Source organism: Poecile atricapillus, chromosome Z (genome assembly GCF_030490865.1).
Source record: "Poecile atricapillus isolate bPoeAtr1 chromosome Z, bPoeAtr1.hap1, whole genome shotgun sequence".
Classification (NCBI taxonomy): domain Eukaryota; kingdom Metazoa; phylum Chordata; class Aves; order Passeriformes; family Paridae; genus Poecile; species Poecile atricapillus.
This window is the reverse complement of record NC_081289.1, coordinates 144,409,474-144,531,369: the sequence shown is the minus strand read 5'-3', so window position 1 is coordinate 144,531,369 and position 121,896 is coordinate 144,409,474. Positions and strand designations below refer to the sequence as shown.

The 121,896-nt window shown below is 52.1% G+C and overlaps 4 protein-coding genes across 56 annotated transcripts; 3 read left to right on the top strand and 1 right to left on the bottom strand.

Annotated features, from left to right (window-relative positions):
- The first annotated feature begins 6,225 nt into the window (after window positions 1–6,225).
- Window positions 6,226–22,297, top strand: LOC131573474 (tetraspanin-36-like). Its single transcript, XM_058827465.1, has 7 exons — window positions 6,226–6,357; window positions 17,712–17,903; window positions 18,760–18,834; window positions 19,284–19,379; window positions 19,985–20,137; window positions 21,087–21,170; window positions 21,991–22,297. Exons 1-7 carry the CDS (start codon window positions 6,298–6,300, stop codon window positions 22,075–22,077), a joined length of 747 nt encoding a protein of 248 aa, XP_058683448.1. The 5' UTR covers window positions 6,226–6,297; the 3' UTR covers window positions 22,078–22,297.
- A 1,352-nt stretch (window positions 22,298–23,649) lies between these two features.
- On the top strand, window positions 23,650–39,977 carry SKA1 (spindle and kinetochore associated complex subunit 1). Its single transcript, XM_058827464.1, has 8 exons — window positions 23,650–24,301; window positions 24,467–25,252; window positions 26,117–26,231; window positions 26,905–27,029; window positions 27,987–28,078; window positions 31,728–31,856; window positions 36,467–36,636; window positions 39,466–39,977. Exons 3-8 carry the CDS (start codon window positions 26,132–26,134, stop codon window positions 39,612–39,614), a joined length of 765 nt encoding a protein of 254 aa, XP_058683447.1. The 5' UTR covers window positions 23,650–24,301; window positions 24,467–25,252; window positions 26,117–26,131; the 3' UTR covers window positions 39,615–39,977.
- A 20,932-nt stretch (window positions 39,978–60,909) lies between these two features.
- On the top strand, window positions 60,910–114,098 carry MAPK4 (mitogen-activated protein kinase 4). Of its 4 annotated transcripts, none has more exons than XM_058826553.1 (7): window positions 60,910–60,967; window positions 86,460–86,653; window positions 87,126–87,850; window positions 104,404–104,548; window positions 108,962–109,123; window positions 110,888–111,089; window positions 112,772–114,098. In XM_058826553.1, exons 3-7 carry the CDS (start codon window positions 87,305–87,307, stop codon window positions 113,457–113,459), a joined length of 1,743 nt encoding a protein of 580 aa, XP_058682536.1. In that variant the 5' UTR covers window positions 60,910–60,967; window positions 86,460–86,653; window positions 87,126–87,304; the 3' UTR covers window positions 113,460–114,098. The 4 variants fall into 4 exon arrangements, with proteins under 4 accessions (XP_058682536.1, XP_058682535.1, XP_058682537.1 ...); XM_058826552.1 differs by lacking the exon at window positions 60,910–60,967 and adding an exon at window positions 61,058–61,239; XM_058826554.1 differs by lacking the exon at window positions 60,910–60,967 and adding an exon at window positions 78,435–78,529.
- A 139-nt stretch (window positions 114,099–114,237) lies between these two features.
- LOC131573002 (uncharacterized) lies at window positions 114,238–118,044 on the bottom strand. 50 transcript variants are annotated; one of them, XM_058826548.1, is made up of 8 exons: window positions 117,337–118,044; window positions 116,959–117,271; window positions 116,852–116,888; window positions 116,613–116,645; window positions 115,988–116,579; window positions 115,904–115,955; window positions 115,788–115,872; window positions 114,238–115,753 (listed from the first exon to the last, which is right to left on the bottom strand). In XM_058826548.1, exons 1-8 carry the CDS (start codon window positions 117,709–117,711, stop codon window positions 115,261–115,263), a joined length of 1,980 nt encoding a protein of 659 aa, XP_058682531.1. In that variant the 5' UTR covers window positions 117,712–118,044; the 3' UTR covers window positions 114,238–115,260. The 50 variants fall into 50 exon arrangements, with proteins under 50 accessions (XP_058682531.1, XP_058682522.1, XP_058682489.1 ...); XM_058826539.1 differs by lacking the exon at window positions 115,904–115,955 and having other exon boundaries at window positions 114,238–115,620; window positions 115,688–115,753; window positions 115,973–116,053; window positions 116,153–116,254; window positions 116,292–117,271; XM_058826506.1 differs by having other exon boundaries at window positions 116,679–117,271.
- Window positions 118,045–121,896: the final 3,852 nt, after the last annotated feature.

Sequence of the window (121,896 nt, the reverse complement as noted above, 5' to 3'; positions counted from 1 at the left end):
CCCTTACATCACTGTTTCACAGGCAGTACCTGCCAGCTGGCACCACATATCATGGTGCAGAGCCACACAGGCCCAATGTGGCAGGAATCACAGAACCCTGGAATGGCTCTGGTTGGAAGGGACCTTAAAGCCCACCCAGTTCCACCCCTGCCGTGACAGGGACACCTTCCAGTGTCCCAGGCTGCTCCAAGCCCTGTCCAGCCTGGCCTTGGACACTGCAGGGATCCAGGGCCAGCCCCAGCTGCTCTGGGCACCCTGTGCCAGGGCCTGCCCACCCTCCCAGCCAGCAATTCCTTCCCAATATCCCAGCTGGGCCTGCCCTCTGGCACTGGGAAGCCATTGCCTGGCTGCTGTCCCTGCAGGCCTTGTCCCCAGTCCCTGGGCAGCTCTCCTGGAGCCCCTTTAGGCCCTGCCAGGGGCTCTCAGCTCTCACTGGAGCCTTCTCTTGTGCAGGGGAGCAGCCCCAGCTCTCCCAGGCTGGCTCCAGAGCAGAGGGGCTCCAGCCCTGGCAGCAGCTGCGTGGCCTCCTCTGGGCTGGCTCCAGCAGCTCCACAGCCTTCTCATGGCTGGAGCCCCCAACATACACACATATTTTTCATGTACCTTGTGCAGTTTCCCTGAGACAGCAGCCTCATGTCTTGGCTCTCATCTCTCACCACTGTGATTAATTTAAATTCATGCTGGCACTAAATTCTGCAGCCCAAGAGTGCCACAGATGTTTCATGGTGGAGCTTTAAGCACCATTGACTCATCATTCACATAGCTGTGACTCAACATGTGTTCCTGTTGGGTCCATGTGTCTCCCTGTGGAACTTAATGGCAGCAAGATGCAAGTTTCTAGCACTGGCACATAAAATTCAGATAGTCCTTACTATTTATTTGACTGAGCTTCACGGGAGGACGGAGAGTTTTGAGTTGGAGGCCGAAAAGAGCTCAGTGAACTTTTTCAGTGCATGAAGGAGGCAGCTGATGGGATGGGTCTGTGTTTGGCCATGGCTGGCGGTGTCAGCTGTGTGCATGAGTCCTGCTTGGTCACTGTGGTCCAGATGTGGAAGTGCAAAGATCAGAGCCCTTCCCCAACCACATCTGAGCCAGGCGCCGTCTGACAAACGCTCCTTTTTACCCCAAATCCACATGGTGGAAGGGGCTGGGAGGATCAGCTGCTTTCCTCTCTCCACACCAAGGGGCGAGCAGAAAAGATATTTTTCTCCTTCCTTTCTCTCAGCCTTGAAAGAGCAAAAGGTAACCACAAAAATGGAACATGGTGTGAGGGCAGGGTGAATAATTCCAGCATGATTAGGACAGAGAAAAGCCCACTAGTGGATTTACAGTATTATTTCTATAAAGCTGCCTGTGGTCCTTCACTACTTCCCTGCCCCAAGAGCTGATCCATCTAAAGAAACATCTCCTTAATCTCTCTGTGAGCTCCAGGTTTCACCAGGAAGACTGTACATCTCCAGGATGCTTTATCCGTGTTTTGTAATTAGAAGAGAATATCACAGAGAATCTCATCAGGCATCATTTGGGGTTTCACCACCCACATCCTGCCTTGGTTGCTCTCAGTCACCAGTTCAGCAAGTGGGTGAGATCAGCAGCGAGGTCAAAATTCCCCTCCCAGCAAATCAGAGTTCCTGAAGCAGAGCAGAGCATCAGGCTCCAGCTCCCTGCAGGCAGAGCTTCGGGGTTGGGGCAGAGTTACCTGTGTTGGAGTGCTGAGGCGTGGCAGAAATCAGAATTCCAAGCTAGTGACATGGATCCTTGCACAGGAACACTCCAGGGAAATGCTGCCCTGCTGAGTTCTCTGCCAGCACGGGATGAAGAGCCATGCACAGTCCTTCCCTTCCTAATCCAATTCCAGGCAGCAACAATTTCCCTACTGAAAAAATATGCGTATTTGTGGTGGGAAACACACTGTTTTTCATGCCTGAGACAAGAACTGAGTGTGTAGCCCAGCTGGGTTAAAGAGGAACTGAAAGTATTTGAATTTTTCAAACTTGGCTACCTGCTTATTTTATGACATCAATAATTTTTTTTTTTTTTTTTTTTTTTTTTTAGCTAGAAAGCAGTCTCTGCTGACTATAAATTTTCCTTCCTGTTATTTTTATATGAGTCTTTTCAACAGACCCAAATGATTCCAAGAAATAAGGTCATGTACTACAAAGATGTTTCTCTGTCATCCTCACATGCCAGTCATGGGAGACTGATTTTCTGTCCCCACTGCAGTGGGGACACCAAAATGTCCAGCACGATCAGCAGCTGGCACAGCAAAATGTATGATGAACAGGATGAAGGGCAAAATTCAGTAGGAGAATGAGGAAAGGACAGGTTACACAGAGGATTTATCAACTGATGTCTCTCAGATGAACTTGGTGGTGTGGGTTTTTTTTCCCAGAAGGCTTAGAAAGTGAGTCCAGCCATCTAAGAGCTGTTTGCTGTGGGGCTTTTGGAAGGGAGTCGAGGTGCTGGCAGACTGATAAAAAAACACCCCAAAAAACTTGGAAATTACATGCCAGTTAACTTCAGTTCCTGATTAACAACATCAAAGAGACCATGGAATAAGTATTTGGGAAATAATTTGCAGGCAAGAAGAAAATACAGACAAATAACAGCCAACATAGATACTGTATAATATAATTGCACTTCCTTCTGTGATGGGTAACAGGCCTTGTGGGGAAAGAAGCAGTACATTTAATACCATAAGGCTTCTAACATCTCCCTGTGCCCCACAGCACCTTATCCCCATGGTCTGTCAGGAATGACCTCTAGATCCCCCACCCATGGCTTGGTGTCACCTGGGTCACTGTCCCATTTCTTGTTTAAATTTCAGAAATAACCTGGAGAAGGGAACAGAGAGATTTTTATGTGCAGAGCACATGGAGGTGTTAAGGACAAGGACTGCAATAGATACAGAGTTTCCAAGAGACTTTGAGGATTTGGAGGAAAGGGCTGAAAAGTCAGATACGGTGCAGGAAGGACAAGGCAAGGAATGGCTTCCCAGTGCCAGAGGGCAGGCCCAGCTGGGATATTGGGAAGGAATTGCTGGCTGGGAGGGTGGGCAGGCCCTGGCACAGGGTGCCCAGAGCAGCTGGGGCTGGCCCTGGATCCCTGCAGTGTCCAAGGCCAGGCTGGACAGGGCTTGGAGCAGCCTGGGACACTGGAAGGTGTCCCTGCCCATGGCAGGAGGTGGCACTGGATGAGCTTTAAAATCCTTCCCAGCCAAACCATCTTGGGATTCTTGGATTCCATGACACTGGCAGGGATGCCCACCTGGACAGGAGTAATCAGGAGAAGTGGATGGGGAGCAGCTGACTTGGAAGCAGTTCCTTTGGCAGAAATAGATGGTCACGAGCTGGGAGTGAGTCAGCAAGGCCACGGCGCTGCAGGAAAAGGCAGAGAGCCGTGGTGACCTCTTCATTACAACCCTTGGGGAATTCACTGCGTTTCCGGGCATTTCAAGAAAAATGAAGCTTAGTGGGAGAGCATGAGTTCTGTAAAGAATCCGAGCTGACAAGTTATTTAGTCTAGCAGGAGGAAAACAAAATAGAGATATTTTCAGATACGTGTTCTCAAGTGCAGAAGGGGATTTTATCTCTACATTGTGGTTGTCTGGTGGATAAGGAGAAATGTAAAGATCCTTTTCCTATCACATGTTACAGCTTCCAGTACAAACCATTCAGCCATGCTGCTGAACATGCAAGGAATAAATCAGTGGGAAACCTGTTGTTTTTCCACCATGTTTCCTAAACCGATCTCAGACAAGTTCACCAAGTCCATCCAATTTACCCGGGGCAAGAGATCTATGACAGGCAGAAGCTCTGGAAATACAGCCTCCTTTCAGGCTTTATCAGGTTAGGTAGTTATAATTTCCTTTTTTTCCCCCAACTCTCCTCCAAAGCTGACTTTGAAAATTCCAGCTTACTGCTGTTTGAAAATCTCACGTTCAACAGGAACCTCTTGATTTTAATATTAATTTGGTAGGAAATGGTGCAGAATATCATAACCAGGGCTGCTTGTGATGTTTGGGATACTTCTCTATGGGCACATTTTGTTCTCGCAAGTTACTTTCTAGATCACCTTTAACAAAAAAGCACCCACTGTTGATTTTGTTTTGTTTTGAAACAAACAGCATTCAGGAGGTGACATTTTTCTTAAGGATCCTATTTTATTCTCACTGTGAAATTACCTTTCTTTTATTTCTAATTAAGAAGTTCTAGTGAACTAACAAGTGACAAAATTGGAAACAATATTTGGATATTAAAGATAGGGCTTGGTTGGTGTTTTGGTTGTTGTTTCATATTTTATGTTTTATATTTTATGTTTTATATTTAATTTTAAATCAAACATCAAACTTTTCGCTTTCATTTTCCTTCAAACTATTTCCCCCAGATTACCAATCATTCCTGCAAAACTAGGATAAATGGTTTCCAGGTGATTTTGCTTTTTGGTTTTTTTTTTTGCTTTGTCTGCCTGCCACAGTGCCAGGGAAAATGAAAATGCTGATTTTTTTTTTTTTTCCCAATTAAAAAAATACTCCACAATTACACACTATGTTAATATTTTGTGCTGTAATAGAAATTATGATGGCAAAGAGAGGCTTGCTGGTCAGAGAAACTCTATGAGCAGTTCCCAAGTTTTGACTTTGTGCTGATCTTTGCTCTCCAAGGAATTTAATTTTGGATATCAGCTTCACCCCACTTTCTGCATGGGGATTTCTCTTTTCAGCACCTGGCACAGACAGTCTACTGCCTGTCAGAGCAGCTGCAGCTTAAATTCATGGGCTGTGGGCACAGGCTGTCCATAATCTCCCTTTCCTGATTTCCTGCTGGGGAGCTGGTTCAGCACATCCCCTCCAAAATCCATCTCCCCCAGAAGATGCTGCATCACAGCAATTTTTGCCAGGAAAGGGCAGTGGCAGGAAACTCATTATTGCTGCATCCTGCAGCCCTGCCAAGGAGTGGGTTCAGCTCAGTTCAGGCTGCCAAAGGTCTTCTCTGCCCCTGGCTGCCAATCCTGCACTTCCAGCTCGTTTGAAAGAGCACAAGGCTTGGCTGATGGAAGTAAAGCAACACTGGCAGCCCCTGAATTACAATACCTCTCCCTACAACTGTTCAGCCTCACATTCCAGCAGTTGGGATGTACTGCTGTCTGTCCAAACTTGTGTTGTGGAGTCACAGAATCACAAAATGGTTTAAGTTGAAAGGAACCTTAAACACCATCTGGTTCTATCTCTGCCACGGCAGGGACACCTTCCAGTGTCCCAGGCTGCTCCAAGCCCTGTCCAGCCTGGCCTTGGACACTGCAGGGATCCAGGGCCAGCCCCAGCTGCTCTGGGCACCCTGTGCCAGGGCCTGCCCACCCTCCCAGCCAGCAATTCCTTCCCAATATCCCAGCTGGGCCTGCCCTCTGGCACTGGGAAGCCATTGCCTGGCTGCTGTCCCTGCAGGCCTTGTCCCCAGTCCCTGGGCAGCTCTCCTGGAGCCCCTTTAGGCCCTGCCAGGGGCTCTCAGCTCTCCCTGGAGCCTTCTCTTGTGCAGGGGAGCAGCCCCAGCTCTCCCAGGCTGGCTCCAGAGCAGAGGGGCTCCAGCCCTGGCAGCAGCTGCGTGGCCTCCTCTGGGCTGGCTCCAGCAGCTCCACGTCCTTGTGCTGTTGTTGCCCAGGGCTGGGGCAGCTCTGCAGGTGGGGTCTCACCTGAGCACAGGGGCACAGGGGCAGAATCCCCCCTCCCCTGCTGCCCACGCTGGGGGATCAGCCCAAGGCATAGAGCCCAGTTGTTAAGCCAGCACGGATCCATGAATCCGTGTATTCCCACCACTGACCCACATATTCCTGCTGTTCGTGGAGCATGTGACTGAGGAGATTGGCTTCAGACAGACCAAAACAGACAGGCTGGACGGAGGTGAGAAAGCTGTGGGTTAGCAAAGCTGGAAGGCAAATCTGATGTGAATCTCTGTGCTGCAGCGAAAGCTTTTCACAGGTCTTAGTGTAACTTCGCTGGAAAGTTGCAACAGTTTAGGAAAAAAAAAAAAAAAAAAAAAAAAAAGAAGAAAAGGGAAAAAAAAACACCAAAAAAACCCCAAACCGCGCCGAAGTCAACAGTGATTTGCTTTGACATTTGTTCCCGGCACTCCCCACCCCCTGGTTGTAAATCTGCCTGTTTGGCCACGGGGAAACGCGTCCCGTGGGTGGGCAGGGCAGGGCAGGGCAGGGCAGGGCAGGGCAGGGCAGGGGCGGGCCGGGGGCGGCCCCGCGGGGAGCCCAGGAGCGCTGCGGCCGCACAGCCCCAGAGCTGCGCCCGACATGGACTGCGGAGTCATCACCTCCAAGACCGTGCTGCTGCTGCTGAGCCTCGCCTTCTGGGTACCGCGGGGCTGTCCCGGGTGGTGGGCAACGGGGGCTGTGGCAGGGGGACATGCTCGCCATCCCGGGTTTCCCGGGCTCCGGGCTTAGCTGTGCGCAGGTAGCGCGTATATTTCTGTAGCAACCCCCCTATTTTTAAAGGACAAGGAGATTTAGGGGTTTTAAGTTTCTAAGAAAAAAAAAAAACGAGGTTGGAGCTTGTTATTTTTTTGTTGTTGTTTTTTCTTCGAGGCATGTTTTTAATGTACCCGGCTTTTTAGTAGTGTTTTTAATTAAAACAGTTTGCAACCACGTTTTGTGATCAGAAGCAATTGGAGCCGCTTGGTGAGGACATTTTATAAGGGCTTTCCTCCATATTTGGGGTGAGGAGATTTTTTGGAGGAAATCTACTGAGAACTTTGTTCCAGCTATGTCCTTGGCACAGTTACGGCTTTCCAAACCACTTCCACGATAATTATTTACAAGCAAGTGAAAAGATGAGGGTGTTTTTTATGCTTTTCAGCCTAACCCTCGCTGGTTTGGGGGTGTTGGCATGGGAGGCTGAGGGCACGGCTGCCTTGTGACAGTGACAGCAGGGCCTGGGGCTGTTCAGAAGAGCTGGGGATTATTCTGGTGAGCAGGCTCGGGCATTCCCCCTGCCTGGGGAAGTTTGGAAAATCCCCAGCAGCACCATCAGCCACCCTGGGACTTGTGTGCTGCTGTCAAGGAAGGGCCCCTGTCGAACCTCACGTCTGTCGGTGCCATGGGCTGGGGGCTCACGGCTGCCTTGTAGCACCTGGGTGTTTTCCAGACGGGGTTTTGCCAGGGATGCCTCCAACCTGCCAGCAACAGCGAGGGCCTGGAGCTGCTCGGCCCGGGCTGGGGCTCAGCTTGGCAGCGCCCCTTCCTCTGGGTGTAATGGGGGCCCTTCCTGAGGAGGAGAACCAGAGCTCTCCAAAGAGAGATGCTACAAGAGGAGAGGAAAAATAAAGTGAAAGAAGGAATACTCGAATTAATCCCTGGGGCCTCGTGGGGTGTGGTGCCGTTTTATAAAACATGACTCGCTGCTGGCTGTGGTGAGGAGCTCGTCCCCTCCGTCCTGTGCCTCGTTTTTGGAGGCCTGGCACAATTTATTGCTAAATGTGCTCCATGTGACTCCTGAGCCACTGGCACAGATGGAGCTGCAGGCCGAGTCACTGCTGCACACCAGGTAACATGATCTCAACGTGTCTGCTTGGTTTCTGGTGATTGTTTTGTTGTTTGTTGTTTTTTAAGTAGCCACAGAGAAACATTGCAGCATCCCACTGTTTGTATGTGGAAAGGCCCTGAGCCTCAGATCAGGCGTACCTCAGGTTAGCATCATTGCTTGGCTTTTTAAAAATGAAACAACAGCCTTATATCCTCATAGAAATGTCTCTGGTACTTTTTCTTCTGCTGTAGGAGAGCTTGCTAATCGTGATTAGGTCATCTGCATCCATGGACTGTCAGTAAAGATCCTCCTTCATGTCTGTGGCCTCTGAATTTGGGGTGACCCAGACCAGCCCTTTGGGTTGTTTTTTATTCCAGTAGGAGCAGTGCAGCCCAGTACCTGTGGCATCTAGATGCTGCTGCCACCATTATGTGTGGTAATCACATTCCAGCAGCAGAACTGCAGAACCTGGAATTCTGGTTTTGGGAGGGTGGAGATGGAGGGACTGATTCTTTTATGTTCCTTCAGAACATTTCTAACAATCAGGGCTCTGTAAGTACAAGGCTCCAGATGATTGTGAAAACACAGGATTTGCAAAGAACGTTAGAGTCCTTCCCCAAGGAGTAATTCATGTCCAGACATTGCATGCTGCAGATCTTTCCCAGCTCAGAAGTGATTATGGAAAATAATTCACCACCTGCGTAGTCAGCAGATGGTGCAGATGTGGTTGTTTGACAGAAGTTATTACTTAAGAATATCCTAAAAAGGCAAAAATCCTCTCTTGGATTTCTGATCGTTATCGTGCGGAGTGGAGGAAGTCAGATCTTCCACAATGACAAATCGGGGCTTCCTAAACGAGGTGAAAAAACAGCTTTTCTCCTGAGCACCAGGCTCAGCATCGTATGTGCAGATCATTCTGTGGGTGAGGGATTTATGCATAATTCCCCCCAAAAAACTCAGTGATTAAAGATTATTTAATTAAAAGGCTACCACGGGTGGTGCTTCAGGCTGTGGGAGTTCTTCCCACCTCCTGTTCTACTCTTCAGCACCTTCTAATTAGCTGCAAGTGTGTGGTTGTTTTGGTAAGTGGGTGTTGGCCTGCTCTAGGTGAAGACTGCGATGCAGGTTTATCTCATGGGACCTAAAAGAGGGAGAGGAAGGGTTAGAGCAGACCATGACTGTTCTTGGCAATGTGTTTTGAGAGGACTGGGCTGGGTGGGATGTAATGATGCTCTTTTTGAAGGAGAGAGCTGAAATGCTGGGATTCACTTCCTGTGCCAAGGGAAGAAACTGAGAGTCTTAAAACTAGATGGAAGCACTGTGCTCCAATATTTCTGTCCAATGTGCAGTAAACACCTTCCCAGGCTGCTTTTAACCTCAAAGCATCCAGCACCATGTCCTTGCTTGCCTTCAGCTTCGTTGTCACTAAACAGGTCTCCACCTTCAGAGGGTGTTTGGCATCCACTGGTGGTCCTGGGGACTGGGAGATGGACTTCCATCATCCTTGTGGGTCCCCTCCAACTCAAGGTACTCTGATTCACCACCAATGGGCTACTTAGATGTTCCTGCAGTGAAAATCCTGCTTGCCCAGATTTCCCATTCACTTTTAGGCAGAAGTGGGCACATCCCCAGCTTCCTTGCTTTACTTGCCCAACAGAAGGGAGAAGCATAAGGACAAGTTACTGCCCGGGGGCTTTAGCAGGACCAGGGGATTTGAGACAGAAGCATTTGATCTGCTGACAAGAAGTGCAGTCCCCTGCCATGGACAGGAACACCTTCCACTAGGCCAGGTTGCTCAAGGAATCACAATATTGCTGTGGTTCACTTTATGTAGTTTTTAGTAATTTTAAGGTGTAAACTTACCCAGAAGAAAAATTCCTACATGTGTGAATGGTTTAAATTGCTCATGCCAGTAATGAGTACTTGGGGAATGTCTAACTGAAGCCTCAAGTCAGAGAGAAATCTGGATACTTTTAGTGAACAATGTATTGAATAGCAAAGATTGCATTGAAGAAGGGAAGGCAAAGGGGGGGGGCTCCTTGGGAGCTGGAACAAGGGTGATTTTTAAGGTCCCTTCCAACCCCAGCCATTCTATGATTCTGTGGTTTCTAGCTCGTTTCTGAATGGTGAGGGAAGAGCAGCCACATGATGCAGAGTGGTCACAGGATGGGGCTGATGCTGGGGCTGGGCACTTTGGTGTGATCCTGTTGAGCATGCCTTGAAAGGGTAAAGTTTCTCCGTGTTTTTAATTTCTCTGCCCAAAATCAGGAAGCAGAACTGAACTGACTTTCAGGAAGATGGGCTCTGCTGTTTTGCATAGGGGCCTCAGGGACTAAATTAAAATGAAGATGCTGGCGCTGTGTGTTCAGCACAGGGGAAGTGTTGGGACAGTGATGCAGATTTGGAGAAACAACCTCAGCCAGACTGTCCCCAGAAGTCCCTGTGGCTGTGAAAGGATCCACTGGATGGCTGGGCTGCGTATCCATCCCTAAAGACACTTTGATCTCTTTAAAGGTGTCACCAAAACCAGAGGTCTGATGTTGACAGGCTGAGAAGGCCGGGGTGATCAGCCTGGAAATGAGGAAGTTGTGTGGAGACCATGTAACAGCCTTCCAGAGTCTGACATAGGGCTACAAGGAAAGCAAAGAGGGATTCTTCATCAGGAGCTGTAGTGGTGGCAGAACGGCTTCACACTGAAAAGGGGAGAAATTTAGGGCAGATATTGGGAAGGAATTGCTCCTGTGAGGGTGCTCAGGCACTGGCATAGGTTGCCCAGAGAGGTGGAAATGTTTCAGACCAGGCTGGACAAGGCTTGGAGCAACCTGGGATAGTGAAAGGTGTCCTTGCCCATGGCAGGGGGTGGAGCTGGATGAGCTTTACGGGTCCTTCCAACACAAACCATTCTGGATTTCTGTGATTCCATGTTGTGGAAGTGTGTGTGGCAATTACAACGGTTCAAGAGGTCCCATTTTGGTACCTCTTTAGCAAGATTTAGGATTAGCTCTGCTGTGATTTGGGAGCACCTTGGTTCAGTTGCAGGGTCTGATGTCTGAGCCTGGAACAGCTGATCGAGAAACTGGGGTGGTTCTGAAGGCAAATATTGAACTACAGGGTGTTTTGTGTCCAAACAGGCTGCTCAGATCCAAAACTGCCTGGCAAAGGCTGAAAAATCAATCCATGCTCAGCTGAAGTCAGACTCCCTGCAAGCTCATGCCCTGCAGTCTGTGTATTTGGGGAGAATACAAGTGAAAATGAGGGTTCTGACAAGTGAAAATGGGAGTTCTTCTCTCTCTCCTCCTCCTGCTGCCTCTGTGATTGTGATTAACAGCAGCACCCTAGCTGCAATGCAGGGGTTTAAGCATTAGAAGTTGCAGAGATTGGGGCAGGATTCCTTGTTTGGCACTGCTGTACAGTGTCTCTGTGAGGACATCCCACCATTTGTTGGCTTTTAGGGATGGGAAAATAACCTTGGAATTAGGTTTTTGGAACAGAAGAAGACGTGCTAAAACAACTCTTAAAGTGGACATTTACTTAAAACAGCTTGAAAACAAGCCCACTACACCCAGAAACCCCTCTGACTGTGTGGTTTTGCGGCATGTAAAAACTGCAGGAAAATGTTAGTCTGGGTTGGGGATTTTTTCTCCTCAAAGAGAGACATAGGTTTTCAGAGCCTTTTGGCAGCTGCTCATTGTTTTCATTTGAGAAAGAAAAGGAAAAAGCAAGTGCTTCCCACCGTACCCAGCACACAGCCTGAGGTGTGTTTTGAAGGCAGGCTGAAACATGCCCCGCAGTTGTACATCCCAGCTGAATATTTTGGTGTAACAGACTTTGATGTGTCTGCTGTGGCTTGGTGTTAAGTTGGCTCAGAACAGTTGTCTGGGCTCTGTCCCACCTCTGTAGCTCACGTGAGGAAACTGATTTGAAGGTTTTAGTTTGAGGGTAATGACTAGCATGAGATTAACAGGAATTTTCTCCTGGGGCTGTTGGTGCTGCTGGAATCAAGGGCAGCCTGGTGGGAGCACACGGCTTTGGTGCTTTTTGCTCCAATCCAGAACCAACTTGCTGAGTTCAGTATTTTTTATTATTTTGTAAACCAGTATTTTCACGATGTGAGGATCTGAGGGAACACAGCAAGTTTGCATACTAACAGGAGACCCCATCCTGCCTCCAGCCCTGGGCAACAACAGCACAAGGACGTGGAGCTGCTGGAGCCAGCCCAGAGGAGGCCACGCAGCTGCTGCCAGGGCTGGAGCCCCTCTGCTCTGGAGCCAGCCTGGGAGAGCTGGGGCTGCTCCCCTGCACAAGAGAAGGCTCCAGGGAGAGCTGAGAGCCCCTGGCAGGGCCTAAAGGGGCTCCAGGAGAGCTGCCCAGGGACTGGGGACAAGGCCTGCAGGGACAGCAGCCAGGCAATGGCTTCCCAGTGCCAGAGGGCAGGCCCAGCTGGGATATTGGGAAGGAATTGCTGGCTGGGAGGGTGGGCAGGCCCTGGCACAGGGTGCCCAGAGCAGCTGGGGCTTTGGTTGCTCTTCTGTGACTGTCCTTGCCCAGATGATGCTGTCAGTGTGCCCAGTGACAGGACCAGTGAGCACAATCTGGAGCACAGGATGGTCCCTCTGAACATCAGAAACCTTTGTCACTGTGAGAGTGACCAAGCAGCATCACACTCTGTGAAACCAGAGAACACCAATGTGGCAATACCTGATTTATCATTTAGAGAAATGAATACTATAAGCAGGGTAGGAAAAGGTAACTGAAGCCAGAAAGTCCCTTTCAGCTGGCAGAGTTTTAAATCCAGGATGGGAGAAGGGACAGAAAATTGTGCATGTGGGATGGGAGGTGCTGAGATGGGATCACTCATTGCTGGGAGACACCAGCTTTGCCTCGGGCCAAGGGAGAGCCTCAGGTCTGGGAAGTGCCTGGTCCATGTCAGCCAAGGGGAGTTTTAAAATGGTTAAAATGAGGATAAAATGAGGAAGGCTTTCTCAAAGGTGCTCAGTGCCTTTCTTTTCCTCTAAAGTCACTAGAAAACCTGTTCCCTCCCTGAAAAGAGAGTAGTGCAGCAGCCAGGGAGGACTTGAAACTCTGGTAGTGAATGGGAAGAATAAATCTTGTAGTACAATAAATCAGCAAGGGAGCCAGATACTGATTCCCTTTGCCATGCAAGCTGACTGTTGGGTAATAAAATACCTTATTTATGGAGGAAATGTGCAAAACCTTTCAAGCAGAAGATTTACCTGTCAAGGTAAATCAAAAACACTTCTTGTACACAGAAAAAAAAGCCAAAAAACAAAGACATGGAGTATCTTCTGTATTAAGGAGAGAATGGGCAGCTGTAACTGAGACCAGTGTTTCTGGGGGGTGATTCTAGATATGAGAGGCATGGGGGCACCTCAGTAGTAATAATTGTAATTGCCAGTGTAATAATTGAAGATGACATATCCCACTCTGAAAATCCCACTGAAACTGCTGAAAAGGTGACAGCATCCCAGTGAACATAGGTGCTGGATGGAAAGGCAAAACAGCAGCATCAGGTGTTGCTCTGGGTGAGGAGCCCTGACTATGCAAAGATACTGGTGAAAAAGTGGGATTTGAGCCTTAAAATTAACTCAGGCAGCTCTGTGAGCAGACTGTCTAATGATGAATTAGTTAGCAGTGGCTCAGAAAGGGTTCGTGTGGACATTCATAGTTCTTCCAATTTGTCTTTGCAGTAATTTGCTGTAGAAGACAACTTCTCTTACTGTGTCATGAAAAATGGTATTATTTATCTTACCTGTCTTTGCCCATAAAAAGTTAATTATACAGGACAAAGTCCAGCCAGTCTGAGTTTTGTGCTCTGGTGGATATTAGTGCTGGCCCAGGGAAAGCCCCATTGCACAAAGGAGAAATGTCTTTAAGTCTCATAGCCTCAATTTTTACTGTAAAGAGGCTGCATCTTGCTGGACACATAGGGTGAATTCACCCTGTTCTTAAGCTTCTCCTTTTAATACTACAGTTTTGTTACTCTGCATTTTTAATTTTCCAGCCTTTTAAAAAGCAAGTATTATACAAGCTTATGTCAGTTTACAGAAACAGACCGAGTCATAGAATCAACACTCTGAAGTGGGAGGATGCTGGGAGAAACCTTTTAAAAAGTACCTCAAATCCTCCAAGCAGCAGACACTGCCTTTTAACATCACGGTCGGTAGTTTGTCTCCTTTGCTGTACCTTATCTGGGTTTGGCAGGGGACAAGGAAGGCTGTGCTAATAACTGTGAATGAACACTAACCTCTGTTCTCAGCCATCACATAAGGCAGGCTTGTGAAAACAGAGAAGTAAAGGTGGAAAAGCACCGGTTCTGCCCTCCTGATAGCAAAAGAAAGGTAGATGTGTATAGATACATATATATACATAAATATATATATATAAAGTGCATGTATTTCAGAGCAGTGGTATAGAGGAAGCTTTAAGCAGCTCCTGCTGTGTCTGTGATCAGGTGGCATGAAGTATTTGCATGGCTATGAGCCTCCTGAAAAGGGTAGGTGCTTATGGTCATCAGCATATAGAAACAGTGGAACGCAAAGAAGCTTGTTGTATTTTTAAAAATACATAAAACTGGTGTTTCCCAGCAGCTGTCCTGTTCTGCTATGTGATACAGCCCAGGCTTCTGTTTCATGGGCAGGATTCACAGAATATTCACAGTGTGTGTGTGTTATGTGACTGGGAGCCCCCCTTGTTGTTTTGTGCACTCTGTGCACCTGCTTCCCTGGCTCAGCTAAGCATGGAAGAGCTTGGAGCCCAGGCCCTGCCCAAACCTCAGCCTGGGAAAATCTGGTGACTGTCACAGCTTGGCTTTCTTCTCACTCAGCCTCAAGAAGTTCACTTTTTCACGCTCAAATAGTTTTTCTGCTTTCTGGCCAGGGTGAAAGCTTGAGTGGTTCTGGCCTTAGGTCCTTGAAGGGTGCGAGGCATGGTGGGTGAGGCAGCAGAGGCGGCTGCAGCTCTGTTGCCCAGCTGTGAAAAAGGGTTTTCTTGCAAATTTTCCTTTCACCTCATCTCGTCACCTTGTCTTAAGGAAGTCGTGAGCATTGTAAAGAAACTGGAGTTTCCTGCCGGCCTGGTGAGTCAGCTGGGGCTGCATGGGAAGGACAGGGTCAGGTGTGGGTGTTGTGCTGGCTGTTGGTGGCCCAGGGGAGGTGTTTCTCCTGTATCTGCCTTGAGTCACTGTCTGTGCCCTGCTGGGCACTGGACCTGCCTGCAAGTAAGCTGCCAAACAGGAGACTGACCAGAAATGTGAAGAACAATAACCATTTTTGTAGTGTGAATTTCTTGGCATAATCCTAGCACCCTTGTGTATAATTTTAGATGGGTTTGAGGAGGTGGTTGTCTAATCGTGAAAAAGGAGGTATTTGATCTATTTCTCCTCAAAAGTAATGACTCAAACTGGCCTTTGTGTTTGTGGGATTGTTTTTATCCTTGAGATCCAACAGAAATCTAATCAGACATACTTTGAGATCCATCTTTTTCAATGCAAAGGACTTGTACTTCTAGAGAAGTACATCGTAGTACATCATCATCATCATCTTAGGTCTAAGAATAGGCTGTAGGTTTTGTGATGTCGGGGTGAAAAAATCTCTCCAGTGGATTTTGAATTTTCCCTCAGTTCTGGAAAGGCTTAAGGGAAGAGCTCTGATTTAAGTTCTAAAATATTGTTCATCTTTGCTTTCAAAACTTGTCTCTGGGACTCACCTGCAAAAATCATAGAAGAGATCATTTGCTGTGATGCCTTCTATTCCTGAGCAGCCCTGCTCTTCAGGCTTCAGGATTCTTCCCACTGAACTAAAAATCATGTGTGAAGTTGTGCCATTATCTGTGGGGTAAAACATCATCTTCCTTTAAGTCTTTTCCCAAAGACTTCTGGGTTTGCCTCATTACACTTCCTTTTTCTGCTTGGAAGCAGAAGCTTGGAAATTTTAGTAGACTTCTTGCAGGCTGTGTTTTGTCTCTGACCAGAAACAAGGCAATCCTGAGTATTGCAATGAAACCCACTGTGAAACTGTTTTGTATTTGAGGTCTTTGAACTTAACACTAGACCTTCTGGTTTTGTCTTGCAGTCATGGAGCTTTGCTGGTCCTGGCTTTAGGGGCCTTCTGTGAATTGGCTTAATAATTTTTTTTTTTTCTTAATTCATGGCAGCCTTTTACTCCCAGCAAGGCTTTTTTAGCTCCCCACAGCTGGTTGGTCTTTAGCAAGTCCTGTGCTGCTTCCTTTGTATTGTGTGTTGAGCACACTGGAGATGGATGGAAAATGAAGTACGCATGAAAAATTAAGAATGTTTCTCCACCGTGGTGGAGAGGGACTTTGGACAAGACACTAGAGTGACAGGGGGAATGGTGTCCCACTGCCAGAGGGTGGGGTGAGATGGGATATTGGGAAGGAATTGTTCCCTGTGATAGTGGTGAGGCCCTGGCACAACTTTGCTTGCCTCTCCATGGCTGTCCTTGCCCAGATGATGCTGTTTCAGAACAGAGAATAGGTGCAAAGACACGTGCATCCAGCCTTCCAGGCCAGAAATACAGGATACACTTTCTGAGTCATGCACCTTCATTCTTTTTGTGCCACTGAAGGCAAAGGAGGATGAAGGTGAGGTGTCCTCACCTCCACCTTCACTGCTGCTGCCATTCCAAGAACTTCTTCTGTCCTACTTTCAGTTTGGGAACAGAGTGTTGGAGGAGAAGGTGAGGTTCCTCCTCCTCAAAACCTCACTCGTGTGGTGAACTGAGAAGGCAGTGGTGCCCTTTGAGATAAAGTGGTCTCATCCTTTCCCTGCATCCCTAAAAAGGGGTGGCAGGAAAAAGCCACAGCCACCTGCAGACATATAGGAAATAGGAAATAGGAAAGATATTTTCCTCAGTGGAAGGAAAAATGAAAGGAAGGTTGAGGAACCGCTTTAATCATTAGCATATCTGAAAACCCGGTGCATGTGGAGAAGAAAAATAACTTGTTAAGAATTGGTGGTCCTGTTCCTTTTCCTGATGTAATACAGATGTAATCCTGATGTAATACAGATCCCACCTGCTGTATCTGAGCCCCAGGGCAGCAGGATCTTGCAGGTCATGTGCTAAATGTCTGGCTTCATCACTTAATTCTGGGGTACAGACAGCATCCAGGAATGTGAGATTATGGGATGGGAGCTGTCTAAAACAAAGGATGTTCCTGCACTTGGAAGTAATTGAAGGGCAGGCAGCAGACCTGGCTGGAGGGTAAAGAGCCAAACAAGGTAAAGGAATTAGCAAGTCCTAGCTCCAGCACAAGGAGTGTTTCATTTAATTAAAACACACAGTGCTGGGGAAGCAACAAGCTGCTCCAAGGCTACCTGATGAAATCCTGCTGTGACCTGTTGAAAACAAACCAGCTTCCCTTAAGTTTCCAGAATGTCAGTACAGAGGGTGCTTAATTTTCCTTGTGCTGCAGGATTACAGAGGGTGGATGAGCCATCCTGACTCCCGAGAGAATTTTTTTGTGGCATCAGTGAGGTTTGGCAGGGCATGGCTGAGTCTTTTGGTGGTGTTTCCAGGGCTGTACCCAGTCCAATGGGTAAAAGTATTTGGTTTCCAGGGCAGCTGCCACTGGTGCACTCTACTTTGGCTTCAATCAGCAAAACATCCCTCTGGGAGAGAGACTGTTTTAGAGGTTGCAGAAATCTGTTTCCTTTTCTTTCCCTGAAAAGGAGGGATTCTGTTTTGCTGAGACTAGGTACGTTTGTGCCTGCCTTAGTGGTTAATGCTGTCATCAGAGTGCAGAGGATGAGTCCCCCTCCCCCCCCCCCCCCCCCCCCAAAAAAGAAAATAAAAAAGCCCCAAACCAGCAACTCACTGTGGTGATCTGATTCCTGCAAGTGCAGCCTTGGGTGGGATGTACTCGACCCTGGGTAGGCAGTGTGAGTATTCTACAAACTCCAGCCTTTTGGCTCAGCTCCAGTGGTGCCTTATTAGCAGGGGAGTGATATAGTGAATTTCCTCTTCTCTGTATTCAAGTTTGAATGCATGGCTAGATTAGGTAATAGTTTCAGTTGCAGCGTTTTTTCATCTAGTTCTTTGCACACTGTAGCCATTACTATTACTGTTAATTACTATTAGAAAACAATCCATGATCAGTTTCCAGGTCAGAGGCTTAATAAATAACTGCTAATAACTTTATTGCATTTCAGGCGGCAGCTGCAGGCCTCAGCTATGTTGGGGCGTACGTCATCAACACCTACAAGAACTACGACAACTTTCTGCAGGACAAGTACGCGCTGCTGCCAGCCGTGATCATTATTTGCGTGGCCGTGGTGATGTTCATCATCGGGCTGCTCGGCTGCTGCGCCACCTTCCGCGAGTCTCGGGTCGGCCTGGGGCTGGTGAGTGGCACGTCCGTGTGTGTCGTCTGCCTCCCGCTGGCAGGGGAGGTGCTAGGCTGCACCTGGGGAGGTGAGACAGAGTGAAAGGTTGTTGTGCTGCACGCTGCTGAAGCGCTGCTTGTTTGTGCTGGTCACCTGCAGCTGAGCTGCTCGGATTTGCCCCAGCTCACTCAATGAAGATGAGTGCGGGAAGCAGCAAGTCTTGAGGAGCGAGGTGGTGAAGAACAGGAGGAAATACAAGTCAGATGTATATCAGTTTTTCTGCTGACTTTAGTCCTCTGAGTGCTGAAAGTATGCCTTGACTGCTCATAGAATTACTTTTAAAAATCCAGAAAGTTTCACTTAGAGTAAGTTCATGCCCCAAGTCATGCCCTGAGGGCAATGTGAGCCCACAAGCAGTGCACAATGTACCTAACTCAGCTGCTGGTTTATCCGTGTGCTCTCCCCTTTGACATCCATCCTGTGAAGTGCTCCATGGGCTCTTCACACAGGTCATGTCATAGTTCAGGATCAGCCACAGTCACCCCAGCCACACGCAGGAATTCCCGAAAGGTTTGGGTTGGAAAGGACCTTAAAGCTCATCCATTTCCAACCCCTCTTCCATGGGCAGGGACAGCTTCCACTAGACCAACCAATACAATCAGGTTGCTCCAAACCCTGCCCAACTGGCCTTGAACAATTCCAGGAGTGAGGCATCCACAGCTTCTTCTATTCTAAATTATTTTCTGGGAACTACTTCGATTGGAGAGGCAATAAGAGATAGTGATTGCTGCTGTAAATTAATGTGAAGTGTATTGTGCAGTTGAATTCAAGTGCTGTGGGATTCTTTCTTACTGTCTCTCTTCTTTATTTTCAGTTCTTGGCCATTATCCTGATTATCTTCATTGCAGAAGTGTCCGCTTTTGTCCTGGGATTCGTGTACAGGGAAAAGGTAAACAAAGAATTAGCATCTCTGTCCCAATATAAAAGTAAAAAATAGATCTCACATTGTTTTATCATTCCAATTTATCTGTGTTTTTTTACTTCATCCCTGTCTTGCAACCTGCAGAGCAAATGGGAATGGGGCTGTCTTTGTTGGGAACACGGTGAATATATAAAATACGTGGCAGATATCACAGCAGTCTCTGAGTAGGATTAAACAGTTGCTGATGCTCCCAGACGGCTTTTCCATCAAGGGTGGCAAGCTTCTACCCAGGAACATGATTCTGGCTAAGTGACACCTGAATTTTGTCTAAAACATTGCCTGATTTTTCGTATTGCTAATTTTCCCCCCTCAGTTTTTTGGGATACTTTCATGATGCATCTTTTGCAATTTCCACCTGATAAAATTTTCAACTCTCACATTAAAATTGTCTGCATTGTTTTTATCTCTCTAAACAGGTAAAAACTGATGTGCAAGGTACAATGAGCTCAGTCTTTGAGAAGTATGATGGCAAAAACCCAGAGTCTACAGTTGTGGATTACTTGCAAGAACACGTAAGAAAACATTTAAGCATTGTTTGGAAAAGAACAGTTGGGTCCTAAACAAGGAATTTAGGCTGGGAAAGGAGGGGAGAGGATGAGTATCCTGGAACCTGGCTCTGTGTTTAGCATCCAATTCTCCAAGGCAGCTGAGGGTGCTCCTCACTTTGCAGAGCTGGTGTGTTCAGGCTCCAGGTGTGAAGTTCGTATAGTAAGGGACGGGGTTGATAGGAGTGACATTTGCATCAGAGCAAATAAGTACATACGAATAACTGCTGCTAAGAACACTGCTCCATAAAATAGCGAGATGATGGAAGACTCTACCCTGACACTTGTCACCTTCCTTTTGGAGCTTTCACAAAGAATAAACTAAGAAGGATGCAATAAAGTGTGAGGGAGACTGATTTATTATGTCTATGATTTTTTTCCTGAAGCACCACTGCTTGTAAATCTGCTGCAAACTAGTGGCAGCTCTGGCTCACTATGCCTAAGAGAGGTTTAACTCAACATGGGAATTCAGATAGGAACATATCTACTTATATGTATATAATGTAACTAGTAATAAATACGTATAATCTTACGTAATAGTAACTGCTGTGTAACTGTCCTGTGTTGGGTAGCTTCACTGCTGCGGGGTTAAGAACTACAGTGACTGGACGACCACGCAGTGGTTTAATTCCACTGGGAACAACAGTGTTCCCCAGAGCTGCTGCCAGCAAGAGGCTAAGAACTGCACAGGGCATCTGGATCAGCCGCAGGAGCTCAACACACGGGTGAGCATGAGGGGCTCGGTTTCACAGCTGGGCCATGTTCATTTTCAGCCAGGTGGAACTGTGAAGGGAAGCACGCCAGGCAGAGTTTAGGGATATGCCCATAGCTGTAGTTGATTAAACAGATCCGGGGCGGGGGAACACTCATCTGGGATTGATCATGCTGAATGTGGAGGATCATGATGCTCTGAGGGCTGGAGCCCCTCTGCTCTGGAGCCAGCCTGGGAGAGCTGGGGCTGCTCCCCTGCACAAGAGAAGGCTCCAGGGAGAGCTGAGAGCCCCTGGCAGGGCCTAAAGGGGCTCCAGGAGAGCTGCCCAGGGACTGGGGACAAGGCCTGCAGGGACAGCAGCCAGGCAATGGCTTCCCAGTGCCAGAGGGCAGGCCCAGCTGGGATATTGGGAAGGAATTGCTGGCTGGGAGGGTGGGCAGGCCCTGGCACAGGGTGCCCAGAGCAGCTGGGGCTGGCCCTGGATCCCTGCAGTGTCCAAGGCCAGGCTGGACAGGGCTTGGAGCAGCCTGGGATACTGGAAGGTGTCCCTGCTATGGCAGGGGTTGAACTGGATGATCTTTGAAGTCCCTTCCAATCCAAACATTCTGTGATTCTGTTAACCCAGGCTCTCCTGTCTGGGGCATAAGCCCCTAAATTGACTTTTATAGATACCATTGATGGCCTTCTGGCTCTGAGTTTTGGGCACTTGTTTAAGTGACCTGAGCTAGAGGAAACTGAGATGCAGCAAATGTCAGTAAATTGCAGTTTGTCAGTGCCTCTCCTTGTGCAGAAGGAATTAAGCCGTCAGGTCTGGAAGACAAGAATGGAGTTCCTCAGATCTGCAGCACTGGTTAAACAGGACTTACCAGGCCCTGATTCCCTGGCAGAGTTGGGAAAATAATAAAAACCTCCAGCTGGATGAACACCTTTTAATGTGTTTTTACCTCTGTCTTTCATGGCAGGGCTGTACACAGGAGCTGGAGTCTGTCCTGCAGAGCGTTATCAGCTATGCCATGCTTGTAATCCTGGGGTTTGCCATTGTAAAGGTAAATATTCCTGTCTCTTCCCCCACGGAAAATAGTAGTCTGCCCTTGGATCTTGGGTCTTTCTCATCTTCAGTGTCCTAATAGCCTCAGCTTTCTTCTGCCTCTGAAATAGACTCAGTCATACGTTCTTCACTTGTGTTTTTCCAGCTGTCTCTGTTTCATCTGCCTAACAATGATGGGAGGGATTCAAAAGATAGTAGGGGATTTGGGATGGAAATTCAGAGTGGAATCCATTTATCATTGAGTCAGAGAATCCCAGGATGGTCTGGATGGGAAGAGACCTTAAAGCTCAGCCAGTCCCAACCCCCTGCCATGACAGGGACACCTTCCAGTGTCCCAGGCTGCTCCAAGCCCTGTCCAGCCTGGCCTTGGACACTGCAGGGATCCAGGGCCAGCCCCAGCTGCTCTGGGCACCCTGTGCCAGGGCCTGCCCACCCTCCCAGCCAGCAATTCCTTCCCAATATCCCAGCTGGGCCTGCCCTCTGGCACTGGGAAGTCATTCCTATCACTTCTTGTCCAAAGGCATACTTAAATATTTTGGAGAACTCATTTTATCCCAGAATAATCCTAGCCTTTCACTGAAATTTTCCCCGTGGCAAGATAACTAATATGAATGTGTTAATGGGACAAACCGAAGAAGAAACACTCAAGCTGGAACTATTACTGGGAATTGGTATGCAAAAATAACACTTTCTGTAGATGTATTTTTAAATCAAGTTTTTTTTATATGATGAAATCATCTGCTGTGTAGGTGTTTAGTCTGACTACTGAAACAGAAATACAGCAGGACTAAGTCTCTTGTGCACTCCCTCTTTTCCAGTTCTTCGGCATGCTGAGTGTCTGTGTGCTTACTTGCAAGAAAGAAGAAAGCGGATATCAGCCTCTTTACTCAGGGGTGTTTGCTTAATAAACTGAAAAGAACAAAGTTGATTCCAGATGATGAAACTGACTTGTGATCACACCACAGTTTTCTGAAATGTTATGCTAAGTTCGGACCTGTGACTGCAGGTAGCACCAGGTGGTGTAGTAGGCTCCAGAAAGAAACTTTCTTCTGACCTTCTTTCTTCTGCCCCAAAAACATGCAGCAGAAACTTTGTACTTTAATCAATAAACTGGTGGAGACCACAGGAGGGGTTTCAGTTGTCTGCACAAACCCCAGGTTATTTTCATGATGTTGTTTAAACAACAAAACAAACTTCTGAATGCCAGGTTTATATACTCTTCATAGGCACGGGGATCTGTAATGTTTTTTCTGGATCTAATTGTGCAGCTTTGGGTTTTTTTCCCCCTTTCTTGTGTCATGTTGTAATTCTGTTTACTGCAGAGGTTGTTAGTGCAAGACACAAGCAAGCAAGCAAGTTTAAAGTCTAGAACGAGCATTTGTGTGGTTGGTTGGAGCAGCCAGCAAACAATAAAAGCCCCAGGTTTTGAGCTTTGGGGCTCAGAACTCTCTCTCCCTCTTTGGTTTGTTTTTAATCTTTTAATTACTGGCATTAAAAAATCCTTATGAAGCAGGGCTTTTGAACATTTTCTTCCTCCTTTTTCTGTGGTTTGCTTGGGGGAATTAGTGCTGCATTTCTGCCCTGACCACACTTCTCTACTAAAATGTTAAAAAGATGCATTCATGTACAAAGCAATTTCAATAACCTGCTGTAGCGCTGCTTTTGCACATTTTCAGTTCTCCTTAATTCTGCTGGACACAGCCACTTACTTCTTGGATTGCATCCCTGCTTTAATACAGTCTTTCTTTATCTCGTTTATATGTTAATCTGTTTATAAGCTCTTCAGGATTTTGGGGATAGAGAATGGAGGAAACTGTGAGCTTTTATGTATCAGGGAATTGTGGAAAAGCAGCAGAGACTCTGCTGATTCCTTCCTTGGAGACACAAGCAGCCTATCCTTAACAAAATAAATCTTTATATTTGTAGCTAATTAGAAAAAAATTAGCTTGGGATCAGTGTAAACTGTTTAATTATCTCCATCCCTACCCCAAGAGAAAAAAGAAAGTGATGGGTAACGATGGAGACACACCAGCATGAGCACGTGTGTGTTGGAAACGGCATTTTTACTATGGGCTTTGTCTTCTGTTAAAAGCTGAAATAAACTGAATTTATACAATCAAGTAAAAAATGGTGTGGCGATGCTATCACAACTCCCTGGAAGGAGTAAAGCCCTCAGGGGCCGAACCGGAGCGGGCGCCTATCGGCGCTGCCTCAGAGAGATCCCGCCCGTCTTCCCTCAGCCATCCTGCGTTCCCTTCCTGCTGCGTTCAGCGATCCCGGCTCCCTTCTCACTCGGCTTCCCTCAGCAATTCCGCCTCCCGCCCTTCCTTCTCGTTCCCCACAGCGATCCCGCCTCCCTTCAGCGACCCGGCCTCCCTTACCGCCTCCCTCCGGGATCCTGCTTTCCCTTCCCGCCCGCTTCCCTCAGCGATCCCGCCTTCCGCCCTTCCTTCCCGTTCCCCTCAGCCGTCCCGCCTTCGTACCCCTTCCCCTCAGCAATCCCTCCTTCCTTCCCGTTCCCCTCAGCAATCCTTCCTTCCTACCCCTTCCCCTCAGCAATCCCTCCTTCCTTCCCGTTCCCCTCAGCCGTCCCGCCTTCGTACCCCTTCCCCTCAGCAATCCTTCCTTCCTTCCCGTTCCCCTCAACAATCCCTCCTTCCTTCCCGTTCCCCTCAGCAATCCCGCCTTCCTTCCCGTTCCCCTCAGCCGTCCCGCCTCCCGTCTCGCCTGGCTCCACAACCGATTCCGCCCCTCCTTCCCGCCCTCCTCAGTGATCCCGGCTCCCTTCCCTGCTCCTGCCCTTTCTGCCCCCTTTCCCTCAGCAGTCCCGCACCTTCCGCCCTTCCCTTCCCTTCCCGTTGTGGCCAGCGTCCCCGTCTTGCCTCTCGTCCCACTCCCACTGTCTTTTGTGTCTTTTAATTTTTATCTCGCCTTTCGTAAACTTAACTTAGGTGACATTACTTGTATAAGAGGAGTTTGCCTAGTGAAGGAAAGAATCTGCTTCAAGTCGTGCGTTAAGATTACATCACTAAATAAATATGCATTAGGTGGGCGGCGAATATGCAGTAAGTGAAGAACCTGTTTCGAGTCGTGCGTTAAGATTACCTCACCTAAATAAATATGCATTAGGTGGGTGGAGATATGCAGTAAGCAGGCGTGTTCATATGAACTTTACTGTAACAGATTTAACTTTTTACCCTTTGGGAAGTTGATTAGTGGGAACGTCTTCCTTGCACGCTGCGCTGAATAAACCACGTCTCCTTTCTAAGGTGAACTCTGTGTTTGTGTTCCCAGAGCTGCTAAAATCGACAACGCCTTCCGCACTCCCGCTGCCCTCAGACCTCCCGCCTTACGCCCTTCCTCCTAGTCCCTCCAGACTCACAGAATTACAAAGGTTGGAAAATACCTCCGAGATCGTGCCCAACCTATCACTGATCGCCTTTTGTCACCCAGACCACAGCACTGAATGCTATATCCAGGCGTTCCTCGGACACGTCCAGGAGTGAGGACTCGAACCCTCCATGGGCAGCCACAACGCCGTTTCTTTCCACGGGGAAATTCCTCCTGAAGCCCAACCTGAGCCTCCCCTGGCGCAGCTTGAGACCATATCCCCTTATCCTATCACTGGCTACCTGGGAGAAAAGACCGACCCTCACCAGGCCTACAGGCTCCTTTAGGACCGCGCATTCCGCCCCTCTCTCCCCTCAGCGCCGCTCCCGCCCTTCCCGGCCCGCTTTCCCCCAGCGCTGCCCCCGCTCCGCCCTTTCCGCCCGTCCCTCGCGCTCCCCTCAGCGCGCACGCGCCCTGCCCGCCCTCCCCAACGCCCGCCCGAGCGCGGCGGATTCAAACCGGGGCTGGAACAGCGGCCGGAACCGCGTCCGGAACCGCGTCCTCTCTCCTCCTCCGGCTGAGGTTCCTCCTCCTCCCCGCGGCTGGGAGAGTGGGACGGGGACGAAGCCCGGGAAGCGCTGCGCCAGGTAAAACCTGAGGAGAAACGGGCGCTCGGCGCCGGCCGCAGCCGGGAACCTCCGTCCCCTCAGGGTATCCCGATCCGCCTCGGAGTGTCCTGGTTCCGCGCAGGTATGGAGGCTGGGAAGGCGGCAGGCATCTAAAAACGGATTTCACAAGCGCGGCAGCTGATAGTATTTTTAAGCCAAAAGTGGAATAAAGGCTTTTTGAAAATTTTCAGGTGTGAGCCGCCGGAGGGAGCTGTGTGAGCGCTCAGTGCCGGGCCCCAGTGTTAAATGCGGGCGTTTGTCACCTTGTATAACTTTTTCTTTGAACCAATTCCTGTCTATAATAGGGTCAATAACTCTATTATTATAGTAAATAGTATATAGTATAATATAGTATAATAATATATAATATTATATAATTATGTATAGTATAATATATATTATATATATATAATAATATATAATATAATGCTCTTTTTAATGCTTCCAGACTTCACTAATAATTCTGCTAACAGTTTGGTTTTTTTTGCATAATTATGTTTTTAAAAAAGCACACCTCTTTAAACATTAATCATCTGATCTCTTCCTGAGACAGCCTTCTAAAGCTGCCTTATATAAGCCAGGTATTTCTTGGCTTAATTCCAACTCCTTTTTATCCTTTATATATTTTTATATTTTATCCTTGATATATTTATATCATATATTATAAGGATGCTCCCAGTCTCATGAGGAATTGCTGCACTGATATCACACTGGATTCTCTGCATACCTCCAGAATTCTGGGAAACTTAGTGGCTTGTCTAGTGCCAGTCACTTTATGCTTCCTTTCCTGTCTTCAATTTAGTAAGATAAAAGATAATTAACTCCATTTATTGTTTCATTTATGTTCCCTTCGCTTCTTCAACAGATCAGAGTCCTTCTAAAAATTCTGCTTTTGTAGGCAATGTTTGCAACTTGGGTCCTTTTCAATTTCCTGCCCTCACTTTAGCTCCCCCTCAGTGTGATGATGAAGGATATGGGATCCTCAGGCCTGGAAGACTTATGCTCCCACATCAATGAGAAGATTTCAACTATTAAGAAGTGCATCCTATTGAGAGACACAGGTAAAAAAGAGCAACAGTGGGGTTTGGTTTGCACTCCAATCCAAGAAAGACACCAAGGGGCTGGAGCGTGTCCAGGGCAGGGAACGGAGCTGGGGAAGGGGCTGGAGCCCCAGGAACGGCTGAGGGAGCTGGGAAAGGGGCTCAGCCTGGAGAAAAGGAGGCTCAGGGGGCCCTTGTGGCTCTGCACAAGTCCCTGGCAGGAGGGGACAGCCGGGGGGGTCGGGCTGTGCTGCCAGGGAACAGGGACAGGAGGAGAGGGAACGACCTCAGGCTGGGCCAGGGCAGGGACAGGGGGGACAGCAGCAGGAATTTCTCCATGGAAAGGGGGGTCAGGCCTTGGAACTGCCCAGGGCAGTGGAGGAATCCCAATCTCTGGAAGGATTTAAAAGCCGTGTGGTTTTTTGACGCTTGGGACACAGGCTTGTGGTGGCCTTGGCAGTGCTCTGAGGAAATAGTTGGACCTGGTCTTAGAGGGCTTTTCCAAACTAAATGATTCCATGAACTCTGTTGGCTCTGCAGAGTACAAGGCTGACAGTTTGGCTTGCTGCTTCTCCTGCATGGATGTGGTGACTGGGGAGCAGGGAGTTAGATAACTACTGCTTGTGAAAGGGAGGAATATCTGATTTTGCTTTTTTCTTGGAGACTTTGTAGCTCAATGTTCTCTCCTTTACAGGCCAGCATGAATCCTGCAAGTCTGTGCTCTGTAAAATACAGCATGAGGTGGTCCTTGTACATGATCTCCTGAATACAATGGAGGCTGAAGTTAAACAGCAAGAAAAACTGAAAGATTTGCTAAAAGTAATCTTTTTTCTTTTCCTGGTTATAAAACACTGAAAGCTTCAAAGGAATTTTTGATACGTGTGTTACGTTTTTTTTCCTAGATCCTTAGCGATGTTTGGATGCATGTGCTGCATCTCCAAGAGAGACTGGGGCTTGGAACAGGCTTGCTGATGGTTTTTTAAGCAGTCCTCCAGAACAATGAACATTAGAAATTGTATTTTTAGAGGCTTATACAAAGAATCATAGAGTTGTAGAATGGTTTGAGTTGGAAGGGATTTTAAAGCTCATCCAGTTCCACCCCTGCCATGGGCAGGGACACCTTCCACTGTCCCAGGTTGCTCCAAGCCCCTGTCCAATCTGGTCTTGGACACTTCTCTAGGCAATCTGTGCCAGGGCCTCCCCACCCTTGCAGGGAAGAATTTGTTCTTAATATCTAATCTAAGTCTACCTTCCTTCATCTTAAGGCCGTTAAAAGCATGTCTTTGTCACTGGCCTTGAAAACATGTCTTTATCATAATGAATATGGTGATCTAAAGAGCAATTCTGCTTACACGTCTTTGCAATAGCTGCACAAAGTGCTCATTTAGAATATTTGTCTGTTATTCTACTGTGTGTTTGCACTGCCTTTGTTAAGTCTTTTGTGGAAATGTTGTTTGGGGAATGGAGGTGAGTTCACCTTAGTATCTCACCTGCACTACCACTGTTCCCCTGGCCAGACCTTGCTGAGGGTGTATTGCTGAAGTTCCTTTTGCCTGCTCAAATTTCTCTGCCATTCTGAGGGCAAGGACAGGGAAGGATGCTCCTTCCTTTCTTCACCAGTTTCCCTGGGGAAATTATGGATGAGGAGGTACGACAATGGGATGAGAATAAAGGACACCTCTTAATAAAGCTGAAAATTAATTTAGTATTGCCCTAATTTTACTTGCTTGATGTTAGTAGGATCAGATTTCTGATGTAGTCTCATATTAATTTCAGGAGATCCAGAAGGCTGCCGAGAAAGATCAAAAGGAAGCACAGCACCTCCTTGAACACATTCCACCCTATCTGCCTAAACCAACCCAGAACTGGTATGTGGTACATGAGCCTGGAGGATTTGGGCTGCTCCTGGCAGTGTTCAGTTGCAGAATAATGATAATAATAACAATAACTATATGCATCTTAATATATTGGTTTAATATAACATAATTTTATTATATGTTATATATTAAATTATACTAATATGTTGTTATATTAGTATTAATATATAAAATATAATATATAATTATAATAATATATTCAGTTGCTCTGCTCCTTTCACTCCACATTGACTGGGAAATTTTGGGAGCCAAAGTTGTTGAGTGTATTGATTCTGGAGTTGGGTCTTGTCCAGGCTTGTGCTAGCACCCCAACAAATCTGTCAGGTCAAGTCTTTGAAATACCAAGTTGGTCCAATTGCAGCTTCCATGGGGTAGGTGTGATGTAGTAGAAAGCAAGTGCTCCTCTGAATCTGAGCATCCCTTGCTTTAGAATCACAAACACACTGATTTTATAACTGCAGTGCCTATGGATTAAAGGGTTACTGACGCAAACTAGAGCTGAAGTTCACCACTGCCCTTCCAAATACAATTAAAAAACAAAAAACCTCTAACTCAGTCATCTTTCTGTGGGACTTTGAATTGTGTTTGTGGTAGTTTTGTTCTCTTTTTCCTACAGCAATCTTGCATTTATTTCAGCTAGCTTTGACAGCCCCTTGCCTTGGAGAGGGCTGTGGTAAGAAGCTTTTCAGAGTCGAGTAGCTCAAGTATGTGAAAATGACAAGTATGTGAAATACCAGCTGTTACTCCGAAGGCTTTTAAGTCATTTCAACTCTGACTGAGTTTCTCATCTCTTTCTCTGGAGCTGGTTTTTTTTCTGGAGTGATGTTAGTGTTTGTCAGGTAGGATCACTTGCAGATATCTGGGGATCCCAGAACTTCTTTCGTACCTCGCAGCTTGTCAGAAGTCAATGCATTAATTTGAATTCAGTTCATCCAATATGTGCTCTGAATCTACCAGCTCTGCTTGGTCTGGTTCCTCATGCCAGAGAAGCATCAGTCTCAAAACACGACAGACGTACTCCAACAAAATGAAAGGTTAAACGTGTGGAAAGAGTGTTTTAGAAGAGAAAAATCAACTGTAATTTTTGTTGGTGTGTAGCAGTATTGTCGTTGGTGTAGGTATTGAAACTGTTCCTAGCTGGTGAAAGGATGATTTCTGCAGAAGCTTTTTCCTTATTCCCACCCTTTAGACATTAACCCCTCAGCTTAGGAAACAGCCTCTCAAAATGTCTCTAGGGGTGTCTTGTTCCTTTTCAATTTAGATGTTGCTTTTTGTGTGTGTGGAAGAATTGAAGTTTTTCAGAAATTACCACTTAGGTTCTGCCTTCCTGTCAAAACTTACTTTCTTATTGTAGGAGATCCTTTGTCTCAACTTTGTGTCAGCTCCTGGAAATTGTTTAGATGTAAATGACGCTTGTTTGGTGATTGTGCCAGCTCTGACACCAAAAGATTCTTTGGGATGTTGGTTTCCCTTACAATCTTGCCCTATTTGTGATCAGGAAGTTAATTGTGATATGACTTTAGCCGGTTCTTCCCTTTCTAGAGAGAGCCATGATGTGTAAAACCAGCCAAGCTTTTCTGATAATTTTCTACAGACTGTGCTCAGCCAGCTCACAGCCGCTGCTCTGTCATTGTTAGTTTGGTGTCAGTTTTTCTTCAGTAATAATACATTGTAAGGTGATGCCATTTGTCAAAACACACTTTCTCCTTTTGTCCCCATTTTGTCACTTCTTGGTGTTGTGCAGTGGAGGGTCAAGGTAGTGTCAGAAGGGACATAATTGTTCAAAACCCACTATAACAGTGTAAAGATGTTTTCAGGTCTCTTCCCCAGACCTTCCTCTCCTGGCCTTTCTGTTGCCCTATGCCCCCAGATGTGTGGGGCTGTGAATACTAATGGGCTGTTTACTGATTTTTGTGAGATAATGCAGGAAGCAGAGGAGCATTTAAAGGCTGGTGAGACAGGCCCTGAAGTCCCTGGGAAAATGAGAACACCCACACAGAGAAGCTGAACGATTCATGGCTTTAGCTATTGTTTCTCTACTGTTGTATTCTTGGGTTTTCTGTTCTTGTTTACCAGAGGAATGCCACTGAAATAAAAAGCGAGTTCAGTATCTCTCAAGGTCTTTGTATCCCACGTGTTTGTTGAGAGCAGTTTCTCATTCTACCAGAGCCAGATTTTGTAAACAAGCATCAGTTCTTCCTTTTCATGGTTCAGGTCAGCGGTGAACTGTGTCTGTACCACCTCACTGCAGCAGGGCAGGGGCCAGGGAGTGGGCGGGAACACAAAGGAGGGGTGCCTGGGGCTAGGGAATCATCTAGAAAAGGTTTTTTGCAGTGTGATAGACAGCAGGAGACTGGAGCGTGGGAGGAATGAAGTTTCAAGACATGAACTTGCTTCCTTTGGTTGTTGTGTTTATCCTTTCATTCCAAACCCACCTCCACCACCACCCAAAATCCACCTCCCTTCCCTTTCCCTCCTGTTTGCTGACATTCCCTGCTAGCTGCAGCGTGCCAGGATTCCTGTTGTTGTTGTTGTTGCTCAGATGCAAACAGATGTTCTTCAGATGATGACATCTGAGTAAGTTTGGCTGCAGATGTCCCGTGTTTCGGAAGGGCTCTGTGTTGTGTCACCGCGCAGAGCTGCTCCGCTCCCTCTGTCACCTGTGTCACCCAGCAGGTGGCACTCGCTGTCCTCTCCACGGCACTTGTGCTCCTCGGGAATGGGACACTGGGCTTGGCGGTGTCGCATCAAGTGACACCTCAAATCCTGGCCCTGCGGTCGACAGATGGGGCACTGCTGTGCCGTTCACTGCTGCGGGACCCCACGTCCGACAAGGATCTCTTGTGGGACAGTCGGATCCACGCAGAGGATCATTTCTGTGTCCAGCTCAGCTCTGTACTGCTAGTTAATTCTGCTGCACATCCCCGTAATGTCCACGTGTTCTGATGACAGTGGATTTGGCCATATGCATCGCCTCTGCTGTCCTGCTGAGGAGCAGCTGGGTGGGTGGCTGTCAGATCCCTTGGGGCTTGAGGCTCTAAGCTGAGGGTTTAGAGGAAGGATGAATTCATAAAAATAATCTAATGATCAGGAATAAATCAGGAAATTCTTTGACCTTTTGGATCTTGCCTTAAAGAAAAATTTAAAAGTATTTTTGAAACCCAGTCTGTTAGGTGGTGTTGAATTTCTTTGCTTCAAAAGTTTAATGGATGAGTCAGGCTTCTCAAGATTTGAACCTGTTAAAAAAGAGCTATGAAGTATTAAAATCTGCCCGTTACAGCTGCAGCTCTGTGCTGTGTTTCATCTGACAAAAAGCCAGGCCTTGTGTTGTGTGAAATGTAATGGTACATTGAATTCTGAGCTGTGCCATGCTGCACTTGGACTGCTTCCAACTCACCTGCTAGCCGCCTCTGTAGCAGAGAAACCAAGAGCTGTGCTGAAGTCAGCTGAAGGATACCATTTGGAACACAGTAGGCTTGTTTTAGTGAGGTTTCTTTTGTGAAATATCATTAATTGTGTTCATCCAGCCTAACAGGCTGAGACTTAGGTCTGTGACTAAGCAGACTTGCTAGTGTTGTGGAATTCTCCTTCCTACTTACCTGCTGTTTATACATTGAATGAATATTCCTTCATTTTACAGCATCACTGTGAAACATGAAGGACAGCCAAAGGCTGTTGAACCCAAACCTGCACAGAAACACTCGAAAGAGACAAAAGTCATTAAAGAAGCAGCATTAATAACCGCAGAGGAGTTTGAAAGTGTTCCTGCGTAAGTAAGCGTGGCTTCCCTTGCACCCTGGCATACCAATTTGGGGGGCACACGTAGGTTTGGAAGAGTGACCTCTTGCAGAACTGGAACTGACAGAGATTAAATATTTCATGGGGTGAAACATAATAGTAGCTCCAAACAGTTTAAATGCTATGCTAGCAAACCTGAAAATTGAATGACTGGAGTTAATTGGGCTCTTTTTTATGCTGGTATTGGGAATGAAAACTGATCAGTTAAAACCCAAACCTCTTGCCTCAAAAGTGACTGTAATTATATGAACAGAGATTTATTAGCTAACAGGTGAATCCTGATCTTGTTTTGAGAACTGACATTAAAAAACAAAGAGCCATCATCTCATAAGATGAAGGGTTTGTTTACATGTAGAAGGAAAAATAATGATAAATGCTGTTTTTATTTGACCCAACTATTGGTTTCTGGAAACTTCAAGTCTTGGCTTACCAGTCTGTTTTCAGGCAGGAAGAGCAGACTTGTTAAAAGCAAAAAACCACTTTGCACAGAAATTCTCAAATTTCTGGATAGAAAGCTGTGGGTGTTTTCCCCTAACATCAGGACCTGATTAGTGGATATCCTTCTCTGAAGTCTGACATATAGGAATAACTCCCTAAATGGCATTTGGGTGGCGTGGGTAAATATTTCTGCAAAAAGACATTCCTTTTGATGCCTAAGGCTAAATTTTTATTGGGATTCTAGATTCACTATGTTCCCTGACAATACCTGTCTCAATAAGAAATATCTTTTTGAGTCTGTACTTTACTTGAGGCTTTCCAATAATTTTTTATATAGCCTTCAAAATTTTCAGGTGAGTAATACCCATTTTCTTCCTTATCCTGAATGTTGAGCTAATGATAAAGGACTTCTGGTTACTTCTCAGAAGAGCATGCACCTGGTAGTTTTATTCTGCAGAACATCTCAGGTATTTTGTGGATTTACTCCCTTAGGTAGTTCTCTCCTGATAAAATAATGGAGGATAAAGCTGGAGGATGGGAATTTTTGGTCTTTATCTCTGCTGTGGCAAGAGAAATAGACAGACCATTCCAGCTGAATACTGTTTTAACTTCCATTTAAGGCTATGATCTTCCACATAACGAGCCAGGTGGAAGGACACTTGGGGGTCATGGTTTAGTGGTGGCCTTGGCTTTACTGAGGGAAAGGTTGGACTTGATCATCTCAGACAGCTTTTCCAACCTAAAGGAGTTTATGATAATCCTTGAAAGTGGAAATGGGGACAGAGAGCAGCACATCCTCTTCTATTCATTACAGATTCACAAAACCCTAGAATAAGCTGAGTTGGAAGGCACCCTTGTGGAATTGTTGCAGCTGTGTTGGAAGGCACCCATTACGGAAAGGTTGTGGCTTAGACTGTGCTGGTACAGCTCTAGAAATAATTTAGTTTTATTCAGATGGGAGAAGCATGTTTGTTCTGTGGAGGAAAATTTACATGAATTTACATAGGTCTATTAATCTACCAGTATTTCTGTTGCCTGGCAATGTTGTAGTACAAGATTGAGGGAGTACTTGCAATTTCACATACTGATTGACCAAATCTAAGCAGCAAACACTTGTCATACAAATTCCATACAAATTCTCTTACACTGAACGTATTCTCTCGGAAGAATGAGAATTTGGTTCAGGGCCCAGTTCTTCAAGTGAGCACTGGGGTTGGGAGGTGGTCACTGAAAAATTGAGGCTGTTTTCACTCGCTTTGTGCTGAACATGAAGGAAAATTATTCCAAACACCATCAGGCTTCAGTGGCTTCATAGTCCTAGAACTGGGCAGCTGGTATTTAGCAAAAGTACACGCTGTGTTAAGGGGCAGACGTGGAGCACCCTGATCAAACAGAACACTTTGCACAATAAAAAACTTGCAAATTATCTTACCTTTCAAATCTGTTGCAGGAAGGTGCTCTTTGGAGGAAGATAAAGGACATTTCACAGTACCTGTCTTTGTTAACTTTTGACTTTGAGGCAAAGGAAAATGCTTGTTTTATTCCGCGTCTAGAATTCTTATTGCTTTCTAAAAATCTTACTGCTGAAAGTATTTTAGATTCTGTGCATTTATAGCTCTCAACTCTCAGAAGATGGTGGCTTGGGAGAATACATGGCTATTTTAGCCTAACCATTTTTGAGAGAGCAGGGGGTATATCTCTTTTAGAGTGGTATATATGTGATATATTGATGTTATTCTTTTCTCTGAGGAGCAGCACTATGCTCTGGTGGAGCAAAAATGGAAAAAATGCTTTGAAAAAGGGCTTCTGTGGATTAAAGAAAAAAACTGACTGAATTTTTTTTTTGTTTTTAATTTTAATGCATTTGGAATAGTGAAGCGGATTTTAAAGTTATTTTAAATCTAAATTAAATGCCTGCATTTGGAACTTCTCAACTTTGTATTTTTATATGATTGTACGTATGGACAGAAATAAATGTCAGCATTAACAGGTTTGCCAGCCATGGTTGGGTAGAAACATGAGAGGGCTGTGGGACAGCTGGAGTTTTTATGATCCTTACTTATGCACAGAATAAAAAATTCCCTTCGGTTTTGACAGAGTTTAATTTCAGATTAAAGCATCTAGGATGCCTGAGGGCCTCTCAAAGAGCATTCGGTTTTTGGGTTTAGGCAGCCCAGCCCTGCCTCTCTGCTTCAGCCTCAGGATGAGCTGAGGTGCTTCCTTGGCTTTATTAAGTGTATTCACTGTCTGTGTGTTGACAGTGGGAGCACAGGAACTTAAATAAAGGTATTTTATACCTCTGGGCTCAGCCATCCTTGCTCTGCACGCTCCCCTGTGGCGTAGGGAGGCAGAGAGAGCAATAAACAGCAGTTAATGCACAAGGCAAAGCCTTGCTGTGCTCACAGGCTGTGTTTGTGCTGTGGCTGCATCCTCAGGGGTGGTAGTGCTGCTTCTATTACTGTGAAAAGTACTGCATTTTCATAACTGCGACATGGTTGCACCTACAACCCTGAATTAGTCAAATTATCAATCAAGTCCAAAGCTGGTTGCAAGCAACTTTGTGGCTACTAAGTTTCAAACTCAGTTTGGAGGGAGAGCAATTGCTTTGAATTCAGTTTTTAAACGCCTCCTTGCCGGCCTGTCTCCCTGGCAGGGGACTGGCTGCTGTTGAAATTTACAGCACTTATCTTGGCAATTTCAGAATGCCTGCCCGAATTCTGGTTTGGAATACTGAACTTGTAATTGATTATCTACTTCTGCTTTTAATTCTTTGTATGTTCTCTAAAGATTGAGCCTGTCTGTTCTGATTAAAACAAGGGAGGAACTTGCTGTTCATTGATCTTTTCAGTCTTGCTGTCCCACAGCTTTTAGCCACCTGCTCTACTGACCTAAAGCATTCGTTCTTAAAATGAATTGTAACACCTGTGTAATCCCTCATGTCTGCAAACCGATACTGAGTGGAACACAAGCAGCCAGGTTTGGCTTGTGACAACTGAATGAAGGCCACAGGACAATGCAGGTTGCCAGGCTGGCCTGGCTCTTTCTGCCATTCTAGGGGGGAAGGGGTTGTGTTGTATTCAGCTTACTGCTTGTCATTTGAGTTTCAGATTTCATTTTTATATAATGGCTTCTCAGTGTGCAGCACAGTTCCTTTTCCTTGAAGGCATGGCTTTACATCTATAAATACTGAATAGCCTTACTTGCAAATATTCCAGTGTTCTAGTATTTCCACATCACTTTGTTCCTTATCTTCCGTGCTTCCTGTACCTCTAGGCTGTTATCAACAGACCTTATTCTTCCAGTACCAGTGTTATGAAATGCTCTGAGGGTTCAGAAATGGGTGCTGGTGGTGCAGAACCATATCTGCACGGCTCAGTAGGCTGCACATACAGAAGGCAACACAAAACTGATAGTTCTTCAAAAAACCCCAAATAATCACAGAATCACTAGGCTGGAAGAGATCTTCAAGATCACTGAGTGTCCAACCCATGCCCTAACACCTCAACTAAAGCATGGCACTGAGTGCCACATCCAAAACAAAACCAGAAATAAATAAATTTATTTATAATATATAATATATAAAATATTATTTATAACATTATAATATTATTTATATATTATTATAACAGATGAGGCCACTGTGCTCAGGCTCTGCTCCACACCCACCACCAGACTTTGGGCAGCCCTGCTGAAATACAAATAGCTGTAACACCAAACACAGGTTGTTTATGGTGATAATATGAACCAAATTATGCTCCTAGGCAAACATTTGATTTCATGCTGTTTTCTGTGAAGTTGCTTTATTTTTCTGTGTTTGTAGTTTTAAGTGGTACGCTGTAAAAGCAAACTTTATTCCATTTTGAAAAGTTTTTTTACAGTTTAAGCACTGAACACATTCTGCTTCTTAAATTTAGCTCTCTAATATTTTATCTTTCTGGTTTAGGTTCTGTCATGGCCTTTTAACCTTTAAGGTTGTTAAACAACCATGGAAATGAACAGAATTAAGTGCTACGTGTATTCATTAACACAAAGCAGGAGAAACTGCCTCTAACTAGGAATGGCTTGTTCAGTTAAGGCTGATGAAAGAGAATAAACACAGAACTTTGTGACTTTCTGGTTACTGATTCTTATTTTTCTTTTTAGGTATATGAAAGGCCGTATAACATATGATCAGGTTAATGCAGTTGTTCAACAGATGAACAAGGCCGTGGTGGAAAAGTACAAGATCTTTTATCAGCCTCTGAAGTCTATGAGTGCACCAGCCAGAAACCTCTACCACAGGTTTATAGAAGAAGAAACTAATGATACAAAAGGTATTTTTTTTTCCTTTTTGCCTTCAAGATGAGCCACTTCCATCTCCTGCCATGGCAGGGACACCTTCCCCTGTCCCAGGCTGCTCCAAGCCCTGTCCAGCCTGGCCTTGGACACTGCAGGGATCCAGGGCCAGCCCCAGCTGCTCTGGGCACCCTGTGCCAGGGCCTGCCCACCCTCCCAGCCAGCAATTCCTTCCCAATATCCCAGCTGGGCCTGCCCTCTGGCACTGGGAAGCCATTGCCTGGCTGCTGTCCCTGCAGGCCTTGTCCCCAGTCCCTGGGCAGCTCTCCTGGAGCCCCTTTAGGCCCTGCCAGGGGCTCTCAGCTCTCCCTGGAGCCTTCTCTTGTGCAGGGGAGCAGCCCCAGCTCTCCCAGGCTGGGGCTCCTCTGGGCCAGCTGGCTCCAGCAGCTCCTTGTCTTTCTCATGCTGGGTCACAGGGCTGGACGCAGGACTCCAGATGAAGTCTCAGTTGTCATATAAAGGTTATTGTTGCAAAGGGGTTTATTAAAAGCATTCTAAGCACATGCAGCTGGATAAATTTGTGTGTCTGACTGCTGGTTTGGGCTGTGATGGTTTGGTTTCTCTCTAAGCATGTTTTGCTTCAGTTGAACAGCAGTTTTCATCCATCTGGATTTCTTAAAGTACTGGCATCACCAATTTAATTTACGACATATTTTTGGTAGCACTGTTGCTATCCTTGGGACAGTAGTAAGGAGCTTGAGCCCACAGTTGTAGAAAAGAGTCTGAACACAACACTAAAAGTTCCCTCCTGGGCCTGGAGTGCTGCTCAGTCCGAACTGTGATCCACAGTAGTCTTGGCTGCTGTGAAGAAGCCATTCTAGCAGCTTGAGAAAGCTCCAGGTGGTCAGACAGTTTTCTGGCAGAAAGCTGGGGAGCTAAAGTCCGAAAAACTGAGGTGCTGAACTTCTTTAAGTACCTGAGAGATGATCTTTATTTCTTGTTTATCTTGGGAAGTTCAGTTAGGAAACTAGGACATTCAGCATCTGATAAAGCACGTGTATTTGTGAGGTAAATAGTTTTGTTTAGGTTTTTTTGTGACTAATCCTTTAGAAAGTCTAGAGAAAGGGCCTGGCAGGCTGTCAGATGGTTCTTATCTGGCCAGCACAGAATGATTAAATGTCTTTATCCATTGCATTTTTCACGATGACGTTCCACATTCATTGATTTGTTTGCTTAAATCTCTCCTGTGAGTGTCTGTGCTTAGGATTCCCACTGGTTCTCAACCTGGGCTGATTGCCAGTGACCTCTTCTCTGATTTCAAGATGAGAGAAGATGCTGCCTGGTTTATCAGGGTGAATTCCAGCCACTCAGGTGATTCAGTGAGCTTAGCTGGTTGTTTAGCACGTGGACCAAAACACCACCCTTCACCAGCTCTGATTTCTTCACAATAAAGAACCTGCTATGCTGAGAGTTGCCACTCTGAATTGTGAGCAAATATAAGAAGGAATCTTGTTTTATCAAAATTCAGGACGTTCTGATGCTCCCTCAGATGTAACAGACTGTGAAGGCAGCAGGCAGGTTGTGCCTGGATTCCCAGCACTGTTTGGGTGTATTGGCGTTCCTGGAAGTTGTAAATGGTCTCTATCCTACAGTAGTTCTATTTTGAGCAGTAATGCAGTTCTTCCTTCTTTTCCTAGTAAACAGACTTCCTACTTCTCATCTGTATGTGGATTTGGTGGCATTACAAGCTCTGAGATCCCAGCAGAGTTCCTCTCTGGGGAAATATCTCTAGATTCTGCCAGTTATTGCCTCTGGAAGATTCTACTCCCTGTGAGACCCGTGTGTCGCCAACTCTCATGAGAGGCACAGGCTGTGAGAAAATGTGATCTATTATTTCTCGGCTCTGTCTAAGCAAGATTTTGGGGGACATTACACTTAAAAAGATAATTCTTGGACCTTAGTTCTTTACCAGCAGCTTCAGCCTTCCAGCTTGGATCAGCTATTTCCCAGTGAAACTGGAAGGACTTAATAGGAGGAAGAGATGCTCCATCTTTTCTAAGATGTCACTGTGTTAAGGATGAAACAAGGAGGGAGAATGCTATCTTTTTTCAAGATGGAACACCCCCACCCTTGTGTCCTCCTTCTCATTAGACTTGGAAGTGTGCTGCTACACATAATCCAGGAACCATTTAGGTTGGAAAAGGCCTCTAAGATCACAAATTCCAGCTGTCAGCTGAGAACCATATTCGCCACTAAACCATTCATCGAGGGTTTTTGAACACTTCCAGGGATGGTGACTCCACCACTGCCCTGGGCAGCCTGAATTTTAATGACAATTTGCTTATGGAAGTAATTAATCAACTACAAGCAGGGGTAGGCTTTCAGCTCTGACACAGGACCTCCCTGTGCCATTTTCTTGGAGACACAGGGACGATGCTGTTGCAAGTGGTTAGCCTTTTCCTGTAATTTTCTTAAGTAATGATGAATTATTCTTTTCCAAATCTGATATAAGTCAAGGGAATGGTGGGCTGCAGAGCTCTGATGCAATCAGGGCTCTGTACTTATGGCAAAGATCTAATTCCAGAATCTGAGTGCCTGCTGGGAGACAGAGCTCATGGAGCACGGCCTGTGGATGGTGCTTCATTCACTGGACTTCATTGTAAGGCTGGCAATTCTCTTTCTGATGGCAAATTTTAAAAGTAGAACAAAGCTCCCAATATAATGTGAAGCCATCCTACTGCTGACTGTAGAACTATGAATTGTAGATTGTGGAATTGTGAAGAAGAGGCTGTGCTGTCACTTGTGAAATGCTGAGCGTATCCTACAACAGAATCGTTTCTGTAACAAAATCGTTGTTTGTTTTCCAGGAGCATTTTTTATTGTGGAGGCTGATATCAAGGAGTTCACTCAGCTAAAATTGGATAAGCGCTTCCACAGCATCCTCAACATCCTGAGGCACTGCCAGAGAGTGAGAGAGCTGCGCAGCTCGAAGCTCATCCGCTACATCATCTGCTAAGGAGCTCCCCATGTCTGCCTGCCCAGGAGAGAGACCTGTGCTCCTGTCCCCAGACAGCAGCCCTGAGGGACAGGGAGTGGTTTCGGGCACCTACCCTAAATTAGGAGAGGCATTTGAGTTTTGTTTGGCGAAGTGTGGAGGGGAACTACCAACCCGAACCAGAAAGGCAACTGGGCACAGGCGGTTAATCACATTTTCTCATCAGCTCATGAAAGTTCTCTGCACGTTAACACTGCTCCTTTGGTTCTTTTGTGGTTTTGAGTATTGTAGGTTAGGATTTTTCCTTTTTTTTCTCCTTTCTCTCAGAGAATTTTTGTCCCCATTTGTTGCCTAAGAGATGGGAACGATGGATACTTAAGAGAGACAAAAGATGTGGCAGGGGAAGGGGGGATTGTGGGGTGGGAAGGAAAACGGGTGGAGTTTCCTAGTTAGCCCCTTAGCTGGGGGGATTTCCCTCGGGAAATGCAGATACCAGAGGCTGGGCTGGAGGTCAGTGGCCAGGCTTGGCCCTGGCATGCTCTTGGGATGGGAGGGGGAGGCAGGTGGGGGTTTGTGGCCAGACTGCTGCTGCTGCAGAGAGAATTCACTGCACTGTGGAGTTCTGTCCTGGCTGCTTCTCCTCACCGTGAGTGAGCCTCTGCTTGTAAGAGCAGCCATTGAACTGGGCCCTTTCCAACACCCAGCCTCACTGGGATGGACCCTCTCCATCTGCTCGGGGAAACCCAGGAGCCTGACCCCGCTCCAGGGGGAGAGGGAGCGTTTCCTGGCTGCTTGCAGGAGCCCGGCTGCTGCTGCCCAGCCCTGCTGTTCTCCACAGCACTTCGGGCTTTTAGCTACCCTGATAGGCAGTGACTGCCCGCAGCCCTGTGGCTGCTGGCAGGCTCCTGGCACAGCTCCAGAGGCTTTTCCACCCTTGGCTGTCCACCCTGGGTGTGCTGTGTCTCTGCTGTGTCTCTGCTGTGTCTCTGCTGTGTCTCTGCTGCCATGGCTGTGCTCCCAGGCTCCTGCTGCAGCCCATCCACCACCTGAGGCTGGGACTGGGCTCCTGGCTCTGTTCGGTGTCACTGCTGCTTGTTTGCCTTCTTTTACGTGTTCTGATAAAGAACTGTTCTTCTTTCGCCCCTCTCTCAAAGCCCTGTAACTTCAAAGTTATAATAATTCAGTAGGAAGGGTGTTATAGATACATTTTATATTGTTGGCTTTTTGCAAATATTAAAATGAATGTTAAAAGAATGAGAAATTTTGTTTCTGTTATTGATGAAATTTAGAAATAGTAGTATAATACATATATGTTAGGCTATGGCATATTATTAAAATAAAAACTGCTTTTCTTTGTATAACCCAAAGACTGAGAAGAAAAAAAAAAAAAATAGCTAGAGAACTCCTGCATTTGTAAACTATCTTATCCAGATGAAGACAGCAGTGACCAGAACTCGGGGGGGAGGAATTTATTGCATTTCTGGTATCAGAGAATGTAAATCTCAATGGCACCAAGAAGATTGATCTATTGGGAAGGGGGCAAGAGAAAACTAAACAGAAGAACACCAAAGATCCTCAGAAGAATGTCTGAATATGAATGAGAATTTATGGATATGTAGTAGGGTTCTGTTTTTAAGGGACAATACTTTTTCACTAAGGTCTGCTCTCTTGGCTGAATGCAGAGACACCCGGCCGTATCTGTATACTTTATTTTTTTCTCCTAGTTGTTTTTTAATTAAACTTTTAAATTCTATAAAAATTATCTGAACCTCATTTTTCACAAAGGGGGTCATTTTTCCCGACTTCCTTGGCAGACACCTGTCTTGTTGGAGGCTGTGTTTAAGATTCTGTAGCTACTCAAAGGAAGCATCTAATTTTTCTTTTTTTCAATGCCTCAAACCAATTTCCAGGCTTCCTTTTCTTAATCTTTCTTTTTATACTAATTGTCTGTTTTGGAGTTATCTACGTCACTTGAACAGGAAGAGCTGAGGTGATCCAAAGTCTTCTAGACTGATCGGTAATTGTGTTAGTCCTGACCTTTTCCAACTTCATCATGCAGACAGGTTTTTCTCTCAGATACACAGACCAGCCTGAAACAGTAGGGATTTGAAGTGAAAATATTCACATTCAATGTGAAAATTCAGGTCAAACTTGTCCTGGTTTTATTATTAAAGTCTTCATTACAGCTTTTGTTATAGAAGGTTGCCTTCAAATGATTTATTAGTGTTCAGAGTAGATCTATTGTGATAAATATAAACTCTGCAAGTAATGAAAACCTTTGTGATAAGAAAAGCTGTGTTCTTTTTCTTCCATGAGCCTATATGTGCTGTTATCCTAATATCTCATCTCAAATGCCTCTTCTTGTCTCCTGTCAGCATTAACATGAAATTTAATGTGCAAAATACCCCAAATGATCTTTGAACTTTGTCACTAAAGCAATTCTGCCGAGTTTCTAGATTCACTTTTCATGTGTGTGTGCGTGGTGGTTGAATTTTGGGGTTTTGTTTTTTGGTCTTTTGCTCCAGAATGTTGGGATCCAAGCTGCGGTCTCTACTCTGCATTGTACTGGAATATATTTGAGGACCCTGGAGATTGTCCTTTGCTTCTGATGAGTATTAAAAAGCAAGACCTGATAGTATACAGCATAACCCTGGTTTTGCCTACTCACTGTAAGATCCTCTCAGGATTTTTTTCTTCAGATGTCACTGAACAGGTTTATTTTTGATTTTTATTTCCTTAGTACTTGTTTTGGTGTGGGTAAGCTTGGTTGCTGCATGGATTTATATTTTTTTTTCCCTCCTTTTTTGTGTTTTGTTGTAGGGCTTGCAGTTTTTGTTTAATTAGATGTTGGTTAACAGCTTTCAGTCTGTTACTATGGAGTTTTTAATTTTCTAAACTATTTTCCCTCGGGCAGATTCTCACAAATGTGCTCATTATTTTAATTCCCTCTCCTAACATTGTGTTTTCCTTCTCCCAAGGAACTCTGCCCATGGACTGTGGTCACCTATTGTGCCCTTCCACTTCTTCCAAAGGCTCATGCCAGCCTGGGAGCTGGAAAAGAGCAATTCCCTGCTGTCCTAGAGGTTCAGTGAGCACCTGTCTCCTGTCTTGGACAAACTTTTTGGTGTGTCCAAGGCGTTTTGGGGAGAAAACCTTCACCTCCAGGAGCTGCCTGGGAAAATGGCTATTTTCTGCAGGGTGTGCACGGGCTGCTTTCTGCTCCCTGAATCACTCACCAGCAGACAGAGGCCACAGCCCTGGGTACCAGCCCTGCCAGATGGTTTAATTTAAACCAAAAGCACAGCCCATGTGCAGCCTCCCAGCGCTCCCTCGCACCCTGCCAGCCGCCGGAGTCGCTGGTAGCAGCTTCTGAAAACAACGGAGCAGAGCCGAGGCGATTTAATTGCCTGATATACGAGGAGGGAGCTATAATCATCCCCCAGCCCTAATCTCCTCTCCTCAGTTGGTGATTTCACCCCCGTGGCTCTCTGCGAGGAGCAGGAGGGATGCTGGATGAATTATGTATTCGGTGAGCAAAGTTGCCTCCTGGGCCGGTCTAGATAAACAGGGAGCCCGCGATGCTGGTGACGATCTGATGCGGCAAAGGTCTCGGGCAGAGATGAAAGCAGAGTCTGTTGAGCTCTGCCTTGATGGTCAGAAACCAAGCCGAGTGTGGAGCGAGGGTGTGGGGGCTGGAGGAAGGGAGAGATGCTGTGTGGCACTCAAAGCAGCACTGCCCGGCAGGAGCAGGGCTGGCGAGCTGCCCAACTGCGCTGCTGGCCACAAGAAAGGCACCACGCATCCCAGGGGAGATGTCTCCCTGTCACAGACCTGCCTCCAAAGAGCTGAGACAAAACCAAGTTGGTTTTCAAAATGTTCTTTGTTCCTGCTGCTTTGCTGTTTTGCCAGTTAAAAAAAAAAAAAAAATTAAAAAAAATCTTTTTTCTCCTTAACTCCTCTTTGGAGAGGCACTAATGGAAATAATTATCTGTAGAAATCAATGCTCGGAGCAGCTCCTACCCCTGAGTATTTAGTGCTGCCTGTTGTTTCAGGAGGCAGTGATTTCCATCTGTGAGAGCACATGTTCCCTTTCACTGCACCTATGAGGAGGAAGAGAAAAGGAGCATTTCATGTCATTCATGGATCTTTGCTTGTAGGGAGCTGATACTGAACAGAGCTGGCAAGAACTGCATGAGGGAACTGGGTAAAGAAGCTAATTGATACTGAGGAATATCTGAGCTGGAAACCTACACAAGGTTTTATCAAATTTTTATCTTAATAAAAAGATAATAAATTAAGAAGTGTAAAACCTTTTATCCAGGATGGTGTGCACTGTGCCTCATGGGACTGAATAATCCAAACAAATCACAGTGATTGTTGTCAAAGGTCTGCTTGCCTTCCTCTGCATGTGAAATTTGGGATCTATGTGTGTCACAACCAGGATAATATACAGTTAAGCAGTTGCAAAGTTTAATATCTCATAACTAGGCTAATCGTTTTCCACAGTAAGGTACAGAAACAGTAGTGCTTCCTTATTAAGTGGCTGCTTTTTCTTTTCTTTTTAACCTAACTTTTGTGTCACACAGAATTTCCTGGGAATTGGGATGCAATTAAAATGCGGGAAAACTTGTTTAAAGAAAACAGCTTTAAACACATGGGGGTTTATGTGCAGGCAGAGGTACTTTAGCGTTTTATGTACAGACAGAAACATGGAACAAGTTTATTTCTGCACGTGTTGCTTTCAAAGCTGAATAAAACTCAGTATTTTGGAAAGCTGGGATGGAAATCAGTTAAGTGTATTTGAATTTCCATATATCAGGTTGTAGTCTCAGCTTCCATGGATGGAGAATTGCACTAGGAAAATTTTTTTTCCCACTTCCTCAGTTCTTGAATTTACTGAATGCAGACAAATCAGTGGAATATCATAGTACTGAATAGCAGCACAATTTTTTGTCTACTTCAGTTGAGCAGCATGTCATGTTTAATTGAAGTGAGACTGGGAAGTTGTGATGAGCCCAGGCCTTTCATAACTTCCTGAACTGAAGCTGCTTGGACTCTCTTGGCATTGTTTTACGGCTGTTTCATGCTTAGTAGAAGTTTTGTGGATTGATCCAGTTCCGAGTTTTGCCCCTTTTTTCCCTTTTTATTTTCCTTTTCCCCAAATTTCAGGGGAAATTCATTCTCAAGAGAAGCTCAGCTCCAGTTCCCACCTCCTCTTCTGTGCTGGCCAGCCTCAACTCGCTCATCCCTGCTGATCTCCTCTTGCCCTGTGCCGAGCAGCAGCATTTCAGCTATGAGCCAATGCCTTATGTTTGATATTTATGCAGCAGCTGAGAAACCTAAATAATTAAATTTCCCTGTGGCCCGAGCAGGAGCTGGATGAGCTGCCTTGTAGATGTGAGCTGTGCTGCCTTGTGGGATTTGCTGGCCTAGTGGTCGCTACCTGTGTGCTCATTCCTTAATAGAAACTGCCCCACTAATCATAAATAATTCAGCTGTGGCTCAGCACGTCAGGTTAACCTTTGGGAACACGCCGAGGCTGCTGCTACGTGCAGCCTTTGTTCTTAAAGCAGCAAAATGTTTTTTTCTGAGCGGGGAGAGAGCTGCACCATCCGTCCGGAGGGTTCGTTTCGCGGCAACAGCCACGACTAGGCGTGACTTCGTTGTTGTGTAAGTGTGAGGTTTATTCAAACCAGTCAGATGTTTGATTCAATAATCCATACTATCCCAGTTTCTGTGATGCTGTGTCCCATTCAAGGATGTCAGGAAGGCTGAGAGTTGCTGCAGGATCCGCTATGGGAGTGTAAGAGTGCTGAATCCCTGTCTAGTTTCTCATGGATTTTATCTGGGCATCCTTTTTTCCTCAAGCAAGTTACAAGTAGATGGGATGACTTATCCAGATGTTCAAGGTGCCCTGTTGGTGAAATTTGTGAAAATCCTGACATCCCTGCTTCCCTGCCTCATGCACCTGATGCTGCCTCCCCTTCTCCTTGTGCCACATTCTGGGATGACGGCAGGCAGAGATACCCGTGGGAAAGAGAAATTTGCAGGCTGGGAATGAGCTGGCCAGCAGTGGTGGGTCAGAGGAGACCTGATGGTCACAGCAGACCACAGATTAAAGCATCAATCCATTCCTGTGGCTGTTGCAAAGTCAGCCAATAAATGCAGATGGGATCTGGGTCTACCAAACTGTCAGAAATGGAAAGCAGTCAGTCAGCCTCCTAATTACAGGTGAGCACTAGGCTTGGACTCTCTCTGTGAGGTCCTGGCTGCCTGCTAGGAGAAATCAAAGATGGAATTGAGGACGGCTAGAAAAGTAAGGAACTGGGCTTACTTAGAGTAGAGAGAGATGCAGAACCCTCAATGGTGGGTTTGGGTTTTCCCTCACGGGCCCTGAGGGTAATAAAACACGGGAAGGTGTGAGTGCAGAGGAATGATGCAGGGGCACTGGAGTTGGCCATGCTCTAGGTTGCACCAAGCCTCCAGCAAGACCTCAAAGAATTCATCATCCATCCTCTCAGACATGTAATTTCAGCGTCTGCTAGTTCAGGCTAATTGTTCCTGGAATGGGCTTGTTCCTCCCTTGCAGTGGCAGCGGCATTCCGGACGTCCTGCCCTTCCCTCTGCGAGATCTGAGGAATAATTGCAAAGGGAGAAAAAGGCCCATTAACCTTTACTGTCTGTCTTTTCTTGCTGTAATCCAGTTGGTGTTTGTCTTGATGGCGATAATTACACAGAAGTATGTAATTGCAAGACAAATGTTTAATTAAGAGCAGGTTTGTTGCTAGTCTCTTGTCTGCTTCCATCTGGGAAGAGCGTGCTTGTGCCGGTTGTCTTGGCAGCCTGGATCGAAGGTCTGACGAGCCCGTTCTGCACCCTTGCTAAAGAGGAAGGAAATAAATGAAATTAAAGGATTAATGGGACCCTTCAGTTCCCTCCTGCTGCCATAAGGGTTTCTAATTTCTGTATCATACTTTGCTCAAGACCCACATCTTTAGATGACGCCCATGGTGGATAAACCAGGTTTATTTTGTTAAAGTAATTTGGGATGGTGTGTCCTGCCCGGTCAGAGCTTCAGGAAAGCTTGTAAGGAAAACTGCTTTTCTAGCTGCTGCAGTTACCTGCCTTCGGATGAGCTTAAATCAAAATTACATTTTCTAGCTCTTTAGCAATGCCCAGTAATGTATTCCTGCAATATCCTAGTAGTCAGAATGCTTTTAAACCAAAAAATTCCCACTTGGGTTGAGAAGGTTACTTGTTTAAGCATGTCTGAATAAATGGGTTATAAATTCTCAGCCTGCGCTGCCTCTTGGGAAGACACACGAATGTGAAGGTGGCCCTGTAACCTGACTGCACAAAGAAATGGCATTAAAAATATTCCTCCTCTCCTCACTCCTTGATGCAGAGGATGTCTGGGGCAGAGCTGCCTCCTTGCCTTACAGTAACAGCAGCGAGCATCAGCTACTGAAACAATTTAAATACGTTTTCCCTCTGGGAAATCACACTGATCTTACTAGAGCTTTTTAATTAAATAATATGCTGACTGTTACAAGCTGGAAATACTTCGGGGTTTTGTGTTTATTCTTTTCAGCAGCGTTTCCTTCTTGTTGTCGCTGGGTTGCTCGAGGAGAGAAGGGCTCGGGAATTGCTTCCCGCTGGGAAGCAGCCCCGGGAGCTGCCCAGGGGCTGCAGCAGAGCATGGGAGATGGGAATACACAGATGAGCAGCTGGGCAAGGGTGAATTCCTGAAGGGTCTTGTCACAGGGTACCTGTGGTTCTCCTGCCGAGCCAGCCCCACCGAGCCCCTCACTTCTCCCCTCCGGCCAGCCGGGAGATTCGGGAGCGGCTGGGGTTCCAGCGCGATTTCCTGCCGCTGGTGAGGAAGCGGGTAATGAGGCAGGACGGTTTCACAGGTTGTTTCAAACCCGGCGAGCACCATCGCAGCCCGTTTTTCCCCGCGCTGGCGCATCCCGGCTGCGGATGGATAACCCTGGAGCCCGGGCGGTGCCATGGCAACATCGCAGGCAGGAGCCGGTTGGGTACGGATGCAGACGCGCACGCCAATTAAAATTTTAACAGCCTGTGATGCGAGGAGCGAGCCCGAGGGGCGGGACCCCTGCTCATGAATAAAATACGGGAGTGTTGAAGGGGTGTCTGTGTCCGCTCCCCCGGCCCTGCTTGCGCTGCCCTCCCGGAGGTTTGAGGCGTCTCGGCAGCTCCATCCCCTGCCGTGATGGGCTCGTGGGGTTCTGCCCGTGCGGGCATCAGCTGAGCTCGCTGTCCAGCTCCTGTGCCGGACAGACAGCGGGTCCCACCCCCAAACCGACACAAATTATTTGAAGATGCTGGTATTTGGTGCTGCAGAGGGAACCAGGAGGGGCTCTCTTGTGATCATGCCTTAATGTCCCGCGTGGTTCCTAAGCATGGCTGAGAAGTATTATCCCTGTTGGACAAAAGGGAGTTGTTGAGGCATTTAAGCACTTCCCAAGGCCACGCCACGAGCTGGTGGTTCAGGCTGCGCACAAAGTGTTTTGTCCCCGGCTGCCACCTCCCTGAGCCTGGCAAATCCCTGCCTGAGGAGTGATGCTTTTTGCTCATGAACAAGCGATTCAAACAAGCTCCACGTTAAAACCACTTGGCTGCACCTTTGCCCCTTCAGGAAGCCCTGATGTTTGTGCCTTAACAGGAAAAAAAACTCCCCCAGTATCCGGCTTAAATCCAGCCATGGCTGAGGAAAACCTCTTGTCCTTGTGCCTGGCTTTGGAGGCTGCTTAATGCAAGCTCTGGCCCTGTGCTTCTCCCTCTTCTCTAAGCCAGACCTGCTCTCCTTCTTCCTGCTGTCTTCCTCTTCCTCCCGGTGTCTCCTCAGCAGGGATGCTGCTGCCAGGAATTGGCAGGAGTCTGTCTTCCCGCCTTGCTCGGTGGAATTTGGTGCCACCATCTGTAGGGATTGCAAGCCCCACCCGTGGCCACGGACACCAGGCTGAAAGGGGTGAACTTTCCACCAGCATCATTCCATCGCCTGTGGTTTGCAACCTTTAATTTGGGTCCTTATCTGAGCACCTGGGACGTGCATCTTCTGTGGTCTGGCGGCTTTCTCCTCATTTGTACAGCTCCTCAGGCTTTTTTTGATTGTGGCTTTGAGGTGTCTGTGCCCAGAAGTGGGGAAGAAACAGGAAGCAGGTGAAAAATGGGAAATCTCACCACCTCTGGGGCTCCTTGCCTCCAAATCCCATGCAGATGCTGCTGCAGGAGCTCTTCCCCGTGTGTCTCTCTCCTTCTCCCACCTGAGCTTCAGATTTGTTCCCTTGGATGTTGTTTTTCAGGCCCATAATCAGATTTTTTACAAGCCTTGGGAAGATCGCCTGGAAACAGAGCACGGGAGAGACGCTCTGCAAAATATTATCAGAAGCATCAGAAAACAGCAAAACAGCTTTTCTTTTAAGAGCTGGAAGCACGCAGTGCGGAGGTGGGGGTGGGACGCAAACCTGCAGAGCTTTGTAGAGCCAACTTTTGGAGCAGATCAAGTTTAAAGCACTGGTTTTGGAAGGCTTTGCTCAGCTCAGAGCCGCCACGAGCTGTTTTGATGCTGGTTTTGGTATTTCCATTCATCTGCCTTCAGCAGGGATGTTTTCACCCAGTCAAAGCTGAGGTCCCAGCTTTTTTGCAGTGTGGGAAGAAGCCAGGCTACCTTGCATGAAGGATGGGGAGCCCATGCAAGGAATTCTTGCCCTGGTGGCTGGGGAAGACAATTCCTATTTTTTCCACCTCTATGAAGTGCCACTGCAAGGCACAAAGAGCACAGAGGGAGGTGACAAAGGAATGATGAGACGGCTTGAGCAGCACTTCTTACCCTGGTTTGATTCCCTATCCCCTAACCCTGATGTGGGGTGATACAAAAGCTCTACCAAATGTTTCCTCACCCCAAAAGGTGAAGAAAGGAGCTGAAGCTCTGGCTCCTCTCTGTGCTCACATCTGGGGGATGATGCCTGGGAGGAGACCTGGGCAGTGCTGGCTGCAGGGAGGGTTCTTGTGAAGATGGTGAATTCTGATTTATTCCCATCTCTGACCTCAGAGGCAGGCAGGTGAACCCCCAGCAACCACGAAAGGGTGCTAGGAAATATCCAGTTGAACCACTTCTCTTTAAAAAAATGCATCAAACTGCACCTGGATCCAGCCACAAAGGGTCCTTCCTGCTTGGTGTGGCCACCAAATCCTCTGTGCCCTGGCCCCTCAGGTGTGTCCTGGGCCTCCAGGCCCTCGGTCCCTCTGGTTTTCTGGCTTCCTACATGTGCCCACACAAACCATCAGAAACCTGATCTGTGTTTTCAGGAGTCTTCTTTCTTCTCCTAAAGCCTTAATTAATTTTCTCTGTCTGCTCTTGCTGGGTCTAATATCACTTGAACGGCTCACTCATGTGAATTAGCTTGATTAATGGCAGCACCCAAAGCTCCTCAGCCTGCTTTCCGTGGGAGCATTTCCAATCTCTAATTCTCCTTTTCTGAGGCCAAGCTTTAGTCTCAGCTGGTGGGAGCAGCAACCCACAAACACACAGAGAATATACAAATAGAGCTCCTCAGATGAGATAGAGTTTCCCTGGCTGAAAACATCAAGCTGCGGATTAATCTGTTGCACATAAAAAAAAACCCCTGCAGTGCCTTCCTGCTCTCCAGGCCTTGTCATTGGCACTGTGGCCTTCAGTGACAGCCAGGCTGAGGTTCTGGGGGTCTTCTGCAGGCTGTGCTGCCCCTTCCAGCAGCAGCCTGCCCAGGCTGCCCTTGCTGTTGGACTGGCTCTGGCAGCTGGAATCTCCTCCAGACCAAAGGCTCCGGCTGGCACCAGTGGCCCAGCTGGTAATTCTGGTTTATTCTTCAGCTGGAAATGCCTTGAAAGCTTGGGAGGACCAGGGAGGTGGAACCAGCCCTGGAAAAGCGGACAGGGCTCTGAGTCACTGTGAGCCGGGACTGATGCTTCCCTCAGCGACCATAAAGGCAGTCCTGGCTGATCCAGGTGCTTTCCCAGGGATGAACTGCATCCTGGTGAAACTGGACACTCCTTGCCTGCTCCTGGGGGGCACTGAGGGGAAAAGCACAGCCATGGGAGCCACAGCACGAGGGGACAGCCCCACATCGCTGTCCCCCAGGACATGGGAGCCACAGCCCCACGTCACTGTCCCCCAGGACATGGGAGCCACAGCCCCACGTCACTGTCCCCCAGGACATGGGAGCCACAGCCCCACGTCACTGTCCCCCAGGACAGTGACACTTTGCCTGCAGACACCCGGGAAAGGAGAGGCTGGGAGGAGCTGTGTGCATGTCCCACAGAGCAGGAACAATCCTGCAAGGACCAGTGGGGACACACAAGGCCTGCTGGCTTGTTCCAGGCACAAAAGTGGTGGCTGGAGCCACCAGGAGAAGACAGCAGGGAGGTGTGTGCAGGGGAGTGAGCCTCCATGTGCCTTTTGGACAACTCCTCCAGCAAGATCCAGCTTCAGGGGCCTGTGAGGAGGAGGTGACTGGGACAGCTGGGGACCCTCAGCCCAGCCCTGCCTTGTGTACCACGCCTGGTTTTGGGGCTCAAGCCCCCCAGTGATGACCAGGACTTGCCCAGGCCCACATGGCTGGTGAGGAAGGGCAGGCTCTCAGCTCTGCCATCATTGGCATCTCATCAGCAGCCAAATTTTCCTGCGCTGCCAGGGGTGCTGCTGGCTGCCACGTGCCAGCAATCCACAGCATCACTGCCTACATCCCATCCTCGGGCTGCTGGACCTCCTGGAAGGGCAAGCTGCTGGAAAGGAGCACCTAAGGTTCACAAATGCTCGTGCTTGAAGGGAATTACAAAATCAGAAAGTCCACAAGAGCTCCTGGGGTTTTATTAGTAAATTACAGGAGGGAATCGTTGTGCTGGTCCCTGATCTCCCAGGGGTGAGCACACAGCAGTGTGGTTTGGATAAAGGAATGGGGTTGGATGTAGGGTATTGCCATGTCCTCAGCTTGGGGTGGAAGAGAGCAGCTCTGCCTCACTGCCTGCCTTGTCCTTGTGAACTCTCAGCTGAGAACCTGTGGAAGAGGCACAGCAGTATTAATTGAGAGCTCATTTCCCAAGACATCCTGGGCATTATCTGAAACGTCCTCCCCATGAGACGCTCAGATGCTGCTTGCAGTGTTAGGCTGGGAAGCCTCTCTGCAGGGAGGTGGCTGTCGGTGCCTCCCCCAACCCCTTGGCAGTCAGTCTGTCCCCCCTGACCCCTTGGCAGTCAGTCTGTCCCCGCTGACCCCTTGGCAGTCAGTCCATCCCCCCTGACCCCTCTGCAGTCAGTCTGTCCCCTCTGACCCCTTGACAGTCAGTCTGTCCCCCCTGACCCCTTGGCAGTCAGTCTGTCCCCCCTGACCCCTTGGCAGTCAGTCTGTCCCCGCTGACCCCTTGGCAGTCAGTCCATCCCCCCTGACCCCTCTGCAGTCAGTCTGTCCCCGCTGACCCCTTGGCAGTCAGTCTGTCCCCGCTGACCCCTTGGCAGTCAGTCTGTCCCCGCTGACCCCTTGGCAGTCAGTCTGTCCCCGCTGACCCCTTGGCAGTCAGTCTGTCCCCCCTGACCCCTCTGCAGTCAGTCTGTCCCCCCTGACCCCTTGGCAGTCAGTCTGTCCCCTCTGACCCCTCTGCAGTCAGTCTGTCCCCTCTGACCCCTTGGCAGTCAGTCTGTCCCCCTGACCCCTTGGCAGTCAGTCTGTCCCCTCTGACCCCTTGGCAGTCAGTCTGTCCCCTCTGACCCCTTGGCAGTCAGTCTGTCCCCCCTGACCCCTTGGCAGTCAGTCTGTCCCCTCTGACCCCTTGGCAGTCAGTCTGTCCCCTCTGACCCCTTTGTGTCCCCATCTTTGGAGCGTTTGGGGCTGAGCTGTGAATTCCCCCCTCCCAAAAGGCTAATGCAGATGGACACTGCTCAGCCTCAGCTTCCTGGGACCAGGGAGGTTGGACATCTCCCATCACCTCCAAAACAGGTTCTTAAGCTTCAAACCACTGTTTGCAATTAGAGCAGCAATGCGGGGAAATGGCCAGTCTTGGGGGAGTTAAAAAAAAAATATTATCTTGCTGCACATTTGGCGTTTGTAGTTTCTGAGGCTGGAATACTCCCAAGGCGTTGGATCTGGAGCACAGAGGGCCAGAGGATGCCTCATCTGGGCTGTTCTTGGAGGAGATAGCATCTCCTGGCACATGCAGCACAGCCTGCCCAGAGCAGGCTGCTGAAGGTCACCGGAGAGCTCCGCTCACACGTGTTCAGACAGCTCCTTCATCGCTGCCATCCATCAATCCCCGTGCCCCAGCCCAGCCCCTCGGATACCCACTGAGGCTGTGCAAAGCCATCCTGCTTAATTGGGACCTCAGGGAGGCAGTTCCCATTCTGAAGCATGCTCTGTTTTAATTAACGGGTAAAATAATCTATGAATAAATAGGAAGACCGTGACTAACTCCCATTTTTATTTCTCTTCTGCTTCCCATGCTTCTCCCAGATAATTTGGCTCATGAAAGTCCACGCAATGGATTACCTGGCTGCTTGTTTTCTGCAGGCTCAGTCCTGCAAACAATCAGGAATGCAAATGCTGGGAACTGGCAAAGCAGGTGAATACCCAGGTGAGCAGGTGAGCTGTTCCTGGGATAGCTCCCTTGCTAAAGCTCAGCTGGGATCCAGGCATTGCAAGGGATTTATTCCCAGGGGTGGGGAGCAGCAGTTTTGAGGCTGTTTGACCTGGACATCACCTGCACCTGGTGCTCTGTGGACAGCCGTGGCAAAAGAAAAGCCTGTGCTTCCAGAAAGAAAAACACCTCTTTTGAAACAAGGCCATCCATGCTCTTTCCTGTGGCTGGGTTTCTGTCGTGGGTACGGTCGGGAACGCAGCGGATCCGGGCACCTGTGCCCAGAACCTGCCCCCTGTGCGGTGCCTTCCTGCTGCACCTGGGCTCTCCTCGTCCATCACAGCTTCATGTCCAGGGCTAAACCAGGAGCTGACCCCTTGGCAGTCAGTCCATCCCCTGAGTCAGTCCATCAGGCAGAGACGGCGCTTCCAATTAGAACCTTTATTAATGAGAAAGTGCCAGGATGAACGGCTTGTGTGGCAAGCGGGGAAGGAAGCTGGGCGAGGGAGGGGATGCTGCGGTGTGAGGGAGCTCCTCCTGCTCAGCAGGAAACGTCCCTGGCACTGTCTCCAGGCTGGGACAGTGGATGTGACAAATTCTGGGCTCTCCGAGCCTGTCCCTGGATCCCCCAGCGCGTGGAGCTGGGAATTGTCAGCTCAGAGGTGCCTGCCCCCGCTCCCGCCTGCTCTGAGTGCTCAAAGGTGGGCACGGTGCACGGAGGAAAGAGCAACAGGAGGTGAAAAGTGATGGGGAGTGTGGGTGGGCAGAGAAGAGCTGCTCTGGCTCTAGTCCCCCGGTGCCAGGGAGTTGTGACAAGCTCGTTCCCGAGGATTTTTCAAAGGTGGCTGCCTACGACGTGAGAGAGACCTCATCTTCTTTCTTCGCCTTGGCAGTTTTAGGTCAGTTTAATAGAACAGGAGGAAAAGGAAACCTTCAAGGAAGTTGATGCTAAATTGATGACAGTTTGGGGAATCAAAAGCTTCGCTCTTGACTAGTTTTGCTGCCGGTGAGGTGGAAGGAGCGGGCTGGGATCCCTCGCAGCTGCTGAGTGGCAATGCTCGCCACTCCTGCCCTGGCTGGGTGGTAGGTGGGTGCTCTCATACAGCATTAATTCGAATGTGACGTGAGAAAACGGAGGGAGAAGTGAATAAACTGTCATTTGAGGCTGCCAGGGGGCCTGGGTGCAGCTGTGGGACAGGAAGGAGGGCAGCAGGGACACACTGTGCGTGAAGGAGGATTTGCAGTAAATAAGAAGTAGGTGGGTTGTGCTGCGATACCGCTTTCTCCACACAGACCCAGACCCAGGAGCTCCGTGTCTGGACATCACATCTGCTCACCACTCCATCATTCTTCACAGCAGCTGCTCCATGCTGTCCTCTGCCAGGCCATCCAGCCTGGATCCAGAGCTGCTCCCAAGTGTCTGCCACCCCTCCTCCTCCTCCTCCATGCGGATCTCCATCCCTCGCAGAGCGCTGGAGGAGCTGGCAGGGCTGAGGGCAATTCTTCACTTGTGCCTGGCAGATTTTGTGCTCTGACACTTCCTCCTTCAAAGCATTCCTGTTTCCAAGAGGCAGAATTTGTTAGGAGCCGTTTCCCTAGAGGACAGCCCATGGGAGCGCCTTGGCTCGTGTCCTGGTGTCCAGCAGTGGCCTGAGCCCCGAGCCAGGGTGTCCCCACTGCTGTGGGACCCTGCCAGCTATGCTCCAGCAGCACCAAGTGAGCCAGGCCTGCAGCAGCAGCTCATCCCTTCTGAGAGGTGCAAGCTCACCCCTGGCCTGTCCTAAAGGTAAGGAACCAGAGGAAGGTGATGCCTGCCCAAGGGCTGGGGCTCGGTGCTGCACAGCAGGACAGGGCAGGGCACTGCACCTGGACCTGATGGGTGCAGGGAGAGGCTGCTTCACTCCATGCACAGCTCCCCACCTGCGCAGCTGCTTTGTAGACACCCATATTTAAGTACCAATGTGATTTATGGCACTTAGGGGAGAAATCAGAATGTGCGTGAAGGATTGAACAGAGCACATGGCGAGTCGGAGCGGTTTTATTTCCCCAGATTGACACTCACAGCATTTTTCTGTCCTGCTGTTTTTAATTTCCACTTTATTCTTGTACATTAATACTGCTCTGGGGCAGGTGATCACACATTGCTGTCACAGCTTCCCCTGGAGAATTCATCTTTTCCTGGTGGCAGCAGGGCAAAGGCAGAGTCGCTTCAGAGGTGTGACTAAGCCAGGGCTAATGCAGCTGGACCACTCGAGTGGAGCTTTACACCGATGTGCAAACCGCCACCAAGGCCATGCCAGAGCTCTGCTAAGCCTTGCCCCCCTTAGTAACAGGTAGGGCAAAAAAGGTATATGTATTATTAAATGGCATTTTTGTTCTGCCTGCTGGAAATATAAACTGACCTTTATGAGGGCTTAAATATGAAACATGGGCATGGGAGGCTCACTCAGGTCCAGCCATCAATCAGCCTCTCCTTTGGTATTCTTGTATGTCCTTTTTCTGCATGAAAGGTTAGGAAGTCAAAAGAGCTTTCTTAAATGTTTAATATTGTCCTTTTTTCCCAGCTTCTGGTTAGAGAGCTGCTCGCTCAGGGCAGTCTGGGGCTGAGGCAATGGCTAAGGCAAGCGCTGCACCCAGCTCTCTGTGTAGATCTGTGTGGCAGCTGGGCTGAAATCCAAGGATCACAAAACCCTTTGGGCTGGAAAAGCCCTCCAAAGCCATCGAGTCCAACCATTCCCCAGCTCTGCCCAGGCCACCCTACCCCGTGTCCCCAAGTGCCACATCCACATGGCTTTCAAATCCCTCCAGGGATGGGGACTCCAGCACTGCCCTGGGCAGCTGTGACAGGGATTGACAGAGCTTTATGTAAAGAAATTCCTGCTGCTGTCCCCCCTGTCCCTGCCCTGGCCCAGCCTGAGGCCGTTCCCTCTCCTCCTGTCCCTGTTCCCTGGCAGCACAGCCCGACCCCCCCGGCTGTCCCCTCCTGCCAGGGACTTGTGCAGAGCCACAAGGGCCCCCTGAGCCTCCTTTTCTCCAGGCTGAGCCCCTTTCCCAGCTCCCTCAGCCGCTCCTGGGGCTCCAGCCCCTTCCCAGCTCCGTTCCCTGCCCTGGACACGCTCCAGCCCCTCGGTGTCCATCCAGCCTGGATGGGGTGGTTCTCCACGGGCTCCCATCTGTCCTGTCCCCAGATTCCCCACAGCTCCCCGTGCTCAGCCACGTGCTGCTCCCAGAAAGCTGGGATTTGTTTACTATGCACCAATTTATTTCATTTTCCATTTAAAATACAAGAAGTACGTGGGTTATAGCAACATAATTTACAGCCTGCTGATTAATAATACAGCTGACAGAACAAAATTGGGCTGTGAGCTCGAAGTGCTGAGGAAAGCTAAAATTTAGTGAGCAGTGTGTGGATGTGGGGTAGGCAGCCTGCAGCTGGGAGAGGAGGCTGCCGAGGCCAGAAACACTGTTTGCTTTTTTAGCTGCCTCGCACACAAATCCCAGCCCATACATCCCCTCCACCCTACCCCACCATACGATATTCCGGTCTTGGAGATGGGCAGCACTCTGCTGGAAAACCCTGTGAGGAAAGGGATATGAGGAGAGCAATTCCTAAGGGTTCCCCCATCTATGCAGAGAGAAGGCAACCCACACAGAGCTGATTTATAATGTGGTTTTTTTCCCCCAAGGGTACTGAGATGCTGCCCAGCAGACAGGCTGTAGCAACTCTGCTAACTGTGGCTGGTATTGCAGCCGTTCTTCATTTTATAAAGTTTGCTACCAAAAAAAGAGTCTTTATTCCCTGCCTGTTGTGTCTGGGCCTGTGAAAGTGTTAAAGATTCATCCCAGGGTGTGCTGCTGCAGGTGGGACCAGCTCTGCAGGGCGTTCCAAGGGCTGATGAGGTACCAGGGATGTGTCACGGGTGTCGAGGAGGATGTGCTGAGCGTGCTGTGCCCGGTGGGAAGCGACAGTGCCAGCCTGACTGGTGTCACTTCACTGGTGTCAGCACGCCCAGATCTGGCAGGGGATGTCTGAAACTTGCTCCTGATGAGACACCCGAGTCCCTTTTATTTTAGCAGCCAACGATTGAACCCCTGAAAGAGGCTGAGTGCATCCTGTAACAGGAGACAGAGATACTGTGCAAGACAAACGCTTTGCAGTGAGCACGACGGCCTTTTCATAGGAGCACAGTGCTCGTGTGCAGCCCTGGACAGCCCCACAGAACAGTCTGAGCGTCACCCCAGCACGCTGTGGCTCCTCTGCCTGTGAAAGGGGCGAGCCCCAGGCTGCACATGCTGTCACTAGGTGACAAAAATGAGTCCAGTAAGTGCCAGAAATGGAGGTAGCTGAGAGAAGCACCCTCTCCCTGAAGGCACCAGACAGCCCGTGCCTGGCAAGGCAGGACTAAAGCCTTCCTGCATTTGCCTTGCCTGTGCTTGTGGCTGTCTCACAGAGCGCGGGGAGAGAGCCTGGGTTAAACCCACACCGTGCTGGGGTGAGAAAAAGAGATGGTCACAGCTCCTGTTCCTGACACACACTGCTGGCTTTGATGGAGCGTGCCAGGTCCCTCCTCACCAATCACCAGCAAATTGATGTAAACACTCTGTCGGCTTTTGGAGAGCTTTGCATCCCCTTGCTTGGAAAGAGACACAATCCCTCGTGCTTGAGGATGCAGCACAGATTATCTAGCCAGCCCCCAGGGTGTTTAATTAAGCTGTTCATCGTGCTGTCTGTCTCCATCCTGCCTGGGAATGCACCCTGGCAGCACCTGAGGCTGGGGAGCAGGCTCCTGCATCCCTGGCAGAGCATCCCGGGGCTGCGGACGCGGGGTGCGGATGCTCGGCGGTGAGCAGGGGTTAACAGCCCGCTCGGCACAGAGCGCCTTTGTGCCGGGCACTCGTCCTGCCAAGCCGTCTGGCTGTTGCCAGGGCGGTGTGAGAGCCCGGGGCACTGCCAGGGTTTGTTGTTTGGGGACGGCTGCCAAGGTCCTGCGAGGTGCTGCCCTGGTTTCCTGCAGCGCTGGGGACAAACTCCCGAATACCCCATCTCTTCACCCAAACCGAGCTCAACCAACCAAACCAGTGCCCATCCCTGAGCAGAAAATACAAATGTGTTTCTGTGCTATCACTGCCAATTGCAAGAGGGAATCACAAAGTCACAGAAGGCACCTTGAAGATCATCTCATTCCACCCCCTGCCATTGACCACCATCCCAGGCTGCTCCACGCCCTGTCCAGCCTGGCCTTGGACACTGCAGGGATCCAGGGCCAGCCCCAGCTGCTCTGGGCACCCTGTGCCAGGGCCTGCCCACCCTCCCAGCCAGCAATTCCTTCCCAATATCCCAGCTGGGCCTGCCCTCTTGAAATTTGAACCCATTGCCCATGTCCTGTCACTCCATCTCTTGTAAATGGTCTCTCTCCATCTTGTCAGCCCCTTCAGGTCCTGGAAGACCACAATTAGGCGACCCCAAATCTTCTCTCCTCCAGGCTGAGCAACCCCAATTGTCTCAGCCTTTCCTCACGGGAGAAGCGCTCCAGCCCTCTGACCATCTTGGTGGTCTCCTCTGGCCTCACTCCAGAACTCACTGGCCCAGGTGTTCAAAGAGAGCAGCCCCTGGCCGTGCCACAAGCCAAAGGGCTCAAGCCGTGGAAGGAGAGCCCTCAAATCCCTGCCTCGCTCCCAGCCAGGGCAGGTGCAGGGAGCGCTCCCACAGCTCGGGGTTTGTGCGCTTCAGCCTCGCCCTGGGGCTGGGTGGGCGGGTTATTTTCTATTTCCACTTTTCCCTCTGTTGGGCCACTCCAGTGGTGGACAGCCCTGTGCTGAGGAGCAGACCAGGATCACGGCGCCAGAGCCGGGCATGTCACCGTGTGCTCTGCTGCAGTGACATCTGGGAGCTCAGTGACAGACAACAGCCCTGTTTGGGAACACCTCTGCCCAAACAGCCCCGTGTTCTGGCACTGGGCTTTGCCCCAGGATGCCCTTAGGTTTCCCTGGCTGTGTGTTTGTCACCTGGGGACAAACAGCCATGGGAATAACCTCCACGCTTTGCACAGAGAGCACACCGGGTCACTTTCCCTGGGAGGTTTTAACAATAACTGCTAATGCTCCAATTCCTCTTTCTGCTCTCTGTTTCCACCCTTCCATCCACGGGCACAAGCTTCTATTAAATACCTTCCTGCTCACGGGGTAACCAGATGGGAACATTCATTTTAATCCTAGACAGCAAAACAGTAGAGTTACAGATTACTGTGCCACCAAAAATCGCTTACACACCTTCGTTTCCTCCCATGCAATTCCCTGGGAGTTTTAATTTACGGGACCATTTTTTATTTTTTTCTCACCACTTCCCTTGCATCAGGCAGGGCTCCTTCAGCTCCAACAAAGCAGCATGCCTGTCTGGAGGGGATCAATAACTATTGAGCTATCGCGCTTCCTCCACTTAGACTGTTGAAGCAGCTTCCTTTAATTGCTCTTTCACACTGTAAATACAGCGTACGGTGATTTTTTTTTCCTTTGAGGCTGCTCAGTGGGTGAAGGCACCCGCGGGTAGGAAGAGCTCGGCTGCCTCACCTGTGATCCATCACACCTCCTCCTCCTCCTCCTCCTCCACTGGGAGCAGCTCGGGAGCGCAGGGACACGAGGATGCTGCCAAGCTCCAGGGTCCAAAGCGGGCGGCAGAACGGTCCCACAGGGACGATGGCTTGGTGCGGAGCCGGAAACCCACAGGTTAAAACTGATAAGCGAATGCACCTTGGGTACGGGCATGGGAAAGGGCTGAGAGCCGGCCAGGAGGGTCTGGGTGCTCAGCACCCTGCGCTGCCAGGGATGCCCCGAGGTGGGGGCCAGGCGGGCTCCCCCTCCCTGGGCTCCTCTCAGAGGGGTGAGGGAAGCGGGGAACCGGGTCCCGGCCGGCGGCACCTCCGGGGAACGGGGAGCGGCTTCCCCGGGGATGGCCAGGGATGGCCGGGCTCCTGGGCTTCTCCCGGGGATGGCCAGGGATGGCCGGGCTCATGGGCTCCTCCGGGGATGGCCAGGGATGGCCGGGCTCATGGGCTCCTCCTGGGGATGGCCAGGGATGAGCGGAGGAACTGGATCGCCTCCGGCGGGTCCCCGCGGCGATGGCGAGGGGGACCGGAGCTCTCCGTGCCGCTCCCCCCGAGGATGGGGACGGTCCTTTTCTGGGGGACGGCGATGGGGGGACGGGCCGGACCCCTGGGGCAGCTTTCCCCGGGGATAGCGAGGGGACGACTGGACGGACCCCTGGGTGGTTCCTCCCGGGGATGGCGAGAGGGGTTCGCACCCCTCCGGCGGCTTTTCCCGCGATCGCCCAGGGATGCCCGGACCCCCGGGCGGTTCCTCCCCGGAATGGGTGGGGGGACGCGATGCCGGGGGCGGCTTTTCCCAGGGATGGCGAGGGAGGAGGGGACCCCCGGGCGGCTCCTCCCGCGGATGGCGGGGGCGGGGGAGCCGACCTGTCGGGCGTCCTTTGCCGGGGATGGCGAGGATGGGGGGCCCCGCGGCGGTCCGTGCCGGGGATGGGGGGGCTGTGGGGCCCCGCGGCGGTCCGTGCCGGGGATGGGGGGGCTGTGGGGCCCCGCGGCGGTCCGTGCCGGGGATGGGGGGGTTGGCGGCTGCCGGCCCCGCCTCCCGCAGGTGCCGGCGCGGCGGGGGCCGGGGGTGACGTCAGGCGGGGCGGGCGCGGTGCCGGTGCCGGTCGGGCCATGGCGGAGCCGAGCGCGGCGGCCCCGGTGAGTGCGGCGGCCCCGGCGCTGCCCCCGAGCCCCGCCGGGCGCTGCCGCTGAGCGGGGCCGGGCGGGGGGCGCCGGGCGGGGGCGGGGGCGGGTCCGTGCCCCGTGCGGGAGCGTCCCTGCGAGCCCCGCCGGTGTCGCCTCGTCCTTCCCGTGCCCCGGACCCCCTTCCCCGGAACCGAGCCATCCGAACCCGTGGGAGCGCCGGCTCGCTGCCGGCGAGGGCGAGCGGAGACACCGGCGTTGCTTCTCCGCGCTTGTACACGGGCTCGGTGCGTCTTTGTGTGCCCTGCGGGCTTGTTCGGGGGCTGTGCGCCCGTGTGTGCCCTGTCTGTGTGTCCGTCTGCCCTGTCTGTGTACCCTGTCTGTGTGTCCGTCTGCCCTGTCTGTCCGTCCGTGTGCCCTGCCTGTGTGTCCGTGCCCCGCAGGTCTGTCCGTGCCCTGTCTGTGTGTCCGTCTGCCCTGTCTGTCCGTCCGTGTGCCCTGCCTGTGTGTCCGTGCCCCGCAGGTCTCTCCGTGCCCTGTCTGTGTGTCCGTGTGCCCTGTCTGTGTGCCCTGTCCGTCCGTGTGTCCTGTCTGTCCGTCCGTGTGCCCTGCCTGTGTGTCCGTGCCCTGTCCGTGTGTCCGTGCCCCCTGTCTATGTGCCCTGTCTGTGTGTCCTGCCTGTCCTGTCTGTGTGCCCTGTCTGTGCGTCCGTCTGCCCTGTCTGTCCGTCCGTGTGCCCTGCCTGTGTGTCCGTGCCCCGCAGGTCTCTCCGTGCCCTGTCTGTGTGTCCGTCTGCCCTGTCTGTGTGTCCGTCTGCCCTGTCTGTCTGTCCGGGCGCTGTGTGTCTGTGTGTGCCCTGTCTGTCTGTCCGTGCCCCGTGTGTCTGTCCGTGTGCCGTGTCTGTCTGTCCGTGCCCCGTGTGTCTGTCCGTGTGCCCTGTCTGTCTGTCCGTGCCCCGTGTGTCTGTCCGTGTGCCCTGTCTGTCTGTCCGGGCGCTGTGTGTCTGTGTGTGCCCTGTCTGTCTGTCCGTGCCCCGTGTGTCTGTCCGTGTGCCCTGTCTGTCTGTCCGTGCCCCGTGTGTCTGTCCGTGTGCCCTGTCAGTCTGTCCGGGTGGTGTGTGTCTGTACCTGCCCCATTTGCCCACTCGTGCCCTGCGGGTGCACACGTGCTGTCTGTGCCGATGGTCGCTATGGGTCTGTGCCTGCCCTGTCAGTCTGTCCGTGCCCCGTGAGCTCTGTCCGTCTGTCTGTAGGTGCCGTGTTGGACTGTGCCTGCCCTGTGTGCCCACACCTCTGGGTCTGTACGAGCTCTGTGGGTCCACACGTGCCCCATGGGTGTAGGTCCTGTGTGATCCCACACATACCCCATGGTTGGGTTGTAGGTCCTGTGTGATCCCACACGTGCCCTACGGTTGTAGGTCCTGTGTGTGCCCACACGTGCCCCATGGGTGTAGGTCCTGTGTGATCCCACATGTGCCCCATGGGTGTAGGTCCTGTGTGATCCCACGTGTGCCCCATGGGTGTAGGTCCTGTGTGATCCCACATGTGCCCCATGGGTGTAGGTCCTGTGTGATCCCACGTGTGCCCCATGGGTGTAGGTCCTGTGTGATCCCACACGTGCCCCATGGGTGTAGGTCCTGTGTGTGCCCACACGTGCCCCATGGGTGTAGGTCCTGTGTGATCCCACACGTGCCCCATGGGTGTAGGTCCTGTGTGATCCCACACGTGCCCCATGGGTGTAGGTCCTGTGTGATCCCACACGTGCCCCATGGGTGTAGGTCCTGTGTGTGCCCACACGTGCCCCATGGGTGTAGGTCCTGTGTGATCCCACACGTGCCCCATGGGTGTAGGTCCTGTGTGATCCCACACGCGTGTCCCTACGTGCAGACTTGTGGGCTTGCACACACAAACCCGGTCTCAGAGTGTCTGGCGGGACCCCAGACCCCCTGCCTGTGCCCAGAGAGAGAAAATTGCTGTTCTCCCTCTCCCCCGCTCCAGGGCAGGCTACATTTGCTCTCAGTCAGGTTTATTTCCTCTCACCTGGGGCAGACCCTGGAGGTGGTGGTGGGGGTCCAGGCTTTGATGGCACAGGACGTGCCTGGCGAGTGGGGAAGGTGAGTTTGGCTAGGGAGATCCCTCCTGGCCATCCTGCTGTGGTGAGTACCAGAAAGGGAGAGGAAAACCTGGCCCTGGTGTGGCGGTGGCTCCGGTGGGCTGTCCCCACACAGCCACACAGGAATCCTCACCCCGAGGTGTGGGGCTGGTTAGGGGAGAGGGTCCCCAGGCTCTGGTGTGCATCCACCAAAAAACTTGGCCTTTTTTGGGTGTGGGAGGTGTTGGGGTGCCCCTGCCTGCCCGGGCTGTGTGCTCGGGGTGGCCGAGGGAAGGGGTGTGCAGTGTTCAGGGTTTCTCCTGTCCGAGCAGCTGGCTTGGGAGTGGACACACACAGCGTGGCTACTGCCGAGGGGGTCTCGGTGCCTGCACTCAGCTCTCTGTTGCCTGCTCCTCACAGTTAATTAGACACGACTAATCCTATCTGGCGCTGGGAACTTTCCCAGCAAACCGGAGTGCTTTTCCCTCCCCTGGTCTGAGCAGGATGCCAGCCTCCTGCAGCACGAGGCCTGGGGACAGTGACATCTTTTTCAAGCCCTGGACACGGTGAGGGGTGGCAGCTCAGCCTTGCAGTGCGCTGACCTCGTTGTGGCTGGACAGGTGTCCGTCAGGTGGAAGGTGACAAGCCCCGTGGGGGTTTGTGGGCAAAGGATGGCGGGGAAAGGGAGGTCAGGACTGTAACGAGGACACTGCAGGAACAAGGGCTAGAGCTGAACTTTGAATATTTTGAGGATAAGTCTCATACCCAGCAGGTGAGCATCAGCATTCCCCATCCCTACAAAAGTGGAGGGGGCAAAGGCACACGATAATTCTTATTCCACTGATGCCTTGTGCTTGGGAGAGCCATCGGTGTGTGCCCTGCCCTGGCCTTGGAGCAGTTAGGGATATGAGTCAGAGGTGGGTTTATCAGTGCAGGGTTAATGGTCGGTGATCTTGGAGGGCTTTTCCAACCTAAACGAGTCTACGACTGTGATTCATCGCAGTCCTGTCCCTCCTGCGGCTGGGCGCAGCCTGTTAGTAAGGACTGAAAAAACCTGAAATCCCAATCAAAGAACCCGCGTTTGGAAAGAAAGACATTGATCTGGGAACATCTCGACCAACCTCACGCTCTCCAGGCTGGCTCCTCCACGCACAGCGCAGTGTTTTCCTATTCTTTGTGCCTAGAACAGTGGTGAAGACCTTCCTCCAGGAGCTGGATTAGCTCCTCGCCCTGCTCCTGCCCCCGGTGCTGGACTGAGAGGCAAAATCTCCGGAACTGGCGTTCTGGGATGAAATTACCTCTCATCTTTGCAGGTCGTGTGAGCCAACTCGCTTGCAGCTGGAGCTGCTTTAGTGGGTGCTGTTCGCTTGCCCTTGCTCCGGTGTCTAAAAGGGTCTGTTCTGAGCTGTCCCCCACCAAACAGGGGGTACGGGCACCGCAAAATGAGGTTTGTTTCCCTCTTTGGAAAGCCTCATATGCAGGCCAGGCAAACGTCTTTCAGGGTGCTGGTTCTGATTTGGATATCTGAGCTTGGGAGGTCTAAATTTAAGTGAGATGGATCTCACCCGGTGCTTTCAAACCTTGGTTCTCAGACTTTTCGCCTTGATCTTTCCCTTTTTTTAGCGTGACCCTGCTGTTCTCCTACCACTCAGGACTCTTCCGAAGCATAGAAAATGCCTCTGAAACTTTCCACCCGCCCCCAGGTGGGAGGTGTTGCAGAATGCAGGGAAGCGTTTTCAGCTCATCCTCCTTGCAGACACAGCAGCCCGGGTTAAAAAAGCAGCCTGTTAATTTTGTGTTAATGGCTCTGAGCAACGGCGAGTCCCCCCCGCCTCCTTCCTCCCTACCTTGTGCCAACATTTAATTGCTCTCGCTCTGGAGAGATGCTATCTCGTTTCAAGGTTGAACTTATCTAGTTCTGACTTGCAGCGGGGGGATGTTGTCGTGTCCTTGTCACGGAGGTGACTCGTCGCTCCCTGCTCCTTGCCGGGTCACCTCTGCACCTGCTCCTCGGGAGCCTCGGGGTGCTGTCCCCTCGCACCTCGTCCTGCTCCTCCTGCTGTGGTTTGTGTGGCACCTCGGGATGTGGCTGATGAGCCCATCCGGGTGCAGCCATCGGGGCGAGCTCGCCTTTTTGACTCCTCAGGGATGTGTTCCCACTGCATCCTCATGGACCACCCGCTCCGGCTTTGTGCCGGTGCTTTACACCAGAGATGCTCCGTGCTTGCCCCAGACCCTTTCCCGGCTCTGGCAGAGGTCTCTATCCCGGCCTCGAATCACCCTGCAGCACAAAACCGAGGTCTGTTGGCCTGTGGCCTCGCCGGGGTGATTTGGGGCCACTGACCATCCGTGAGTTACTGCGGTTTTCTGTGTTAGAGATTTTATAATCCCCAGGAAGGAGTCAAGGGATGAGGCTGGGCAGCGACAAAAATCCCCCAGGAAGGTGCTTGGATGGTGTTTCTCGGCTCGGCAGTGCACACCTGATGTGTGTGGGGTTGGTTACACCCGCTGGTTACACATTCCTCCTCAGGGTACTCCGCGCTCTGGGGAAATGTGGGCAAACACCGTGCCGAGGCAACAATAATGTCTTTAGATAGATAATAAGTCTTCTAAATAGATCTAATTCCAGGAAACTCAGCTGGCTGGTTGGAATTGTATTTTTAGTCTCCAGTTCGTGTATTTACCTGAAATTTCTGTCCTGCTGTTCTAGCTGGAGCTGACCCTGGGCTGCCTGCTGCTCCTGCCTTTCACCCAAATACCGTGACTGCACAAAGTTTCCGAGTTCCACCGTTCTGAAAATGCTTTATTTTGGCAGATGTCTGGCAATGCTGAAATTTCTGTCTCTAAGGGGCTTTAAGGGGTCATTAAGAGGTTTTAAAGCAACGAGGGGTTGGTGGGAAAAGCCCTGCTTTGGCACGCTGAGGTGCACGTGGGTTTCCCTCATCCTCTTTGGCAACTCTTTCATCCCACCTCAGCACAGCACTTGCTTCCAGTTTTACTGATGGTGCCTAACAGTGAATCTGGCAGATATCTAATTCTCTATTCCTAGCATGCTTAAAAAGTGCCTTGCTTTTCAGTTAATTCTGTTGGCTGTACAGATTTAATGGATTCCTTTAGAGTTCCCCATCAGTCACCGACACTGGGCATTTCTTTTCCAGTGCCATTTCTCTCCCCTTTCCCGTGCCTAGAAAGATCACGTTTCCAAGCCTTTCCCACATCTCATTTTTGCCAGGATGGCTTTTTCATTATTTAAATCCTGTTGCTCCTCCAGGTTTGCAACTTTTGGGCTCTTTGGTAGAAGCTTTAAGCGGGTTCCTTGCTTTCACTGACGCCAGCGACTGCTCTGGGCTTTTTAAAATTTGCCCTTTTAAAGTCATACGCTGCTGCCGTTATTTTGGGCTCGCCGTTCCTGCGAGTAGCAGAGGAACAGAAAGAAACTATAACAGCAGAAGACTTGCATAAGACATGGCAGTTCATTTTGGCCTCGTCCTTGTCACGCAGACCTGCTGCCACTCCACGGACAATAAACGCTGAAACGTGACCTGTTCCTTGTGCCGGCAGCGACTCCTCATCCCAAAGATTTGTGTGCTCCCTGGGTCTGGTAGCGGTTTTGCTCGTGAGTTGTTTGTGTTGTGGCATTTTTACCTGCCCCCCCGGGGCGTGTGGTCGTGATGGATGGTGGCAAGGTGTCCTTGCGCACACAGAAGGGTGAAAGTCGGTGCTGGTGGTGTTGAGGAAGGAAATCACTTACTCCAGGTGGCTGAATTATTTTGGCACACTGGACTCTTCTTCTGCGGCTCGATGTCCTCCTGCTGCTCTCCCAAGTGACCCCAGCTCAGCTCAGACCTCGCCAGGTGCTGCCCGGGCAGGGGTGGTGCCGGCTGGGGCTGCCCAGGTTTGGCTCCAGGAGCTCCCCCTGCCCGGTGCCAGGCTGAGATCAAACACTGCTCTGCTTCCAGGGCTTTCCAGGCAGGATTGCCTGTGAGGATTTACAGGAGCCGATTTCAGCCCGGCTGAAAGGTGCCAGGGTGACCTTGCCATCACTCCCTGTCCCCGTGGCTGGATCAGGAGCGGGACGAGCTCCCAAATCTCCCCGCCGAAAGCTTCCCCTGGCTGGGAGGCTGCGGGGGGAGTTAACGCTGCTTGTTCCTGCAGCACTCTCCACCCGAGCCGAGCCTGTCTTTAAAAAGCAGCCGGCGTGGTTGTGCTTGGAACAGGCAGCTCGGTTTCTATATTATACACGGCGCTCATCTCCGTGGGAAGCCGGGCAGCCCACGCCGCTGCTGCAGCCCGGAGCCGCCGGCTCTTCCCTTCTCCTCGGGGTGTTCCTGGGAGGCAGGCAAGGAGCAGGGAGCTGGCTGTGTGCCCACACAGTCCCTGCAGAGCTGTCCCCTCCCAGGGACCTGCTGCCAGAGCCTCCATGCCTCACCTGCCGCCCAAAAACATTGACATCCTGCTGCCCCGAGCCCTGGCTCTGCTCCCGGCCCAGGGATGGGAGACCCTGGGATCCTGTGGTCTCCCAGGGAAGTGGTTTGGCCGTGTCTCAGTGTCACGTTACCACCCCTCTGAATTCAGGGAACAGCAAACAATCCCCCTGAGCTGGGTCCTGTTGGTGTCCATCTGCCCCATCTGTTTGGATTATTTGCACAATTTAATTCTTGGCTACACCTGATTTTACAACAGGATTAATTTCATGGTAACTGATACACCTGCAACAATTAGCTATGTAAACCAAGATAAAAGGCCAATCAAATTCGGTGTTTTGGAGTGCAGGCTGCTTCCAGCTGGAGGCTTCCTTAGCCTTTCTGAAATCCCTTCCCTAAGGAAGCTCTGCAGGTCATCTCCAGCCCCTGGGCGAGGCTTGCTCCTCTGTGAGTGAACGTGGCACTGTGCGCCTTCGGGGGGCTGTTCCCCCTTGCCCACCTCTCGCTCTGCTGCCTGTGATCCCTCTGTCAGGAGCTGGAGGTGTTCCTGGGCTCTGGAGGTGTGCGGAGGAGCGAGGCAGGGCCAGGTTTGCTGGAAATCCCCCTGTGTCCCAGCGCCCGGCCAGGGCTCTGTGCTCCACTGACCGCCCCTGCCCCGCGCCGCGGCTCACGGAAAGTTCTGAACCATCGCAAAGCGCCTTTGGGTAAAGGTAAATTAAACTCTCCTGCCTGCTGCGAGGGGGCAGGGCTGGAAATGAGAATGTGGAAATAGGTCCCGGCTTAAAATGACTTCAAGGACAGAGGGTAGGTGCTGGGCTTCTCGGGATCTGGTCCAGCTGGGACCGGTTCCAATCAAAATCAGATCAAGGAGAATGAGACGAGGGAAAAAAAAGAAGTTATCTTTGTGTTTCTGTCGGTATTGCAGCTTGAGGTGTTGGGTCTGGCTCCGTGCTGGGCTCCTCTCCCCACTCTGCACGGGGGTCCAGCACAGTTGGTTTGCCCCAGGTTTTGTTCCAGGGTTGCTGTAACTCCCACCCTGCATCCAGGAGTGATGAGGGTGGGAGGGTGAGGAAGGGGCTGCACACACCGGGAGGGAGCGGGTGTGGGTCAGAGCTGTGTTCCTGGGAGCTGAGCTGCACCAGGAATGTCATCGGGTCACGGATGTGCTGGAGCTCCTCAGCCCAGAGCCAGGGGGGATCCTCTGTCAGAGGAGAGGCACAAAGATGATCAGAGGATGGCTGGGAGAGCTGGGGCTGCTCCCCTGCACAAGAGAAGGCTCCAGGGAGAGCTGAGAGCCCCTGGCAGAGCCTAAAGGGGCTCCAGGAGAGCTGCCCAGGGACTGGGGACAAGGCCTGCAGGGACAGCAGCCAGGCAATGGCTTCCCAGTGCCAGAGGGCAGGCCCAGCTGGGATATTGGGAAGGAATTGCTGGCTGGGAGGGTGGGCAGGCCCTGGCACAGGGTGCCCAGAGCAGCTGGGGCTGGCCCTGGATCCCTGCAGTGTCCAAGGCCAGGCTGGACAGGGCTTGGAGCAGCCTGGGACACTGGAAGGTGTCCCTGCCCATGACATGATGGATGGGATGAACTTTGAGGTCCATTCCACCCTAAGCCATTCTGGAATTCTGTCACTGGTTTGCATTTCTCTTACAAGCAGTGGATCTGACCTGTATTCAGGAGACTGTTTCAGATAATTTATTTCAAGAACTGCAGCTCTTTTGCTCTCTGGGAATTCTCCTTTCTCCGTAGACTTTTTGTTTGTTGTGGGTTTTTGTTTGTTTCTTTGTGGTTTTTTTGTTTGTTTGGGGTTTTTTGTTGGTTTTGGTGTTTGTTTTTTGTTTTTTGGTGGTTTTTTTTTTTGTTGTTGTTGTTGTTTTTGGTTTGTTTTTTTCTTAATGTGAGGTTGTATCAGCTCAAGAAAGGCTTTATCCAGAGCTTGAAATGAGCAGGCAGGCTTAGTTCCCTTGCCCACAATCTCTCAGGCTGAGTGTAGCCACAAGTGCAGGAACGCTGTAAATCAGAAATAATGACGTGCTCTTAGCAAGGCAGTGAGCAGGCAGGGCCTGTCCTCGTGCTCAGGAAAGCCAGGAGCAGGGAATGGTGGCCAGGGAGCTGTTCCTGAGGGAGCCAAAAAAGGAACTCCTGTGAGGCAGAAATGATGCCTGTGGGATGGGGAGGGATCTTGTGGCTCCTGGGGTCACTGCTGGGCTGGATGCTGCAGCTCTGGGGCCAGGTGTGCGTCCACCACAGGAGTTGGGATGTGTTCCCCTCTCTCTCACACCCCTGCCACCAAATCCTAAACTTCAGGGAGCTACATTTTGGTGCCAAATTGTCATTTCTCTTTTTTGCCCCTGTGCTCGCTCTGCAGCTGATGCCAGTTTTGGGCTCTTTGGTGGAAGAGTCAAGGAAATGTGAATTTTGATGAGACCCCTTTGGGAAAGCGAAGCTGGAGTCGTAAGTGGTGGCCATGAAGGGATCGAGATGCCCACGGTGCCGTCTCTGAATCACCTCCTTTCTGCTGAGGGAGGGGCAGGGGCATCGCAGAGGGGCTTTTTATTTGCCAGAAAACACCATGGTTCGATATCCCTGGCTGTGGGCTCGCCTCACGTTCCCAGCCTGGTCATTAGGCACCAGGGGCTGGTCCTGCCTGTTGGAAAAGGACACAAACCCAGCCAGGGTGGCGAGGTGGCTGCACACCTGCTCCTGAAATTGGTGTGAGGTGGGACAGGTGCCTGGCCATCTGTGTGCCCCTGCCCTGCTCCGGGGGAAACACGGCGTGCTCGGTGAACAGCGAGCGGCCAGCGGGGCGAGAGTGCCGCGGGAGCTGTGCTGAGCTGGGGTTTGATCACAGCGCTCGGCAGCCTCCTTATCTCCTGCCTTTGGAGGCAAATCCGCCTTCGGGAAAGGCTTTTAGAGCCTTCTTCGTCTCTTTGAGTCATTAGGAGTGCCCCTGATCTCTTCTGTTAAAGATGGGTCTAAGGTTAAGGGAAAAAAAAATCACATATCTCTGAGCTGGAAAGCTAATTGCTGTCTGCTTCAAATGCAGGGTGTGTTGTGGGGAAGGAGAAGTAGCTGGGAGGAAATCCCGACTGTAATGATAATAATACCCGCACGATGTTTCCAGGACGTGGAAATGTTGTGTGTCCCAGCAGATCCCAGGAGCTGTGGTTGGCAGGATTGGTGCCGTGGCTGAGCAGACAGGGAGGAGAAGTTTGGAAAGCTCATTGCTCCCTGTGGAGGAGCCCGGGCTGGTGCTCGTGCTCATCCCACCCATCTCCCTTTGCCGTGAGGCTGAGGGGGCCAGGCAGCCCTGCAGACCCCGGGGAGGCTGAGGGGCGATGCCAACACTCCTGCTGGGGCTGCACAGTGCCTGTCCCCACTGCAGACACCAAATCTCCCAATGGCTTGGACCCACAGCCGGGAATCTAAGCTCATTTCCGACTCTGACCTCCTTTATCTGAATAAATCTCTCGTGCCTGCTACTACTCAGACAGCAAAAATAATCTTTACTGCTGTAATGTGTGTGTCAGCTTTTCTTTATCCCAGCAAAGTGCTGTAAGAGCTGCAAAATGCTTTGGAAACATGGGGATTTTTTTGAGCAACAGAGATTGAAAGGGGAGGAATAAAAAGTGAGTCTCTGGGAGTTACAAGCCAAACCCCTCAGCCAGGTTTCCTTGGCACGATTCCTTTTGCGGAATGGTCTTGCTGCTGCCCACTGGAGCCAAATGTGAAGGAAAGGATTGGGGCTGTGAAACTGCTCCATCCTGATGGCTCTTTCACAGTCCTGGGCAGAGCAGAGGGGCTGTTTCAGAGCAATATTTCACTAAATAAATGCTGGGCACCAGGAGTCCAGAGCCCAGGCCTGATTGCATTGCTCTCAGGGATGCTCTAAGCCTGTGTTTAACCACCAGGTTTGCAGCCACAGCAGGCCACCAGCAAGCTGCCAGGTGTGCTGTGGAGCCACTGCCCGCTCCCTGCTGCGCTCCTGTATCCGGGGGGAGAGGGGTCATGATCCTTGTGCGGCGGGGAGAGGGCAGGCAGTGCTCGGCTGTGATGCCCCAAGCGGCCCTTTGGGCTCTGGGACCTCTGCTCACCTCCTGCTCGAGCCCTTTTCCTCACCAAAAGCGTGGTGGTGGAACGTTTCTCCTCCTGGGACCCCCGGAATCAGCCTGGACACCAAGTGCCAGGTGTGATGTCCCACCCCGAGGGATGAGGGAGCACCCCGGAGTTAGGCTGAAAGGAAGAACAGAAGCTGACAGAGATTTTTAGTAGATTCCACCCTTGGCATGGAAATTGGTGCGTTAGTCCTTGATCTCCCAGTGTAAGCACACAGAAGTGGAGTTTGGATGTAGGGGTAAGATGAAAGGGAAGAGGGAAACAAAGAGATGAATTAAAGAAGAAGAAAGAGAGAGAGAGAGAAAGAAGAAGAGACCACTAGAAATGACTGACTCCATGTCGATCCAGCTGATGGGATCCAGGTGATGGGATGTCGTGGGGCCCTGGGCTTTGTGGGGCTCCTTTTAAGTCTTCCACTCCCTGGAGAGAAGCTCCTCTCTTTTTGTGCAGATCCATTCTCATTCATGGTCGGTTCTTTCAGAGCTTTCTGGAAATGTGTTGGAGGCTTTGGGCTCTTGGATGGGCTCGTTCCCCCCTGCAGTGCTCGGCCCTTCTCGGCCCCATCCCTGTGCCTGCGCTGAGCCGAGCTGTGCTTTTCTGCAGGAGCCACAGCCAGGAGGTTTGTCCCAGAAAATGCTGCCCTGCCTCCATATGGCCCCTTCTCCAGCCACAGTCTGATATTTCTCTCATATGTTTTTACCAACAGTCCTTGTTTGTTATTCCCAAGAATCCTTGGTTGGCTCCGCACACGCAGCTGTTGGAGTTTGGGACACGCACATTAGCCCCCGATCCTCCAGGATTCTGCACAAACCACACGTGGGACAGAGCTTCCAGGGCTCTGGGGGACTCTGGTGCAGGGTTCACCTTCTGAATTCCATCCTGGTAAAGGCTGTCTTGGCATGAGGAGGGTGAATTTGGGCCGCCTGGGCTGTGCCTGTGTGTCGCACGGGAACCTGGAGGAGCCAACCCAGCAGAACCGAGCTGCTCCTCGCTGCAGAGGGGCTGGAGGGCTGGCTGGATGGGCTTCCTCCCCCACCACGGCCCCATTAAAATTTAAGGGTAAAAGTGAGAGTAATGAAAGAGAATTTTCTATTTAAGGCTTTTAATTCATTTTTACCTCCAGCGTTAGCTGGAGTTTGTGCAAACCACTGGCAAGGCAATTAAAGTGGCTTTTTATTGGGTTATTTTTGTCGCTTCACCATGGTGGGAGCTAAAGATCCCAGGCTGTGAGCTGCCCGGGGTAGGGGCCATCCTTTTGCTGTGCTGCTCTGATGTTTAATCCCTAATTGGGTTTTATTCACGAGCCCTGGCTGAGTCACAAGGAGAGGGAGAAGGCGCAGGGTTACGGGGAGCAAAATATACCCAGGCTGAAGCTCCACAAGGCTTCCAGGCTGGATCCATCCTGGAAAATGGAGCAAAATGGAAATTTTGGAAAGTGAGGCTCACAGTTTGTTTTGGATGGTTGATGGGTATTTTGTAGGAGTAAGCTCCAAGGACAAAAAGCAATGAAAAAAAAAGCATTACCTGAGAGTTCCTCTTAAACCCTGAGGACTGCTGAGAGAAAATGAGGGTGGGTTGGAGAGAGTGGGATTTCCTGGGTGGGAATGTGATGCCTGCAGAGCAGACCTGCTCCTCCAGGTGCTGGGCAAGCGGAGTGAACGTGGGCATCTCCCACCCTGCGTGGGACACAGCCATGGGTCCCACCTGGTGCTGGATGCCGTGGTGGCCGGGAAGTCTGATTTCAGACTCCTTTCTGGGGATGTTTTCCTGGGAGCTACTCTGCTTGTGGCCAGAGAGAGAGGGCTTTGGGCTTGTCAGCTCTGTGGGAGCGCAGGTGCCCCGAGGGGACCCGGCACGAATTCACCCCGGGTCAGCCTGGCCTCGGCGTTCCTTGCCCAGCACAGTGTGTCCTGTGCTCCTGCTCCCCTCCAGTCCATTCCTCAGCTCAGCATGGGAGGAATGCAGCCTTGGGTCCAGCTCAATTAATTCCTTCTGCAGCTCAGCCAAGGGAGCCCAGGGATGGATCCGTTTCCCTCTGCAGCGTTCATTCATTCAGCTCCTGCCTGCTTCAACACACCTCTGCTGCCTTGTGATCTCCCTCCACCCAGGTTATTTGGAGAAATGCTTTCTAAAAATAGCCTCCCGGTTTTTCCGGTATTATTCTGTGCAGCTCTGAAAACCTGCCTACAAAGTCTGTCCAGCTCATTGATGTTCCCTTAAAATACAGCTAATCCATGTAATCTCATTATAGTAGTAGGTGATTATACTGACAGCAAGCTTTAGCAGTGGTCCAGCAAAGCCTTTTATTCCCTATCTGTTATTATGTGGGCGGCTAAAAGTTGCTGGGAGCGCATTTTGGGTTTGGTCGGTCTATTTCGGGAGCAGGACTTACAATATTTTTGTTTTAATTCCCTAGGAAATGTCCTGCATTGTTTGTGACGTTGCCAGCACGTTTTTGCCGCCGTCCCTCAGCTTTGCTGGCTGCTGGCATCCCATGGCTGTGCTGCAGGGTGTCCCAAAATTACCGGGCAGCACCGAAGCAGCAGAGGTCGGTTTTTACAGCAGAGCAGATGAGGGGGAGCTTTGCCACATGTGGGGTTCCCTGTTTGCAGGTGTGGGGTGGCCCCTCTCTCCAGGGACAAGCAGAAGGGGGGTTTTGGGATGCTGAGCGATCCCTCCCAGCGCTGGGAGGACCTGCCCTGCCTCGCCAGGCAGGCTGGACGCGAGGCTCAGGCACACGGAGAGCTGCTGAGCAAGGAGCACAGGGCAGTTTGGGCTGGAAAGGCGGCTCCAGCCTGCCCTCAGAGAGGGGCACGTCCCAGGAGAGGCTCCTTTCTGAGCCCCTGTGTGCTTGGATCGAGGACTGGCTGAGCTGGGGCCAAATCCCACAGTGCTGCCTCTGGGTAGCCTGCTGGAGGTCCTGCTGCTTCTCCCCAAGGCCTGGCCAGCCTTGGCTGGGGACAGCAGGCTACAGGGCTTGGTGTGCTCAGTGCTGGCCCTGCTGGCCCTGCTCCATCATCATCAAATCACAGAATATCCTGAGCTGGAGGGAGCCACCAGGATCCTCCAGTCCAGCTCCTGGCCCTGCACAGACACCCCAACAATCCCAGCCTGGGCACCCCTGGCAGCGCTGTCCAAAGGCTCCTGGAGCTCTGGCAGCCTCGGGAATGTCACCATTCCCTGGGGAGCCTGGGCAGTGCCAGCACCCTCTGGGGGAAGAACCTTGCCCTGAGATCCCACCTGAACCTCCCTGGCACAGCTCCAGCCGCTCCCTGGGTGCTGTCCCTGTCACCACTGAGATGAGACCGGTGTCTACCCCTGCTTCTCCCCTCCTCTGGAAGTTGTAACTGCAGTGGGGTCTCCCCTCAGTCTCCTCCACCCAAATAGGCCCCTCCGGACCCTTCCCCATCCCCGTGTGCCTCCTTTGGACACCGACAGCTTTGTATCTCCCTTACACTGTGGCAGCAGCAGTGCAGGGCAGAGTGGGACAATCCCCCTCCTCCATGGTGTCTCTGGTGGCCTCAGGACAGGGCTGTCCCTCCTGGCTCCAGGGCACTGCTGGCTCAGATCCACCAGCAGGTCCCTTTCCACGGCCCTGCTGTCCAGCAGTGGCCTGGGGGTGCTCCCTTTGGCCACAGCTGGCCAGAGGGCTGTCTGCAGGTGGCTGTCCCACCGACACGGGGCCGCAGCTGCAGCCCCCAGCCCCGGCGCTGCTGCCTGGGAGAGTGGGGGGCACGGGGGTGCTACTGCTGGGGGCACAGCTCCAGTCCCCTCCCTGCGGGGCTTTGCCCCCTTCCCATGGCTGAGGGAGGATCTCTCCTGCCCTGCTGGGGCTGGAGGGACCTGGGACCACATTGCTGTGGGGCTGCAAGGACCTGAAACCATTGCTGTGGGGCTGCAAGGACCTGGGACCATTGCTATGGGGCTGCAAGGACCTGGGACCATTACTATGGGGCTGCAAGGACCTGGGACACCATTGCCGTGGGGCTGCAAGGACCTGGGACCATTGCTGTGGGGCTGCAAGGACCTGGGACACCATTGCTGTGGGGCTGCAGGGACCTGAAACCATTGCTATGGGGCTGCAAGGACCTGGGACCATTGCTGTGGGGCTGCAAGGACCTGGGACCATTGCTGTGGGGCTGCAGGGACCTGGGACCATTGCTGTGGGGCTGCAAGGACCTGGGGTCATTGCTGTGGGGCTGCAAGGACCTGGGACCATTGCTGTGGGGCTGCAAGGACCTGGGACCATTTCTGTGGGGCTGCAAGGACCTGGGACACCATTGCTGTGGGGCTTCAAGGACCTGGGGCCATTGCTATGGGGCTGCAAGGACCTGGGGCCATTGCTATGGGGCTGCAAGGACGTGGGACCATTTCTGTGGGGCTGCAGGGACGTGGGACCATTTCTGTGGGGCTGCAAGGACCTGGGACCACATTGCTGTGGGGCTGCAAGGACCTGGGACCATTGCTATGGGGCTGCAAGGACCTGGGACCATTGCTGTGGGGCTGCAAGGACCTGGGACCATTGCTGTGGGGCTGCAAGGACCTGGGGCCATTGCTGTGGGGCTGCAAGGACCTGAAACCATTGCTATGGGGCTGCAAGGACCTGGGACACCATTGCTGTGGGGCTGCAAGGACCTGGGACCATTGCTGTGGGGCTGCAAGGACCTGGGACCATTGCTGTGGGGCTGCAAGGACCTGGGACCATTGCTATGGGGCTGCAAGGACCTGAAACCATTGCTGTGGGGCTGCAGGGACCTGGGACCATTGCTGTGGGGCTGCAAGGACCTGGGACCATTGTTATGGGGCTGCAAGGACCTGGGACACCATTGCTGTGGGGCTGCAAGGACCTGAAACCATTGCTGTGGGGCTGCAAGGACCTGGGACACCATTGCTGTGGGGCTTCAAGGACCTGGGACCATTGCTGTGGGGCTGGAGGGAGCTGGGACCATTGCTGTGGGGCTGCAGGGACCTGGGACCATTGTTATGGGGCTGCAAGGACCTGGGACCATTGTTATGGGGCTGCAAGGACCTGGGACCATTGCTGTGGGGCTGCAAGGACCTGGGACCATTGCTATGGGGCTGCAAGGACGTGGGACCATTGCTGTGGGGCTGCAAGGACCTGAAACCATTGCCTTGCTGGCACACGCTACACATACCTCCTTTGGGGCAAATTCCTCCTGCAGCCTTCTCAGGGACAATAAAAAAAAAAAAAAACAACTCTAGGGCTGTTCCGGTATTTTTTTTTAAGAAAAAAAGTTATTTTTTTAATATCCATCCTGATTTTGCTTCTCTTCATCCAGCCCCTCCAGTGATAACACAGGCAAAGCCCTGAGCCGTGGCGTCCCGGGGAGGAAAGGCTCAGCGCTGACAAAGTGCCGGCTCAGAGTGGATTTGTAATCTCTTTTCTGTGGAAGAAAAGACTGTAGATGCCAAAGCGAAAGGGCAAAGTGATTTGCCCCAGTGAGGTGTCGTGTTTCTGCTCTGATTTATGGCAAGGGGAGAGGCTTCTGAGTCATCCCTTCCAGGAACTTCTTTATTTTGGTAACGGAGATAATTCTGCTGGTTTTAAATCAATGTGTTGTCAGTCAGCAAAAGCCCGTGTGGGATGGGAACCACAGCTGGCAGGGGATGGGGCTGACCAGGGGATGGGGCTGGGGCTGACCAGGGGATGGGGCTGACCAGGGGATGGGGCTGGGGCTGACCAGGGGATGGGGCTGACCAGGGGATGGGGATGACCAGGGGATGGGGCTGGGGCTGACCAGTGGATGGGGCTGGGGCTGACCAGGGGCTGGGGATGACCAGGGGATGGGGCTGGGGCTGACCAGGGGCTGGGGATGACCAGTGGATGGGGCTGGGGCTGACCAGGGGATGGGGATGACCAGGGACTGGGGCTGGGGCTGACCAGGGGCTGGGGCTGACCAGTGGCTGGGGCTGGGGCTGACCAGGGGCTGGGGCTGACCAGGGGATGGGGCTGGGGCTGACCAGGGGATGGGGATGACCAGGGGATGGGGCTGGGGCTGACCAGGGGATGGGGCTGACCAGGGACTGGGGCTGACCATGGAGTGGGACTGACCATGGAGTGGGACTGGGGCTGACCAGAGGCTGGGGCTGACCAGGGGATGGGGCTGGGACTCACCAGAGGCAGGGACCAGAGCTGACCAGGGATAGAGACTGGGGCTGGGGCTGACCAGGCACTGGTGCTGACCAGAGAGGGTCCTGGGGCTGACCAGGGGCTGGAGCTGGCCAAAGACAGGGGCTGGAGCTGCCCTTAGAGGGTCCTGGAGCTGACCAGGGGATGGGGCTGGCCAAAGACAGGGGCTGGAGCTGCCCTTAGAGGGTCCTGGAGCTGACCAGGGGATGGGGCTGGCCAAAGACAGGGGCTGGAGCTGCCCTTAGAGGGTCCTGGGGCTGACCAGGGGATGGGGCTGGGGCTGACCATGGGCTGGGACTCACCAGGGGCAGGGACTGGAGCTGACCAGGGACAGAGGTTGGGGCTGACCAGGCACTGGGGCTGTCCAGAGAGGGTCCTGGGGCTGACCAGGATTGGGGCTGCCCAGTCCCCCAAAGACAGGGGCTGTGGCTGCCCAGAGAGGGTCCTGGTGCTGCCCAGGGGCTGGAGCTGAGCCCAGTGCAGCGAGCCGCTGGGCCATGCAGCAGTGGTGGGTGCGTGCCACAGGGGCTGCCCACGGGCCGGGGCCGTGCCAGGGGAAGGCCAGAGGCAGTGGGGCAGTCCTGCTGGCGTGGGGCTCGCGGGCCCAGCCGTGTTTGTTCAGGCTCTGTCTGGTGGCTGGCTGGCTGCAGACAGCCGAGCCCCGAGCGGTTTCATGAGCTGGGTCCCGCCGGGAGACGAGGCCTGTCGCCACGTCTGGGCTCTGCTGGGCCACTCAGCCCCTCCACGGCTGATTGACTCAGGGACAGATGGGTGGCTTTCCCACACTGCCTAAAGCCCCTGTGAGTGTCAGCAAGTTCTTCTTTGTTTTCTGTTCTTTCTGTGAGCTAATGAGCGTTGTCTGATTTTTCTTTCTCCTTTTATTTTTTTTTCCTGAGTGTATTTTGGCCTGTCCACAATTGCCCTAGCTGTTAAGGAGGAGAATTCCTGTTTTCCTGGGCGAGGTTTGGGCAGCAGAGCTGGCTTTGCAGAGCCGGGTGATGCTGCTCTGCTTGTTTACAGTGCCTGGGAAAACTGTGTGTTTTGCTGCTGGTCACGCCAGGATTTGGGGTCGTTTTGTGCTGTTTCCCTTCGGTTTGCCTTTTCCCTCTGGCTTCTCCCACAGGCTCGTGAGGATTTTGCCCTCCTTCTGTGGCTGTGCTGCTTGTGCTGCTTGATGCCTTCTGGCTTTTGGCTGGTGGCACATCTGCTGATCTCGCCGACGAGTTCCTTGGTTCCTGGTATTAAAGGCGACTTGATGAGGTGTATTTTCAGAGCAGCAGGAACACGGCCCGCTCCTGAGCAGGCTGCATGGCTGGTGCAGGCTGTCAGGGGAGCGGGGCCACCCATGAGAACAGGCTGTGGGGAGGCAGGCTTTGCACATCACCCAGGGCACCTGGTGCGCCGTGTGTCTGCGGCTCTGCTGGGGCTGGGGACATGAAATCCGCCTTCAGATGCCTGAGTGTCATTGGTTTGACTGGCCATCTCTGTCTCTTCGCTGTAACCAGCTCTGGCGTGAGAGGGCCTGATTGTGCCACCGGTGATCAGCAAGAGGCTGGCTCAGAGCAGCTCCCAGCAGCAGCCTGACCCTGAGCTGCTGGCACACGGGTCCCTGCAGGCTGGTGAGCGCTCCTGGAGCGCCAGGCTGGGGTCCTGCTGGGGACCCCCACATGGGGGGCACACAGCACAGGAGCATCCCCTGTTCTCCAGCATCCTTCAGACACGAGCAGCTTGTTGTTCACCACGAGGTTTGGGGCACTTGGAAGTGCTCTGCTGGCCTGTGGATGTGGCATTTGGGGCCGTGGTGCGGTGGCACCGGGCTAGTGTTTGGACTCGGTGATCTTAGAGGCCTTTCCCAGCCTTGAACAGCTCCCTGTGCTGAGGTGGGGATGGCTTTGCTGGGCTGGGCTCTTGCCCTGGGTCTCCCTGGGATGTCCTGAGCCCCGCTGTGCTGCTGCTCCCGGTCAGTGCTGGGGTCTGGGGGTCACAGGGACGGTGACACCGAGCCCCAGCCCCATGGCACACACCTGGCACTCCTGAGCAGGGCAGAAGGGTGCAAAGCAGGGAACCAGGCCCTGTGGGTTGCAGCTGCAGGGGCAGAGGAGGAGGAGGAGGAGGAGGAGAGCAGAGCTTTGCCTCCACCTGCGCTCATCTCTGAGGAGCCACCATCCCCAGGGCTCTCTGTGGGATGCTCTGCGGAGCTGAGCGCCAGGAGCCATGTTTATTGATTGCTGGACTAATTAAATTTCAGCCTTGGAGCAGTTGCTGGCGTGGGAGCAAAGAGCAACAGGAGCCTCATCCTTATTTCCTGCTGCTCCAGCAGCTCCAGCTCTGTGGCTAGAGCTCGGACTAAGAGAGAGAGCTAAACCTCTCTCGAGCTTGGAGAGGTCTCCTGAAGACAGGCAGGCCTTCAGCCAGTCTGAAGGCATCATGGGGGCAGTGGGACAGGGACAAAGGGTTTCTGAGAGGCTTTGGCTGCAGAGGGAAGAGAAGTAATGGAAAATGCACCTGGTTGTGCTGCTAGGAGAGCTTCTCTGCAGGAGGTGTGATGGCCTGTGGGATCTGGCCCTTCACAAGGGGTGCCATCCAGAGGTGTCACCCCGCTCTGATTAGCACCTGAGCTGCCCTCCTGATGACAGACATCCTGCTCACACTCTCAGCTTTTGCAGGTTCACCCAGCCAGGGGCATCAGTGCCCCTCCGAGTGGGGCTGGTGCAAGGAAAATCTCACTCAGGTGTCACCCTTGGGCTTGTGCTGGGATGTGCGGGGAGCTCGCTGGGATGTGACAGCAGAGAGCCCACGTGAGGGCACCCTGAGCTCTTTGAAGGCACTCTGAACCCCTTTGAGGGCACTCTGAGCCCCTTTGAGGGCACTCTGAGCCCCTTTGAGGGCACCCAGAGCCCTGTGAGGGCACCCAGAACCCTGTGAGGGTGCCCTGAGCCCCTGTGAGGCCACCTAAAGCAAGTGTGAGGGCACCCTGAACCCCTTTGAGGGCACCTAGAGCTACTGTGAGGGCACTCAGAGCTGCTGTGAGGGCATCCAGAGCTTCCATGAGGGCACCCTGAGCCCTATAAGGGCACCCAAAACGCCCATCAGGGCACCCAAAGCCCTGTGAGGGCACCCAAAACCTCCATCAGGGCACCCAAAACCTCCATCAGGGCACCCAAAACCCCCATCAGGGCACCCAAAACCCCCATCAGGGCACCCAGAGCCCCAAGAGGATGAAGGGAGCAGAAAGATCAGTGCAAATCCCAGCATCAGGGCATCATCCTGCTTCCCTTGCACAGAGGAGTGCAAGGGAGAGAGAGGAAGAATGGAAGAATAAAAGAAACTTCCTCATTCTTCCCCCCATCTTTGTATTTTATGGCTCCAAGACCTCTGCATCTGTGCAGGGGCAGCTGCTGGTAAAAAAGCGAGTGAGAGGTGAATTGGAACTGTGCAGTGCAGTCAGTGTTCATCAGGAGGGAATATCTCTATATTATTCTGAAATGCGTTATTCTGAAATGCAGAGTGTTTGTTTTTTTTTTAATTTGGTGTTTTAACTCTGTTTGAGCACCTCCAATCCCTCCCGGCCACCCCCCGGTGTCCATCCCTTCCCTGGTGGCTGCAGGGTGGGCTGCTGGGCGCTCCTGACCCTTCCCTCCAGCCCCAGTGTGGATCTGAGCCATGGCCATGGCACATATTTATTGAATTTAGGGGATTTGTGTCCTGCAGCAGAGGAGGACGGCTGTGTGTGCCTTCTGGGAGTGCCCCAGAGCTTCCCTGTCCTTGAGCTAGGGCGAGTGGGAAAGGGATGGGAAGGAGGGCTCGGATCTCTGAGAGCTGGTGTCCCTTTGCCAGCCCACCAGCAGCAGGCTGGGTGCCTCCCAGGTCAGGCTCGTTTTCCCTGCACACTGCTTTGCTGTGCTCCCAAGCTCTGATCCTGCCCTAACCCTGTCCTGCTGCAGCTGTCCTGAAGCTCCCGCTGAATTTGGCTCCTCCAGTGGATATCAGAACCCGGCCCCACCAGCCTCAGAAGCTGCTGGAAGCCTGGTCAGCAGTTCCATGAAAGCTGACTGCATTTTCCCTGCTGTTTTCTGGGCTGCCGGGACCGGCAGCAGTTGTGGTTGGGCTGCTGAAATAACCCTTCTTCCTCAGCACAGCCATGGAGAGCCACGGCCTGGGGGGAAACTGGGCCTGCTGAGGGCATCTCCCTGGGGCTTCTGCCAGGCTCTCAGGAGCCAGGTGTGGCTCGGAGAATGGGGAAGGCAGGAAAAATGACCTCTGTGGTCTTTCCTGAGAGGCTGGTCAGCCTGGTCTGTGGGGCTTGCTGCTGTCTCAGGTGGAGGAGGCAGACAGCAGATGCAGACAGAGCTCAGTCACTGAGTCACAGGGTGGCTTGGGTGGGAAGGGACTTCAGGGTCATCTCATTCCACCCCTGCCACGGGCAGGGACACCTTCCAGTGTCCCAGGCTGCTCCAAGCCCTGGCCAGCCCCAGCTGCTCTGGGCACCCTGTGCCAGGGCCTGCCCACCCTCCCAGCCAGCAATTCCTTCCCAATATCCCAGCTGGGCCTGCCCTCTGGCACTGGGAAGCCATTGCCTGGCTGCTGTCCCTGCAGGCCTTGTCCCCAGTCCCTGGGCAGCTCTCCTGGAGCCCCTTTAGGCCCTGCCAGGGGCTCTCAGCTCTCCCTGGAGCCTTCTCTTGTGCAGGGGAGCAGCCCCAGCTCTCCCAGGCTGGCTCCAGAGCAGAGGGGCTCCAGCCCTGGCAGCAGCTGCGTGGCCTCCTCTGGGCTGGCTCCAGCAGCTCCACGTCCTTGTGCTGTTGTTGCCCAGGGCTGGGGCAGCTCTGCAGGTGGGGTCTCACCTGAGCACAGGGGCACAGGGGCAGAATCCCCCCTTGACCTGCCTCTCTCCCACCCCTGTGGGATCCTGTCTGCTGCTCTTGGCCACGGAACATCTCCCTGTTTAGGAGCTTCTCCCTGGATGTTCAGTGAGGGAGACACAGCCACGAGGGTCAGGACAGGGGCGTGACTTGCTGGGTGCCAGGGCCATCCTTTGGGGTGATTCTGCCCCTCTAATTGCAGAAGCTGCAGCAGGGCCCTCACCAGCTGGGAGCGAGTCCTAGCCAGGAGCATCACAAAGGCCACCACTTTGCTTGTCAGGAAAAGTAGGGCTCTTTCTTCCCTTTCTTCCCCCCTCATATGTTGCGTGTTCCCTTTCAGTGCTTCTAGAGCTCTACTAATTATTAATAATGAGGCTGACGAGGCAGGACTTGGTTTCTTTCCATTGCGTCTAGAGTGAGCCAAGAAGCCTGGCGTGGGCTCTGGCTCCTGCCCGCCGCTACCTGGGCTCAGCAGCCCCGCGGGGTTTTGCTCCCCGAGTCACAGGAGGGTTTGGTTGGTTGGGACCTTGTGGACCACCGGAGTGCCCAGGAGCTGGGCAGCGTGCTGGCTCTGTGTGCTGCGGCTCAGCTGAGGGGCAGAGATGGGTGACAGAGCCCACGTGGCATCACGTTAAAGCACAGTGGTCCCAGCCCGGTTTCACACAGTTCCCTTCGGGCCAGCAGGACGTTTTGGTTGATTTTATTTTTTTATTTTCCTCGTCAGGCTGTCTCTGAGAGATGTGTGCAGAGACTGAGATCTCCAGTGAGGGAGCTCAGTGGGAAAGCCCCACTGCTGCTGCAGCCCCCTGGCTGCTCATCAGGCTGCCCTTGAGCAGTGGTCCTCGAAGCCCCTGGTAGCTGTGGGTGGTTTGAGCAGCATGTGCTCCCTCTGCACTGCCTCACAGCTTTGTCACCATGCTGGGGAACCCCCCTGCTCCTTCCTCGCAACCCTCGGGGTTTATCCACCTCCCTGTTGCCTTTCTCGCCTTGTCCCCCATCTGTTTCTGTCCCCCTGGTTCACCGGAGGGCCGAGGCAGTTCTCTGGTGCCTGCCCCGCTCCCTGACGGCACGAGCAGCTCTCTCTGTTCATCCTTTGCCTGCAAAAGCCAGCATTAGATAATTGCTGGGTTGAAAAGAGGCTGTAATTATTTTTGCTTCCTGACTAGAGGAGCAGGCAGTGCTTGCCAAGCGGCTCGGTAACTGCTGGCAGATGCTCTTCAGAGGGCATCCCTGCCCTGCCTACATCCTCCCTGCCATCAGATGCTCCGTATGTCTTCATTTTAACTGTTAGCTGGCTCCCTCTCCAAATCGCTGCTCCCTGCTGCCCTGGAGCCGTGCGTTTCTCATCCCCCTTCAGCAATGGGTGATTGCTCAGCATTTAATGTTTTCCCTGGTATTTTGTTTTTCCTGGTAACTTCTGCCAGGGAGCAGGAGGGTCCCTGCAGCACTGCTTGGGGAGCAGGAGCAGGCTGTGAACCCGCTGCTGGGTTAATGGAGCAGCTCTAGTGATTAAGGGCTCTAACAGAGCCATTGTTCTGGCATGAAGAACACAACAGGAGCAGATCCAGAGTTATCTTATTTTATATTATTCTATTTTATTTTATTTTGTTATTTTGCATTATTTTACTTTATTTTATTTTATATTTTATTTTATTTTACTTTATTTTATATTTTATTTTATATTTTATTTTATTTTGTTTTATTATTTTACTTTATTTTACTATATTATACCTTATTTTACTTTATTTTATTTTACTTTATTTTATTTTATTCTGTTATTTTACTTTATTTTACTTCATTTTATATTTTATTTTGTTGTATTATTTAACTTTATTTTACTATATCATACTTTATTTTACTTTGTTTTATATTTTACTTTATTTTATTTTATTCAGTTATTTTACTTTATTTTGTTTTATTTTATATTTTATTTTGTTTTATCATTTTACTTTATTTTATATTTTATATATTTTTTATTATTTTTATACCTTATTTTATTTTATTTTACTTTATTTTGCCTTATTTTGCTCCTCTGAGCAGCGCTGGAACCAGCTGGTGACCTGGGAGGTCCCTGTGCAGCTGGGTGGTCCCTGCAGGTCCCCCTGGCTGGGAAGGACCCTCAGGGGGGTGTCACAGGGGCGAGGACGAGGTGCAGCGAGGTGAGGCTGGCCGGGGGTGTCTGGGAAGAGGCTGGAGCCAGGAGCAGTGTCCTTGCTCCTCGGAGCCTCTCAGACAGCTGCAGGGACACGTGGTGCCTTGGGGACCTTGAGCTGCTCATCTGGAAGGAAGAGCCCAGCTGTTTCCTCGTGCTTCAGACCTTTTGTTCCGTTCTGTTCCCAAATGAAGTGCAGGTGGGAGCCTCGGTGGAAAACTTGAAGCGCTTTCAGGGTCTTGAGCTGTCTTTTCGCAGCTGAAACAGCTGGGAGAAGTGGTCCCTTGCCCATGGCCACCTCTGCGTGGTCACCTGCCACCAGACAGTGACGTTTTGCCAGGAAGATCCCCCAAATAGTGTGATGCTCTGGCTGTAGGCACGTCCTCATCCCCGGCAGACGTGGGTGTTTGCCTGGGGAGGTGAGGCTCTGCCGTGGTGCAGATCCCTTCAAAAGCCACGGCGCCTTGAGGAGAGAGCCCTCGGCGTCTCGGGGGAGCGCACTGGCACAGCGGGATTGTGCTCCAGAGACGGGATTGTGTGCTCCAGAGACGGGATTGTGCTCCAGAGACGGGATTGTGCTCTGGGACGGGATTGTGCTCCAGAGACGGGATTGTGCTCCAGAGACGGGATTGTGCTCTGGGACGGGATTGTGCTCCAGAGACGGGATTGTGCTCTGGGACGGGATTGTGCTCCAGAGACGGGATTGTGCTCTGGGACGGGATTGTGCTCCAGAGACGGGATTGTGCTCCAGAGATGGGATTGTGCTCCAGAGACGGGATTGTGCTCTGGGACGGGATTGTGCTCTGGGACGGGATTGTGCTCTGGGACGGGATTGTGCTCCAGAGACGGGATTGTGCTCTGGGACGGGATTGTGCTCCAGAGATGGGATTGTGCTCCAGAGATGGGATTGTGCTCTGGGACGGGATTGTGTTCCAGAGACGGGATTGTGCTCTGGGACGGGATTGTGCTCCAGAGACGGGATTGTGCTCCAGAGATGGGATTGTGCTCCAGAGATGGGATTGTGCTCCAGAGACGGGATTGTGCTCCAGAGATGGGATTGTGCTCTGGGACGGGATTGTGCTCCAGAGACGGGATTGTGCTCCAGAGACAGCTCACTCTGCACCCACACCCTCCACTTACAGCCCTTAGTGAGTGAGAAAACAAACCTTACATCCTTCACGTACGAATACACGCACATTTACCTGCTCAGCTGCAATTTCACAGGAGTGGCAATGGCATCCCCGGGCTGCTGCCGAGGTTTGCTGTGCCACCTGAGCTCAGGGGGTGTCACGTCCTCACAGACAGCTCCCAAGGCTTTTTGCCTTCATTTGCCTGAGCAGTTTTGGTTGTTGCGAGCCAAGAAACTCCGTGGCCCTCTCGGCAGCCTGGCAGGGAGGGTTTGCCCCCTCATTTCTGTGTGTTTTGTGGGCAGTGGCAGACACCACACGCTCTTCAGCCACTGCAAATTGCTCTGTAACACTTTCGAGCAAATTTTGAAAAAGAAAAACAGAGGCAGTGAAGGGGAGAGGAAGAGCTGCATTTCTCTGTGCCTTACAAATGGGAAAGGGAGAATTAAGGAGCTGAGAAATGCTGTGTGCGTTGTGAGGGATAACTGATGATCCTCTGAAAGGTCACGGTTTTGCTCACAGTGAACCTTCAGCTCCGTGGGCAGGGCACAGACAGCTCTGGCAACAGATGGGTCCCTCTTTTCTCTTCCAGGAGTGAGGCTGGACCTGCTGCGGGGCTGTGCAGTGCGGGGAGCTCCTCAGGATGCTGTAGCCATCAGACCGCCCTCAGCTTCACCCGGGAAAGGCACACAGCAGGAAGGAGCTGGACTGGAAACTCTCTGAGCTGGAAAAAGCCTGGGTTTAGTCCTGCAGAGCAGTGGCTGCCGTGGGGCTCCGTGTGTGCCGGTGAGGAGGATGGGGTCTGGCCGTGCTGGAAGGGGAGCGGTGAGAAGGGTGAAGCTCTGCTGACCTCCAGGGAGCCCAGATGGGGCCTGGGTGCACCTCACTGGCAGGGGAATCACTGCCAAGGCTCGTGGGCAGGGAGGGTTTGGGGCAGGGCAGGGCCTGGGGCTGCTCTGGGCTCTGCCCCACAGCAGGGCCAGCTGGCTGTGGTGGTGCTGAGACATCAGGGACGCGGGGCTGTGCCACCAGCCCTGCGCTCTGGCGTTGTCTCCGGGACATTGCAGAAGGGAAGCAAGGCAGGGGCTGAAAAACATAGCAGTTTTTAAAATTTAATTTGATTTTTTAATCTCCAGTAAAAAAGAACCCTTCTGCTTTGACAGGGATCTCCGGGCTGTGTTTCTCTACGCTGCTTGGAAAGTCTGTTGGTTTCTCACCCAGTTTAGAACATTTCATTTCTCTGTGTGTGTGTCCTCAGGTTCGTTTTCACCCCACGTCCTCCTGAAGTGACGGGCTCAGAGCGAGACCCCTCCCCAGACATCTGTCAGTAATAATGAGGGGCTTGATTTCCAACTGCGTTTTTGACCTGGCGGCCCTGGGGCTCTGCCGGCTCTTGGAGTGACGAGGGCGGAGGAGCGGGACGGGCCGGAGCGCGCCATGGCCGAGAAGTGCGACTGCATGGCCAGCATGTACGGCTACGACCTGGGCTGCCGCTTCGTCAACTTCCGCCCGCTGGGCTTCGGGGCCAACGGGCTGGTGCTGTCGGCCCTGGACAGCCGCAGCTGCCGCAAGGTGGCCGTGAAGAAGCTGACGCTGGGCGACGCGCGCAGCATGAAGCACGCCTTCCGCGAGATCAAGATCATCCGCCGCCTGGACCACGAGAACATCGTCAAGGTCTACGAGGTGCTGGGCCCCAAGGGCGCCAACCTGCGCGGCGACTTCTTCAAGTTCAACATGGTGTACATCGTGCAGGAGTACATGGAGACGGACCTGGCGCGGCTGCTGGAGCAGGGCAAGCTGGCCGAGGAGCACGCCAAGCTCTTCATGTACCAGCTGCTGCGCGGGCTCAAGTACATCCACTCGGCCAACGTCCTGCACCGCGACCTCAAGCCGGCCAACATCTTCATCAGCACGGAGGACCTGGTGCTGAAGATCGGTGACTTCGGCCTGGCCAGGATCGTGGATCAGCACTACTCGCACAAGGTACGCAGTGCCGGCACGCGGAGGCGTCCAGCACCTGTAGGGTGTACGGGGCTGGGCCACGGCAGATCTTCCAGGGGGACTGGTCCTCTCTGGGCAGCTGTGAGCCCTGCTGGGTGGTCACTGCTGGTGACCACTCTGCCCCAAGCTAAGACACATGTCCATGGAATGATGGTTTGGGTGGGAAGGGACCTTTAAAGCTCATTCAGCTCAACCCCCCAGCAACAAGCAGAGACCTCTTCCACTGGATGGGGTTGCTCAGAGCCCTGTCCTGCCTGCCCTTCAATATTTTCTGGGCATAGCCTGTGCACTGAGCTCTGCCAGAGTCCCCAGGACTCTGCAGTGCTGCAAAGTGGGCACGGGAAGGGTTTGAGTGCCCCTCAGCTGCTTTTCATTGCTTTATATTGTGCATATCAAATACGTGCTCAGGTATTTTGTTCTGTCTCAGCAGTGGACCATGGGGAGGCGTGTGTTTGCTTGCTTTACTCAAATGACTAAGTTCTGTGTTTGTTGCTCTGCTGCTGTTAAAAAGCACAACCTGCTGGAAGTGCATGGAGAGGGGACCTGGCACATCCACACCCACTCTGCTGGGCTTTGTCCTCGCTTCAGTGCCAACCAGCTTCTTAAAAACCCAATTCCGTTTGAATTGCATTCATTAAACATCGGGGGTGAGGGGTGGGTGTTTGAGACTCAGTCAAATCCTTTCATCTGAGGTCCAAATAACGTGTGAAACTCTGGTGTCCCAGGCAGCAATAAAAACCCGAGTGACCGGGGCAGCCTGCAGTGCTGACAGCGGGCAGGCAGCGTGGGAGGCAGGCGGGGGAACGGGTGAGAGGGCTCTGTAACACACCATCCTGATGCTGATGGATCCCAAACAGGGATGTAAAGTGCAGGCTGGAGCTCTTGAGCCGTGCAGGAAGGTGGTGGAGGCTCCATCAGCCCGCGTATCCGCATGTTCCTGGGAGAAAGGAAAGCCACTGTGTGGTCTGCAGCTGGCATCTGGCTAAAGTCACTGTTTGGTGCTGCGACACGAGACAAAATTGGTTGTCTTGAGCTGGATGTGTCAGTGGGTGAGGGTGGGGACCCCCACGGGTCTGTTATTGTGCCTGTGCTGAGGTTTAAGTGCACTTTGCATTTACCGTGAGCTCCTGCCCATTGCTCTGGGAAGGGAGGCGTGGAAGGAAGGGGAGGCAGCAGAGGATGGCAAAAACATGATCTCGTGATCCTGAGCTGATTTATTCTGGGTACCAGTCTGGGCTGTGGGGAGAAGCAGAGCCTGGGGAAAAGGAATGAGGTTGCAGGAAGTGAGCACAGGGTTCCTGTCGCTCTGCCTGTCCTTTCCATGCTCCCTTCCTCACTCATTATTTATGGCCCAGCTCAGGAAGAGGCTCACACTTTTCAAACGTGTGATTTGTTTGTTTAAAGTCAGGTAACTCACAGAGAACACCCCTGCAAACAAGGCAGGCTACATGAACACAGAAAGTCTCTGGTTTAAGGAACATCGTGTTGTCAAGGACTGCGGGATCAGAGTAGGAGTCATCTGTTCGTGTCTGCTGCAGAATTATTGTTATTTCTAAGCAATTCTCAGTTGCCTTAATAACAGCCAGTGCAGTGGAAGGAACTGTCAAGGGCTGCAGCTTCATGTTGGTGTTTAACTCTGCCAGATGCCACTGCACAAGCATCCTCCACTTCTTCATGGGGTGGGAGGCTGGAGCATCAGTGCAAGAAAACCAACACCCCCTGAGTGTGCAGAGAAAGCTGGGTGCTGCTCCAGAGCAGCAGAGCTGAAGGCAGCAGATAACTGGTGATTCCTGGCCATGGGCAGGGCTGTGTTTGCCAGGGCTGGGTGTCAGGGCCCACAGAGGGTGTGACAGGAGGGCTGCATGCGGTGTGGGTCAGTCCTGCCTTTGATGTGCAGTGCTTCTGCCATGGCTCAGAGCAATCAATTCCCTTCCCTATTTCTCCTCCAAGCTCCGCTCCCCTCCAAGGCCCACACAGGTCCGTGAGCTCTGTGCTCTGGCAGGAGGCAGAGCAGTGGAGCATTGCCGAGTCTGAGGGGCCTCCACCCCGGGCCACCCTGATGCCTTCGGATTTTGGCTTTTATATGTTTCAAATCCTGTACTGCCTTAGTGTGTAACTCTAAACTCCATATCGAGTGTCAGCTATGGAGTGTCCTCACACTTGGGTCAGACAGAACAATCCCTCTGGGCCTGGAGCTCAAGGACACCCTACAGCCTCAGGCCCCACAAGTATAAGCAAAAGTGAGCTGGGGGGAGCAAACTGGGGGTAAATTACTTCATTACCCAAAGCTGTAATTGTAGCATTAACCCCTGATATGTAAATGGACCAAACTTATAATTAAAAAACTCGTGTCCATCGTCCAGCTTGGGTGCAGCCTCTGGGACTGCCCAAGGTGTATCTACTGAAGGCCTTTAATAAATGCCCACTTTATTCTCTTAACCTTGTCCAGCCTCTGTTCTAGGCAGCTGCTCCAAGCCCGAGCAGAGCAGGGACCCTCACAGCCCAGACTCGGTGCCCAGGAGCAGATGGAATCCTGCACCCTGGGTAATTAATTGCCCAAAAACACAGTAGATCCAAACCTCTGAAGGCAGCACAGAGCTGCACCTCTGTTGCAATGGTTTCCTGAGAGCTTTTGAGGTGAGCAAGGGTCATCTTAAGCACATGGGGTTTTTTTCCTCTTAGCATGTTTTGTGTCTGGAATATGCTGACACTAATGGCCGGGCTCTGCTAACACAAAAGATTGCAGGTTGTGTGAATTTATTTGTCTCAGAGGTCACATCTCTTCTGACCTGATGTTTCTCAAACCCCAAACCATCCTGCTGGGCGTTCAAATGGCAAATAAAAACCGTGCTGGATTGTGAGCAGAATATTAAACACAGCTGAGAAAGCACATACCACCTGAATAATAGCCCTTGCCTGGCAAGATGTCTTGTTTATGTGACTTCCATCAGGTAAACGCCGAGTTGGGATAATGTGGTGGGATGGGGAGAGCTCCCCAGCTCTGGGAAATGCTGGATTGGGATAATGTGGTGGGAAGGGGGAGCTCCCCAGCTCTGGGAGATGCTGGATTGGGATAATGTGGCGGGAAGGGCTGGATTGGGATAACGTGGTGGGAAGAGGAGACCTCCCCAGCTCCTCAGGGAGATGCCCTGAGGCACAGCGAGGAGCTGGCCTCCCCAGCTGCGAAGCAGAGCAGCTTTGGCTCTGTTTCTCCCACCATTTGGCTGGTTTTGCTGCTCAGATGCCTTTCTCCATGCAGTAAGAGCAGCATGGGCACATCCCTCTGTCTGAAACTTCTCCACAGCCAACAAAATGGATTTCCAGCTGCCCAGGTCACATCCAGATCTCTGCACCTTCCCAGGCTGCTCAGACCTGACAAGTTTTATCCCTGTCTCAGGCACATGAGGTTCTAAGCTCAGATACTTACAGACATCTCTTTAGGGCACAGGTGTAGCAGGGGAGAGCCCTCAGGAGATGATCCTGTTCATCCATGTCTCTCTCTCGTGCCATCTCTTCCCCAAAGCTCTCACGACCCAGCTGTGCCAGCTCCTCTCTTTTCCAGCACACTGCTCTTTATCCCTGGCAGTTTATCCCTCTGGAACATCTCCACATTATTGCCTTTCTCCTTGGCTGCTGCTGTTTGTGGTTTGAGCTCTTGGCCCTGCACCTCAGTCCCCAAATGGTGAGCAGAGCAGGGTTGGAGATGGAGAAAAGAGCATTCCCAGCCTCCAGGAGGTTCTTGTCTTTGTGCAGGACAGGCAAAGCTGGGTATTTCCTGTTCATCACCCTTCATCCCCTCGGTGAATGCATTCATCTCACCTTCCCCGCTGGAATCCTCTGCTGTGGTCCCTCTGTCTGCCGCTGTGGGGCCATCGTCCATCCATCCATCCATCCATCCATCCATCATCCATCCATCCATCCATCCATCCGTCATCCATCCATCCATCATCCATCCATCCACCATCCACCCATCATCCATCCATCCATCATCCATCCATCATCCATCCATCATCCATCCATCATCCATCATCCATCCATCCATCATCCATCCATCCTCATCCATCCATCATCCATCCATCCATCATCCATCATCCATCCATCATCCATCCATCATCCATCATCCATCCATCATCCATCATCCACCATCCATCATCCATCATCCATCCATCCATCCATCCATCATCCATCCATCCATCCATCGTCCATCCATCATCCATCCATCCATCCATCCATCCATCCATCATCCATCCATCCACCATCCACCCATCATCCATCCATCATCCATCCATCCATCCATCATCCATCCATCCATCCATCCATCCATCATCCATCCATCCATCCATCATCCATCCATCCATCCATCCATCCATCCATCCATCATCCATCATCCATCCATCCATCCATCACCCATCATCCATCATCCATCCATCCATCCATCATCCATCCATCCATCATCCATCCATCCTCCATCCATCCATCCATCCATCATCCATCATCCATCCATCATCCATCCATCCATCCATCCATCCATCCATCCATCCATCCATCCATCCATCATCCATCCATCCATCCATCATCCATCATCCATCATCCATCATCCATCCATCCATCCATCCATCCATCCATCCATCCATCCATCCATCATCCATCATCCATCCATCCATCCATCCATCCATCCATCCATCATCCATCCATCATCCATCATCCATCCATCCATCCATCCATCCATCCATCCATCCATCCATCCATCCATCATCCATCATCCATCCATCCATCCATCCATCCATCCATCCATCATCCATCCATCCATCATCCATCCATCCTCCATCCATCCATCCATCATCCATCATCCATCCATCCATCCATCCATCCATCCATCCATCCATCCATCCATCATCCATCCATCCATCCATCCATCATCCATCCATCATCCATCCATCCATCATCCATCCATCCATCCATCCATCCATCCATCCATCCATCATCCATCATCCATCCATCCATCCATCAGCCATCATCCATCATCCATCCATCCATCCATCCATCCATCCATCCATCCATCCATCATCCATCCATCCATCCATCCATCCATCCATCATCCATCCATCCATCCATCATCCATCATCCATCATCCATCATCCATCCATCCATCATCCATCCATCCATCCATCCATCATCCATCCATCATCCATCCATCCATCATCCATCCATCCATCCATCCATCATCCATCATCCATCATCCATCATCCATCCATCCATCATCCATCCATCCATCCATCCATCCATCCATCCATCATCCATCATCCATCCATCCATCCATCCATCCATCCATCCATCCATCCATCCATCCATCATCCATCCATCATCCATCATCCATCCATCCATCCATCCATCATCCATCCATCATCCATCATCCATCATCCATCCATCCATCCATCATCCATCATCCATCCATCCATCCATCCATCCATCCATCCATCCATCATCCATCCATCCATCCATCCATCCATCATCCATCCATCCATCCATCCATCCATCCATCATCCATCCATCCATCATCCATCCATCCATCATCCATCCATCCATCCATCATCCATCCATCCATCCATCCATCCATCCATCCATCCATCCATCATCCATCCATCCATCCATCCATCCATCCATCATCCATCCATCCATCATCCATCCATCCATCCATCCATCATCCATCCATCCATCCATCCATCCATCATCCATCCATCCATCATCCATCCATCCATCCATCATCCATCCATCCATCCATCCATCGTCCATCCATCCATCCATCCATCCATCCATCATCCATCATCCATCCATCCATCCATCCATCATCCATCCATCCATCATCCATCCATCATCCATCATCCATCCATCCATCATCCATCCATCATCCATCATCCATCCATCATCCATCCATCCATCCATCCATCATCCATCCATCCATCATCCATCATCCATCCATCATCCATCCATCCATCCATCCATCCATCATCCATCATCCATCCATCATCCATCCATCCATCCATCATCCATCATCCATCCATCATCCATCCATCATCCATCCATCATCCATCCATCCATCCATCATCCATCCATCCATCATCCATCCATCCATCCATCCATCCATCCATCCATCATCCATCCATCATCCATCCATCCATCCATCCATCCATCCATCCATCCATCCATCCATCCATCATCCATCCATCATCCATCATCCATCCATCCATCCATCCATCATCCATCCATCATCCATCCATCCATCCATCCATCCATCATCCATCCATCCATCCATCATCCATCCATCCATCCATCCATCATCCATCATCCATCCATCATCCATCCATCCATCCATCCATCCATCATCCATCATCCATCATCCATCCATCATCCATCCATCCATCATCCATCCATCATCCATCCATCCATCATCCATCCATCATCCATCCATCCATCCATCCATCCATCATCCATCCATCATCCATCCATCCATCCATCCATCATCCATCCATCCATCATCCATCCATCATCCATCCATCATCCATCCATCCATCCATCCATCATCCATCCATCATCCATCCATCCATCCATCATCCATCCATCCATCATCCATCATCCATCCATCATCCATCCATCCATCCATCATCCATCCATCATCCATCCATCCATCCATCCATCCATCCATCCATCCATCCATCCATCCATCATCCATCATCCATCCATCATCCATCCATCATCCATCCATCCATCCATCCATCCAGCCATCCATCCATCCATCCATCCATCATCCATCATCCATCCATCCATCCATCATCCATCCATCATCCATCCATCCATCCATCATCCATCCATCCATCCATCCATCCATCATCCATCCATCCATCCATCATCCATCCATCCATCCATCCATCCATCCATCCATCATCCATCCATCCATCCATCCATCCATCATCCATCCATCCATCCATCCATCCATCCATCCATCCATCCATCATCCATCCATCCATCATCCATCAATCATCCATCCATCCATCCATCCATCATCCATCCATCATCCATCCATCATCCATCCATCCATCCATCATCCATCCATCATCCACCCATCATCCATCCATCATCCATCATCCATCCATCCATCATCCATCCATCCATCCATCCATCCATCCATCCATCCATCCATCCATCCATCCATCCATCATCCATCCATCATCCATCCATCCATCCATCCATCCATCCATCCATCCATCCATCCATCATCCATCCATCATCCATCCATCCATCCATCATCCATCCATCTATCCATCATCCATCCATCATCCATCATCCATCCATCCATCCACACACCTATCCCCACTCTTCTTGCCCTAATAGCCCCCCTTGGCTCCAAACGAGAGTTCAGCTCCATCTGTGTGAGGTCTGGAAGAGGCTGTAAAGGGGTGGGGCTGTAAAGGGGAGGTGCTGTCCTCCCCCGAGCACCCTCAGCTTGTGGGGGAGCAGGGAGGCAGCAAAGTCGAGCATTAAATATTGGCATAAACACCAGACTAGACTTTAAAATAATAAATGTTCTGGAGGGCAGCCTCATCCCTGGCTGTGTGGCCTGAGGGGTGTGTTGGACCCCTCAGCACCAGGCAGAGTGTGGGGTGTTCCTGGCTAGCAAAGACAGGATATTCTGCTGATGGGGACACAGAGATGTGCTGAATGTCTTCCCTTGGGTGACAAGACCATGAACTAAAACAATCCTTACCCTCCCTTGTACGAGGTGAATTTTCCCTTCTGGACACTCTGCCTGGTGTGCCTGGTGCTCCAAAGCACCTGGGGACATCCCCACGGTGTTCCCAGAGGACATGCTCTCCCTTTGCCTGTTGACAGTGACCATTATGTGATTAATTGGCAGAAACTCCACACCATGGAGGTCTGTCAGCCCTTTTAGGGGCAGTTCTAGTGCCCCTAAAAGGTCGCTTCTTTACAGACCATCTCCAAAGCTTTGGCATCCTCCTTTAGTTTTGTACTCGCTGTTCAGTGCAAACATAATCGCTTCCAGTCCCTCCAGTGAAATAACAAAATTCCCGAATGGGTCGTGGTGAGGAGTTCAGAGGTGAGGGTGTGGGGCGTTGCTCTGTGCTCCTCTGGAGAGGACCACCCTCCACGTCCAGCTGGTGCTGAGCCTGCCTGCTGTGACCCCGGCTTGTTTGTCCTCCTGCTCTGTCCTCTGACGAGGCACGCCATCCTCTGTGCTCCTGAAATAGATGCACTCTGTCATCCCTAAAACAGAGCGCGTCACGTTGCTGGAGCCACGCGCAACAGCCGTGTTGTCCTCCCGTGGAGCAACGTTCCCGCAAACCCAGCGTCTTCCACGGCCCCGCCTAGAGCTGCCCGACCTGCATTTTAAAAAATTGGGTTAAAAACCCTGCTGTGAGGAGGCAGAAGCTTGCTGCTGCTCAGGATTATTCCAAAAGCTGGGGCTTGTTGCTATTTTGAGCCCCCCATCTGCACCAGGAGCTGATCCGGCTCCCACGGGTGCAGCAGCAGAAATCCTGACCGTGGCTGTGGATGGAGGCAGGGATACGCGAGCTGTGCTCGGATCCTGACAGAATTCCAGTTTGTGAGCAGCTGGTCTGCACCTCTGCGGCTTTTTGGTCGCAGGAAGGAGGATTCTGGTGTGAAACACAGCTGTGATAAGCCTTGGGCTGTGGCGTGGGAGCTGTGGGGTTTGCAGTAGCTGGGATCCCGAACTCCCACAACCCCTCTGGCTCCGAGGAGGAGCCCCAGGGCTGGCAGTGGGTTTGGAGCACCGGCAGCTCCCTGTGTTCTGCCACAGTGTGCCTGATTCTCTTGGAATGTTGGGTGGCAGTGGGTTTGGAGCACTGGCAGCTCCCGTGATTCCCATGTTGTGTCACGGTGTGCCCGATTCTCTTGGAATGCTGGGTGGCAGTGGGTTTGGAGCACCAGCAGCTCCCTGTGATTCCCATGTTCTGCCATGGTGTGCCCAATTCTCTTGGAATGCTGGGTGGCAGTGGGTTTGGAGCACTGGCAGCTCCTGGAAGAGGCTGTGTTCTGTCACGGTGTGCCCAATTCTCTTGGAATGTTGGGTGGCAGTGGGTTTGGAGCACCAGCAGCTCCCTGTGATTCCCGTGTGCTTCCATGGTGTGCCCAATTCTCTTGGAATGCTGGGTGTCAGTGGGTTTGGAGCACTGGCAGCTCCTGGAAGAGGCTGTGTTCTGTCACGGTGTGCCCAATTCTCTTGGAATGTTGGGTGTCAGTGAGTTTGGAGCACTGGCTCCTGTGCTCCCCGTGTTCTGCCACAGTGTGCCCGATTCTCTTGGAATGTTGGGTGATGGTGGGTTTGGAGCACCAGCAGCTCCCTGTGTTCTGTCACGGTGTGCCCAATTCTCTTGGAATGTTGGGGGATGGTGGGTTTGGAGCACCAGCAGCTCCCCGTGTTCCATCACGGTGTGCCCGATTCTCTTGGAATGCAGGGTGGCAGTGGGTTTGGAGCACTGGCAGCTCCTGTGCTCCCCGTGTTCTGCCACAGTGTGCCCGATTCTCTTGGAATGTTGGGTGGCAGTGGGTTTGGAGCACCAGCAGCTCCCTGTGTTCCGTCACGGTGTGCCCAATTCTCTTGGAATGTTGGGTGGCAGTGGGTTTGGAGCACTGGCAGCTCCCCGTGTTCCATCACGGTGTGCCGGATTCCCTCGGAATGCAGGTTCAGCATGCTGTCACCAGGACGATACCGGGATGCAGCAGCCCCCACCCTGAATTGTTTCTCCTTCTGGTGTTTGTCAAGCAAAACAAAATATGTGTAGTGTAAAGGTCTGAAAAAACATCCATTTTTCTTCGCTTTCCAGTTCCCTTGCTGTGCTGTTTGAAATAACTCGATGCTTATCCTACCTGTAGTGAATTCATCACCTTTATAGATTGCCTGAGCTGTTGCTGCACACACGGCAGGACAAGAGGAGAAGCAGGAAAATGACACTTGAAAATTGCAAGGGGGAAAAAAAAAAAATTGCATGGAAGGGCTTAGACTTGAAACTGCTTCTATTTTTCAATTAACTCCATTATGTTGTCTTTTAAGGAGACTCTAGTGGTCCTTCCAGTGCAGAAAGGGCGGTGCTGAATCCACAGAATATGGTTGCGAAGATGTATGCCCCATCATTAATTAGAATTAATTAATATGCTTCGGCTCTCGGCCTTTCTGTCTGGTTGAATCTACAGGGATGGTGAAATTCTTGTGCTGGAGCCCTGCCTGGTTTAGGTGATGGCCAGATGTGCCCAGGCTCCCCACCCTGGCACCACAGCTCAGGGCTGAGCCTGTGCCCAGCCCAGGGCAGGGGGCTCCTCGTCCTGTGGCGGTGACTTCACGATCCTGGATCCCAGAGCTGTGGTGGCACTTCTCCGTAGAACCTGTCAGTCCACGGCGCTGCAGCCACCTCAGGAACTCGGGTGTTTCCTAAAATCGGGGATCTAGCCCATGTTTTTAGCCGGGGGAAGGCGTTGGGGCTGTATCAGCTGCTCGAGGCATCTGTGTGCTGCCCACGGGAGGACCTCGAGCCAGGTTTGACTTCCAAACCTCCAGCCCCTCCTTCCCTGCATCCTGCCCCTGAGAAAGGGCAGGGATAGCGCAGAGCTCGGCGGTGGGAGGCCCTGGGAGGCGGTGGTCCAGCTCTGAGGACCACGAGAGGGTGGGATGGAGAGCAGCTGCAGGTTCCTCCTCTCTCTCCGTGGGTCCTTCCTGGGTGTGGAGGGGGAACCCGAGGTTTTCCAGCAGACACAAGTGGGGAGCTGGCAGTCAGACACGGGGGAGTGGGCAGCCAGGAACCTCACATGGCAGCAGAAAGGTCAAAGATGCGTCCTTTCTGCAGGGAATTTCCTCCAATATGTGAGGGGAGGAAAATGTTTGGCTTGTGGTGACTCTCAGATATTTGCAGTGTATTGCTCATGCATCTTGCATGGTGCACACACCCCCGAGAACTCAGATCCATCTTGCTGTCAGAGAGGAGAAACACATGAACAGCGTTAAATCTGTAAGGAGGGTGCCACTCCATTCCTGGGAGAGGGAAGAAATGGCTCCAGCTAAGAATTGCCCTGGATTACCACCCTCAGAGTTTATTTTCGTGGGATTCTCCAATAAAAAAACAGCATCTCCTTTGTCAGAAGTAATTGTAGTAGCTGAGAAGTGTTGGTTCGATCAGATAGTGCCTGGGGGCTTTCGTGCTGGTTCTGGTTGAGCAGCATTAGCAAAAATATAACAGCCTCAAATGAAACTTCTTAGCTAATCAGTCTCCATTACAACTTACCATGAGAAGGCCAAAATTAAAATGTTCTTTTAAAAGCAAGCCCTTTATGATTAAAAGCTGGATGACTCGCACATTTGGGAATTGGCACAAGAGCCTGCTCTGGGGGAAGAGGAGTGTGATCAGTCTCGTGGTGTTTGTGGTGGTGCTGCTGTCGTGTTTAGGTGGAGAGACACATCCTACAGCATCCTAGGAAATGCTGCTCAGCACAACTCCAGGTATGCTGCAGCTGCAAACAGTCCGTGGAACTAAATTGGTAGGGATGGAGTTTTTAACTAAGCTGTTGTGTGAGCTGTGTTCATGCTGTCATTGCATTTTGACATTCTCCAAATGCTTCATGGCATTTAAATGCAATTCAGCTTTATAATTTAATTTTATTTTGCTGCTCCCGCCGCATTTCAATCTCCCTCCTTCTGTTAATGTGTTATATTTAATACAGAAAAGGCCACTTACGAATATTCCAGTGTTATCCCAGTGCAATTACCATCCATGGCCAGCCCCAGCGTGGCACTGGGGGGGTCCCTGGTGGTGCCAGGGCTGTTTGTAGGTCGGGACACATCCCCTGGCTCCAGCCAGGGCTGCTGAACGCTTGGCACTGGTGGTGGATGTCCTGGGTCAGCTCAGGAGCAGGAGGGCCCTGCTCCAGAGAGGTGACAGCCTTTGTCCCACGGATGCTGATGGGAGCTTCTCCCAAACGCCATCCTCAGTGTGAGCAGAGTGGGACTGGGATGAGAGTGGGACTGGGATGAGGAGAGTGGGACTGGGGTGAGAGTGGGACTGGGATGAGGAGAGTGGGACTGGGATGAGGAGAGTGGGACTGGGATGAGGAGAGTGGGACTGGGATGAGAGTGGGACTGGGATGAGAGTGGGACTGGGATGAGGAGAGTGGGACTGGGGTGAGAGTGGGACTGGGATGAGAGTGGGACTGGGATGAGGAGAGTGGGACTGGGATGAGAGTGGGACTGGGATGAGGAGAGTGGGACTGGGATGAGAGTGGGACTGGGATGAGAGTGGGACTGGGATGAGAGTGGGACTGAGATGAGAGTGGGACTGGGATGAGAGTGGGACTGGGATGAGAGTGGGACTGAGATGAGAGTGGGACTGGGATGAGAGTGGGACTGGGATGAGAGTGGGACTGGGATGAGAGTGGGACTAGGATGAGGATGAGGATGAGGATGAGGATGAGGGTGAGGATGAGGATGAGGATGAGGATGAGGATGAGGATGAGGATGAGGGTGAGGATGAGGATGAGGATGAGGGTGAGGATGAGGGTGAGGCTGAGGCTGAGGATGAGGGTGAGGCTGAGGCTGAGGATGAGGGTGAGGATGAGGATGAGGATGATGCGTGCCCCTTGCCACACCAAGCCCCAGCAGCCACTGACAAAGGGGGGAGGTGATTTATTAGGCAAGGCGCAGGCTCAGTGCAGGAGGAAGAGGGTTTCCCATCCCTGCATCAGTTAGGTATTCCCCAGAAGGGCTTTCCCATTTATCCCATGGCATCCTGTTTTCTGGAGTCTTGGCTGAGAGCCTCTGGCAGCTCTGTTCCCCACACAGACAGCCGCTGATACAGGAGGTTTCCTTCCACACTGCGCTGCCAATCCTCCCGAACCCTTTTGTTTTCCTGGACAATGTCCCACATGAAGGGGGATTGGGATTTGTAGGACACCTCCAGGTCCTCCAGAGGTGACCTGGAATGGCTCAGGCAGGTGTGATCTGCAGATCTGTGCTACCGAACCCATCTGTCCTTTGCAGGAGGTGCTGCAATACCGTGGTGACAAGCAGCGAGCGCCGTGCCTGGCGGAGCACCGAGGTGCCTCTGGTGTCTGCCAGGTTCCTGTAGCTGCAGGGCCATCAGCCCCAGCCTGCACGGGAACAGGCCTGGGGGACAGGATGTCCTGCAGCGTCCGGCAGTGGGGCCGCAGCAAGGAGTGACCAGGGACGGGTGGAGGAGCTGTGCTGCACACTGTCCCTGCTCAGCCCCTGTCTCTGCTCAGGATGGAGCTGTGCTGCACACTGTCCCTGCTCAGCCCCTGTCTCTGCTCAGGATGGAGGAGCTGTGCTGCACACTGTCCCTGCTCAGCCCCTGTCTCTGCTCAGGATGATGGAGCTGTGCTGCACACTGTCCCTGCTCAGCCCCTGTCTCTGCTCAGGATGGAGGAGCTGTGCTGCACACTGTCCCTGCTCAGCCCCTGTCTCTGCTCAGGATGGAGGAGCTGTGCTGCACACTGTCCCTGCTCAGCCCCTGTCTCTGCTCAGGATGATGGAGCTGTGCTGCACACTGTCCCTGCTCAGCCCCTGTCTCTGCTCAGGATGGAGCTGTGCTGCACACTGTCCCTGCTCAGCCCCTGTCTCTGCTCAGGATGGAGCTGTGCTGCACACTGTCCCTGCTCAGCCCCTGTCTCTGCTCAGGATGATGGAGCTGTGCTGCACACTGTCCCTGCTCAGCCCCTGTCTCTGCTCAGGATGGAGGAGCTGTGCTGCACACTGTCCCTCCTGAGTCCCCTGTCTCTGCTCAGGATGGAGGAGCTGTGCTGCACACTGTCCCTGCTCAGCCCCTGTCTCTGCTCAGGATGATGGAGCTGTGCTGCACACTGTCCCTGCTCAGCCCCTGTCTCTGCTCAGGATGGAGCTGTGCTGCACACTGTCCCTGCTCAGCCCCTGTCTCTGCTCAGGATGATGGAGCTGTGCTGCACACTGTCCCTGCTCAGCCCCTGTCTCTGCTCAGGATGGAGCTGTGCTGCACACTGTCCCTGCTCAGCCCCTGTCTCTGCTCAGGATGATGGAGCTGTGCTGCACACTGTCCCTGCTCAGCCCCTGTCTCTGCTCAGGATGATGGAGCTGTGCTGCACACTGTCCCTGCTCAGCCCCTGTCTCTGCTCAGGATGATGGAGCTGTGCTGCACACTGTCCCTGCTCAGCCCCTGTCTCTGCTCAGGATGGAGGAGCTGTGCTGCACACTGTCCCTGCTCAGCCCCTGTCTCTGCTCAGGATGATGGAGCTGTGCTGCACACTGTCCCTGCTCAGCCCCTGTCTCTGCTCAGGATGATGGAGCTGTGCTGCACACTGTCCCTGCTCAGCCCCTGTCTCTGCTCAGGATGGAGGAGCTGTGCTGCACACTGTCCCTGCTCAGCCCCTGTCTCTGCTCAGGATGGAGCTGTGCTGCACACTGTCCCTGCTCAGCCCCTGTCTCTGCTCAGGATGATGGAGCTGTGCTGCACACTGTCCCTGCTCAGCCCCTGTCTCTGCTCAGGATGGAGCTGTGCTGCACACTGTCCCTGCTCAGCCCCTGTCTCTGCTCAGGATGGAGCTGTGCTGCACACTGTCCCTGCTCAGCCCCTGTCTCTGCTCAGGATGGAGGAGCTGTGCTGCACACTGTCCCTGCTCAGCCCCTGTCTCTGCTCAGGATGGAGCTGTGCTGCACACTGTCCCTGCTCAGCCCCTGTCTCTGCTCAGGATGGAGGAGCTGTGCTGCACACTGTCCCTGCTCAGCCCCTGTCTCTGCTCAGGATGGAGGAGCTGTGCTGCACACTGTCCCTGCTCAGCCCCTGTCTCTGCTCAGGATGATGGAGCTGTGCTGCACACTGTCCCTGCTCAGCCCCTGTCTCTGCTCAGGATGATGGAGCTGTGCTGCACACTGTCCCTGCTCAGCCCCTGTCTCTGCTCAGGATGGAGCTGTGCTGCACACTGTCCCTGCTCAGCCCCTGTCTCTGCTCAGGATGATGGAGCTGTGCTGCACACTGTCCCTGCTCAGCCCCTGTCTCTGCTCAGGATGATGGAGCTGTGCTGCACACTGTCCCTGCTCAGCCCCTGTCTCTGCTCAGGATGGAGGAGCTGTGCTGCACACTGTCCCTGCTCAGCCCCTGTCTCTGCTCAGGATGATGGAGCTGTGCTGCACACTGTCCCTGCTCAGCCCCTGTCTCTGCTCAGGATGATGGAGCTGTGCTGCACACTGTCCCTGCTCAGCCCCTGTCTCTGCTCAGGATGATGGAGCTGTGCTGCACACTGTCCCTGCTCAGCCCCTGTCTCTGCTCAGGATGATGGAGCTGTGCTGCACACTGTCCCTGCTCAGCCCCTGTCTCTGCTCAGGATGGAGCTGTGCTGCACACTGTCCCTGCTCAGCCCCTGTCTCTGCTCAGGATGGAGCTGTGCTGCACACTGTCCCTGCTCAGCCCCTGTCTCTGCTCAGGATGGAGCTGTGCTGCACACTGTCCCTGCTCAGCCCCTGTCTCTGCTCAGGATGGAGCTGTGCTGCACACTGTCCCTGCTCAGCCCCTGTCTCTGCTCAGGATGATGGAGCTGTGCTGCACACTGTCCCTGCTCAGCCCCTGTCTCTGCTCAGGATGGAGCTGTGCTGCACACTGTCCCTGCTCAGCCCCTGTCTCTGCTCAGGATGGAGCTGTGCTGCACACTGTCCCTGCTCAGCCCCTGTCTCTGCTCAGGATGGAGCTGTGCTGCACACTGTCCCTGCTCAGCCCCTGTCTCTGCTCAGGATGGAGGAGCTGTGCTGCACACTGTCCCTGCTCAGCCCCTGTCTCTGCTCAGGATGGAGCTGTGCTGCACACTGTCCCTGCTCAGCCCCTGTCTCTGCTCAGGATGGAGGAGCTGTGCTGCACACTGTCCCTGCTCAGCCCCTGTCTCTGCTCAGGATGGAGGAGCTGTGCTGCACACTGTCCCTGCTCAGCCCCTGTCTCTGCTCAGGATGGAGCTGTGCTGCACACTGTCCCTGCTCAGCCCCTGTCTCTGCTCAGGATGATGGAGCTGTGCTGCACACTGTCCCTGCTCAGCCCCTGTCTCTGCTCAGGATGATGGAGCTGTGCTGCACACTGTCCCTGCTCAGCCCCTGTCTCTGCTCAGGATGGAGCTGTGCTGCACACTGTCCCTGCTCAGCCCCTGTCTCTGCTCAGGATGATGGAGCTGTGCTGCACACTGTCCCTGCTCAGCCCCTGTCTCTGCTCAGGATGATGGAGCTGTGCTGCACACTGTCCCTGCTCAGCCCCTGTCTCTGCTCAGGATGATGGAGCTGTGCTGCACACTGTCCCTGCTCAGCCCCTGTCTCTGCTCAGGATGGAGCTGTGCTGCACACTGTCCCTCCTGAGTCCCCTGTCTCTGCTCAGGATGGAGGAGCTGTGCTGCACACTGTCCCTCCTGAGTCCCCTGTCTCTGCTCAGGATGGAGGATCTCTGCTGCATGCTGTCATTCCTCAGCCTCCCCTGTCTCTGCTCCTCCAGGGTTACCTGTCTGAAGGCTTGGTGACGAAGTGGTACCGCTCCCCCCGTCTCCTCCTGTCGCCCAACAACTACACCAAAGCCATCGACATGTGGGCAGCGGGCTGCATCCTGGCCGAGATGCTGACTGGGAGGATGCTCTTTGCCGGTAGGTTTCTGTCTCCTGTTGTTTCACTTTTTCCCCTCCCTCCTCCCTTGCTAGCCAATTCCGAGGCTTTCTAGCCCAGCAGAGGGAGTTCCCCCGTGTAAGGAGAGGAGATAATGGTGCCCTGTTCCTGGAGGTTTGTACTCTATGCCGTGGATTTGAATTGTGATCGGTGTCTTCCAGCTGTTTCTGTGCTTTGAGGGGAGACATTTGAACGCCCATTTTTAGGATTTACCTGTAAGCACGAGCCGCAGCTGCAGAGGTGAAGTGCAAGAAAAGACGACAACAAAAAGCACAGCATGGAGTTACCAATGCAGCATTTGAAGCTCAGCTCTGATGTTCTTGAGAAGAAAAAATGTATGTATTAGAGTCCCAAAACTGCTGTGCCAGGAGCCAAGCTGAGCCTCCTGCGCTGGGACACGGAGCCATTCGTGGGGGGACGAAGGAGCTGCCCTCTGCCTGTTGCAGGAGCTGCTCCCCTTCCCGAGGTGTGCAGCAGAGCTCCATGGCCTGCCAGTGCTCTGAATGACAAGGTTTAGCGTGTTTTGTGAGCAGCTGTTGGCAGAGTAGTGTAAATAAATAACCAGGACCGTTAATAATGGAGGAGGACGTTTCCTTCACACACAGCACACCGCAGAGCTCCACAGACTTGGCTGCAGCTGCTCTGACGCCCCCTCCCCACTCCTGCTTGCAGCTTCTGAATTTCTTTTGTGAAAGCTTAAAAATAAGCAGTCAGTACCATTATGAAGCGATCTTTAAAACTGCCACCCCTTCCTACCTCCTCTTTGTCCTCAATTTCACCAAAACTTTCCAGTCCAGGGATTTCAGCTTTGAAAATTCTGCATTTAACCTGTCTGCTCCTGATGTTTCCTTGGGATACATTCTAGGAGCAGGGGTGTCTCCAGGTGCCACTTGTCCCTGCAGGTGTGGGGCCTTGTCTGATCTCGCTGGGAGATGCTGCAGTCTCCGTTCCCCTGCACTCAATCCCCACATCAAAATGAGGGTTGCTTGCCGAGGTCCTCCCCTGGCCATCCAAGCACAGCACCCAAGCATTCCTGGCTTTTCAAACTGTGCTTGAGCCCTCTCTCAGCCCAGCCTGGGGCTTGTTTTCGCTCTCTGTGGGTCCCACGGTGTGAGCCATGCTGGCTGAGGTGTCCAAGGTGGTGCTTTAAGCTCATTTTGTGGTTATGCAGAGGCAGAAGTAGCCCCAGGGTGGGGTTCATCTGTCCCCTGCCTGGGTGAGATGCCCCAGAGCAGCCACGCAGGAGCCTCCCCAGGCTGGTTCTCCACAGCAGGCAGAGATCAGAGGTGGGATTTGGCACACACGGGCTGGGCTCTGCCAGACACACGCTGCGAGCATCCCTTCTTCTCCACCCTCCAGCCCACTGAAATCACTTAATACCTCCCTGGGTGCTGGCAGGATGCTTGGTTAATGGGTGGGGATCAAAACCAAACTCCAAATATCAACTCCTTTTGGGTGGCTTTGAAAATGCATCATTGTCATGGGAGGTTCTGGCCCCCTGCCCCGTTTTCCTGGCCTCCTCCTGTGCCAGCAGGCAGAGCAGGGCCAGGGCAGGAGCCCGGCAGCAGGCAGGGTGCCCGTGGTGTCTTTCACCTGCTGCTGCCCAGAGAGGAGCAGAATAAAACCCAGCCCCTCAGAGCAGCTAAAACTCACAGCAGCAGCTAAAATCCACGCACAGCCACGTGGATTCACCTTTTCTGCTGCTGTTCTCCCCTTGGCTGGGCTGGAGGAGCTCACCCCAGGCAGCTGCAGCCCCCGTCCCTCCCTGCAGGATGGGTTTCACGGAGCCCCGTGGGAAAGAGCAGCAGTGTGGTTCAGGGAGAGCTGCAGCCCTGCAGCAAGCTCCTTGCCCGGGGTGAGTGTCTCCTCCAGCGTGCGTCAGCAGCGCAGTTCAGACCCAGTGCTTAGCATAAATCAATATAATTAACTCGGTTCTCTGTCCCGGGTGCTCTGTGGATTCAGGATCCATTCTCCTGCACAAATTACGGGACGTGCAGCAGAAATGGACCCCAGCCCCTCCCAGAGACCCCTTCCCCATGGGGGCAGAGCAGATTTGGGTCCGGCAGAGCCCCGTGAGGCCACAGCAGATGGCTGTCCCAAAGCTGACAGCAGCTCAGCACTACTGCAGCTGCCAGAATCCGGCTCGCAGACCTTCGGAGAGCTCCCCAGCAGCAGCAGCAGCAGCAGCACAGAGAACGGGGAGGACAGTCTGTGCCTGAGCAGCCACAGCTCCCTCCAGTGTCTTTCCCACCGAAAGCAGCATCAGTGGAAGCAGGAGTAAATGGGGAAAAGGAGTAAAAAAGGGGAAAAGGTCTGTCCTTGCAGATGGGGCTCAGCAGTGGGGCTGTGACCAAGAGCTAGCACAGGGGCTTTTCCCGTGGGACCAGGGCTTGCTCCCAGGGCTTGGGTGCCTTCCTGGGACTTGGCTGAAGCCTGGAGAAGGTTCTCTTTTAGAGACATGGTGCAGAGCTCCTCGTTCTCTCCCTGGGTGACAACAGCACGCTGCGTTTATCCTGTCTGTGGTTCATGTTTTCCTTTTCAGGAGGTAATACCTTCAGGAAAAAAGGTCCCTGGGAATTCCATAAATAGAGGATAATGGGAGAGAATGGGGATTCTTGAGAGCCATAATTCAAGGCTCCCAGCGCTGCATTAGCAGCTCCTTTGTGTGACTGAACACGCTATCTTCTGCCTGCCAGGTTTCTTCAGCCAGCTGTGGCTGGAGCTGCGCTGAGGGAAAAGCCATAAAGCCTTTGTGACTTTTATCACCCTGTAATTTTGATCACAGCTTGGGAATTATCCTGACTAACAAGGTGTTCATTTCCTGGTAGATATCTTTAGTTTCCCCTGGAGTCACGCTGTGAAGCTCTGAGTGACCTAAAATTAGTTTTTCTCCAGGGAAGTGAATTAATTTGCCCAGGGTTGATACGGGAAGGGCGTCCTTCCCTTTGTCTTCTCTCAGGGCGTTGATCCTGACCCCTGAGAGGGGGGAACCCCTGGGATTCCCGGGAGCCTGGTTGGGGGTGCTGGGGCTGGAGGGGTGGGATGGCCAGGATGGGGGTTTGGGGGTCCTGGTGCCGGCAGTGGCTGCTCCCAGCATGAGCCCAGTTGCTCCCCCTGTGTGGTTCCAGTTTCCTCAGCACCCCAGGATGAGCCCAGTCACTCCCAGTCATTCCCTATTAGGGTACAATTTGCCTCCAGCACAGTCACAGTTTCTCTCAGTTCCTCCCACTTTGGCCCAGAGTGTTCCCAGCTCTCCCAGCTGCCCCCAGTACAGTCCCAGTCACTCCCAGTATGATGCCAGTATTTCCCAGCAGGGCCCCAGTCACTCACACTTTTCCCCAGTTGCCCCCAGCGTGGTCCCAGTTCCCCCCAGCACATTCCCAGTGGCTCCCAGTACGGTCCCATGGGTGGTGACCAGCTGGGCTGGTGCCAGCCTTGCCCTGGGGCTGTCCAAGGGCACTGCCAGTGTCACCAGAGCTGCCGTGGAGGTGGCCGTGGCTGAATGGAACCAGGCTTGGCGAGGCCAGCACGGGAGAAGGCAGCTCCCCAGCACCCATGATTGTCCCTGCCCTTGTCCCAGGGGGTCAGCCCCACGGGTGTGGGTCTGGAGAACTCGTGCTGGCCCAGCTCTGGGCTGTGGACACCAGGGACCCCCACAGGAGCAGGGCTGCCTCAGGGCGAGCGCTCTCCATCCCCTGTGAGGTGGGCTCCCCACACTCCCTGCTGGCCGGTCAGAAGTGCTGGGCCATAAATGAGGCTGGCTCTTGTCGTGGATCAGACCTTGGTGATCAGGGCTGCTCACCCTTGAGGCAGCCTGAAATCCGTGGCTGGGACAGCAGGGACTCGGTAGCCCAAAAATCCCCGTTGTTTTGGCTGCCCCCGGCCCCTCCCTGCCCCAAAGGCTGGTCCTGCCTCTGAGGACAGAGCGTTTCTAACCAGCCCTCCTGGCCAGCAGAACATCACTGGTGCGACTCCGAGTCCCTGCCAGCTCCTCTCTGCACACGTGGGAGGCTGGAAGTCCACCACAGAGCTCCTGGTCAGATCCAGAGAGTGCTGAGGAGTGGGATTAGCGCTCGTTAACGAGGGGCTCTGCTGCTCCTCTCCTCTCACTGACAGGCAGCCGGCCCTGAGCAGGGGTTTGGGTTCTATGGATAAATATGTCCTGAAGGAAAAGGACTAAAAACGTGTAATGGCACACAGCTGCTGGGGCATTGGCACCACCAGAGCCATGGCTTGGTGCCCAGCAGCCAGTGGAAAACACCTTTCCTCTTGGGGTCGGACACCTGCTTTCCTTTAAAGATGGAGTTTGGGGACCCCTGGAGCTGACAGCACCGCCCACCCACCCCAATTTATCCTCGGTATCTCACCTCAGTGCCTGTCTTCTTCCCGCCCAGGGGGCCACGAGCTGGAGCAGATGCAGCTGATCCTGGAGACAATCCCTGTGATCCACCAGGAGGACAAGGAGGAGCTGCTGAAGGTGATGCCCATGTTCATCAACAGCACCTGGGAGGTGCGGAAGCCGCTGCGCAAGCTGCTGCCCGAGGTGGACAGCGAAGGTACCGTGGTGGCCGCTGGCTTGGCGCGGCTTCTCCCGGCTGCCGTGTCCTCAGAGCCGCTCCCTTGGAGTCCACAAGGACCTGGGCGCTGCAGAAGGGGCTGCAGATCCCTGGGGCTGTGTGGCAGGTGGTCCCAGCTGCAGCTCAGGTGTCCCCACTGCTGTCCCCTCACAGGTGGCCTGTCCCCGGGCCCTGCTGCAGGACAGCGCTCGCGGTGCTGTGGCTTGCTCACAGGTAGCTCCCAAGGGTGAAATTCTCTTCCAAGGCCCTTTAGAGGTTTATCCCTGGCTCCCCACGTGTCTCCCCGAGCTGTGAGCGGGGGCTCAGCCCAGAGGTTCTCCTCGAGCCCTGTTTGCTCCCTTGCTGTGCTTGTGGTGTGAACACGGCTGTGCAGTACAGCACTCCTTCTCCTTCACGAGCATCCCAGCTTGGGATGGTTGTTACAGACAGGAGCACTGACCAGCTGCTCTCCTGAGCTCCTCCTGAGGGTTCAACAGGCCACCTGCTTTTGGCAAGATGTTGAGACCAGGCTCAGCTGGCGTCTGCTGGTCTTGGCAGCACAATATCCATCGGCTCGGGGTACCCAGGGGCCGTGTGGGCCTCCAGCAAGCAGGAGCCGATTTATTCCCTGCCATGGCAGCGGGAAGAAAGGTCACCCACACCCCTCAGATAATTCACTGTCGTTCTCCTGCCCCTGTGACCTGCAGCACATCACAAATCACACCTGTAAGGTGTTGTTCTGCCACGCTCCCTGCCCGCAGCCGGCAGCCTTGCAGGGCTGTTGATTCCGTCCCGTTTAATGAGTCCGAGTGACGAGGTGATCTCAGCAGGGAGACAGAGGGAAATTGGTTAATGTCTGAGCAGCACCTGTGGCCATCCTGTCTGCTGAGGGGCTCTGCAGAAACTGCCCTGTTCACACAATTGCACCTTCCATGGGGATGTTCCTGAAGGTTTCAGTATGAAGCCGTATTTGAGGAAAGGCATTATTCCTGTTTTTATTGCCTGAACTCATAGTGAGTTTCCCATGAAAGGATCAACCGGATAAGCAACAACTTCAGTGGCAGGATTTTACCTTCTCACATAACCTCAGTAAAAGGAATCATCAAAGCTATCACAGCAAACCCTCTACATTTAGGTTTAATTGCCCTTAAATTTCCTGTCATCGTAGAACGAGCTCAAGCACCACAGTTTCCTAAAATTATTTTAGCCACTCAGAATTCTTTGAATATTAATGGGTAAGATAATTTCATAGCATTGGTCACGCCAAAGGCTTCTGAAAATTGCAGTAAATCTACTCTGCTTCAGTTGCACCTAAGATGTGAAATCAGTTGTCTGAAACGCAGTGAGCTTGTTGGATGGACCTGAGCGCGTGGAGCAAAATCCCAGCACTGCCCAAAGCTCCTTTTGGGGTGAGATCTCTGCCCTGTGCAGCACACAGCTCGGGGTGTGACACAGGTGCTGTCCTGCACAGGTGTGAGGATGCTGCTCTGCTCTTCTCTCCTCTGCCCTGCTCCGCTCTGCTCTGCTGGAGGGGGTGGCACTGAGCCCGCAGGGATGCTCCCAACAAGCTCCCAGCTCCTGAGAGGGGAATTCCTGAGAGGGAATGCAGCAGGGACACAGGTGCCAGGGTTAGCTCTGCCTGAGGTGTGGCCTTTAGCTCAGCCCTTACTTTGGGGGGTTTGTCGTGGGGGCTCCGCGGGGCTCACCGTGGCAGGGCGAGCTGCTTCTGAGGGGTCAGTGAGCCTGTTTGTCTCTGCCTGGCAGCTATTGATTTTCTGGAGAAAATACTGACGTTTAACCCCATGGATCGATTAACGGCCGAGATGGGGCTGCAGCACCCCTACATGAGCCCCTACTCCTGCCCCGAGGACGAGCCGGTGTCTCAGCACCCGTTCCGCATCGAGGACGAGATCGATGACATCCTGCTGATGGAAGCCAACCAGAGCCAGATGTCCAACTGGGACAGGTACAGTGCCAGGGCTGGGCTGGCGAGCAGATTCTGCCTTGAACGCTTCAGGCAGAGCTGGGCTGGTAAGTCTCTGACACGCTCGTGCCTGGATTCCACCACACCCACGGTGTTCCAGACCCGTGAAAGATGCCTGCTTTTCCTTCTTCATGCCACACTGTAGTTCCAGCCCAAGGAATGGGCTGGGAGCCACCCAGAGGCTCCTCTGGGATTCCACGGGGACCAGCAGCTGAGCCTGCACATCCCGGTCGTACCTTTCTGCTCCCGGTTTTATTCACAGCCTAGGTCATCATTTCATTTGGGTTAAAGTGTCACTGCAGCCCTTCCCCCTGCCCTCTGTCCCTATAATGCAGGTTACAAAATAATGTAATTCTTGTGCCTGATTTGCAGTGCTAAATTCGTCACTTTCCAAGGGGCATAAGCCCCAGAGGCCACAGATCTGGGGGCCTTGTAAAAAACCCTGAATTGTGTTGGTGTTTAAATGGTTTGCTGAAAGATCTACTGGAAGTTTAGAAGAGCTCAAAGCCTTGAGCTGAGTTCTCTCACATTCGAGGTGATTACCCCTGGAGCAGGCTGGACAAAACACGCAGCTGAGAGTTGATGAGGTTCGGTTTTCTGCAGAGCTCCTTGCAGCTGCGGGGGGTGAGCTGGCTGAGGATGTCTGCAGCATTGTTCCTCTCCACACAGCAGCTAAATCTCCTCACCTTCCCGACCCCCTAGGTTCCACCAGGACTGAAAAAACCACCTAGAGAAACCCCTTGCCCCCACTGCCATGAGTCTCTTTGCCTGAGCGAGCAAGCGTCAGGGGGAGGCTGGAAGGGCTCAGCCAGGTGGGGAGGAAGGCTGGGAGCAGGATATCTGTCTTCAGTGCATCCCTGCATAGCCCCAAAGCATCAACTGGGCTGCTGGAGGCCACCTTGTCACCTTTTCCCCAGCCAGCTTTCGGTGTGTGACACGAGGAGCTGAGAGATGTGCTGGGGACACCTGATACAGGGCTGCAGACTCTGCAGCACCAGCCAGCTGTTTGGGGGACAGGAGAGGACTCTGGCTGTGTGCTGTGGGACACCTGAAGAGCAGATTTTTGGCTGTGGCAGAGCCCCGGTGCCTGGGGTAACGTGTTTTAAAGGCAGCTCGGTTAGGAGCCAGCAAATCGGGTGTCACTGGGAAAATTGTGTCTAGGAACTGGAGCTGCCAGGAAATTGCAAGGGGCTTCAGCTGGCTGGAGAAACCATCACTCAGCCAGGTGACCCTTCAGGAGTGCTCTTGGTCCCTGACATCAGGACAGGCTGCTGGTGATGCCCATCTCATGGGGTTTGAGACATGTCCTTCACTGTTCTGTCACCAAGCAGGAAGGACTCACAGCATGGTGGCTGTCTGTGGGCTGAGGGGCAGATTGGTTATTAATGGTGTTAACCTTCTTTAGGTCCCGAGCGAAGGGGAGGTGGTGGACATCTGAAGGAAGGGGCCTCTTGCTTTGGTTGTTGGGCTTTTATTGCTGCATCTCAGGCTCTTGATAAACCATCCACCCCCTGCCATTTGAACACACAGGAGGGTTGTCTCTGCTACCAGTAAGACAATAAATAAATCAGCGAGCAAGAGGCGCAGCCGGCAGCAGGGCGCGGGTTGGTTTGGGCTGCCAGCAGGGCCGTGCTCTGTGTCTAACAGCAGCGTGTTTCTGGCAGGTACCACATCAGCCTCTCCTCCGACCTGGACTGGAGGCACGACAAGCAGCACGACATGGACGAGGTCCAGCGCGACCCCCGCGCCGGCTCCGAGCCCACCGCGGAGGAAGCGCAGGTCGACCCGCGGAAATACTCGCAGAGCAGCTCGGAGAGGTTCTTGGAGCTGTCCCACTCCTCCATGGACCGAGTCTTTGATGCCGACTGTGGGAAATCGTGTGATTACAAAGTGGGATCACCCTCCTACTTGGACAAGTTGCTGTGGAGGGACAGCAAGCCCCACCACTACTCAGAGCCCAAGCTAATCTTGGATTTATCCCACTGGAAAAGGGCCACCATCGCCCCTCCCGCTGAGCTGTCGCTGGAGGAGGAGCCGTCCAACCTCTTTCTGGAGATTGCCCAGTGGGTGAAGAGCACGCAGGTGGGGCTGGAGTGCCCCGGCTCTCTCCCGGAGATGCAGGAGCGCAGCCTGCCCTCCTCCCCTCACCGCCTCCGCCAGGAGCCCGCCCAGGTGAGCAGCGAGACCGACCCCGAGTTTGACTTGGACGTCTTCATCTCCAGGGCGCTGAAACTTTGCACAAAACCCGAGGATCTTCCAGACAACAAGCTTAACGAGATCAACGGGGCCTGCATCTCCGAGCACCCCGGGGACATGGTGCAGGCAGAGGCGTTCCAGAAGGAGCGGTGGTGAGGAACCCGCGCCCCGCAGCCCCGCCGCTCCTCCCTCTTCCTCTGGGGTGGTGCGGCCGCTGCCCGGGGCCAAGCGGCTTCCCAGTGCCACCGAGCATCCCCTTCTCACGCTGTACCAAATGCCTTTTTTGGGAAAGGCCAGCACAAACCGCACGCCCCTTTTGATGCCTTAGAAGTGCTTCTAAGGGGATCGAGAGGTGCGAGTGGAACACCGAGTTTCTTAACACTGCCTTAACAACCTTGCCTTGCGATCTCTGGGACCTGTTTGAAACTTAAAATGTACGAGGGGAAAAATGACTGTACATGGTAGGTTTGCAAACAGCAGTCGAATCGGCTTCCTTTCCTTTTCTATAGCAACTTGAAACGACAAGGACAAAATTAGCATTTTCAGTACGGTCAGACACCCTCCTGGTTGGACAGGTTCCCAAAACGCCGAGTTTTGAGCCCCTCTGAGGCGCCTGTGTGAGCACAGGTGTGGAACGAAGCGATGCCAGCCACCAGCCAGCAGAGAACGGAACCAGAGGCAGAGTTCGGCCATCAGACAGAAAAACAACCCTCTGAGAATGTTCATGGGGAAGGAATTTGACCTACAGTGTGCCGTTGGGGATTCGTTTTATTTTTTTCTGAAGAGAAGACAAAATTTTTGCTAAGTGCATTTTTGCTGGTTCGTGGTTTCTCACGCCAAAATCTTCCCTTCTGTTGCACGGGGTGCAGCAGGGGATGCACGGGGATCTGAGCTTTCCGAGCGCTTCGGAAGGCCCACGTGATGCAGGTCAGTGTGACAGCCTGGTGCTGCGAGTCCTGCCCCGGACAGGCGAGGAGGAGGAGGACGGGCGCTGAGAGCGGGGAGCAGCGTGTCCCGCGCCGCGACGCTGCCCGGCACCGCCCGCCACACCGACTCAGCCAGGGCACCCGCTGCTGGAAAAGGGAACCAAACTGCTCCTGGTTTTCCTTCTGACAGAGATCTCCTGGAGAGAACAACAGTTCCCGTGGCACTAGGCTCGAAACTGGCCGCTTTGCTCCCAGCTCCTGCGGAGGACGCTGGTGTCAGCGGGAAACTGCATGTAAATAGACGAAGACGCGACTGATCTACTGTAACTTCTGTTTCCAGCCACACTTCTGAGCACCTTAATAACCAACCGGCTAACGAGAGTTTGTATATGGAAGAAATGTTCTATACTTATATTCAATCCAACTCGGCAGCTTTTTAACGGGAGGTCTGTAAATAGTGCCATACGAGACAGTCTCTGCTCTCCTCGCCATCCTGCCGCGTGCCGTCCGGCACAGCGGTGCTGCTTGCATTTGTAAAAGAGAAACTGCTGTATTTAGTGCTGCAAGGCCCACATTCGACTACTGCTATAGGAATTATTTCCACCCTTTTAACAAGCTAAATGCTCTGAGATGTGACGAGGACTCGTGTGAGGCTCACATAACGAACAGCGGAGTTTGCTGTGCTAGCCCTGGTTTCTGTTCTTGCTGGGACCTGGGAGGAGGCCTCGACAAGCCCAAAAACGCGTTCTTACTGTGAAGATCTCACATCAGGGTGATGGAAACGCCACTGCTCCAGCTGAAGAGCGGTGCTGGTGTGAGGCTGTGTGGGTGGGACAGCGTGCAAGTCCAGGTGCAGGGGTGGAGAAGGCGTTTGGAAGGCAAAGCTGACAGAGAAGGCCTCGGAAGGGCAAAGCCATTTGTCTCCAGTCCCTGCTTTGAGCGTTTGGACGCCCCCCAGAGCGGTTTAGAAAGGGGAAAAGAGATGGAAGCAGAGGTTTGGTTCCTGGCGTGTTGCAGATGATTGATATACCTCAGCGAAAGCTCAGCACTTTGACTGCTGGCGGGGAAGGAGCCGGCCCCGCGCCTGCTGGAGCAGATCCAGCCAGCCCACGGCTCGCTGTCCCGCTCAGCCTCGCCAGGCAGAGGCTGGAGAGGGACTGCCGGGCTCGGGGCAGGCCATGCCAGGGGAGGAGAAGGTGCAGGAGCCTCAGCTGTGTCCCAGGGGCTGTCCCAGGACCGGCAGTGCTCTCCGGTGGGAGAGGCAGCAGCGCCGCAGGCAGCTCACGGTCAGGTGCTGGGGAGCCAGCAGAGCTCGGACCCGCAGGATGAGAGCAGCACGGTGACAGAGGACTCTGAAACTGTCCTGATGGAACAGCCCTGGAACTCTGAACCTCTCCTGGACAGAACAGCCCTGGAACTCTGAAACTGTCCTGATGGAACAGCCCTGGAACTCTGAACCTCTCCTGATGGAACAGCCCTGGAACTCTGAACCTCTCCTGACAGAACAGCCCTGGAACTCTGAACCTCTCCTGGACAGAAGAGCCCTGGAACTCTGAACCTCTCCTGACAGAACAGCCCTGGAACTCTGAACCTCTCCTGGACAGAACAGCCCTGGAACTCTGAACCTCTCCTGACAGAACAGCCTGGAACTCTGAACCTCTCCTGATGGAACACCCTGGAACTCTGAACCTCTCCTGACAGACAGAACAGCCCTGGAACTCTGAACCTCTCCTGATGGAACACCCTGGAACTCTGAACCTCTCCTGACAGAACAGCCCTGGAACTCTGAACCTCTCCTGATGGAACAGCCCTGGAACTCTGAACCTCTCCTGACAGAACAGCCCTGGAACTCTGAACCTCTCCTGGAAAGAACAGCCCTGGAACTCTGAACCTCTCCTGACAGAACAGCCTGGAACTCTGAACCTCTCCTGATGGACAGAACAGCCCTGGAACTCTGAACCTCTCCTGACAGAACAGCCCTGGAACTCTGAACCTCTCCTGACAGAACAGCCTGGAACTCTGAACCTCTCCTGATGGACAGAACAGCCCTGGAACTCTGAACCTCTCCTGACAGAACAGCCCTGGAACTCTGAACCTCTCCTGACAGACAGAACAGCCCTGGAACTCTGAACCTCTCCTGATGGACAGAACAGCCCTGGAACTCTGAACCTCTCCTGATGGACAGAACAGCCCTGGAACTCTGAACCTCTCCTGATGGACAGAACAGCCCTGGAACTCTGAACCTCTCCTGACAGAACAGCCCTGGAACTCTGAACCTCTCCTGATGGACAGAACAGCCCTGGAACTCTGAACCTCTCCTGACAGACAGAACAGCCCTGGAACTCTGAACCTCTCCTGACAGAACAGCCCTGGAACTCTGAACCTCTCCTGATGGAACAGCCCTGGAACTCTGAACCTCTCCTGACAGAACAGCCCTGGAACTCTGAACCTCTCCTGATGGACAGAACAGCCCTGGAACTCTGAACCTCTCCTGACAGAACAGCCCTGGAACTCTGAACCTCTCCTGACAGAACAGCCCTGGAACTCTGAACCTCTCCTGACAGAACAGCCCTGGAACTCTGAACCTCTCCTGATGGACAGAACAGCCCTGGAACTCTGAACCTCTCCTGATGGACAGAACAGCCCTGGAACTCTGAACCTCTCCTGATGGACAGAATAGCCCTGGAACTCTGAACCTCTCCTGATGGAACAGCCCTGGAACTCTGAACCTCTCCTGACAGAACAGCCCTGGAACTCTGAACCTCTCCTGACAGAACAGCCCTGGAACTCTGAACCTCTCCTGATGGACAGAACAGCCCTGGAACTCTGAACCCCTCCTGACAGAACAGCCCTGGAACTCTGAACCTCTCCTGATGGAACAGCCCTGGAACTCTGAACCTCTCCTGATGGACAGAACAGCCCTGGAACTCTGAACCTCTCCTGATGGACAGAACAGCCCTGGAACTCTGAACCTCTCCTGATGGAACAGCCCTGGAACTCTGAACCTCTCCTGACAGACAGAACAGCCCTGGAACTCTGAACCTCTCCTGATGGAACACCCTGGAACTCTGAACCTCTCCTTACAGAACAGCCCTGGAACTCTGAACCTCTCCTGATGGACAGAACAGCCCTGGAACTCTGAACCTCTCCTGATGGACAGAACAGCCCTGGAACTCTGAACCTCTCCTGATGGAACAGCCCTGGAACTCTGAACCTCTCCTGATGGAACAGCCCTGGAACTCTGAACCTCTCCTGATGGAACAGCCCTGGAACTCTGAACCTCTCCTGATGGAACAGCCCTGGAACTCTGAACCTCTCCTGATGGACAGAACAGCCCTGGAACTCTGAACCTCTCCTGATGGACAGAACAGCCCTGGGCCACCGTGGGGTGAACAGAAGAGCCTGGCCTGCTCAAACCACCCCAGTGCTCTCCTCACCAGGCACCGGTGGCCATGTCCCTGACACCAGAAGCCATTTCCCATGGGCTGTTACTTCTTCTCCACAGGCCAGCAGGACTATTTATTATGGCCATGAAAGAAACAGTTTTGTTTTTGAGTGTTGTCCGGGGGGCCCCCGATTAAAGTGTGGAATTGACTCTGTAACACACAGACAGAGCGCGTTGCCGCCACTCCGGATTTCTCATCTCGCTTTGTGAGCTTTTATTTAATGTTGTTCTAAAACCTCAGCATCACGTGCTGGGAAAAGGGGATAAGAGGGATGGCTTTAATTTGTTACCTGAGTGTGCTTAGCTGATCACAAGCCAGATCTGTCTCTCATTTACAGAAATAAAGTGTAAGGCCTGAGCCTTCCTTGCGTAGCAGTGTGAAATTATTTTATAAACGGTTATTATTTTTAATGTGAAGTCTTTACTCCGGTAGTGGTTTCTTCTGCAAATCATAGAATTCATTCAGGTTGGAAAAGACCTTTAAGAGTGAAGATGAAGACCTGCATCACAGGAATATTTGCCTTCTGGGGTTACTTGGTGCTGGGCCGCTTTTCACCTTGTTGTGGCAGGTTCAGGCTGCACTCAGGGTCGTGGGGAGCGAATTTAGGCTTTGTCATCACCTGCACTTTGTGGGGTTTGAGGAATGATTTCAGTGCAGGGACACCCACGGGGTGCTGAGGTGAATTTGCAGAAGGACAGACAAGGGAGCCCTGCTGTTGCTGAGGAGGCTGTGCCCCGAGGGACGGGGGCACACCCTGGATTTGGAGATGTGGGCCCCAGCTTTTTATCCAAAAACAGCAACAGAGGGAGCAGGAAAATCCCTCCCTGAAACTGCAGGAGCTGCTCCTGGTGGCTCCTTGCAAGGACCTGCCCTTCCACACTGGCCACGAGCTGGAGCCTGGGAACCAGTCAGGAAGGTGATTTAAAAACTCCTTTAAAAGTCAAAAAGATGCCTCCAACGGTTCTGTTGCTGCCCCAGTGATTGTTTTTCCTCAGCCACCAATAAGTGGCTTTTTTTTACTGCAGTTTATTTTTAATCACGCTGGGGCTCAGCAGCTGTTACACCATCGCAGAGCTGCGCCAGCCAAATCTTCAGAGCTCTACAGCAACAAAAACACTTTTAAAAGGGGCTTTGGGGACATCCTGGGAGGCTTTTCCTGTGCAAATCCCACCCAGATCCCAGAGTAAAACCACGAGGCAGTGAGTTTTACAAGTGGGGTTTTTGGAGACTGGACTGCAGGTGATCCATCCTGTCCCTGTCAGCAATTTCATGCCACCATCTACGGTTCCTGAGAGCTTGCAGTGAGAGCGCTGTACAGTGTGGCAGGCAGACATTTCAGCTCTGAAATGTTCTTTCTTTTTCAGCTGGTTCTGAGAGGAACTGAAGAGAACAAACGCACCATATGGTGTTTGCTTGTGAATTGTTGCCTTTGACATTTTGAAAGGCAGGGTTTGTTTTTGAGGCAGCACAATGTTCGGGTGAACGCAGCTCTCTCAAAGTGCATCTTCACTCCCCGAAGCTGCGCTCACCCCGGTGTTTTAAACAGCCATCTGGGGAAGCTGGTTTATAACAATCATATTGCTAAGTTCAGAGTAGGTTTTTATTTATTAAAACTAAAAGATTCCGTCCTAAAAAAAAAAAAAAAAAAATGCAACCTTTTCACCCAGGATCTTACTCTGCCTGGTCTTGGGCTGTGGTGGAATAAAGTGTAGCAAAAGGATCTCTGGATGGTTGCTTTCATTAGTGTTGCAGTGAAAATGAGGTGTTTTAGGAAGTTTGCATGAATTTTTATGAGGCTTTGGAGAGAATACACCCAAGGACATCTTTGATAGCACAGGCTGTTCTGGAAAATAGAGTTAATTGCTGTGTGTGTCAGCGTTGCATGAAGCATTTGTGCCTACCAGAGGTTTCCAACTCCTGGGACACTTCTGTTAGTCCGTCAGGCACCTCAGGAGGGACGTGGGGGCCAGTGGAACAGCTGGACTGGCCAGCTCCTGTGTCAAGGGGAGCTCCAGCTGCAGGGCCAGCAACATCTGGGTGTGAGCAGGGCTGGGGATGGAGCCAGCAGTGCTCCCGGAGCGAAGGGCTGGGTTAGTGTCACACGGATGGGGTGAAACGGGTGGCAGGGTGACAATTTAGTGATGAAATACTGGCTTTGGGGTATGTGTGCTGCCTGTCCCTGAGCCCTGCTGGCCACCATTTCAGCCCTGGAGGAGTCCCCAGCACCCCAGCTCCGTGCTGCCGCTCCCGGGGGCTGCCCACGCCAGGATCCAGAAGCGGTGACATCTCCCCGGTGAGCAGAAACGTGCAGGAGGACAAGAAAGCGCCTCCAGCCCCAAGTGTCCTTCCTGTGCTCTGCAAATCCCTGCGCCCACGGGCAGCTGAAGCCATCCAGGTAAGTCCTTCCCTGAAACACTGCAGAGTTTAGGAGGGGAGAGGCGAGAGGAGGCTGTGTGTGCATGAGCTGGACTCAGGCAGGCACAGCAGAGCTCGCCTCTGTGTGTGTGTACACATCATCACACGTGCCTCCCGTGCTCAACACCCAGCCAGCCCCAGATCAGGACTCCAGACTGGGAAGCTTTGTTCCCAACCTCACAGCTCCATCTTTCCTTCTCTTCACAAAGCCAGACCCATCTTCACCCGAGGAAATGAGAATTCCTCCACTGGGAGAAGCTCTCTGTGCTGTTGCAGGGATAAAACCGCCGAGAGGTCAGCGGACCACATGTGAAATGCAGAGAGGATCCAAGCTGTCCTCATAGAAGCCATCTGCTTTTCCAGGTTGCTGGAGGTGGTTGACACTTGAGTCATCCCACCCCTGAGCCAGCAGCCCCCATTTTTGTAGGAGCTGGGTGCACGGGATGCTGCGGGTGTGCAGCACCGGTGCCCTGCCGAGGAGCACTCCTCACTGCCTGCAGGGCAGAACAGAGCTGAGGGGGTCCCAGCACCTACCTGAGAACATCTCCTCAGGCTCCAGAATCAATCCTCAGGCACGGCTGGGTGTGAGGAAGGCTGGGAGAGGCAGGAGGGACGCTTGTACTGCTGCTCACAGCCCCCAGGGAGGTCCCTAAACCATAGAGAACCCTCCTGGGAACAGCTGAATACGACTTGGAGGGGCCTGCAGATTTTCCTTGTGTAACCCCATGGAAGTGCTGTCTGTGGAAGTGTGAAAAACGAGGTTCACATAATTTTTATAGAATTTAAAAGTTTAATGAAAAAACAATTAGGAGAAAAAAATAAAGTATACAGATACGGCCGGGTGTCTCTGCATTCAGCCAAGAGAGCACACCTTAGTGAAAAAGTATTGTCCCTTAAAAACAGAACCCTACTACATATCCATAAATTCTCATTCATATTCAGACATTCTTCTGAGGATCTTTGGTGTTCTTGTGTTTAGTTTTCTCTTGCCCCCTTCCCAATAGATCAATCTTCTTGGTGCCATTGAGATTTACATTCTCTGATACCAGAAATGCAATAAATTCCTCCCCCCCGAGTTCTGGTCACTGCTGTCTTCATCTGGATAAGATAGTTTACAAATGCAGGAGTTCTCTAGCTATTTTTTTTTTTTTCTTCTCAGTCTTTGGGTTATACAAACAAAAGCAGTTTTTATTTTAATACTATGCCATAGCCTAACATATATGTGTTATACTACTATTTCTAAATTTCATCAATAACAGAAATAAAGAAAACTATATTAATACAACAAAATTTCTCATTCTTACACACATAACACTCATTTTAATATTTGCAAAAAGCCAACAATATAAAATGTATCTATAACGAAAGGAAGGAAGAAGAAAAGCCCCTCTCTCCAGAGAAAGTGGTATTTGATATTTATTCATTACAGAAGTCTGTCCCTGCAGCAGACCAGGGCTGCACCCTGGAGTGCTCCTGCCACCAACCCAGCCTGCTGAGCATCTCCGTGTCCCACAGCCCAGGCAGGCCATCGTTCCCTCCCCACAAAAGCACACAGAGAAACCACCTTTTCTGCCCAAAATGATCAGCAGATCGGGGGCTCACATCGCCTGTGCACGGCCCGTGCCGTTCCTGGGCTGCATCCATCTCGTCCTGCCCAGCTTCCAGAGCTGTGCCCCGGCCCTGGTGCGTGCCAGCGCAGCGGGACAGGCCTGTGTGGGGACAGAGACGTGTCTGGCAGGCAGTGGCACCCGCAGGGAGCCGTGTGGCAGCCTGTGTGTCACCCCTCCGTGCTCAGACAGCTGTGCT

Excerpts from the sequence above, each read along its gene's own strand:
- SKA1 (XM_058827464.1), top strand. The coding sequence starts at position 26,132 with ATGATGAAGGATATGGGATCCTCAGGCCTGGAAGACTTATGCTCCCAC. Across the intron at positions 26,232-26,904 it reads CATCCTATTGAGAGACACAG|GCCAGCATGAATCCTGCAAG; the intron begins GTAAAAAAGAGC and ends TCTCCTTTACAG. Across the intron at positions 28,079-31,727 it reads CCTAAACCAACCCAGAACTG|CATCACTGTGAAACATGAAG; the intron begins GTATGTGGTACA and ends TTCATTTTACAG.
- MAPK4 (XM_058826553.1), top strand. The coding sequence starts at position 87,305 with ATGGCCGAGAAGTGCGACTGCATGGCCAGCATGTACGGCTACGACCTG. Across the intron at positions 109,124-110,887 it reads GCCCGAGGTGGACAGCGAAG|CTATTGATTTTCTGGAGAAA; the intron begins GTACCGTGGTGG and ends TCTGCCTGGCAG. Across the intron at positions 111,090-112,771 it reads CAGATGTCCAACTGGGACAG|GTACCACATCAGCCTCTCCT; the intron begins GTACAGTGCCAG and ends TGTTTCTGGCAG.
- LOC131573002 (XM_058826497.1), bottom strand. The coding sequence starts at position 117,711 with ATGGGAAATGGCTTCTGGTGTCAGGGACATGGCCACCGGTGCCTGGTG. Across the intron at positions 115,873-115,903 it reads GAGAGGTTCAGAGTTCCAGG|GCTGTTCTGTCAGGAGAGGT; the intron begins GTGTTCCATCAG and ends TCAGAGTTCCAG. Across the intron at positions 115,754-115,787 it reads GGGCTGTTCTGTCAGGAGAG|GTTCAGAGTTCCAGGGCTGT; the intron begins GTTCAGAGTTCC and ends TGTCCAGGAGAG.
- LOC131573474 (XM_058827465.1), top strand. The coding sequence starts at position 6,298 with ATGGACTGCGGAGTCATCACCTCCAAGACCGTGCTGCTGCTGCTGAGC. Across the intron at positions 6,358-17,711 it reads TGCTGAGCCTCGCCTTCTGG|GCGGCAGCTGCAGGCCTCAG; the intron begins GTACCGCGGGGC and ends ATTGCATTTCAG. Across the intron at positions 21,171-21,990 it reads TGGGGTTTGCCATTGTAAAG|TTCTTCGGCATGCTGAGTGT; the intron begins GTAAATATTCCT and ends CCTCTTTTCCAG.